The sequence below is a fragment of the Meriones unguiculatus genome, chromosome 4, assembly GCF_030254825.1.
Source record: "Meriones unguiculatus strain TT.TT164.6M chromosome 4, Bangor_MerUng_6.1, whole genome shotgun sequence".
Taxonomy (NCBI): Eukaryota; Metazoa; Chordata; class Mammalia; order Rodentia; family Muridae; genus Meriones; species Meriones unguiculatus.
The window spans coordinates 68544838-68689016 of NC_083352.1; the positions used below are offsets into that span (position 1 = coordinate 68544838).

The 144179-nt window shown below is 42.7% G+C and overlaps 2 protein-coding genes across 4 annotated transcripts; one reads left to right on the forward strand and one right to left on the reverse strand.

Annotated features, from left to right (window-relative positions):
- The first annotated feature begins 29532 nt into the window (after positions 1 to 29532).
- Positions 29533 to 100640, forward strand: Nid2 (nidogen 2). 3 transcript variants are annotated; one of them, XM_060382038.1, is made up of 21 exons: positions 29535 to 30155; positions 30832 to 31140; positions 53385 to 53617; positions 57742 to 58421; positions 67799 to 67948; positions 68515 to 68760; positions 70255 to 70455; positions 71856 to 72086; positions 79982 to 80125; positions 80626 to 80754; positions 81584 to 81727; positions 87103 to 87222; positions 88168 to 88416; positions 92093 to 92314; positions 92787 to 92956; positions 94973 to 95102; positions 95482 to 95653; positions 97599 to 97756; positions 98779 to 98902; positions 99815 to 99927; positions 100019 to 100640. In XM_060382038.1, the coding sequence occupies exons 1-21, from the start codon at positions 29742 to 29744 to the stop codon at positions 100027 to 100029; spliced, it is 4350 nt and encodes a 1449-aa protein (XP_060238021.1). In that variant the 5' UTR covers positions 29535 to 29741; the 3' UTR covers positions 100030 to 100640. The 3 variants fall into 3 exon arrangements, with proteins under 3 accessions (XP_060238022.1, XP_060238021.1, XP_060238023.1); XM_060382040.1 differs by having other exon boundaries at positions 29538 to 30155; positions 57742 to 58022; XM_060382039.1 differs by lacking the exon at positions 87103 to 87222 and having other exon boundaries at positions 29533 to 30155.
- A 124-nt stretch (positions 100641 to 100764) lies between these two features.
- On the reverse strand, positions 100765 to 114068 carry Rtraf (RNA transcription, translation and transport factor). The gene is made up of 8 exons (XM_021652133.2): positions 113887 to 114068; positions 112868 to 112992; positions 110511 to 110610; positions 107613 to 107699; positions 106680 to 106768; positions 103062 to 103130; positions 101190 to 101238; positions 100765 to 101075 (listed from the first exon to the last, which is right to left on the reverse strand). The coding sequence occupies exons 1-8, from the start codon at positions 113945 to 113947 to the stop codon at positions 100921 to 100923; spliced, it is 735 nt and encodes a 244-aa protein (XP_021507808.1). The 5' UTR covers positions 113948 to 114068; the 3' UTR covers positions 100765 to 100920.
- Between the last annotated feature and the right edge of the window lie 30111 nt (positions 114069 to 144179).

Sequence of the window (144179 nt, forward strand, 5' to 3'; positions counted from 1 at the left end):
GAACCTGTAAGCACAAAGGGAGACTGCAGCTATGCCTTTAAACTTACAATGAAAACAGGAAAGAGAAGGAGATCAAATGTGCCCTGGATGTGATCTGGATTCTTTTTTCTCCAACATCTGCAGCTGCTTTCAGCGGAATTGAAGATGGTCTTTTGTCACATTTTTTTAAATTCCTGGAGAATGAGTTTGGTTTTCAAAGTAGAATGATTAAAATAATTCCTGGTGGAATATAAAATCTTTCACACTTTCCAGGATATCAACCTCTTTACATTATTGTGAGCTCCTTATGCTTACCGAATTCACTAATGCCCTCAGCAGTTCTTGTGATAAAGCTTGTGATAAAGTTCTTGTGAGAGACTCCTCCTGACAGAGTTTTGGGAGGAGAATCATCGTTATTGAGATAAAATAAATGGCAGGCATCTGTATCCCACTTTCCCTCATCCTCACTGTAACAGAAATAAGCAACCTGTTAAGAGCATGCTTCAAGCTTAGTCTTTCCTCTATGGTGGGTATTTAGTTCATCTTTCACCATCATTATGTTCGTGAATATGTCAATGAAAGATTGTTCTTTATTACTATTTTTTTAGTATAAAAAGTAATGGACTTCTTTATGACATTTTCATAAAAATGTGGGTCATTATATTTTGTTCCCAAAGACTTTTTCTTCTTGCAAGACATAGTCCTAGAAAGGAAATATGCAACAAAAGGATAAAATTTCAGAGCTTGTGATGTGTGCTAAAAGACTGTATCCTGACGGGCCTATCCCAATTTGCACTGTAATCTGTATTTTATGAGGCTGCATTCCATGACACATTTAAACAAAGGTAAGTGTATATACTCTTAACCATATAATGCATTTACATAAGTACTGTATATGTATATTACTGATTTGATGCAGAAATGTGGTACCTTCTAGTTTAATTTTTTTTTTCTTCTCCCTAAGAACCCAGCTTTGGTCTTGGAAATAAGCAGAGCATGACTACTTCAAAACGATAGCCACAATAAAAGTGGAGGCAGGTGTTGGACTCAGGATCCCGGAAATGCTCAGGGTGACAGAATGGGGACACCTGAAGCCAGAGCCAAAGGGCTCCTCAGTCAGTCCTGTGGAACCCAGAAAGGCTCAGTCTGAGGTCCAGACCTCAGAGCAAAAGCCCTGACCGCCTGTCTCTGCAGGATGCCTTCTTTTTATCTTCTAGTAAACAGTGTTTTCAGTTCTAAAGTGCTGATGAGGCCTGTGTCTGGGTGCACCTGAGCAATTTCTCCATCAGCTTCTCCCCTAATTCATCCCATCAGCTTGAATTTTCTCTTGAAAAAGTTTTTTGTAGCCTCTACCCTGACCCTGAATCACATATTCAACTCACAGAAGGACTCAAACTAGACACTGGATAGCTCAGACCTGGGAGGTAGAGACTGAATTAAAATCATCTGGGACAGGGCCAGTGGTGCCCCAGAGAAAAGGGCAGCACAGAGGAGGCCAGTTCTTAGTGCCTAGGTTGTTCATTACTAACTTGGAGAGAAACATCTCCTATGTTGTTCCTGCGAACATTGTATGAAGCCAAGTTTGCAGGGCAAAAGGAGATACAGAAATCTGGTCTCTCAGATATACCTGAGTGCGATTAGCTACAGCAGTCTGTGGCTAAACTTGAAGGGAGTAGTCGGTTCTAGATTGACTATGAAATCTACTTACACGAGGCGGTTTTACTGGGTCTAGGGTAGGGCTTTTTGCTACCAGAGAAACTGGGGACAAGAATGAGAGGTATAGCCTGTTAATAAGGTATTGATCTTTGCTCAGGATTGGTAAATAAGCCAAACCCTAACCTGCTTTTTAAATAAAAAAAAATTAAATACTTGCAATGAAACTTAATTTCTAATGTCTAGAAAGGCTGTATTGGAGAACAGTCAGGGTCATTAATCTAGTACTATCTGAGCCTGCTTTTTCTAACTGCTGGTGGCACATGCTTGTAATGCCAGCACTCAGGAAGCTTAAGCAGGAAGCTCTGAGTTGGTGGGTATACAGCCTGAACTGGCCATCAAGACTGTGGGATGTAGTTCAGTGGTGCTTGTCTGACATACACAAGACCCAGAGTTGAACTCCTAGAACTTGGAAAAGAAAAAAGTTTCCTGATCCCTACATGAATATGTTTAGAGATATAGCCTCTGGTAATATAGAGTTCTTATCAAGGATCTATCTATAGTAAAAGATGAAAGAGAGGGTGGGAAAGCAGCAGAATCCTGAGAATACTGAGACAAAATACTGTGCTTCTAATGTAGCTTATATTTAGGGCTGCTGCTGAGTCAGGCAAGGTAAAGAGCTTAATAAGGTATCAGAAAAGATAAAAATTAAAACCGGGCTGGGAGGTAACTCAGTTGGTAAAGTACTTGCCTTGAAAGCTTAGGGAGCTCAGTTTGATCCCAGAGCACAGGTAGAAAGCTGGGACCCATCTGCAGTCCCAGTGCAGGAGACATGGAGACTGGGCTGGCATGTCCCCGGGGCTTGCTGCCAATCAGCGAGCTCCAGCTTGTGAGAGATCCTATTTCTTTCTTCAATCCTCCCAGTCCTTCCCTCCTCTCACCCAGATCCACTTCCCTCTGTTTCCTAAAAAAATAAAAATAAAAATAAAAATAAAATAAATAAATAAAAAGCATACCTCCCAGGGATATTCATGGAACATGGCCTAACAAGTTACAATTATAAACACTCAAGGCTGGATGAGGCAACCCAGTACGAAGAAAAGGGTCCCAAGTACAAGCAAAAGCAAGAGTCAGAGACAGCCCCTGCTGTCATTGATAGGAGAGATCCCACTGTGAAAAATAAGGTAAAATGCAATTGAGGAAGACACCTGAAATTGACTTTTGATCTCCATACACATGTGTGTGCATCCATATACATACATGTGGACACACATATGTCCACACACACAGAGAAAAATGAAAATTGATGATGTGATAAATGATCAAGTTGAATTAGACATTCATCATCTATAATAAAATTCTCCAGCTATAAAAAAAGGAGAGCCTAAGAGGAAGGGGTATTTCATTAGCATTCTGGTATCTCTAGTTCAATTATACTGTTAGGCAATATGTCAAATCCTCCAGAGAAGCAAGTCTGGGCCAGCTTCCGTTCAAGTGTCATTTCTGTCAACCTGAAAGCATCTTCGCTGAAGAAGAAGGGTGGTACTTCTCAGTTCTCATGGACTCACCTGCAGGATGGTACCTGGATTCAGAACTCTGTGTTATAATCAGACATGGAGGGGCTGAGGTTTCCACAAAGGTGGTTGTAATTAGAACGGTGTATGGAAGATGATTAGATGAACTGGTGTGTTTTTTTCTGGGGGAGGTAAAGGAGCAGCTTTGATACTATAGAGTAAGGAGTGGTGAAAGAGGCTTGGTTTCAAATGTGGCTTTGCCACTCAAGGGCCATGTACTTTAATCTCTCTAAGCTTCCTTGTCTGAAGCAAAGGGAATAGCTCCTTAAGTGATTTCTAAAAAAACTCAATGAGATAGCACTGAAACACCTTTGTAAACACTAAAGCACCTTGCAAATGAGAGACTCATCCACTGTTGAGAAGTCACGCTTTGTTTGACATTAACACCTGGACTACTGAAGAATTATCTCCCACAGTTTGGGGGTTTGTGGACAGTTCAGAGAGCCCAGGCAAGGCCTGTAAGATCTTCCCAGATTGCTCTGGTTCAGGCTGAACTCCTCAGGCAAACTAATTTTCTGTCTCACAGAGGCATCTGCCATCAAGAACACTCACCCAGGGCTCTCTCTCTCCTTCCTCTCCCCCTTCTCTCTCTCCTCCTGCTCCCCCCTCTTGTTCTGTATCTTTCCTTCTCTTCTCCCCATCTCTATGTGCTTCTCCCTTTTCTCTCTCTCCCTTCTCACACCCCACTGCTCTCAATAAACCTGCATACACACACACACCCATACACACACACACCCATATATATGTATATGTATATATATATATATATATATATATATATATATATATATATATATTTTTTTTTTATAAACACTCCTCACCCAGAGAAAGACACATCCTCTCCCCCTCTTGCCAAGCTGCATTCAGGTATTCCTGTATTTATGTGTGAGTGCGCAACAGCATTATGTTTTCCAAGACTAAAGCAGAGGATAGGGCTGGATATGTTGTTGGTATAATGTTCTTGTGGAATGTATACACCTTACCCCTGTTCATTCAAATGCTGATTTCTCTACCCCACTATCTGGTTTCAATCCGGACATTGCATTGTGATACTTATTCTAAGCATCACCTGTTTCAAGTTTGTGTAAACATGCCACCATTTGTTCTCTGTATTGTCAATAAAACAACCAACCAGCTAGTGCTGTGCAATGGTGAGTAGGGTGGGACATCCTGGTCCAGAGGGGAGAGAAGGAAGCAAAGGGAAAGGGAGAGTTCACAAGAAAGAACTTAGAACAACATGGAGAGATGAACTAGACCTAAAATATGACAAAAAGCAAGTATAATGGGTAAAAATCTGAATGGTAGGAAACTATGTGGGCTTGGAGATTTAGGATGGAGTAATCATTGCCCAGCACTGTGCTCTAGATTAATTAAATAAACCCTAGTCTCTGTGTGGTGATTTGGTTATACAGCTGGTTTAGGAATAACCGCTGTTTAACTAAAAGATTATCAATAATAAATATTTATAACTCACAACAATAAAACCTATTGTTTTCCACAGAGAAGATGGAACAGTGCTGAACTTGCAGAAGAAGCCAGGCAAGCAAAGTTTGTGTCTGAGACCATTGACACAGTAACACTGTATGCACCTTTGAGACGTCTTTTAAGATGAATGGGAAAACTCCTTAATATTTGTTCTCAGAGCATCTACTCGCTATCCTTTTGGTTCTCTGATTCTGCCACTCACCCTGAGATCAAAAGGTACAGACTGAGTTTTTTCTTTTTTATTTATTTATTTTTATTGAGAGTGGTGCTAAGAGATAAACTGCGGGCCTCATTCATGCTAGACAAATCCACACCATATACTGAAATATGTCTACAGATTTCTTTTAACTCTTTGTTTTGAGGCAGAGGCTCTCTAAGTTGCCCACACAGGCCTTGAACTTCAGAACCTCCTGCTTCAGACTCTTGTGAAGCTAGGATTACAGGTCTGCACCACCAGGCTTGGTTCTTCTACAGTACTTGTCTAGAAATAAGTGTCCCATTTGCATAGACAGGTTTGTATTCATCAAGCATCAAACTGTACTGCATCAATGATAGAAGGGTAGTGACAAGCTGGAAGAAAGATGTCTATATAAAGTTTTTAGAGAGTTTGGCAATGTCTATATCTTGGAGATATAACTTATGCAAAACTTCTAATGTTTTATTGATTAATTCATTCCACTTCTTTAGCTAATCAGTAAAAAGTACTTTCTGGGTGAGTATGGTGCTTTGTCTACAGAAGCAAGAGGAAAGATGATGAGGTGGGTGGAAATGATACAGTCTACAGACATCAACAGCTCCTGCATGTATGGTCAGATCAGGAGCTGAAGGACACAGTGAGGGCTGGCCTCAGCCAAGTGTAACTGTCATTCATCCTGACAGTTCATCTCCCCTTCTGGGAATCTTGAGGAAACTGCAACTGGAAAAGTCATGACTTCTCCAGCAAGGACTTTGTGCAGAGAACTGTTTTCTTCATATTGTAAAGCAATGGTAATGCTCTCACTGTACATACAACTTCGTACCACAGAGGGGTAGCAAATGCCCCACAACCTAAATACTGTTTAAAAGGAATGTATTCAATGATTTACAGGGTCTCTCACTCACACCTCTTCCTTTCTTCCTCCTTCCCTTCCTCCCACTGTCCCCTCCTTTCTTACTTCCTCTTTTAAAAAAATGTTTTTACTTGGTTTGAGATAGAGTTTTACTGTTGCTTGGGCTAGCTTAAGCTGGCCTTGAAGTCATAGTCCTCCTGGTTAGCTTCTATGGTTTAAAAATGATCATTATGTCTCAATTAAAACAGCTAATTTTTTTAATAAATTTTTTTCCATAAACCTCAATAGCATAGAAAAAGATAGAAAGAATTTAACCTACTTTGGCTATCCTTCATTTCCATGTATTTAGCTTCCTGAGGACCATTTCCATTTCATCACCAGCCAAATAATGGCCCCCATATACATTGAGTGTGTGCATTCAGAAACTTTTAATTAAGTCAGGAAGGCAAATCATACATATTCAGGATGGAAAATACAAATGTAATTCTAATGTGTAGAACTGATAAATGTCACTGTGGTCCCATTCACACACATGCAAATCTGATGGCAGCCAGTCTCTTTGAAAGCCTTCCCCCCAAAGCAGCTTTTGGAATGCCACATAGGTGCACTTTGTCAATGCCCAGACTGACTATTGAAGTTGTACTGAGTGACAAAGCTGGTCTTCCCTTCTGTCTGTGTAGGAGAGAACCTATTTTTTCATCACATTCTCAGTTGACATCTGTTACATGGCAAACTGCAACATGACACATGCACACACTTTAAAATAAAATAAACCTTTAAAATTTGTATTATTTCAAAATTTGGTTGTTGGACTGCCTTCAACTTTTGGCCATCACTTTAGTAGCATTGTCTGATGTTCAGAATTTGGATGTTTGTTTCTTTAACATTCTTCACATCAAGTGTCTGCCAAAACTTGACATTCACCCAATATCAGCTGGGGAGCTGATCAGGATGTAAGATTTATGTTTCATTTGTCTATGTTTAAGAAGCTTATGAAATAGTAGGTTTTTATATGGCTTTTCCAAACATCCTTAGTTTAAGTATCTTTCCCCCATCCCCTCCTCCACCCTACTCTCTTAATCTATCTCCTCAAGATTTCTTCTTAAAACTTTCCAGTCCTGGCTGGTCTGAAGGTAGTGAGTTATCTCGATTGATTGTTCATAGTCAGTTACAGACTGAACTCCTGTTCTATGCTTTCCCTCCTTCTCACTACTGCACTTGACTAGTGCAAAAAAATAAATAAATAAAAATTAAGAAAAGAAAGAAAGAAGAAAAGAAACGAAATGAAACAACAACAGCTTTCCACCTCTGCTGGAGACACTAAGCTCTAAGTTGCAGGCACATGTTGGGCAGTTAAGAGCCAGGTGGTACCTGCTACTTGAAGATTCCTGTGACAGGAGTACAGTCGTGAATCAAGATTGGAAATTAGCCCTCCTCAGATGCCCAAAAACTCTCCTGTATCAAGGTTCACTGTGGAGTCACACAAATCTCACATGCCATGGCAGCTTCACAGTAAAAACTAACAACCTCCAAGGATCCCAGAATGATTTCCTTCTCTCTCTCTCTCCAATAGGAGTGCCTCCTGGCAGCCATCCATCCCCCACCCACTATCTCTTCCTCCCCTCAGTTTCTTTCTCCTTCATTTTTTCATTGCAAAGGAAAGAGAAAGAGCAGCAGGAAGAGGGGTGTATGGGTGCTATATGAACAAGGATCCATGTCACAGCTCCCAGATACAGCTCTGGGATAGTGTATAGAGACACAACCAAATGGCTCTGGGTAGAGGTCATGGTGTGATGATCACAGGCCATGGTGTGTTTGGCCACTGTCTCCCTGAGCTCCCTGTTTTCAGACTTTCTGCTAAATTAGCTTTGGAAATCCCTACCAGTACTTCCTGTCTCTGTCTGCTTACTTCTAGTTCATCATCTCCCACCTTGTTCTTTTACTGAGGATATAAGTGTAATCTCCCAGGTGGTAAGTCACTTCTTTGAGCATAAGGTGGAGAGTGGAAAATATGGGGTCTGCCCATTTGTACTTTAACCTGGATGGTGGTCTAGCAAAAGACCAGAGCTGTTCATGTAGGCAAGCCTCTCCTCTGCCGAATCTAAAAGCGTGAGACTTTGTAGGGCTTCGAAAGAGACCTTGTTCTTGCAGGGGAAAAGAAATAGCTTCAGCAATGCCCACTATGGCAACTTGTATCTCATTGCAGGAGACAAACAAAGGTGACTTGTTCAAATCCTGGCCTGGGAGAAGAAAGCATAGAAAGGTTATGGGCTCAAGCCAGTGTTTCTAAACCTCCCACGGGCTCTGCTCAGGTTCACGGAATATCCAGTAGTGTGACAGAACTGAATGATTCCAAATCCATTGCATCTACATGTGGACCTGAGAGGAACACCATTCACATTCAGGAGACCTTGATTCCTTTCCACTCCCCTGAGACATTCGGTTCACTTGGACGCCCCACACAGTGCATCTTCAAGAACTGGAATGACTTTGATGCTAAGGATGAAAAAAAATGTTGTGACACTCTCTGGATCTAAAATAAAAAGGGAGATGAGAAAGTATGACTAAAGGATGGAAGCTTAAACCATAACACAATCCTGCAGCTGGACCTGGTATCAAGGGACATAAGGGCTTATGTCTAGGCCTTTTTGACACTCTACCAGGATGGACAGGAGCCATGCAAAGGAAGATGAAAGGGGGATACAACTAATATACTAGATGACCTATGTTTGTGACCAAACCTCATTTTCCAAAGAGAAAACAATGAGGACTCAAAAGACAAACCACCTTCTCACATGCTATAGAGCCCCACACCACCTCCATTCACTTCCTTCTACCTCAGGTTACCAGAAAAGGAGGAAAGGTCCTAGTGAGCACACAAGGAATGGAACTTGCAGTCATCCATCCACTCTTATGCCTATCGCATTCCCCCGGAGAGAGGCTGTGAACCTTCTGGGACAATTGAAATCCATGTCTTTTTAACTTATGGGCTTTCAACAATGCAAGGATAAGGATAAGCCAGGAAGAGTCTCTAGGGAGCCACTGCGACTACCCATAACTGTCAGACCTTGGCTTAAGCCTTTGATCTCACATGAAAGGATCTGTACTTCCTCCTGAGTATTTGCTGTACCATAAGGGGAGAGGGAGGACTTCAGAGAAATAAGGAGACATTCCAAGCATCTGCTTGCTCACAATCCCACTGACCATCTGCCTGCAGTCTAGTCCTAAAAAGTCCACTGCTTGTTATTGCAATACTCTAATAGGGACCCACAGGCATGGATGCAGGGGCACATAGTGAGTCGCTTCAAAGGAGAGAAAACTGTACTAAAAACCTGTTAAGCATCACAAAGAGCAGAGAGGTTACTCAAAAAATGGGAGAATTCTGCCCTGTTTCTCAACAAGCCTTCTGAAGACCATAGAAAATCAAGGTTGCCTCAGCTGCAAGCTCAGCATTATTTCTACAAAACTGTCTGTCCACACAACAAACTCATATTTTGAGATCTTTCTTTCTTTCTGGCATCTGTTTGAACCTTATCAACAATTAGCTTAGGCTCTAGGGCATGGAGAACCAGCTAAGCTTCATACTTTGCTACTTTTTAGAGTGGTGCTTTTGAAGTACAGATCTTAGGTGAATGCTTTGGAGAAACTGATCAGATCAACAGTCTTTTTTAAACTGGCAAATGATAAGGCTTTTGAAGTCATCCTTAGGTATAACTATCAGTACATATGTGTTGCTACATTTGCCTCTGTCTTTACATTATTTACATAGTATCAAATCAGTAATAAGTAAGTGGTCCCATAAATTAAAACTGGTAAACTAATCCAAATTCCTTTAGTTCAAAGTGTAACTAAGTTTTAAGGCAAGCATCCTGTTTCTGGCAGCCCCTACTAGGCTATAATGACAAAAGACAGAGAAAACAAATTTAGTAACTGTGGCCATGTGGAAAAAGGAAACGAAGAGGTCTGATGGCCTCAAGGCTATCTTTGGGGTATTGGCAAGTTTAACTAGAAAAATAGTTTCACAAAGGTGATGGGTTCAAATCCTGGTCTGGGAGAAGAAAGGTTAAGGGCTCAAGCCAGAGTTTCTAAACCTCTTATGAGATATGCTCAATTTAAAATTAAATTCTTAATTTTAGATAGTAAAAAAAGTAAAGCAATGGACAAGAGGTTTGGATAACAGGGATATCTTGGTAAGGTTGGATTAATCCCTGCTCTGGTTCTTTAAGATCATCCAAAAAAGACCCTGTTATCAAAAAGATGGATTGCTTCTCAGATGACTGCTCCTGTCCAAGGTGTAACTGCAGGGTTGGGGGACTGGCTCTGTTGCTCCTGGAATCTACGACTGGAACAATGATGCTTCTCTTTGTTTTAACAAGTACATGTAAAACAAGTAACCCAAAGAGGTGGACATGAACAGAAAATGAAGGCAGAGATGAAAAACTTTTGTTCTGTTTTGGGTTTTAAGAAATCTATTGGAGGCCTGGTGAGACAACCTAACCTATGAAGGTCCTTGCTACCAAGCCAAATGATCTGAGCTTGGTGTGTGTGTGTGTGTGTGTGTGTGTGTGTGTGTGTGTATGTGCGTGTGTGTGTAGCTATCCTGGTAGGCAGAAAAGGGTGTAGGATCTCTTGAACCTGAAGTTACAGAAGGTTGTAAGATGTCTGACATGGATGGCTTGGGTCCTCTGCAAGAGCAGTACTCACTGTTATCAGTTACTCTCTATCACCCTATTTACCTTTAAATCTATTCCATGGTCATGGCTTTCCTTGTTCTTGCTCCTTTGAAGGTTGTTGATTTGGTGTTTCTGTTGGTCTTCTTGTGAGGTTCCTGTCCCCTCCATGTCCTTCCATCCTCCGAATACTTCCGCAGGACCCCCAGAGTTCCACCCCATGCTTGGCTGTAAGTCCCAGCATCTGTCTCTATCTGCTGTTGGCTTGAGTCTCCCAGACGACAGTCAAGTTAAGCACCTGTCTGCAAGCATAGCAGAGATCATTATTAGTGTCAGGGGCTGGCTCTCTACCGTGGGGTGGGTCTCAGGTTGGGCCAATTACTGTTTGGACTTTCCCTCTATCTTTGTTCTCTCATTATCCATTATCCCTACACTTCTTGTAGGCAGGGTAATTTTTGGTTCACAGGTTTTTCAGAGACTGAGACATCAACTAAGGAACATGCATGATCTGGACCTAGGCCCCCTAAACACATGTAGCTGACGGGTGGCTTAGTCTTCATATGGGGCACCTGGCAAGTGTGTGTGTGGGGGGGGGTGTTTCTACCATGGACTCTATTGCCTGTTTTTGGATCACTTTCCTCTGGCAGGGCTGCCTTGGCTAGCCTCAGGGGATGAAAATACACTCAGTTCTGATGTGACTTAATGTGCTAGGGAAGATTAATATGTGGGGGAGACTCCCCTTTTCTGGGGGGGAAGGGGAGAAAGGAAGGGGTAAGGAGGAGAAACAGGGGATACTGGAAGAGGAGTGCAGGGAGGGGGCACCCTTGGGATGTAAAGTAAATAAACTAATACAATATTTAAAAAAATTAAATATCAATTTCAGTCCAAACAACAACAACAAAAAGAGGGTTGTTGATTTGTGTTATCTGTTACTCTTTGGACCTTATATTTCTAACCAATGTCCTTATAGAATTTGTGTTCTAGTGTATAGCAGTTACAGACTAAACTCCTGTGATGTAGGGACTGCTGCCAGTCTCATGATAGGGAGCCACGCAGTTCTTCCTCAACAACTATAACATAGAATAGAGAGAGCCTCGTGCTTCCTCTCAGGCTGGGTTTACATCCCTCAGTGTAAAGGAAGTACTTATAAGACAATAGATGACCCTTCTGCTCCCCCTCCCCCAAAAGACTTCTGGGTCTACAGCTCTCAGAAAGAATCGCCATAGGAGAATAAGGTGAAGTGTGAGGTCAAAAGATATTTTATGAAGGCTGAAAAATTAGCATATAAAAACCTTACTGGCAAAGAAGAGGGCTAGACACGTCAACACTGTGGCTAATGTTACCAACGCAGGTTCAGTTGCACGCCATTATCTGTAGGTGACTCACCATAAAGTACAGATAAGAGAGCATGTGTGAGAAAGTCTGCACTATTCAAATAATCCCCAATCCTACCGCACGCGACAGGAATGCCCCTCCCCACCTGCCTGCATGCACACCTATCCTTTGTGCACATCGCCTTTGAACTTCTAAACATATCTGTGCTTTAGCCCACTTCCTCCCTCGGGAATATATTCTTTCTTCATAAACTCATTGGCTTTGCCTGCCTCTGTATCTCCATCCAATTATTTGCTCCAGAACAAGAACCTGGAAATCCCAGTGGATGCCTACAGAATCCTGATATTAAATAAATAAGTAATTTTCTGGTCAACAGATATCTTGAGAGGGAGAAAGATGCATACTATTACAATCAAGCTTCCTGGACAGACTCAAGCCAAAGGCAGTCTCTAGCCTCCAGCAGAATAATGGATTATAAAACTTTTGGCAAGCACCATGCTTGCAGCTGGATTCTGGATGAGATGTAGGCTGCAGAGAGCTGAAAGCTGTAATAGTCAGCAAAACTTGGAGTAGAAGTATCTGGATTGCTAGCAGAAGTCAGATTCAGATGTTTGGACAACCAGTGGAGCCAAGAGCAAGAGTATTTTTTTCTTTCTTTTTTTTTTTTCTTTTTTTTTTTCTTTTGCAAGAGTATTTCTTGCCCTGTCACTGAAATAAAGGAGAATGACCAGCTCAACTTCTTGAGTGGACAGGTGTTACACCTCCACATAGCAAAACTAAAGTTATTCTCAGCCAGTGTTTCTGGTTTACCCCCAACACTCTAGAGTCAGCTGGGAGGAAAGCCTAGATTGAGAAATTGACTAAATTAGATTAGTCTGTGAGCACGTCAGTCTAGGACTGTCTCATTTATTAGCTGGTGCAGGAGGGCCCAGCCTATTGTGGGTGGTGCCACTCCGTGGGAGGTGGGCCTGGACCTTGTAATAAAGCTAGCTGGGAGTGAGCCGACAAGCAGAATTCCTCTGTGGTTTCTGTTTCAAGCTCCTGCCTTGATTTCTTTCTATGGCGTATTGTGATCTAGCCAAACAAACCCTTCTTCCCCTAAATTACTCTTGGTCATGTTTGTGCAGAAACAAAATGAAACTAGAATACCCAACTCACAGACATGTGAGCAACCAAGATACCATGACTCTAAAGTTCTGTAGTGCAGAACAATGTTTTGAACTGTTATTATTTGATGATGATGATGATGATGAGATAGGGTCTCACTATGTAGCCCTGTCCTAGAACTTGCTTTGTAGGCCACACTGACCTCAAACTCACAGAGAGTCACCTGCCTCTGCCTCCAGACTGCTGGGATTAAAGTCATGCCCTACCACACCTGGCTAGAGCAGGTCATTTAGACTGAAACTTTTAAAGGCATTTTTTAAAATAGAAATAAAATTCCTGCAGGACTTCTGACTTTAAGAAATGTATCTTCTTGGTGAGCTCAGCTATATCAATTCATTGGAAAATGTATCCTAAAGTAAACCACATTTTACACAAGGCTACACAAGACTTCAACTGTGAGTAACAGAGATCCTGACTCAACTAGCCCAAGCAATAAATGTGAGATTTTATTTGCTTAACTTTAGCTTCCACAGCAATGGAGCAGTGTAGTGGTGCTAACGAGTGTGTGATAAAACTTTTCCAGGGAAATCCAACACCATACCTACTCACAATAGATAGGAAACCCATGACAGAGCAAAGAGCAGATACCTCTGTAGGGTAAAAGGTCCAAGCCCACTTCTGAGTTTGAAAACTCACCCAAAGCTGCCATTCCCCAAACTCAAAACCCCACCAATCACTGAGCTTGAAATCCCACCAATCCCTGAATTAGAAATCCTACCAATCCCTGGGTTTGCACATAGATCCTGCCAGTCCCCACCCTACAAATCTTCACCTTGGAAATCTCCACCCCAAGAAACCCTAGATAAGCCTGCCTACTACTCAGTTCTTTACTGCTTCTCCCCTGAGCAGAGGCAGCCACCCTCTTGTGTCCCTTCCTATAAATCTCTTGTGTGAAGTTTGTTGTGCAGTGTGATTTTGTAGTATTTCTTGGCTGCCAACTACCAGGATATATTTCCCCGTGAAGCTGCAACACTTCCACTGGGGAAACATTTCCCCTTTAACACTTAGAACCACCCAAGTCCAATTTGGTGAGCCAATGAGTTTTACTGGGGTTACTTACAGGAATGTGGGTGAAGGGTTACCGACAGTTGCTGAAATGATTCAAAGACAAGTTGCATCAACAAGGCCCAGTCCAGCATGGGAGACAACTCACAAGGCTGGAGAACCTGAAGCACACAGCATAGCCTGGAGACAGGTCAGCAGTTGCAAGCATGTCTTTTCCATGTGACTCCAGTCTTAACCTCTTCCAGGTTTCTGCTGCTTCCAGGTAGCTGGTCTGGTCTCAGAGTCCACTTTGCAGCTTTTCTCCTCTCAGAATCTTGACAGCTCTCTCTCATCAGTGAGGGACTCTTAGCTTTTAATGCCTGCTCGGTTTCAGGGGTTTTCTGAAACTATTTTAGAGTTGTTTACCTACCTGCTTAAGGAGCTTTTCTCTAGGGTGAAATGTTTCAATCTTAAAGGAAACTATTATATAACAGTGTACCACAAAAATTCTGTAGAAGACTAGAGGCTTAGTGTCTCAGTTAGGCTTTTATTGCTGTGAAGAGACAACATGATCATGACAACTCTTATTTAAAAAAAAAAAAAACATTTAATTAGGGCTGGGTTATAGTTTCAGAAGTTAGTCCATTATCATCATGGTGGAAAGCAAGCAGTGTACAGGCAGACATGGTGCTGGAGGAGAAGCTATTATTCATCTTGATTTGAAGGCAGCAGAGGATTGTGTGCTACACTGGGCAGAGCATGAGCATAGGAGACCTCAAAGCCCGCCCCTACAGTGACAAACTTTCTCCAACAAAGCCACACATGCTCCAACAAGGCCAGACCTCCTTATGGTGCCACACCGTATGGTGTGAAGCATCAAACACATGAGTCTGTGGAGGCCATTCCTATTCATACTACTACACTTAGCCTGTAAAGTGCCTTCTGCACGAACATGAGGACCCTAGTTCAGATGCCCAACACCCAATAAAAAAGCAGAGCATACTTATATACACCTGCAACGTTTGCACAGAGAGGCATAGACAGGTGGATACTCAAAGCTGACTGGTTAGCTGGTCTAGTCAGTCTGGGAGCACTGGGTTCTTCAAGAGACCCTGTCTCAAAAGATAAAGTGGAAAGCAATCAGAGAAGACACCTGACATCCACTTTGACATCTATAGACACATATACATAATATACACACACACACACACACACAAACACACACACAGGTGCTAGTATTTGACTAGCCTAGGGTGGGTTTATTGAGTGTGTTACAGGTTCCTAGCAGTCCTGTCAATAAAAGGAGGTAGACAACAATGACAAAAAGGAAGTACTAGAACTTCCCTAACACTGGAGGGCCTTCCAGAAGCTTCCTTTCTGTCTCCTTCCCCAGCCCATGAGGTGTGGCTTCCGGAGCTCTACCAGTGCATAGAATCAGTCTTTCCTCTCCTGTTCCTGCCACTCCCTTTGCATGCTTTAGTAGCAGATGTGCCTGGTACTCCTGTTCCTCTGTAGAGTTTGATCTAGTTTTCTCTCATTAGGCTTTTTGATTTTTGCTGATTTTAAGGTTTCAACAGATAGACTAAATATTTGCTCAGGCCCCTTTGTGGGGTCCTCATGTAGCACAGAATTGAGTGTATCCAGAAACAGACCTAGGGATTTTTTTTTTTTCCTCATTTGTAGCTACATGGAAACCACAAGCACATTAGGTTAAAAACTGCTGTGCAAGAAATCAAATCCCCCTCATTCTACTCAGGCCAGAAAGAATGTTGAGAAAGAAGAGCCTGGTTCTGCTTCCCTGTGGATGTGATAAAGTCTGAGACTTGCAAAAGAGCTTAAGTAGTACAACTTGTGTAAGAAGAATTCCTTGGGTGCATTTACTATAAACAAAGGGTCCTTGGCACGAACAGAGAATTGAACAGCTGCAGCTGCAAGAGATTTGCTTAGACAACCAAAACATTAAATACTCTTGAGACCAGAGACAGGGAGTAGGAGGGAAGAGAGAGAGACAGAGACAGAGACAGACAGACAGACAGACAGACACACACACACACACACAGAATGTACCTGCCAAGTCTCTCTGAAATGTCCATATTCTTTCTACATTGGTGTAGCTTTTCAAGGACCAACTATGCCTATCTATAGCTAAAGGGAACCTTTTTAAGCATGACTGAATTCTTCCGTTCTTCCAAGTTAAGCAAACACAGGGGTCTGAGGTTAAGTCACTAAACACAAATCAAATTAAGTCAAAAAGAGGACATTGGCGAGACTTGCTTCCCTGAAAATATTATACAAGCTAGTGGGGGTGAGGCAGAAAGAATAGTCTTTAAATGAGATTATTGTGGGCCCATATTGGAATCAGCTTGCTTAATGTGGAAAAACCAAGGAAGCAAAATCACAGTGTCATGTATTTCTTGGTCATCTTGCTCACACTTACAGTACTGCAGCCCTACAGACTCTGTTTCTTGAGACATGACCATGAACTCAACTGGAACTCTGCAGAATTCAACTGATTCCATGTCACTAAAATAACTGCCACATGCTCAAATCATAAAATGTATAATTTCATCATTTAGTGGTGCCTATCTATGGTGAAAAGGAACCTTTCTAAGCATGACTAGATTTCCCCTTTATTTCTTTAAAGTTAAGCAAACACAAGAGTACAAGGTTAAGGTTACTAGAATATATTAGTAAATTTTACCCCAATTTTTACTAGCATATACTGGAAGTACAATGGCTATTACTTTGAAACATGGAATTGTCAAAATGTGACTTTTCAACATAAAATAGTAAATAAAATAGTATGATCTACTAGAAAGTATAATACAATACATGATTAAATAAAACATGGGATTATCACAAACTCACCAGAAAAAATAGATTGGTTTATGTATTGTAACATATAATATATATATATATATATATATATATTAGGTTATATTCTCATATATATATATATATTCTCATTATATATATATATTAGATCATTATGAAATGATTTTAAAATGCTCTCAAGTAGTATACACAAAATGCCATCATTTGAAAAAATACTTTTATAAGAAGCATGTGCCACTGTGGTTAAGGGCACTCAGTACTCATCCACAGGACCTAAGTTCAATCCCCAGCACCCACATGACAGCTCACAACTGTCTGTATCTCCAGTTTCAAGGGATCCAGCTTCCTCTTCTGCTCTCCAGACATACATACAGGCAAGCAAAACAATCATACACATAATAGTAAATAAATAATAAATAAATAAAATAATTTTAAAGTATATGTTAACTTATAAAACACGAGAGAATCTGCTAATGGTAGTTATAACCAGAAGCTGAAACTTGTATTATCTATAAAATATTTCTATAACATGTTATCATTGGGTTATTGTCTTAGTTTCTGTTTGTTTGTTTGGCTGGTTGGTTATTCTTTTGTTTTGTTTTGTTTTTAGGGAGAGGGTTTCTTTGTGTAGCCCTGGCTGTACTGGCATTAGCTCTGTAGAACAGGCTGGCCTCAAACTTACAAAGATATGCCTGTCTCTGCCTTTATAGTGCTGAGATTTAAGGTGTGTACCACTACATCATAGCATTAATTTTTTTATTTAAAAAAGTGTCTCCTGAGCCAGCATGGAACTCACTATGTAGCTCATGCTGGATTTAAACTTTTAATTCTTGGGCCTCAGCTTCCTAGGTGTTAATATTAAAGGCATGTGTCACCAATCTTGACAATACATTCCTTTTATTTTTAATAACAAATATATCATCTTTGAAATAAAATAATCACTATTTTAAACATCTGGATGTAGAGATAACAAATAGTCAAACACTCTCAACATCAATTAATGATTAGTTATTATGATTAGAACAATACAAGTTAAAACCATAATGTAATACTGTCCTGTACTAATAATCATAACAGGAGGATAAGTAATGAACACACCAAATGTAGGAGCAGATGCAGCAGGAACAAATCATTTACATATTACTGGAGGCTGCAAAGGAGTACAGCCACTCAGGGGTTGGCAAGTTTTGTTAATAAATTAAATGTACACTTAGTAAATGACCCAACAATTCCACTTCTAGGAAGAGGGAGACACTTATTTTCATATAAAAACTGCACACAAATAAATATAGCTGATTTATTACAGCTATTGCCATCTAGAAGCAGCTCATGCCCTTCAACTAGTGAACAAATAGCTGTGACACACTTGTGCAGTGTAACACTTTTGGCTGCAATAAAGTAAAACGAGCCACCCTTATTTGCAACTCTGTGAGTGAAGGCCAAAGGCCGTATGCTAAGTGAAAGAAGCCAGATGTCAGAGACTGTATGTTCCCATATATGTGATGTTCTGGAAAAAGAAACACTGCTGGAGAGTTGGAGAAAAGAGTCAGAGGGCAGGACATGAGGAAGGTGGAAGCCCTAGGGAATGTGCTAGGGATGGACTAGGTAGCTGTGTCCCTTGATTGCGGTATGGCTCACAGGTCTCTATGCATCTGTCATGCTCAAAGTTCTGTGCATCAAAATGAGTGTTACTGTATGTAAACCTAAAAAAAATGTTAAAAAAAGAAACATGCTATCAAAAATATACCTAATTCTTGTTTTCTTTTTAAAAAATCTCTTCACAAGTGAGTTTTTGTTGTACTGTGCTGCGATGGAATCCAGGGCCACAGGCACAGTGGGAAAGCTTTGCTGAGGTGCCCCACCAATCCCCATTTCTCTCTTCTCCTGTGCTCTCCCACTGTCTCTCTCAATGTCTCTGTCATGCTCTCTCTCTCTCCCCACCCCTGCACAATAAATCTCTTCACATCATACCAGATCTGTTAAGTGCATGTAACGGTGCTGGAGACTGGTGGGCTCCCCTGATCAGGACCCCTTCTGCCCGCCATGTTACCACATGGTAGGAAATGACAATTTTTAAACTTTTTAGTCATAATTAGCTCTCTGTTTATTATATCTCCTTTTAAACTATCTCACTTTAAATTGGTATGGATTTTTATATAAATTCAAAGTTGTAGTTTTACAATACGCTGCATATACGATTCAACCCTGGTTCAAAATATTCTGTATATGATAAAGGTCTATTCAGATTAACAAGCTAATTTAAAATGGATGTCTAACAGCCTATGTCTTTACCAGTTCTTGAATGAATGAATGAATGAATGAATACTGTTTCTCCTGTCACCAACTGCCTGTGATCTGGGTTCACCACTAGGCTTTCTTGTCAATGGATTTGGTATAACAGATTTAAATGTAATTTTAAAGTTGCTTTACACTGTTCTACTGTGTTGTTGATTCTAAAACTCATAACTTGGGGGTTACTATATAAAAGCTTTTGCCTAGATACACTTAAACTATGTGATATGATTCCAAAAATACTCTAAATTGGAATATATTAATTTTAGAGACACTCATTTGTTTACAATGCTAAAACTTGATCATTATGCTCTAGCTTCATTCTCAAAAAAGTTTAAAAATTACTGCCTTAGAAATATGTTTAATCTTGTTTTTTGAATATTGTAATATTATTAATCTATAATGTAGCCTTAGGTTTTTATAAGCTATGGACTTTATAAGCTAAAAACTGTTATACAAAATTGTTATACTCTCTCTCTTTATGGACTATGCTTATGATTTTTAAGGCTCCAACTTCACAGGGATAGAACCTAAAGTCTTAGTCTTTAATGATTAAGATAAGCTTTTTATTGATTTCAGAATTAGGCTTTATTTAGTATTTAGATCTACTTAAGATAGAGATGGTCCTCAAACACTTACCTACAGAATCTGACATAATCACAGATCACAGCATTCTCTTTTATGTTTGCAAGGTCTGGTTTAGAGCAAATAACTAAGTACAGACATAGATTGCATAACTCAATATGCTAGCCTTCAAACCTGTCAGAGATCTGCTGAATATGGCATTTAACAATTGTAAGCTTATTATGATAGCAAAGGAGTCCCAAATCCTAGAAGTAACTCCCAAGGTGGTCTCTGAAAAGATCTGGATATAACAACAGATGACTTCAGCCCTGGAATGTGGTATGCTAACCACTGGGCAAGACTGTCCCCAACTCCCTTTGCTAGAGCCTAGCCTGAACTGTGGACAATCTGGACACCCAGAGAGTTATTCTCTCACATGTTCTTCTTCCATAGAGAAAGCCACTAGTCCTCCCTGCCCTGTCTACCTGTGTTGCTATGGAGACCTGGGACAACTATCTAGGCAGTGGGCTATGGACTGACTAGTCATCTCTGTCATTTTGATAAATACATAGATTCATTTAGACTATAGTTTATCCTCTTCAGGTCTCTGGTTATGTTGATGGCTAAGAGTAGGCCTTAAGCCTCACTTCTAGAGCTGCTACTGTCAGGTCTAGACACAGTCTACTTGTTACCAGATTCAAACAAAAAGGTTTCAGATGTAACCTTTTACAGTTCCTTTAGCTAAAAAAAAAAAAAAAAAAAAAAAAACAAAAAAAAACTTACTTTACAATGAATGTTCACAGCAGTCTCGCCTACATCTCATGGTAAATAGGAAAAGATCTAAGGATACAGAAGTTAGAGTTAAGAGAATCCAAAAAGTGTTTGGGGGCCTAAGAAGGTGTTTTAAGGTTGGTAAATGCAAGTTATGAATGTTTGAGGGTCTAAAAAGATGTTTCAAGGTTGGTAAATGAAAGTTATAAAGGAAAGCTTCTAAGAAAGTGTTTTAGGTTCTAAGAAGGTGTTTTAAAGTTGCTAAATCCAAGTTATGATGGTTGGAAGGTCTAAGGTGATTTAAGGTATCCTAAATAGATAAAAATGCTCCATATTTCTTCTTGTTGCTATGCTACTGTTATATTGACTGTCCAGAGCTTTCACATTTATAACTGGAGCCCTTACTTATTACTATCACTCTAATAAAACATTCCACTATATAATCTGCTATCATGATTCCAAACTCAAGATTTTAAATTTTCTTTGGCTGATCTTTTAAGTATAGACTTAAAAGTTGTTTCTCACTGTTTTAAATTTACATAATCCAGTCTTCTGGATAAAGGAAAGAAGTCCCTCTTTTGTACTATATATGATCATACTAAAAATCAAGACCAAATGAGCTTTTGCCCCTTCTACTTTACAGAAGGCATCTGCCTTTCCTAAGCTCACCTCAAAGAATGTTCATGATTTTAACCAAAGTTTTTCCTTTTCCCAAACCCTTTGCTAAGGTGTATGTCTACTACCTTTCTCCACACTGTATCTCCACTCTGTATTTCACTACAGAGTACAAACATGGGTGATGCTAAAACTTATCTTCTTTATAAACTTAAAAAGGATTCTTATAAGCTACAGAAAATCCACCTGAATCCACCTCTCAGGTCAAATGGACTCCAGATAAGTACTGCCAATCAACAGCCTAAGTTTCCCACCAATTGCTCATCTCAGAGGGTGGGATTTGTCCCCCACTTCCCTGGTTTTGAGACTCCCCTTTCTGGCTACCCGATCGATACATGTGTACATCCAACACAAGCAGATAGGTGAGTTGCTCTCCATGGTTGGCATAAACGTTCCCTTGACTGTCCAGCACCTCTCTGGGGAGCAGAGGTACCTCCATTCATGGCCTTCAATACTATGGTTGGTCCTTCTTGCCAACCCTGGGTGAATAATCTTTTTCTTCCATCATGAGTTCTGGTTTTCTTTTCTTGCAAGTTTAAAATCCTAGTCCTAGTACTATGTGAGGCTGTATCTCCCAGGCATCTGCCATGTGGCTCCTAGCACAGCTCGTGGTGACCTGCAATTCCAGCTTCCATCATCTTGTCAATGGTTCTCCTGTGCTTTGGGGGACACCCCAGAGTCTGGCAGAACTAATTTACTTTTCTCTCTTCACCCATGGGAATTGTGTCTTCACTGTACCCCTAGGCTCTCCTTTGGGGTGTCTCCTAGATAATTTCAAATCCCTATGCCTTGTAGGCTTACATACCTCTGCAACCAAACTTGGCCTCAATATCCCTTAAATGATAGATCCGAAACAGAACCTTTTTAATTACTGTCAGCAATTGGATAAATGGAGGTTTCCTATGTTCAAGCTTTTCTCTTCTTCACTCCAAACCTTCCCACTCTGCTTGCTCTTCCCAAAAGTTTCAAATGTAGACCTAAAAGAAATTTTCTCTGTAACCTATTCAACTTTGTCTTCTGCCCATATATGTTCCAGTATCCTGTCAGGTCCAGATGTTTCCTACATCCAAGATAGCTACCCACAGGTACTCCAGTCTAACCTTACAGACTGTGTCAAATTGGACCTGCGCTTTCCCTCACTTTCTCTCCTAGCCATGGATGTTCTCACAGACCGAGGACAACAACAAAACAGCCTATGCTCCCCATACCCTGGCAACATTTCAGCCTTTTGCCACCTCCTCCATCACAGCCCCAACATCAGCCATCAGCGAGAAGTAGCCAGAAAAGATTCTTCGCCCATTCTCCATTTATTAACAACAAAAGGATGAAATGGTGTGCTTCAGACCGGGGACAAACAGCTCCAGGTTCTGCCAGCATTCCTCGGTTCCTATCTGCTGCTGACATAACCACCTCTCCTACACCCTCTACCCTGAACTTTCCAGGGGAAGGCACTTCACCATATAATCTGGACATTTTGGTGCTTTTTCTTTTTCTTTTCTTTCTCTTTCTCTTATACCCTTGCATGGTGGCCAAGAGCTGCTTTTAAATGAACCTACATTTATATACTTTAACTTTCCTTACATGAGAAGCAGTGTAATGTCTTCATGTCCGCCTCACCACCCCTCCCTGGCTCCTTACTTTTTTAATTATAGGTAAAGGGAGGAATGTTAGTATATAAGCAGCCTGCCTCTAGGTTGCTTAGCAACTGGTGATGTCGTCAGCTGTCACCCACGAGGGGACTGAAATAAACGACCCTTCCCTAATTTCTTATTTCTCTTTTTCCTCTCCTGTCCTCTCTGCTTTGGTTTCTGTCTCCCTCTCTAAGACACCTGACCCCAACCCCTTTCTCTTCTCCAATGCTCTCCCACTGTCTCTCTTTCTGTATCTCTGTCTCTGTTTCTCTCTCCCTCTCTTTCCACCCTTGTACAATAAATCTTTTCCTATCACACCAGATCTGTTGAGTGTGTGTGGCATTTTAAAATATATTATTATAGTACAGGTCAATGCTTAATCAGGGAAGTCAGTCAGTTGTACATGGTATATGCCATGCCTTAACAGCAACCAGCTCCTCTTTCACACTGGAGGAACCCCCTCACCTACTCAAGGTTAGTCAGATTCTAGTCAAATGGTTTAATCATGTCAGCCTTAAGTCCTTCAACTTCTTCCATGTACAGACACACTGAATAAAAAGGCACTTCACAGCCAGAGCAAGGTGCCTCTCCTCTGACAGGTTTCAGGACTGAACTCAATGCATTTGCTTAAGCTCAAAAGTATAACCCAGAATGCTACAATAGGCAGCACCAGAAAAGTTGAGAGTGGTCTCCTCAGTCGTTAGCACTGTCTGCAGTAATGTAAAAGCATTTCTTCATGTTGAATTTTTCCTTTAGGTCACATGGAGTATAAAGGAGTATAATGGAGCATAAAGGAGCAATGAGAGCAAAACCAGAGCAAGGAAAAGGAAGAAGAGGCAAGGGGGTCACTAATAACAATATAGAACAAAGAAAATGGAGACAGGAGAAGGAAACCTAGGTTACAGTACAGAAGCAAGGAAAGGGGAGAAGAGGAAGGGGAACCCTAGGTAATACTATAGAAGGACCTGCTGAGCCTGACTGAGGCTGAAAGGCTAAACTCTTGTCACATCCACTTTTTTTCAGACTCTACTTTATTCACATGTGTTATTAAAGAGTCAAGCCTAAGAAATTAGGCCTTGTAAATAGAGGCAGAAGCAGACTGTTCTGTATAAATAAGACTTCAAAATGGAAACCTATGTAATGACCGCGGTATTTTCTTAATGAAGTGGCCATTTCACCCAACCACACACTCAAGGTGAAAGCTAATAAAGCTACAGTGCCCAAATGTCTCCTACATTCATTGTTTCCCCTGTAACAGACTACCTCTTTCTTCCTGCTGCAGTTTGGAAGCTTGCATTCTGTTCCTTTAAGTCTGTATTTGTTTACCATGGCTGCCAAATGCTTCAAGTAGCTGTCAAAAGGTCTTTGTAATCCCAAAGAGTCAGTTCCTATGCATCAACTCTAGCCACTGACTAGCTGGGTAATTCTGAGCATGTTACCCGACCTTTCCACTAGGTTACTGATGCATACCTCTCTACAATGTTGGAATGAGTTATATGAAATAACACACACAAAAGTTTCATTTGAAATCACTAACTTGCCTGGAGGTGATGGTGCACACCTTTAATCCCAGTATTCAGGGGGCAGGAGCTGGTGGAGCTCTCTTAGTTGGAGACCAGCTTGGTCTATATGGTGAGTTCCAGGACAGCCAGGGCTACACAGAGAAACCCTGGAAAAGATAAGAAATCACTAACTTGGTGCTGGAGAGATAATTCAATAGTTAAGATCACTTACTGTGCTTGCAGAGGACAGGGGTTTGTTTCCCAGGACCCACATACTTGATAGCTCATTGCTGTCTGTAACTACAGTTCCAAGGGATCCAATACTCTCTTCTGGCCTCTATAGGTGCCAGGATTGCATGTGGTGCATGTACATACATGAAGGCTAAGCACTCATGCACATAAGATAAAAAGGAAATAAATCATAAATCATAAACAATGAAAGGATTGTTATAATTTCATAAGATTTTGAACCAAAATCTTTAGCAGAAATATGTATAAAATGAGACAGCTGATGCTGTGACATGCTGAAACACTTTGATTCTTAGAAACTGACTCAGGGTTGTCTTCATGCATATCTCTTAAATGTGGCCCCCTGTGACTTTTTGCCATTTTAACTCACTTTCATGTACATTACTACCATTTCTTTTCATACTCTGAAAGAGCATAGGCTATCTGTCCCTATTGTTCTTTATAACTGTCACAGACTGACTTCTGCCCTTTTTTTCTCTCCCAGGCTGTACAATTACTATTCAAAACAAACATAAGGGTGCCATTAAACACTCATCGTGAACACGAGAGCAAGGGCACCCTTGAGCAAGAAAAGGGCTGAGAAAGTGTAGAAGCACTTGAACTTCCAGAGGCCAGGCCATCAAGGAGTACATTTGTAACACTTTTTTCTTGTCCTATGATCAGAGGAAGAAACATTCTGAAATGGAGATACAAGGTAGATAAAAGAACATTAGAGAGAGAGAGAGAGAGAGAGAGAGGTCAAAGGTGTACCATTAAGTGAAAACTACACTCCAAACCCTGTAGCCTGTGGAACTGACAGACGTAACTGGAGAAGTGGATATTTTAGGTGAGAGCCTAAGGCAGAGATGCAGTGGAAGATGCACGTAGGAAGAGGTTCTTGGTAACATCTAGAGGTGGGAATGGTAAGGGGCCATTAGGAGACTCTGGACATTCAGGGGTGTCATGGAGAGGGAAGACAATAAGACACTATAATGACAGACTTTTAGACAGTGGAGGCAGAAGATGTAGGGAGATGGCCAGAGAAGTCAAGGGAGCAGAGAGTTTCTAGAACTCTTTCTGTTCTGGAAGGGCCAGAACAGAACCTCTGTTCCAGAAGGGCCAGAAATAACAGAGGTTCAACAAGGTAAAAGACTGGAAGATACCTGGAGGACCTGGTCACAGGGTTTCATAATTAGTCTTGATATATAATTACTTTATTTTGTTATTGTTAGTGTTTTTAGGATTCACTTTTATTATTTTTAATTATGTGTAGGTGTGTGTGTCTGCACGTCTCTGGTTTCCACATTCCCTGGAACTATAGTAACAGACAGTTGTGAATTACATGATGTGAGAGGGGAGTACCAAATTCAAGTACTCTGTAAGAGTAGCAAATTCTACCACTGAGCTATCTCCATCCCCTTCTTCTGCACCTAATTAACAACCAAATGCTGTCCTAGGAATGCATAGGAAAATACACATAATTTCAGACATCCAAGGAATGTATCCTGTAATAGAGGAGGTAGTGACTATAATCATGACAGCCTGACCAATTTCAGTTACCTGTCAGAAAGGAGGAAGCCACAATTCCTGGTTTGTTGCAGCTGAATCCGAACATTATGAAGTTTCTGAGTCTGAAGGAGAGAAGAGGAGGGGTGTTGGGAAAGACTTCACGTCTACCACCTCAACTCCCTCTGTATTTAAAATTATGATTAAATCTACATCTTCACTAACATAGATACCAAGACTGCAAGACTCACAGTTTACTTCAAGTATTTTCTTATTCCATGGTATTTCTTAGGCCTAACATAATTCCATCTGAGCCTGAGTCTGGAAAGACATGCTAATTTGCCCATTTATATTTTTTCATAGGCTAACTCCGTCACTTTATAATATAATGAATAGTAAAGTTATGCAAAGAGTCCCTGGCTGCTCCAAGTACTGGGCTATCCATGGAGAGTGCTCATCTGACTAAGCATGGATCATGTTCTACTGGGCTATCCATAGAGAGTGCTCCTCTGACTATGCATGGAACATACTAGTTTGACTGTGCATCAAGCATGCTCTTGAGTACTTGCATCTGTTGTATACCGAGGAACAGATGTGCTTTCATTTTCCTAATCAAAATAACAGGAAGTATCATCATTCTTGAGGTACTGGTATTCATAACAGAAATGTAACCATAAAGAAACAGAACTGTGGAGAGTCTCTTGAGATCTATTGGGAAGGCATGGTATCTGGTACCTTCCCCAACTAGGGATGAATAAAATAATCTCGATTCTCAAACAGTGTTCAGTCTACTGTAAGGGCCCAACCCAAGAGGGCTAAACACTTCTATAGTTCTTTACTAAACTTCAGCTTGAAGGAACCTCTGCTTCTTTCAGCTGGACAGGTCATGGAAACTCTACCCTTGCAAAGGGAGCTGTGGGTACAAGAGAAACATTTTTTCCTCCTCACTCTGACTAGTGAAACAGCTATGACACAATTTTTCTTTTCCTCAAGACAGAAAATGATATTCTAAATGAGAAGCCTCTCTTTCGGTGCCATAAAGTTGTTTAAAAATAAATTAGTTTAATAAAAGCTCCAATGAATGTCTCCTTAAGCATAGCTGTCCAAAGCCTCATATTTTAAGAATTCAGGGGAAAGGCTGTTCATTTCAGCCATTTCTCTACTGGATCCACTTCCTGGTATTTAGATTGCATCAGAATCAAAGCCAACCTATACTTTCAAAGGCCAGGCTTGTCCATTTTGCTGGTGAATGCATGCTATGTTACAGCTTTGCATTTATGCTTTGTTTTCTGAATCTGATTGTGATTCAGAGCCTGTAAGGTTGAGGACTGGGTCATGAGAGCCCTCATATCTTACCTGCCAGGATAAGCTTGAGGGAATATTGCATGAATGAATGAAGGAATGATGAAAACTGGAGAACAGTGGGGGGGGGGGTTGCTCAGCAGCCTAGTAAAGAGGATTACGAATTAGGTCGAATAGTAGGAAAAGGAAAGAATGTCATTCTGAGCTAGCAGACCTGGGTCTTCACGTCCCACAGTGGCTTGCTTGACTTCACTCATTCAACAAACACTTCTTGAATTTCTAGGCATTGTGACAAGCCCAGAATAAGACAAAATTCCTTCCCAAACATACTGCTGGTGGTCAAGCAGATGACAGAGAGATGTGGGAGGAGATAGCACCATAGATAGCATGGAGCAGGTACTGCGCAGGAAGAGGCTTCTAAATCAGGCTGTTTCCCAGGAGAGCTTTCTGAAGGAGATCATTGCTTCATGTCTTGAAGGATGCAAAAGGTCATGTAAAGCCTAACTGGGAAAACTCCCCCACCGTAGGGAAGGGGACTAGTGTGTGAGCATCATGAAATACAGGAGGTGGCATTTCAGAGCTGACAGCCATCACCAGAGATAAAGCAAGAGAAGCAACCTAAGCTACTTTGCCAAGTAAAAATGCCATTGAATCAATACGATTTGAGGTTGAGGGTAGAAGTTTAGAGATTAGATAACACTGGCTTCAAATCTAAGCTCTAATACACTCCAAACTCTCCAAGCTTAGTTTCCTTAGATGTCCAGTGGATTGGGTTATCTATTTTTGTACAGCACCTCTTCTCAATTGTAATGTCATTAGACAACATATATTTAGTAATTCTCAGGGTTGTTATGGATTAGGACTCTGGGTCTAGTTTAGCTGAGACCTTTGCTTCAGGGTCTCTCACAAGGTTGCAATGCAACAAGTTAGCCGGGACTGTGATGTTATCTCAAGACCCCAAAAGCTCGTTTACATGGCTCTTGGCAGAATTTAGCTCCTCCCTGGACTGCCCAGAAGTTCTTTGCTGTATACATCACCTTCCTAACACAGTAGATGGGTCCTCGGAATTAAGGGAGGTATGGGTGTTAGCTGGCAAGACAGACAGGTCACTGAAGTGAATTCACATCACTATGACCACACGCTGTTGGTTAGAATTCACAGGCTAGCCCAACCGTTCCGCGGGAAGGCTTACCCAAGGGAGTGAACACTAGGAAATCAGGATGTGGAGATTCCTTCTTGGGAAAATTTGCCTTCCCACCAGCTTGTAGGATAGACCACCAACCAACGTTAGCTGTTATTATTATGCTGAATCAAGGAATTCCCGGCCAGTGGAGGAATGTATGGGGGTGATAGAGTAACATAAGGTGACCTTGGACAAGCCAAATCACCGCACGCCTTTGAAACACCATTTTTGTCCTCAGCAAAATGTAAATACTTGGTCACAGGTGGGGGAGTGTGAGGGGAGGGATGGGAAAAATATGTGAAAGCTTAAGCTTGTTTTTTCTAAGAGCAAACATCCCTTGGGCCGTTTCTGTTGGGGTCTTGCAGCCCAGTGTCTTCAGGGATTTCAGTATTCACCCTTTGGGTCTTTAAGGATTACATTGCTGGGAAGAACACAAAGTGAAAGTTAAAAGTATTTATAAGGCTTTTTTTCTTCCTCTCCTTTTTTTAAACTACCTTTGCTTCTAAGGAGCCTGTGTGGGGTGGGCAGTGGGCAAAACCGAGAGAGAAAACAGACTGTATATGGGAAATTTCACGCTCTCGAGATAAAATGGTAATAAAATCTCATCCGGCTCCCGAGGCTTCACAGAGGGGATGTTTATGGTGGAGGGAGCTCCCCCACACCGGTGCAGCTGCTTTTCTAGCTGTGACGTTTCCAGTCCTGCAGGGCAGCTCCGGTTACCGACTCTGTGGCCCCCTGCTCGGGCAGTTACCATACTCCTAAACTTCACAATCTCTTGGCCGTCCCGCCCCGGCCCCAGGCCGCCTCACTCTAGGCTCCAATACAAGGTGGATCACACACGGTGGGGTTGACCTTCTGCTCTGGGCAGTTTTCCCCAGGGCAGGGTAACAGCGGGGAAGGACTTTTCGGAGAGTGGCAGAGTCCTCCAAAAAGCCAGCCCGGGCGCTTGAGGATGGACTTGGCAGTCATCCTTTCACAAAGGCGCGCTTCTCAACAGGAAGTTTGGGTGGGGCGGAGCAGATCCGGAATGGAAACAAAGCTCCTTTGAATCGTCATACGAGGGACTGGCCTCTAGCAAGATGGGTACGCGGGACCCCAAGGCAGGGCGCGAACTCCAGTGTGTAACCTCATCACACTCCCCAGCTCTGCCAGCGCGTACAGTCGCGTCAGCCTGAAGCTGCACTGGCGCCTAGGGTCCCTCCAGCGCACGAGGGCAGCTCCTGCAGCGCAGTGGCCCGTATGGAGGGTGGGGGATAGCCCAGGGGTAATCGGGAGGAGCCCAGACCAGACCCGGCCAGCGGCCTCACCTTCCCTGCCCGGCCGCTCCAGCAAACTACCGCAGTCTTAGAAAACCTAATGAGAACCAGACCTAGTGGCCGCTGGCAAACTTTCTCAGAGTCGCTGATTGGTCAATGGCCGAGAACTGTTGCCAATCAGCGCGCTGGGCGGGCCCTCAGTGCAGACCTGAGGTCCAAGTTGGAGACTGGTAGTGTGGCCCGCAGAGATACCCGGAGTGGAGGGCAGAGCCAGGGAGGAGCCAGCATGTCTCGGGACCCTACGGCCGGGCGGCTGGCACCGCCATCGCCGCTGTCGCTGCTGCTTCTGCTGCTGCTGCTCTCGCGAGTCGGGGCTCTGCGTTCTGACGAGCTCTTTCCTTACGGAGAGGCGAGGGGAGACCAGCTGCTGCCGGAGGGCGACGATGAAAGCTCAGTAGCGGTGAAGCTGGCAGTACCCCTACACTTCTACGACAGCCAGTTCACCAGTCTCTACGTGAGTTCAGCTCTCGGGGGGTGCGCGGCTGGGTGCGGACCTCGTAGCTTTCCCCAGGGTGTCCATGGAGTGGAATAACTAACCCCCACGTTGAGCTGTCGGCTCTCTGGGGACTAGGCTTGGCCGCAGTGCTGCAGCTTCCTAACCCCTGCTGTGGAAGAGTAAGGATCGTCGTTCAAGGGAGAGGGAAAAAGGGTCGTGCCGCTCTACTTTGGCACCCTAGGCAGGAGTTGAAGTGCAATTTGCGTTTAGGGCGTTGGGAGACTGCGCAAAGCTGTCCTCTCAGGACGCGACGCCCAAGGCTTGCAGTAGTGGAAAGATGGAGGGGTTTGAGGGTGACCCCACCTGCACCCCCACTGCAGAGGTAGGACCGTTACTGACAGTAGTTGAGCTGGTCACCCTGGGTGTGTCTCCCTAACCTGTGATGAGGGGAGGGCTTCTTTCTCGCCAAGCGACGGCTATGGCAAGTGACTACCACCGTTTTGTCCTTCTAAAAATGTGTACGGCTGAGGTGAGCTCACGTGCCACCTCTTCCGCGTGAAAGTCAGGGACCGGGTTTTGTTGTTGTTTGTTTGTTTCCGGATCCACCTGTGGGTTCGGATCCTGGAACTCAGGTTTGACAGCAGAGTGCTCTTACCTGCCGAACTGTCTCACCGGCCCTCTGGTCTTATTGCAGGTAGGCACCAACGGCATCATCTCCACCCAGGACTTCCCCAGGGAGACTCAGTACGTCGATGATGACTTTCCTACTGACTTCCCAGCCATCGCCCCCTTCCTGGCTGACATAGATACCAGTCACGGCAGGGGCCGGATCCTGTACCGCGAGGACACCTCCCCAGCTGTGCTGAGTCTGGCCGCCCGCTATGTGCGCACAGGCTTCCCGCTGACAGGGTCCAGCTTCACCCCCACCCACGCCTTCCTGGCCACCTGGGTGCACGTGGGCGCCTACGGGGTGGTCAGGCGAGGGGTCGCGCCATCAGGGGAGGTGAGTGAGGGATACCCTACAGCTGAACAAATTGAAGGGATGGACTTGGATTTTGAGTGGGAGCAAAGGAAATAGCTAGGAGTTTCAACAAGCTGATCCCATGTTGAACCGGATGAAACCAGTGCTTAGGCAACTTGGGAGTGAAGTCTGTTGTCTCTGGGAGCGTTCTAAGACTCCCTTAAGTGGCTAAGTAGGCAAAGAAAACTGCTTAGTGACATAAGGGACCCTGGGAAGCTTAAGGCACTTTACATTTTATTTCTGGAATCACCTATAAGTACACAGACATTTCTAATAATTTGTTCATTGAAGGAAAAATTAGGAAATTTAAAAAGGAACAACTACATATTTTCCTACCACTGTTAAAGCTTTTTTATGAGCCGGGAGTATGCCGTTAATCCTGGCACTGGGAAGGCAGAGGCAAGTGGAGCTCTGTGAATTCGAGGCCACCCTGTTCTACAAATCGAGTTCCATGACAGTCAGAATACACAGAGAAACCCTGTCTCCAGACATACCCTTTATCCCCCCCCCTTTTTTTTTGTAGATTTCCAGCTATTTCTTTTTTTAAAATTTATTTATTTTTTTCTTTATTAATTACACTTTATTCACTTTGTATCCCCCCTGTGGTTCTCTCCCTTCTCCGGTCCCAATCCCTCCCTCCCTCCACCCTCGGCACGCATGCCCCTCCCCAAGTCCACTGATAGGGGAGATCTTCTTTTCCTTCCTTCTGATCCTAGTCAATTAGGTCTCACCAGGAGTGGCTTCTTTGTCTTCTTCTGTGGCCTGGTAATGCTGCTTCCCCCTCGGGGGGGGGGGGGGGAGGTAATTAAAGAGCAGGCCAATCAGTTCATGTCAGAGACAGTCCCTGTTCCTATTACAATGGTACCCACTTGGATACTGAACTGCCATGGGCTACATCTGTGCAGGGGTCTTAGGTTATCTCCAGGCATAGTCCTTGGTTGGAATATCAGTCTCAGGAAAGACCCCTGTGCTCAGATTTTTTGGTTCTGTTGCTCTCCTTGTGGAGTTGCTCTCCTCTCCAGATCTTACTGTTTCCCACCTCTTTCCTAAGATTCCATGCACTCTGCCCAAAGGTTGCCCATAAGTCTCAGCATCTACATTGATAGTCTGCAGGGCAGAGCTTTCCAGAGGTCCTCTGTGTCAGGCTCCTGACTTGTTCCTTCGTTTCTCCTTCTTCTGATGTCCAGCCTCTTTGCCTTTCTGGATAGGAATTGAGCATTTTAGCAAGAGTCCTCCCTCTGGATTAGTTTCTTTAGGTGTACAGATTTTAGTAGGTTTATCCTATATTATATGTCTATATGAGTGAATATATACCGTGTGCATCTTTCTGCTTCTGGGATAGCTCACTCGGGATGATCTTTTCCAGATCCCACCATTTACCTGCAAATTTCATGATTTCCTTGTTTTTTATTGCCGAGTTATATTCCATTGTTTAGATATACCACAATTTATGCATCCGTTCCTCTGCTGAGGGGCATCTGGGCTGTTTCCAGCTTCTGACTATTACAAATAAGACTGCTACAAACATGGTTGAGCAAATGTCCTTATTGTGTACTTGAGAATCTTTTGGATATATGCCTGGGAGTGGTATAGCTGGATCTTGAGGAAGTGCTACTCCTAGTTGTCTGAGAAAGCGCCAGATTGCTTTCCAGAGTGGTTGTACAAGTTTACATTCCCACCAGCAGTGGAGGAGGGTTCCCCTTTCTCCACAACCTCTCCAGCATGTGTCGTCTCTTGAGTTTTTGATCTTAGCCATTCTGACGGGTGTAAGGTGAAATCTTAGGGTTGTTTTGATTTGCATTTCCCTGATGGCTAATGAGGTTGAGCATTTCTTTAAGTGTTCCTCTGCCATTCGTTATTCCTCCGCAGAGAATTCTCTGTACCCCATTTTTTAATTGGTTTACTTGATTTTTTTGCTGTTTAACTTCTTTAGTTCTTTATATATACTGGATATTAGCCCTCTGTCAGATATAGGGTTGGTGAAGATCCTTTCCCAATCTGTAGGCTGTCGTTTTGTTCCGAGGACAGTGTCCTTTGCTTTACAGAAGCTTTTCAGTTTCATGAGGTCCCATTTATTGACTGTTGCTCTTAGAGCCTGTGCTGTTGGTGTTCTGTTCAGAAAGTTGTCTCTTGTGCCAATGAGTTCAAGGGTATTCCCCACTTTTTCTTCTAAGCGGTTTAGTGTGTCTGGTTTTATGTTGAGGTCTTTGATCCTTTGGACTTTAGTTTTGTGCAGGGTGATAAGTATGGATCTATTTGCATTTTTCTACATGTAGACTTCCAGTTAGACCAGCACCATTTGTTGAAGATGCTGTCTTTTTTCCATTGAATGGATTTGGCATCTTTGTCAAAAATCAGGTATCCATAAGTGTGTGGATTTGTCAGGGTCTTCTATTCGATTTCATTGATCCACCAGTCTGTTTCTATGCCAGTACCATGCAGTTTTTAGTATTGTTGCTCTATAGTACAGCTTGAGATCAGGGATGGAGATACCTCCTGAAGATCTTTTACTGTAGAGATTTGTAGAATTGTTTTAGCAATTCTGGTTCAAGGTCTGTGAAGAATTGTGTTGGTAATTTGATGGGAATTGCATTGAATCTGTAGATTGCTTTTGGTAAGGTGGCCATTTTTACTATATTAATCCTGCCAAGCCATGAGCATGAGAGATCTTTCCATTTTCTGATATCTTCCTTTAATTCTTTCTTCAGAGACTGGAAATTTTTTTCATACAAGTCTTTGACTTGCTTGGTTAGGTTCACACCAAGGTACTTTATGTCCTTTGTGGCTATTGTGAAGAGTGTTGTTTCCCTAATTTCTTTCTCGGCCCTTTTGTCTTTTGTATACAGGAAGGCTACTGATTTTTTTGAGTTAATTTTGTATCCAGCCACTTTGCTGAAGGTGTTTATCAGCTGTAGGAGTTCCCTGGTAGAATTTTTTGGGGTCACTCAGGTATACTATCATATCATCTGCAAACAGTGATACTTTGACTTCTTCCTTTCCAATTTGTATCCCCTTGATCTCCTTCAATTGTCTTATTGCTCTAGCTAGGACTTCAAGAACAATGTTGAAGAGATGTAGAGAGAGTGGACAGCCTTGCCTTGTCCCTGATTTCAGTGGGATTGCTCTAAGTTTCTCTCCAATGAGTTTGCTGTTGGCTATAGGCTTGCTGTATATTGCCTTATGTTCAGGTATGTGCCTTGTATCCCTGACCTCTCCAATATTTTAAACATGAATGGATGTTGGATTTTGTCAAATGCCTTTTCAGCATCTAAGGAGATGATCATGTGGTTTTCTCCTTCAGTTTGTTTATGTGGTGGATCACATTGATGGATTTCCATATATTGAACCACCCCTGCATACCTGGGATGAAGCCTGCTTGGTTGTAGTGCATGATATCTTTGATGTGTTCCAGCTATTTCTTAAGTACCTTAGTGTTGCCGTTAACAATAGTGGGTTCACAGTGTGCATGTTACTATGCCACTTGCTTTTTCTGCTGGATAGCATATTCTTAGTCACTATATTTCTGTAACGTTTATTATAACTGTATAAGCTGGGGCTGGAGAGATGGCTCAGTGGTTAAGAGCACTGGCTGTTCTTCCTAAAGGTCCTGAGTTCAATTCCTAGCAACCACATGGTGGCTCACAACTATCTAGAATGAGATCTGGTGCTCCCTTCTGGCATGCAGGCAGAACACTATTAGTAAATAAATAAAATCTTTCAAAAAAAATAATTGTATAAACTCTCACCCAGTGCATTTGTAACAGTTTCTAGTGATCATTAAGGTTGTTTCCTTGTTTTTATTGTAGTTAATACTACGAAATGCTTTTCAAAGTTTATTTATGTGTATGTGTCTCTCTGTGTGTCTTCTGGTGTTAGTGGGGCCAGAAGAGGGCTTGGATTCCCTGAAGCCAGAGTTACATACGAGCAGTTATGAGTTGCCTGATTGACATGGGTGCAGGGATTTGAGCTAGCATCCCATTAAGGCCACAAGTGCTGTTAACTGCTGAGCCACCTCTCCAGCCCCATGAAAAACTTTTTAAAGAGTCAAATAATTGCACAGCCTTAGCTGACATGACAGGAAAGTGCAGGAAGGATGCACTTTTTAGTAAGCTCTTCGTAGCTTTTGCCACATTGCCTTTGAGGTAACAGTTAACATTCTCTCTGCAGGAGACTGTTTCGCAGTCCCACTGGAGAAAGCACTAACAGCCCTTCTCCAGTCTTTGTTCTTGGCAACATGTGAAGTGGGCATGGGTGGGTCAGGGTATATTGCCTCTTTCCTGGTGTAGGCAGAGACAGAGTCCTCCTGTGAAATTCCACCTGCGTGTAAAATGCTGTAGAACAGGAGCAAAACCCAGCTTGCTTCACTCCTTCCAGCATTTCTTTGCTACGGAAATGAAGTGATGTCTTCCCGAAGAGGTTAAGGGCTCACCCACTGTCACTGTTACCAACCGACAGTGGCTGTGCTTGTTCCATGTTCTTAAACAGACTTTTGCTGAGGTCTGCACTAGCAGAGATCTGGAAATGAACAACATTTGAAGTCATGGTTTCTTACTTGACAGGTAACATCTAGTTTTATTTACTGACCAGCCTTGTAATGAATAGGTTTGACGTCTCAGTTATAGTTCAACAGAATACCTCCTAACTCAAGAACTGCCTTCTTTGTGAAGGGCCCAGGGCCAGCTAGAGAGCTAGAGAAGCTAGGCTCCACTCTTAGGTTTCATTCATTCATATATATATATATATTTTTAAACATAATAGAAAACAAAATAAATATTTCTACTACAAGCAACTAGGTCATCAATTCTTATATTTCTATTTCTGTATAGTCTTCCAAAAGTTTCATTTATGAGTGAGAGTGTGTGCATACGTATGTGTGCATGTATATGCAGAGACCAGAGGTCAACTTTAGATGTCTTTGCTAGGGAGGGGTTCATCTTTTTTTTTTTTTTAACCTCAGGTTCTCTCTGGACTTGGAGCTCCCCAGTTAGGTTAGTCTTGCTGGCTGGTAGGCCCTAGGGGTCTGCTTGTTCTAGAGCAGTGGTGACAAGTGTGCTGCCATTCCCTCTTTACGTGTGGGTGCTATGGATCAAACTCAGGTCCTCAGGTCCTACAGCAAGCGCTTTGTAGACTGTTCTGTCTTCCCAGCCTCTATTGTAATCCTGCCCTCACAGCCCCCTCCCTCATTCCTCCCTTCTCTTCTCAGAGAAGGGGAGGCCACTCATGAGTACCAGCCAATCCTGGCACATCAGGGAACAGCAGGACTAAGGGCATCCTCTCCCACTGAGGCCAGACAAGGCACCCCAGCTAGGTTTTCTCCCTCTCTTATACTTTTCTTGCAAGGCCTGTTTTCTGTGCATGAATCATGTAAGTTAGAATAAGAGTTGGACTTTTTTTTTTTTTTTAAGACTTCCAATATATGGTTAGCATCTTATTGATCATTGTAGCTTTAGTGCTAGGACAATTCTTGGAGCCATATTTTCTTCAAAGAAAGTGTGAACTGGAGTGAAGTTGCTGTGAGGCACACTTCTGATGCCACTGTCGCTTTCAAATTACTGTTCTGCTTCCAAGGAGAGTTCAGCTGAATTGGCCCTTTACAACAGAAGAAAAAAAGAAAGATGTAGAAGAATTAGAGTGAGAAACATTTGCACAGACGCTCTGGGATTTGAAGCTGAGCTGTGGGTCCCAACTGTGTTAAGGCTTATTTGGCATGAAGGTTGCAGCACCAGGGAGGTGAATTTAGTTTGTTGATTTTCTCATTTTATCAGTAGCATTCTTCTTGTTTCTCCTTTTGTTTTTTTTTTTTTTTGCGTGTGTCTGTGTGTGTGTATGCACATTTACAGGGAGGTGCATGTATGTGCAGGTCACAGGACAACCTTAGGTTCCATCCACCTTTTAAAAATTACTTATTTATTGTGGGTGTGTATGTGTGAATGCTGTGACACCTGTGGTGGTCACAGGACAACTCTGGAGTCCGTTCTTTTTTTCTATTAAGTTTTTGTGGGGTCTGGGGATTGAACCCTGGTCATTAGGCTTGCTTGTAAGTGCCTTCAGCCTGCTGAGCAATCTTTCGAGCTCCCTCTGTAAAAAAGATGAACCCCTCCCTAGCAAAGACATCTAAAGTTGACCTCTGGTCTCTGCATATACATGCACACATACGTATGCACACACTCTCACTCATAAATGAAACTTTTGGAAGACTATACAGAAATAGAAATATAAGAATTGATGACCTAGTTGCTTGTAGTAGAAATATTTATTTTGTTTTCTATTATGTTTAAAAATATATATGTGTAAAATGTGTGTGCACATAGGTTGTATTTATGTATACATGTATTCATTTTGTATGTGAAAATGTGTCTGTGCATGATGTATACGTGTATGAGTGTGTTATGTGTATGTTTGTAAGTGTGTATGAATGTGTCTGTATGATGTGTGTATGTTCATAATGTGTGTACATGTGTGTGTCTGTACACTGTGTGTATGATGTACATATGCATATGTGTGCATGGTGTGTGTGTATGGTGTTTGTATTGTATGTGCATAGTATGTATGTATGATGTGTGTATGGTGTATGTGCATGCTGTAAGTGTATGGTGCGTGTGTATGGTGTCTACAGTATGTGTGCTTCTATGATCTCCATGGTGCACATGTAGAGCTTGGGAGAACCTCCTGGTACCAGTTCTCCCCTTTTACATCACCCTCTGACCTGGAATTTACCAGGTAAGCTGGGATTGCTGGTTGATGAGCCCTGCAGTGGGTAGGGCTGCCTACTCAGCAGTGGGATTGCAGACCCATGAGTGACTGTCTGTCTGATCATGACTGTCCTTTTTCAGTGTGTGTTCTCAGGATCAAACTCAGGTCCCCATGCTTGAATAGCAAGTATTTGACACTCTGAACCATTTCCCCACTCTTCTTTCTGGGACAGGAACACAGGTCCTCATGAAGGTTAGGTGGGCCCTGTATGACTGAGCCACATCCAAAGTTCCAATAGTTCTATTTTCGTTAAGCAAATCAGTAACAAGATAGAACATGCTTGCAGCAGTGGTCTTGGAAGAAATGGTTTTTCTGTCCTTTTTTTCTAAGCTGTAGAATGAGCTGACAGTACCGACTTCACAGGATTTTCCTAAGATTAACCAGGTGATTTTTTTTTTTAAGTAGCCACTGTCATCATGGAAATCTGTTATGTGTAGGTGCTCGGCTGTGTTGGCTTGATACGCCCAGGTTTTGTTTTGTTTTTTGTTTCTGCCACGTGAAACATGTTCTTGCCATGCTGCAGTAGAACTTCTTTATTTAAGGATTTGGTTGTTCTGTTCCATTGTATTCTCTCTCTTCTCTTTCCCCTCTTCTTCCTACTTCCCTCTCTCTCTCTCCCCCTCCCTCCTCTCTGTGTGATGTATGTAAATATGTATGTCTATGTGTAAAATGTGTGTGCACATAGGTTGTATTTATGTATACATGTATTCATTTTGTATGTGAAAATGTGTCTGTGCATGATGTATACGTGTATGAGTGTGTTATGTGTATGTTTGTAAGTGTGTATGAATGTGTCTGTATGATGTGTGTATGTTCATAATGTGTGTACATGTGTGTGTCTGTACACTGTGTGTATGATGTACATATGCATATGTGTGCATGGTGTGTGTGTATGGTGTTTGTATTGTATGTGCATAGTATGTATGTATGATGTGTGTATGGTGTATGTGCATGCTGTAAGTGTATGGTGCATGTGTATGGTGTCTACAGTATGTGTGCTTCTATGATCTCCATGGTGCACATGTAGAGCTTGGGAGAACCTCCTGGTACCAGTTCTCCCCTTTTACGTGGGTTCTTGGAATTGAACTCCTGATTTTAAGGCAGGGGCTTTAGCTGCTGAGCCACCTCTTGCCCTCTCTGTAAGGACTCTTTAAGTGGAGGATTTTTGAATCACTGTTTTTTGTTTTTGTTTTTCTTTTTTTTCTCTTTTGATGGAGAATTGGGTGGTAAAATTCTGTAGACTTCTTGTCTTTTTAACTTTGCTGTTCAGGTATTGCCATAGGCTGGGTGGGCTTCAAGGATTTGATCTGTTCTTTGAGAGCTATGTGCTCAGGGCGTGTTTCAGTTACTCCTGTGAAAAGCTCTTCTGAATACTACAAAAGCCCTCGGATTGAGCTCTTGCTTTGACAGATTTTTTTTTTTAGAGTAGATTTTGGCATACATTAATCTCCTCTGCCTGGAGGATTCTGTGATTTCTACATAGTTTTCTTACATCAGGTGTAATAATCTTCATAAATCAGTTACTGGAAACTTGACATCAGAGGAATGATGTCTTCACAGAATAGAGTGTTTCTGTTGCTGTTGATTATCTCTGTGATGTTAACTTTTGGTGTGATAGAATGCTTTACGTGGCATGCAGGAATGTCATACTGTAGCTGCATAAAAATGAACAGATAAAAAAGTGTTTGTCCATTCAGTTAATCTGAGGTTTCTTTAACTGTTACTTCATAGAGCCAAGACACTAAGGCTGGAAGATCTGAGTACCAATGTGTGCTCTTGTTGTTCTGTTGTTTTGTTTTTTGGAGAATGCTGTGTGTCTCATCTGGGGGGCGGTGTTATCAAGAACTGAGTTAGGAAGTATGTGGAATGTTTTTGTTGACTAGGAATTCCGTTTTGGTTGGAAGGACCACAAGGATAGGAATTATGAATGAGGTGGCAGGGGAGCTTGTACTGAGCTAAGCTGTGTCCTGGAGAAGGATGGGAGTGTTGAGGTTTTGGAAGAGATGGAATCCAGAGCTTGAGGCTACTGCTCACGTTGTGTCTGTCATCAGGAAGCACAGAAAGATGGATGTTGGTTCTAAGCATCTTTTCTCCTTTGGATGCAGTCTAGGATCTAGCCCAGGGAATGGTGCTGTCTATATTTAGGGTGGGTCTTCCCACCTTAATTAACCCAATCAAGATGATTTCTCAGAGATAAGTGCAGTGGCTGTTTCCTTGATGATTCTGAATACTGTTAGAGCGATGGTCCACAGTATTCATCAGAGTTGATGCTATGTGTCCATGGACACTTCAACGTAGGGATGTTGCATGTTGAGTTGGTGCAGAGATGACAGCCATTCATCAAGAACTTTGAATGTGACTGGAGCTTTTTAAGTTCTGGGGCCACAATCCATAAAACGGGTGTGTGTGTACTTTACCACAAGCCTGTGAAGACAACGAGAATAAAGAATAGCTTCATAAAGAATAGATATAGTAAAATGAGTTTAAAAAAACTGCTAAGGTGAAGACTATGTATGAAGGAGGACACACTAAAGGAATGTGAAACTGTGGGCATTTTTTCTTAACTTTGCAGTACAGAGGCAAATAGGGAACACCCTGTGAATGCCAACGTCCCCACAGGAAAAGCACACAAAGTGGAGGTTGGTGTTCATACCAAGTGTGGGAGGACAGAATACAGTGGTCTGGAGACAGGACAACAAGCCCTTGTCTCCAACAAGGGATCACCTCATTTCTGATTTTGTTATCCTTTTGGTAAGGTTGGGTAGGTCAATCCTACCCTTGTGGAAAAGATGACATTCTACTGGCTGATGTTTGCCCTTGCCAAATGGCATGTTTTATTTCTATTACGTGGATCTGCCAGTGTCATATTAACATCAAAAGGCCATATTCTGTATGTGGAAAAGGCATGCAGGCTCCTGCGTGATTTCTGCTAAGACTTCTGGTTCTGTGTCTCAGCAGGAAACAGGAGACTTTGCAATCAGGCAACTCTGGCCTGCTCCTCTTTACTGCTCATCACCCTGTGGAGGGCCCCTCTTCTCCTTTCTGGGACCCCAAGGAAGTTGAGAACCAGTGATCCTTGTGTAGGGCTGGGCAGTCCATCTGAGGGTGTCCCTCCCTTCAAAGCCTATGTGGAAGGCTGTTGGAAAGCTTGTCTCTGGGAATGTGAGGGCCTTTCCCTTTACAAACCAGTCAGAGGGTGTCTGCGAGGAGGACCTTTGAAGTGGCCTCTCAGCGATTTTGTGTGGAATCTGTAACCCTGATCTGTTCATGTGTGGTAGTTTTCAAGTAGCTCAGCTCTTTGGAGTGTACTTTGGGGTCATAAATTATATTAAAAGGAAGTTTTTGTTACTTTTTCCTGTGGTATTTGCCTATTTTAATGGAGACAAGAAACACTTGTCTTAGTGAATACTTATCCGAAAGGTGAAACAGAAAAGACACTGAAGGCCTTTTAGTTGTCTTGAATGAATAAAGTGCTAAATGTACAGATTTCTTAGTTAAAAGCCAGGCTGTCCCATCACAACCCTCCTTGCTTCTCCCCAGGCCTCCTACCCACCCTGTTTTCCAAATATAGACAGCCCTTATCTTATAGAATTTCTCTAAATTTAGAATCTGGATTTTCCCTTATCTTACTAGGTTGATTGTGGCCACCATGCCTGGAGCATCCACAGTTGGTTATTTAAAGATGGGATTCTTAGTTCCACTTTTTATCTCCCTAGTTGAACTTTGTTGTGACTGAAATGAAACTTTTTTTTTTAGAGGATAAACAACAGAAATTTATTTCTTATAGCCTTTGGACTGAAGGTCCAAACTGCTTACAGGGTCAATGTACTTTGTGAGATGGTTTCTGTGTTCATAGGGAGTATCTTCTTCTCTTTACTTACACAGTCACAGACTATATTCCCACAGGCCTCTTTATAAAGGAACTAATGCCACTCAAGAGGCATTTCATTTTACAGAACAATCACTCCAAACCCCACATTCTAACACCATCACTAAAGAGTTCAGGATTTCAACATATCAATCTGTGGTCAAGGAGACACAATGGCAAATAAGATACAAGAAGCTGAGGAAGTATCAAACATTATTGTGAAGGTGAATGTGGAACACACATGGCAGAAACCACTCAAAAACTTAGGAGCCAGAAAAAAAGAACAGACAATGGGGCCGGGAATCAACCCTCAAAGTGCCCCCTTCCCTGTATCCTGTTCCCCAGTCCTGAGTTTTCTCTAGCAAGTCTCCAACCCCTAAAAGCCTATCTGGTACCTGACTTAGAAGAGTAGTTTTTACTATGTGTGTTTCACATTCATTTTCAGTTTTCCTCTTAGTATTTGGAACTGTTATAACAAACTTTTAGGCTCTTGTTCTCATGTTTTACATTGCTCAGACACTAATTAGCCTCATTCACATATAGTGCAGCATTATGGTTCAGACATGGCTTTCTTTTTTAAAATTTATTTTTTTATTTTTGCATTTTCTATTTTTTTATTTATTTATTTTTATTTTTTTTCTATTTTTTTTTATTTTTAATTACACTTTATTTACTTTGTATCCCCCCTCTAGTTCCCTCCCTCCTCCCCTCCAAACCCCTCCCTTTCTTCCCCTTCTCCACACACGCCCCTCCCCAAGTCCACTGGTGGTGGTGGGGGCGTTTCTTTTTCTTCCTTCTGATTCTAGTCTGTTAGGTCTCATCAGGAGTGGCTGCATTGTCTTCCTCTGTGGCCTGGTAAGGCTGCTCCTCACTCAGGAGGAGATGATCAAAGAGCAGGCCAATCAGTTCCTGTCAGAAGCAGTCCCTGTTCCTATTACTATGGAACCCATTTGGACACTGAACTGCCATGGGCTACATCTGTGCAGGGGTTCTAGGTTACCTCCATGCATGACACTTGGTTGGAGTATGAGTCTTAGGAAAGACCCCTATTATCAAAATTTTTGGTTCTGTTGCTCTCCTTGTGGACCTCCTGTCCTCTCCAGATCTTACTATTATTTCCCTTAAAGCAGCTAGCCTCACCCTCACTGATGGACATGTGTTCTGCATGTACCCGAGATAAAAACTTAAGAGATTCTAACCTTCTGAGGAAGAGTCAAGCTTTGCTAATGAGATAATTGATGACTATAACTGTCACAACTATAGTAGGTGGGAACTGAATACATGAACTTTTTTTTTAAACAGGGAAGGCAGTCAGACTCTTCCAGATAGAGAATGCAGAGAAGAAGTACATAGATTTGGTTTTCCTTAGAAACCATATTAATACCTGCATTTCTTTGTCCTATTAACCCAACCTCAAAGCCAAACTTTAGTATTGGATGTTGGAAAGGTAAAACTAACATTTGAGAAGTTCTAGAACAAGACAGAAAAAAAACTAAGAACGAAAACCACAAGAACACATTCCTTCCTTGTATCCAAATATGAGGTTCTTCCCCGTGCCCACTTTTGTCTTCTTTAGCAAAATTGGGAGTTAATGGTACCTGTAAATGATTCTTATAGCATTTACCTTCTTTATAAAGCATTAAAAAAAAAAACCCTTTCCAGTTCCCTATTAAATTGTGAAACAAATATGATCTAGTGAGAGCAGCAGGCTAAAGTGTCTAAGACAATTCAACATCCCCTAATTAATTCTTTGTTGGAAGAAGGTGGTAAAGGCAGAAAGGGTTCTGTTGAAACTGAGTAATGAAATACCAAGGAGTAATTCCAGAGTCACCAGGGTGTTAATTCATCCTGTCTGTCCTCTGTCTGCTTTGGCTCCTGCAGTGTTTATCTGCATTCCCTGGCTGCCACTGTGACACCACCCCACCCCCACTTTGATGTCCTGAACACTCCTTTCTCTGTGGCCTCTGACACCACTCCTTTCCCCAGTACTTCTAACATTCCAATCCTGGCTGTTTCCCTCTTCTAAAATGCTGGCTCTTGGTACATAGGCACTGACCTTAGCTCATTCCTGGAGCATCAAACCTGTGGCTTAGCAGGTACTCAGTGCTGTTGAATTAATATTCAGACGGGCTAATGAATGGAGTTTAAAACCAAACCAGGCAACACGAGCTGAATGCATACCAGAAACCATCCAAGCAGGTGCTGAAGAATAAAAGGGGTTGGTTCCATAGGGAATTACAATACTCAACTCCCCAGGGGTAGGTGCTTGATGGTAGTGAAATACCTAGATCACGAGTCCCCAAAAGACCAACAGGCTTTGAATCCGATGTAAAACACACGAGGGTCCTTTATTACAAACTCGAACTGGGTGGCTGCCCTTACAAGAACAAAGGGGCTAGCGACCCCCAACTCCGGGGGAACAGGGTTTTTAAGGGGTCAAAACGCAAGCAGGGAAGTGTAGGTCTTGGCATTACAGGATTGGGTGAAAGGGTCTCTAGGGGAGCTGACCTTTAAAATGATTGGTTTGCTTTTAGGCGCCAAAACTGCAAACGGTTAGGTCTGGCTACCTGGGGGACACCTGACCACCCCCTCGTATGTGCAGATTAGGCTGTAGCAAGGGGGAGGGGGAGTTAACACAATCCATGGGCTTTCTTAGGGCCTAGTCACACTCTAATGTTAGACCCTAGTCACACTCTAATGTTAATCTGGGTAGGGGACTGCTGCTGGATCTCTGCTCTGAAAGGACTGTGATTTTGCCCCAGTCTCAGGAATTAACTCTAAGTTTTAGAACCTTTCAGTAGGATTTTCTAGGTGCAAAGAAATATGAACACAGCACATAAGAGGAGTGGGGACCATTGAACAGTGAGCTGAGGGTGTAGTGGAGCTGAGCCTGAGAGGGGCTATTGGCTCAGAGCACACACCTTTGAATGGCCTGCTCTGTTGCAGGGCATGAGCTCTGTGTTGAGACTGGCTGCCTGGCTGCCATCACTGCTCATTGCCTGACACATTTGCAACCTCCTAGATCTCTTTCCTCATTTGCAATGTGACAAGATAACTCATGTTGTAAAGAGATTGACACAGAAAAGAATTTGGCTGTGAGAGCAGTAAGGTCTTTCTCATCAGCCAGTTCCTGACTGAGCATCTTGGGCATTGTGATAGGTATTCTCCACCAACTAAATAAACCAATTCAAGCCAAATTAAAGTATATAAAGGCAGGTTTGTTGGACAGCGCTCAATGGGTTCACCAATCCCAAAGGAATGGGGCCAGGAAAGTCATCTTGCAGAGGGAGACAGAAAGGTGGAGGGGGGAGACAGACACAAACAGAGAGAGAGAGGGAAAGAGAGAGAGAGGTCTAAAACCCTACACATTGAATGAATGAATGATATAAATGAGAGATGCTCAGATGCAAAATTACGAATTACGAACTAGGACTAAGTAAGGGAATGAGCGGGTTAATTTTGCTCCTTGTTACAGCCTCTCAAAGAGTTTGAACTGGAGAAGCTTGCAGCCTTAACAATTCTAAATATACTGTTTTAAAGTGTTTTTGTTGTTGTTGTTGGTTAGAATTTCATACCTTCATACAATCTTTTAAAAAAAAATTTTATTACAATTTATTCACTTTGTATCCCAGCTGTAGCTCCCTCAGCCATCCCTTCTCAAGCCCATCATCTCTCCCTCTTCTCTTCCCATGCCCCTTCCCTAGTCCACTGATAGGGGAGGTTTTTCTCCCCTTCCATCTGACCCTAGCCTATCAGGTCTCATCAGGACTGTCACCATTGTCTTCCTTTGTGGCCTGGTAAGGCTGCACCCCCCCTGAGGGGGAGATGATCAAAGAGCAGGCCAATCAGTTCATGTCAGAGACAGTCCCTGTTCCCCTTACTTAGGAGTTCATTTAGAGACTGAGCTGCCATGGGCTACATCTGTGCAGGGGTTCTAGGTTATCTCCATGAATAGTCCTTGGTTGGAGTATCAGTCTCAGAAAAAAAACCCTGGGCCCAGGGTTTTTGGTTCTGTTGCTCTCCTTGTGGAGTTCCTGTCCCCTCCAGGTCTTTCTATCTCCCCCTTCTTTCATAAGATTCCCTGCACTCTGCCCAAAGTTTGGCTATGAGTCGCAGCATCTGCTTTAGTACCCTGCTGGGGAGAGTCTTTCAGAGGCCCTCTGTGGGTAGGCTCCTGTTTTCTTCCTTGTTTTCAACCTCTTCCAACGTCTATCCCATTTGCCTTTCTGAACAGGGATTGAGCATCTTACCCAGGGTCCTCCTTTCTTAGCTTCTTTAGATGTACAAATTTTAGTATGATTATCCTATATTATATGTCTAATATCCACTTATGAGTATATACCATGTGTCTTTCTGCTTCCGGGATACCTCACTCAGGATGGTCTTTTCTAGTTCCCACCTGCAGAATTTATGATTTCCTTGTTTTTAATTGCTGAGTAGTATTCCATTGTATCAGTGTACCACAATTTTTGTATCCATTCCTCAATTGAGGGACATCTGGGTTATTTCCAGATTCTGGCTATTTTGAATAAGGCTGCTATGAACATGGTTGAGCAAATATCCTTTTATTTTTGAGCATATTTTGGATATATACTTAGGAGTGGTATCTGAAAAAGATGCTATCTTTTTTTCCATTGTATGGTTTTGGCATCTTTGAAAAAAATCAGGTGTCCATAGTGTGTGGGTTTATTTCTGGGTCTTCTATTTTATTCCATTGATCCACCTGCCAGTTTCTATGCCAGTACCATGCAGTTTTTATTACTGTTGCTCTACAGGACAGCTTGAGATCAGGGATAGAGATATCTCCAGAATTTCTTTTATTGTAGAGGATTGTTTTAGCAGTTTTGGGTTTCTTATTATTCCATATGAAGTTGAGAATTTTTCTTTCCAGGTCTGTAAAGAATTGTGTTGGTAATTTGATGGGAATTGCATTGAATCTGTAGATTGCTTTTGGTAAGATGGCCATTTTTACTATGTTATTCCTGCCAAGCCATGAGCATGGGAGAGATCTTTACATTTTCTGATATCTTCTATTTCTTTCTTAAGAGACTTGAAGGTTTTTTCATACAAGTTTTTGACTTGCTTGGTTAGAGTCGCACCAAGGTACTTTATGTCCTTTATGGCTATTGTGAAGGATGTTGTTTCCCTAATCTCTTTCTCAGCCTAATTGTCTTTTGTATACAGGAGGGCTACTGATTTTTTTTTTTTTTTTAGTTAATTTTGTATGCAGCCACTTTGTATTTATCAGCTCTAGGAGTTCCCTGGTAGAATTTTTAGGGTCACCATGTATACTATCATATCATCTACAAATAGTAATACTTTGACTTCTTCCTTTCTGAAGTGAATACCCTTGATCTTCTTTAATTGTCTTATTGCTCTAGCAAGGACTTCAAGAACTATGTTGAAAAGATATGGAGTGGGCAGCCTTGCCTTGCCCCTGATTTCAGTGGGATTGACTTAAGATTCTTTCCGTTTAGGTTGATGTTGTCTATAGGTTTGCTGTATATTGCCTTTACTGTGTTTAAGCAAGTGCCTTGTATCCATGATCTCTCCTGGACTTTAAACATAAATGAATTTTGAATTTTCTCAAATGCTTTTTCAGCATCTAAGGAGATTATCATGTGTTTTTTTTTCTTTCAGTTTGTTTAATGGTAGATTACATTGACTGGTTGCTGTATATTGAACCACCCCGGCATACCTGGGATGAAGTCTACTTGGTCATAGTGGTTGATATCTTTGTGTTCTTGGATCCGGTTTGCAAATATTTTGTTGAGTATTTTTGCATCAATGTTCATAAGGGAGATTGGCCTGAGATTCTCTTTCTCTGTTGGGTCTTTGTGAGGTTTAGGTATCAAGGTGACTGTGGCTTCAAAAAATGAGTTTGGCAAAGTTCCTTCTGTTTCTATTTTGTGGAATAGTTTGAAGAGTATTGGTGTTAGCTCTTCTTTGAATTCTGCACTGAAACCATCAGGCCCTGGGCTGCTTTTTTTTTTTTTTTTTTTTTTTTTTTACCAGGGAAACTTTCTATTTTGGGAGGGGGGTATAGGACTGTTTAATCTATTGGCCTAATCTTGTTTTAGCTTTGGAAAAATGGACTCTATCAAGGAAATTGTCCATTTCTTTTAGATTTTCAAATTTTTGTGTTGTATAAGCTTTTGAAGTAAGACCTAATGATTGCTTGGATTTCCTAGGTGTCTGTTGTTATGTAACCCTTTTCATTTCTGATTTTGTTGATTTGGATGGTGTCTCTCTGCCTTTTTTTTAGCTAGTTTGGCTAAGGGTTTGTCTATCTTGTTGATTTTCTCAAAGAACCAGCTCTTGGTTTTGTTGATTCTTTGAATTGTTTTATTTGTTTCTAAGTTATTGATTTCAGCCCTGAGTTTGATTATTTCCAGCCATCTACTCCTCTTGGGAGTGTCTGCTTTTTTTCTAGGGCTTTCAGGTGAGCTGTTAAGTTGCTTGAATGCACTGTCTCAGATTTCTTCTTGAAGGCACTTAGTGCTATGAACTTTCCTCTTAGCACTGCTTACATTGTGTCCCATAAGTTTGGGCATGTTGTGCTTTCATTTCCTTTAAAGTCTAGGAAGTCTTTAATTTCTTTATTTCTTCCCTGACCCAGCTGTCATTGAATAGCAAGTTGTTCAGTTTCCATGTGTGTGTAAGGTTTTTCCTATTTCTTTTATTGTTGAGATCTAGCTTTTGTCCATGGTGGTCAAATAGGATACAAGGAATTATTTCAATCTTCTTGTATCTGTTGGAGCTTGCTTTGTGACCAACTATACGATCTATTTTGGAAAAGGTTCCATTACGGGGTGAGAGGAAGGTAAATTCTTTTTTGTTTGGGTGAAAAGTTCTGTAGATGTCTGTTAGATCCATTCGATTCATGACCTCTGTTCGAGTCATTGTTTTGGTTTTTTTGTTTGTTTGTTTTTTTAATTTTTGTTCTGTTGACCTGTTCTTTGTTGAGAGTGTGGTGTTGAAGTCTCCCACTATTAACGTGTGGATCTATGTTCAGTTTCAGTTTTATTAATGTTTCTTTTACAAATGTGGTTGCCCTTGTATTTAGCGCATAAATGTTCAGAATTGTGATGTGTTCTTGGTGGAATTTTCCTTTGAGGTGTATGAAGTGACCTTCCTCCATCTCTTTTGATTAATTTTGGTTGAAAGTCTATTTTATTAGATATTAGAATGGCTGCTCCTGCTTGCTTCTTGTTCCATTTGCTTGGAAAACCGTCTTCCAGCCCTTTACTCTCAGGTAATGTCTATCTTTGTAACTTAGGTGAATTTCTTGTATGCAACAGATTGTTGGGTCTTGTTTACACATCCATTCTGTTAGTCTATGTCTTTTTATTGGAGAGTTGAGTCCATTGATACTGAGAGAGATTAATGACCATAGCTGTTAGATCCTTTTATTTTGATGTTGGTTGTGGTAGTATGTTTATATGCTTGGCTACTTTTAGTTTGGCTGTAGTGAGGTTATTTATTTCTTGTGTTTTCCTAGTTAGCCTTCTTGGGTTGTATTTTTCCTTCTATTATCTTCTTTAACACTGGGTTTGTGGTTAGGTATTGTTTAAATCTGTTTTTGAGATTGAATATCTTGTTTTCTCCATCTATGATGATTGAGAGTTTTGCTGGGTATAGTAGTGTGGGCTGACATCTGTGTTCTCTTAGGGTCCGCATGATATTCGTCCAGGCCCTTCTGGCTTTCATAGTCTCTGTTGAGAAGTCAGGTATGACTCTGATGGGTTTGCCATTATAAGTTACTTGACTTTTTTCCTTGAGGTCATTAGTATTTTTTTCTTTGTTCTGTATACTTACTGTTTTTATTATTATGTGGCGGGAGGATTTTCTTTTCTGATCTAATTTATTAGGTGTTCTATGCTTATAGGCCTCTCCTTTAAATTGGGGAAATTTTCTTCTATGATTTTGTTGAAAATATTTTCTGGGCCTTGGAGACAGAATCTTTTTCCTCTATCCCTGTTCTTAGGTTTTTCTTTTTTTCATGTTGTCTTGGATTGTTTTATCAGGAATTTTTTAGATTTAACATTTTCTTTGACAGATACATCGATTTCTTCCATTGTATCTTCCACACCTGAGATTCTTTCTTCCATCTCTTGTAGCCTGTTGGCTATGCTTACCTCTGTAGTTCCTGTTTTCTTCCATGATTTCCTCCATTTGTGTTTTCTTTAATTTTTCCAATTGTATCTTCAGATCTTGAACCATTTTGTTGATTTCCTTCACCTCTCTGACTGTATTTTCCTGTTTTCCCTTCATTTCCTTCACCTGTTTGTTTAAACATTCCTTTGATTCTTTTATTTATTTCAGAAGGCCACAAACTGTTTGGCTGCACCTTCCTGTATTTCTTTATGGATGGTCGTACTCTGACTTTATCTTCTTCCATATCTTTACGGATGGCCATAATCTGTCTGATTGTATCTTCCTCCATTTCTTTATGGATGGCCATAATCTGTTAGATTTTATCTTCCTCTATTTCTTTACACATTTTATTTGTTTCTTCCCTTATCCTCTTCATCAGTATAGATGTAAGGTCATCTTCTTGAATTCACTTATGATAGGGTGTCCAGGGCTACTTGCCCCTGGATAACTGGGTTCTGGAGATGCCATGTCGCTTTGACTTTTGTTGGTTGTGCTTTCATGCTAGCCTCTACCCACTTGCTGTCTCGGGTGTGGGCCGTTAGTTTCTGGTGCCTGCTGGAAACCTGGGATGGGGAGAATCGCCTTGGTAGGAAGATGGTTGTTCCTGAAGGAGGTCTCCTCAGCTTTTTGGGTATGGTAATTGAATGGCCGCTGCTTCTCAGGAATTGCCACAGCTTTCCTGAGGCATTTGGACCTGTGTCGTAACTGTGGTCATTGGTAGTCAGGGGGGCTCTCCTCTCACCAGAAGTTCTGGACACAGCTGCCCTGCTGCTTGGTTTCTTGATAATGAACTGCTGCTGCTGTTGCTGCTGCTGCTCTTACACTGTGTTTGCTGAGCACAGCCCTCTTGAAGAACCAGGGAGCCCCAGGGTTTGGTCAGTTTAGCTAGGGCGATAGACTGTACCTTGGGGCAGTGTCTGGAGGCTGTTCCCTTGGATCCCAGGTTTCTGTAGGTCTGAGGTTGGAGCTCTGTGCCCCAGTACCCAAGCGATAATCAGTGGCAGGTGAGCACAGCACTCATGTGTGCGGTAGGAGGTTAGAGCCTGGAGCCTGTGGGAACCCAGAAACTTTTCCGAGTTGAGTGTCTTGAGATTGGACCTGATGTTTCCCCCACTGTGGGGTTTCCTTCCAACAGGGAGACCCAGTCTGTGGTGTTTTGGGTCCACAGTTCCATCTGGGATGGTGAGTAGAGCACACAGGTGCAGAGGAGTGGCTCTGCGCTGGCAACTGGGTGCCTGCAAGAACCCGAGAATTTTTTTTCACAGCTGAGTGCCCTGAGATCGGTGATGTTTCCCTCACCATTGGGTTTCCTCCGGACCGGTGGTGCCCTGGGACCCACAGTTCTTTCTGGGACAGTGTGTCGGGCATACAAGCGTGTGGCTCTGGGCTGGTGGCTGAGTGCCTCCTGGAGCCTGCATCTTTTCCAGGGATTGTCTGGGTGACCTGATGTCAGTCCCAATTGCTTCCTTCCATGGGGTTTTCTCTCGACTGGAAATCGCAGTCTCTGGTATTGTGAGGCCCACAGTTCAGCCTGGGATGGTGATCGGAGCATGTAGGTGTGTGGCCCTGGGATGGCAACTGAGTGCCTGCCAGGACCCAGGAGCTCTTCCAGGGTTTACCTGGGTGACCTGAGAATGGACCCAATTGCTTCCTACACTGTGAGGTTTCCTCTCACCTGGGAAACACAATCACTGCTCTTTTAGGGCCCAGAGTTCTATCTTCTGGTTGCTGTGTAGTCACTGCTATCCTGCTCGTCAAGACACAGTGTCCTCTCTGTGCCGTCATTATGGATCCTTTTACATATAGTATCTTTTAATATATTCATTCTTCCCCATCTTTTACTTCTGTCCATTCAAAATTTCATGTCATTTATTTGTTTTAATAACCCATTGAGTACAATTAGTGCAGCCCGTATTCTGTGGGTGAAGGGCCACTCACTGGAGCATGGTCCGCCCACCAGGGACCACACCCCTAGCAAAATCCAACTCTCCCTCCCCTAGCAGTCATCAGCTGTCAGTGTCTTGCAGGTGGGGGCTTCTGTGCCCCTCCCTGTCCATTCTGGACTGTTGAGTGGTTTGATCTTGGGCTGCTCACCACAGCTACTGCTATGAGTTCATGAGTACAGAGTCCTGTCGTGCCCCCTTTCTCCTTACCTCTGCCTCTGAAACTCTTTCCACCTCTCTTCAATGTTCCTTGAGCCTCGAGGGAAACAGATGTGACACAGAAACAGTAATGGGGGTGGGTGTTCCTGTGCTATTCCATTGGAAGGACCATCTATGGCTGAGCTCTCCACAGACTGGTTGTTCTCTACTCTCTAGTTCTCTATTCTCTAGACTAGTTACAAGTGAATATGTTAATTACCATCCACTGTACGAAGATGCTCCCCTTTTATGAGGACTGAGAGCCATGCTTATCTTTGACATTATATCCATTTAACAAAACAACAGTCATGGTTCAACTGCAGTGCTTATGAGCCCCCAGCCATTTATTCTTGGCCAATTTTCACCTTGTGGAGCAGGCCTTATATCCACCCAGAAAGTGGTTGATGATCCTCCTAACATTCATGCCACTTAAGAGCACCTATGAGTACAACTTCTTGCCAGAGCTTTTGTTAGGTAGCTCTCCACAGTCACAGTGGACTGAGACAGTTGATGACTTTTTTCCCTTAGCAGCCTGGGCTATCTTCTAGCACCCTGAAAGCTAGCTAGCTGAGGTGAAAGCTTCCTAGTTAGTACTTCAGGGGGTTGGGAGGGTTGTGTGGCATCAGTCATCAGCTATAGGACTTTATCATCACATTCTGATGAGTAACCTTGAGCAATAACAATAGACAGCTTTGGTATCATCATTTCTGTGACATCCCTAACCAACAATTTGAGGGCAAGGTATCCTACACCTGGCAAGTAGGTTTTCATAAGCCTTTTTTTTTTTTAATGTTCATGGACATTTTGCCTCCGTCTATGTCTTATGTGAGGTTGTCAGAAGCCCTGGAACTGGAGCTATAGGCGGGTATGATCTACCATGGCCACGTGGGTGCTGGGAATTGAACCTGGATCCTCTGGAAGAGCAGCTAGTGCTCTTAACTATTGCTGAACCATCTCACCAGCCCACTTTTAAGTTTTAAAAAGTTAAAAGGCTTTTTCAAACTTGCTTGGTGTTACTTATCCCTCCTCTTCCCTGCAACCCTGTAAAGCCTTTTAACTTGTTTTACTTGTGCATTATCCAACTGTTGATCTAAATTGGTAAAAGAGGTTTCGAATAATAATTCATGTGGCTTATAAAGTTATATTTGTAATTTGGAGAGAAACTTCTAAAGAAGATTGTATCCTAAAGGAATGTGGAGGAAATCCTAAAAAATGGTTTCCAACTCTGGCACCCTGGCTGCATTCTGTTTTTCTTCTTTTGTTTATCTGTTTGTTTAAGGATGTTTGTAATTCCTTTTTGTCCACAGTTGAACACTTTCCAGGCTGTTCTGGCATCTGATGAATCTGATACCTATGCCCTCTTTCTCTACCCTGCTGACGGACTTCAGTTCTTCGGGACTTGCCCCAAAGAATCCTACAATGTTCAGCTGAAGCTTCCGGCTAGGGTGGGCTTCTGCCGAGGGGAGGCGGATGATCTGAAGAGAGAAACACCTTATTTCAGCCTGACTAACACCGAGCAGTCTGTGAAAAATCTCTACCAGTAAGTATTGAGGCGGGGGGTGGGGGGGGAGGGAGTGTTCCTGTGCCATTCCATTGGAAGGACATTTAGGAGGGCCATGATCTCAAGTGAGACCATTTAGGAATAAGCTTTGGTGGCTTCTAAGAAAGGCATTGGGTCAAAACCAGGAGCTAAGTTGGATCCTGGAGGCTCTCCAAGATATAAAAGAGCCATTATTTTTCCTGTGCTGTCAGGCATAGAAACCAGAACCAGCAGCAATTATGTGTGTGTTTGCAGAACCACGGGGGCTTACTATGAAAAACATTGTTGGAGCACCATAAAAAAACCAATAATAACTGCCTCAGTGGAGGCTTTTCAGGTTAATTATTTCTCAAGAGGAGGCATCGTGATTTAGCCTTTCAAGCACATATTGCTGAAGATTAAATTACAGGTAATATAATTTGGAGGGGGTGGGGGGAGTAGATGAGGCTTTTAGAAGTCTCAGGACTTCTCCTTCAGCATTATCACCTGAGATCATGCTGATAGGTTTGCCCACAGCATTGCCAGAGACAAGTCCCTTTCTTGGTCTCCCCAGTACCTTATTCTACTGTTGTGGCAGTAGCCGTTCTGCAGTTCTCTGTCCAGTTAGTGCTCAGATGAGATTTCTTGTCTCCAAGTGGCTTCTTTTGTCTTTGCTTTGTGGAATACTGGCTTAGCCCACATTGGTTATTTTGTCTTCCTTAGCTGCTTCTCAGTCACACTGAATCACTCTTGGTTATAGGCACACACACACACACACACACACACACACACACACACTACCATTGACTCACTCCACCTCTTCCTTCATTTCTTCCTTTGATACTTTTCAGAAATACCAGAATTGCCAGAGAAGAGCAGAGTGAGACAGAGTTGGTGTACTCAGGCTTAATAAAATGAAAGAAAATACAAAAACAACAAAACAAAACAGAATAACATGAAATCCAAGTTATTGCCCTGTCACTTCTTTGAGTGACAGCTGCACTACCTGCCCGTCCAGATGGATTTTGCCTCTTGCCTTGTGTTCAACATGCTTAACACTCTTTTAGGACTCTTCCCTCCAGGTTCTGTCAAGTTTATCATTGTAAGAGTTTAAACATTGCATCGTATATGCCCAGCATCGTGAGGACAATGTTCATGAGATAATGTAGTTTAAAAGCATGGTCCTAGTTCTTCTAGTTATTCTGCTATACATCTCCAAAGAGGATATCATTTTCCTAGTCCTCTGACAAAGGCCATGCATTATTCATGTTTACAGCGTTCTTCCTAGTTTTTAAATACTCACGTTTTGGAAGGGAAGAGAGTGGTTACTAAGTAGATATCACCTGCTGGGCGATGGTGGTGCAAGCCTTTAACCCCAGTGTTCCCAGCATTCTGGAGGCAGAGACAAGTGGAGGCAGAAGCAGGTGTATCAGTGGGAGTTTGAGGCCAGCCTGGTCTACAGAATTGAGTTCCAGGATAGCCTGGGCTACACAGAGGAACCCTGACTTGAAAAAAATAAAGTAGATATTACCTGTGCTGTGCTAAGCCTTCCATGTGGGATTTCTCACATGGTCTTTCTGATTGCTCAGGCAGAAGGGCATGGCTATCCGTTTTATGATGCAATTTTTATTTCTAGGAGACAAATTCTATAAGTAAACATTCCAAACGACCTCAGAGTGTAGGATAAACTTAATTGGTTAGTTTCCCATCAGGCAATGGGCAGATGCCTAATTAGGCATTTATTTATTTTGCTTTACTTTCCCATAATTTGTATTTTTCTACAAAAATACAAAAAAAACTCAAGAAAACTCAAGAGGCTCCCTAGCTGCAGCGCCCCTCCTGTGGGGAATAGCTCAGGCCCCTGGAGTTTTGTCTTACCTGATTGTTTTCAGTTTTTAACATTACATTTCCTGTGTTGAGTTGGGGGTCAGCTGTGGGGCTGTATAGGTCATTGGGCAGTTTTGTGAGACTTTTTGTTCTCTCACCATGTGTGTTCTGGTTATAGCTCTCAGCACTTGTAGATAAACAAGGTTTCCCTGCTGAGCCATTTTACCAGCCTGGAATTTGTCTTCTTTTGTGCATTTTATTTGCAACATTAATTTCTATAAGCACACCAAGTACAGGCAGGAGATGAAGTTCTGTGGGTAGAATGCTTGCCTTTTGGACACAAAGCCGGGGTTTTGATCCTCAGTACCATGTAAACTGGGCATAGTGGTTCACACTGTTATCCCAGTATTTGGGAGGTGGAGGCAGAAGGGAGAGAAGGTCAAGGTCATCCTCTGATACATGGATTTGGAGGCTAGCCTGAGCTATATGAGACCTTGTCTCAAAATATAAAAAAGAACTGTAGCAATTGAATATAGCAAATCACAGAAAGGATGGTAGTTTGCTTTTTGTATCTAAGTGATCAGTGGCAGCTGCTGCAGTCTGCGTTTTGTTGCTGGGACAAAACACTGGCCAATATCAACTCAGGGAGGAAAGGGTTTATTTGGCTTTCGTATCCTGGGTCACAGGGAATTGAGGGAAGCCAAGGCAGGAACTCAGGCAGGGCTGGAACTTGCAGGGAGGCAGGAACTGAAGCAAGCCATGGAGGAACGTTGTTTGTTACTGGTTTGGTTTCCATGTCTTGCTCAGTCTTCTTTTTCACACAATCAGAGATGCTACCCTAGGGTGCTGGGCTGCCCCTCCTTCCATCAATCATTAACCGAGAAAATGCCCCACAGACTTGTCTTCAGGCCAGTAGTGATTGAGGTGATTTCCCAAAGTTCCCTTTTCCCAGGTAAGTCTAGGTTTGCATCAAGTTGAGAAAAGCTAACCAGTACAGCAGCAGTAATACACATGTGCTTCATACACAGCACCCAGGATGACAGGAATACAGAGAAATTAAGAGAGCCTCAAACTGTAATAGAAACACAATTGCTGTAGAAACCTAGACTAGAATGATGAAAACCTTCCCCAAAGAACAAGGACCTCTTGTTATACGAGCCAGTGAATTTTTAATTTTCTTATTAACCATTCACTCTTACTCCATAGTGTTTACTTTTGAGGAAATTCCACATCATGGGAGAGTTTGAATATGGTGTTTTGTGCAAACAGAGGACTGGTGTCATTGGCCAGTTCCAGCTTTTCAGAGCCTAATTAACTCCAGCTTTCTCTTAGGATAAGAGTCTTACACATAACTGCCCTCTTCACCGTGTACCCTTGACATTGAAGTAGTGGGTTCCTGAGGTGGCAAGGATGCCACATGCTTGAAATCCCAGTCCAAGATCTCAGGTTTGAGTCCAGCAGGGTATCCCCTGTGGTGAAACTCCTCTGAAAAAAAAAAGAGAAATGATTCCTGGGATCTGAGGGGTTTCATGGTCCTCTGTACTGGAGAAAATGAGAATCTGTTTCCAGATACTGTGACTCATTTTGATGAATACATTCGTATCTCTCCCATGCTGAGCTTTTGCTAGAAAATGTTTTAGAGTTGGACATTAAAAAATACTGTTGTATTATCTTCTATCATTAATAGACTAATCCATGTGAATAACAGTACAGTGTCTTTAATTTGTCCATCATGTATTGATTTTCCATAGATGTTTGGAATGCAAGCTTTCTTGTTGGCACGAAATTTATGCTCTATTCTCTGCTGTATGATCTTAAGATTAGCTAAGTTCTAAACCTACTTTTTCCTCAGTGTAATTGAGCTTAGCTATCAGTCCTACCTTGTAGAGTATAGCAAAGACTGTCAAGCACTTCATGTAGGCTGGACCACACCAAAGCATATAGGAATCAGTATTGTTAAAGTGTTTGAAGATTTTTAAACTTAAGTGTTTTGAGTATGATGATTAAGTTTTTGTTCAGGTAGAGAAAGCATAAAACATTCTTACATTCTCTGTTTTCAGATAGCCAGATTTTCGAGAGAACATAGTTTTGGGTTGTAGAGCAGATTTATATCCTGATGGTTTAGTGTTCTACATGTAATGCTAAATAAAAGGCAGCTTATATCAAAGTTCCAGTATATTTCAGTTACCTAGAAGGTTCTCCTCTGTTTGACCTATATCCTGGAAAATCCAGCTATGATCTTTATAGTCTTTTGGTTTTGAAATAAATTGTGAAGGAGGCTGAGGTGGATATAAATCCTCTCTTTCCTTTGTTCATAGACTAAGCAACTTGGGCATTCCTGGAGCATGGGCTTTTCATATCGGCAGCAGGCTCCCCCTGGACAATGTCAGACCAGCAACAGCTGGAGTTGACCACTCTTCAAAGCCCCTGGAGCACTCCTTTAGCCATGCTGCAGCTCTGGAGAGCTATTTTGAGGGCAATTTTGATTACTACAATGAGAAGGAAGAGGACATTGAGTACCCACCAGGGGAGGCTCTGGAAGACTACAGCAGAGTTGATGTGTCACTCAGTTCAAAGCCTGATCCAGGTCCTGTGGAAGGTGGGACCCCCTCTCCAGACCCTAATCGGGCTACTCCTCTGCCACACCCAGCACTTGGTGATTGGCCATCCTACTGGGACCCTCACACTAAACAGGGGGCATCTGTGGGAGAGGTAGAAGTCCTGGATTTCAAGGACCCAGTGAAGCCTTTTGATCAGATGGGTACCCGAGCCCCGGCTCCTCCAGAGCCAGATGCAACTCTCCTGACTCCAGGAAGGGAAAACCTTCGGAACAGAAACACCCAGCCCTACCCGGATGCAGGGCCAGTGCCTTTAGAGCCAGGTGTTCCTGTCTCTCCAGAAGTTTTTCCTAATTACCCAGTGTTTGGTCAAGAACCACCCCTAAGTGGAGGGAGGTATGTGGTAGGAGTGGAGGACCACATCGGTTCTAATGGTCAAGGTAAGCGCATTGGGAAACTGGGTTTTTGTGGTGTCATTTGAAGAAAATGTGGCAGCGCTGTCACACTGTATCTGCTCACTCACTCCTCTACGGTAACCTAGCACCAGGGTGGCTGAGAAATCTGAGTTCAAGGCTAACCTGGGCTATAAAAAGAGTTTCTAGGCCAGCCTGGATTATAGAGGGAGACCTTTTTTGGAAAAGTTTTTTTTTTTTCCAAAAACAAAACAAAAATACAGATATGATTTTCTCCTAAGTGAATAGGTGAAAAGTTTAGCAAGAAAATTGGAACTGATTTTTTTCTCTGTGTTTAAGGAGATAAAGTCCCTTTGCCAAGTAAATCTTGGCAGGCGAGTTCTTGGAGTCTCCTGACCATTAATAATGTGATCTAAAAAATTAAGCCTCATGAAGTAGAGGAAAGAACTGGGCCTCTTGTGCCAGCTATCCTCCCAAGTGTAATGAAATATTTCAGTTTGCAAGTTCAGGGAAGGTGAGCCATTCGAGGCTTCACAGGCATTACAGGGCAGAGGGCCACGCTGTTTAGCCTTGACTATGGTGACTTAGTTATGCAGGCAAACATGCTTAAGAGCCCACGGGAAGGGAGTACGGTAGACACCTGTGTCTGCTGTTATTCCTGGTTCTTGTCCCTGCAGCTGTGGCCTTCACCTCCCTTGAGCCTTATCCTCATTCCATGACTCACTGACAGGAGCTGGATGAAGTGGGGAGGGATGCCCAGAGGGGCCAGCTCTTCCACACTGATGAAGTGGGAAACTGGTCCTAGGTTCCTCCCCCATGTTCCAGGGCCTGCTCACTGATCTCTGCCAGGAGGGAAGGATCAGAGGTGACAGCCCTCTCTCCATTATGTTTAGCCTTTTCAGTTTTTCCATCCACGTTTTGACAAAAACATACTAATCTAGGAAAGAGGACCTTCTGGGTTCTGCTGTGACATTTTTTTTTGCAGGATTGTAGTTGTTTGGATAAATACTTCAGGAGGGAAGGAAACACTGTTTAACAGAGCATTGACTAATTATTAGAGAAAGAGCATTGTGTCAAATTTGAATCTTGGCTCTATTGAGGCAACTTATTTCACTCCCAAGTCTCTAATTTCTCATAAATGTATAGACAGGCTTTAATGTGCATATATGTGAAGATCTCAATGTCTTTATTAGTCAGTTCTTTAAAAGAAAATAGTGGCTGTGATTACTAACATATAGAGGATTTAAAACAGGAAATGGGCTTGGAGGACTGAAAGAGAGTGAGCAACTTGGATGGAAAACAGAAAAAGTGAAACAGAAAGACTCACTAAGAAGCTTTTGCCCCTGGCTCCTTTCTCCCTGAAGGAGCCAGATGAGCAGTTGTTTTTGTAAAGCCAAAAGCATGAACTTTTTTTTTTGTTTTGTTTTGTTTGAAAGGCCTAGAATTTTCATATTCTTTTAACAATCTCCAAAAATTTTAATGTGAATTCTTTCTATCTAAAGAGATTTAAAGGCATGATTCAAAAGTTTCCACAAAAGGATTTTATGGTACAGATCTGTTTCTGAGAGGCCTTTTGTTGGTGGCTGTATTTTCCTGACCCAAAAAGAGCACACAGTTACCAAAAAGTGGATCTGTGTGTAGCTGCCTGCACCCAGGGCTGTTGGATATCACCCAGCACAAAACTGAAAACTGGCTTAAAACATTCTGAGATTTCTTTTCTTTTTTTGTAACTCACTTGTGTTTCTTAAACATGGACTTTGTAGATGACAGTGTGTCACGATGTCAAAGGTTGTGCATGACTGTTTAAGAGCTCAGAAGGGCCTGAAATGGAACTAGCTGTTGGTAACCGAGGCTAGCGGCATAACCCGGGGGGGCACGAACAGCAGTATATTTCAGCTGCCAGCTGTAGCCAGAACTGATGTCTACATGCCAGAATGTTTATCAAAAGGACATTCGGGGGAGGATGTCCAACTAGGATCTTTTAAGTTTTAGAGAAAAAAAAATACTTTTAAATTTTATTTTAAAATATTTATGTGTGTTGATGTTTGCAAGTTTATATGTGTGGAAGCCTAGCACCTGAGAAAGAATATTGTAATTGTTATTATTTATGTTCAGAGGAAACACTGGCACCCTGGAGGTTTATCTGACACCTCGGAGTAGCTGGTGACATGAAGATAACAGAGACCAGCAAGTACCAGTTCAGGTTAGAAAGTCCATGGCTTCTGGTGCACTTGTGCTCCCCAACAGCTCTGTTGTGTGGTTTGAGGAAAGACATCCTCACCCATTTGAACCTTATTTTCAGAATAGGAAGCACCATTCCCAGTAAATTTTAGCTTCGCCTTTAAGCTTGTAGTATTCAGTTTTCTGAGGCAGGAACTCAGGGTTTTGTTAAAGGCCCAGAAAATCTCTCTCCTTTTTAGTATTGTTTTCATTAGTGTGTGTATGCAGATGCACATGTATGCAAGTGTATGGAGGATAGAGGACAACCTTGACTGTCATCCTCAGAAATGCCATCTACTGCCTTAGTACTTGCCAAGGAGTCTAGACTGGTGGCCAGGAAACCCTAGGGAACTCCCTCACTTGTTTATTTGTCTTTAAACATGGGTTCTGGGAATCAACTTTGGGTCCTAACGCTTGCAAGGCAAGTTCTTTACTAATTGGGTCATGTCCTTAGTCTTACAATTATTTACTTATTTATTTATTTTTGAGGCAGGTTCTCATTGGTAGCCCTGGCTTTCTTGGAACTTGCTATAGAGACCAGACTGGTTGTTTTTGTTTGTTTATTTTTGTTTTGTTTTGTTTTGTTTTGTTTTGACTCACAGAGTTTTGTCTCCTGAGTTCTGAGATTAAAGGTGTGCACTACCATGCTTGGCCACTTACAGACTATTGTTTTTTGTCTTTTTTTTATTCAAAATTCCAGATTCTTTCTTTTTAAATTATGTCCACATCAGGCACGTCTAGGTTCTGGCCTTGTATCATCTGCTTAACTCTGCTTTCATAACTCCAGCCAGCAATACAGCGATGTGTGAGCATCCTTTCTCTGAGGTGACTTTGTGTTTTCCAGTAGTGTTCTCAAGCTAAGGAATTACCCAAGCACCTGCATGCTCTTTTCTATCGGGGACAAAGGGAGAAGTTTTCTTGAGATGCAGTGTGTATTCTGGTACTCTATGCAGGAACTTTGCTTTAGATTATATTATCTTAGTTGATGCTAAGAATTAACTGGAAGGAGATAGTGTTAGCCCTTCCTTGTTGAAGGCTGGAAATGGGGAGTGTCTCGCTGAGTAAGGCAGGCATGCTTGCAACAAGGTCAAGGATTTGGGGGGCTACCTCAGAGCTTGTGGCTGCAGTCAGGGAAGTCTTACTGAAGAAAGGGGTGCTTGAAGTAGGTCTTGGGGATCTGAGTGAGGTAAGAGAAGGGGAGACTGTAAGAACATTCTGGAAGGGTGGGTATGGAGGTGGAAATGGAAATAGGTAGGGGTGAGTTAAGGAGTTGCCAGAGAGGCTTCAGCTGGTAAGGACCAGAGACTGCCTATGTTGAGAGGCAGGCACTGAGGCTGACTTATAGGGGTGTTGATGCTCTTGAACCTGCTGCTCTTCTATAAGAACCATAATATGATTCCCATTGGCAATGTATAAAAGAAGGGAGGGCATCTGGGCTCCACATTACCTCGAGTGTTCTGCCCCATGGAGGGGCCTGTTCTTTCTCTTTATAACTCATTCATCCTGAAGGGCCTGAGTCCTCTCCTTCTGGTACACAGAATGGAGGTCCATTCGTGGAGGAACTCTAGCAGGCTGTGCACTCAGCCCAGCTCTCCAGGACCCAAAGCCTCATACCCATGGCTACCAAGGTTTCTAAGACAGTCGGGGAATAGAGGCTCCCATACCTGTGAAGACACCCGTGTGCAGAGAGTCCTTGATGGGTGTTAGGAAACGTGCGAATGTGAAGGTTACACGCGGGTCCACAAATCACACCACGAGATCGGTTCCACGTGGGAGGTTTATTAGGGAAGGGGGTTACAGAGAGAGGGAGAGAGATAGAAAGACAGAGCCAGAGAGCGGAAAAGGAAGAAGAGAGAGAGATAAAGAGAGAGAGAGGAAGGGGAGGGCTCCAGTTCTCTTATAGGGTGACCCAGGGACATGTGCAGGTAGTTCCAGGTGGTCAGGGTGTCTTCACAAATGCCTGATAACTGGTTAGGTCCCTTGGAGCTGGCTGTAGAAGTGCCTGCTTACTGGTCCCAACAATGGGTCTTTTCCCTTGTCCAGAAGGTAAGAAGGAGCCTGTTAGTATCCTGACGGCTGACCTAAGTCTGGTCATTTTGCGACCAGCATCATCACACACCCAGTGTCTGCATAAAAGAAGGGAAGGCATGCCACTGCTGTTTGTTCCAGAGCAGGATACGGTATTTCTGCATAGTCTGTCACTCTGGGAGGTGGGGAGTCTGCCCTGCAGTGAGAACATTGATTCTTGTTTTTAAGGTAGCTGGCAGTGTTGTTAAAAGCAAAAGTCTGCCCAAGCTGCTGGGGAGGGCTGGAGCAGGAAACCCTCTGCCCTCCTGTGATGTGCGCTGTGGGACCTCATTGCCTCCTAAGGCTGCCCTCTGTGAGGAAGGCAGGCAAGCCAAGGGCTGACCACAAGAGCTTAAGCCTTTCTGAAAGAAAAACAAAAAACCACACACACTCACACACAAAACAAGACTGAAGGACAAAGTCCCAATTAGGTTTATCCTACGTTATATGTCTATATGAGTGAGTATATACCGTGTGTGTCTTTCTGCTTCTGGGATAGCTCACTCAGGATGATCTTTCACAGTTCCCACCATTTACCTGCAAATTTCATTATTTCCTTGTTTTTTATTGCTGAGTAATATTCCATTGTGTAGATGTACCATAATTTCTGTATCCATTCTTCAGTTGAGGGGCATCTGGGTTGTTTCTGGCTACTACAATCTATACACCTAAAGAAACTAATCAAGAGGGAGGACTCTGGCTAAAATGCTCAGTCCCCATCTAGAATGGCAAAGAGGATGGACATCAGAAAAAGAAAACAGGAAACAAGTTAGGAGCCTCCCACAGAGAGCCTCTGAAAGGCTCTGCTCTGCAGGCTATCAAAGCAGATGCTGAGACTTATGGTCAACTGTTGGGCAGAGTGCAGGGAATCTTAGGAAAGAAGTGGGAAATAGTAAGATCTGGAGAGGACAGGAGCTCCACAAGGAGAGCAACAGAACCAGAAAATTTGAACACAGGGGTCTTTCCAGTGACTCCATCCAAGTACCATGCATGGAGATAACCTAGAACCCCTGCACAGATGTAGCCCATGGCAGTTCAGTGTCCAAGTGGATTCCATAGTAATGGGAAGAGGGACTGCCTCTGACATGAACTGATTGGCCTGCTCTTTGATCACCTCGCCATGAGTGGGTAGCAGCCTTACCAGGCCACAGAGGAAGACAATGCAGCCACTCCTGATGAGATCTTATAGACTAGGATCAGAAGGAAGGAGAGGAAGACCTCCCCTATCAGTAGACTTAGGGAGGGACATGCCTAGAGAAGGGGGAGGAAGGGTGAGACTGGGAGGGGAGGAGGGGGGAGTTTATGAGGGGAATACAAAGTGAATAAAGTAATTAATAAAAATTAAAATTAAAAATATTTAAAATATAAAAAAAAAAGTCCCAAGTAAGAGAAGGCTCACGTACTTTGGGAGCATCCTTGCTTTCTTTTCATTTATATCCCAACCCTATTTTCTATTAAGGATATGAGAGAAGTTTTTTAAAAAAAAGTTATATGGTTAAAAAAAAAAAGTGAAATCAAACAAAAAACAAACCCTAGCAGTAAGATGCCTTTTGACCATCTATATATAGTTTGTGGTGGCTGAAGCACAGATTCCTGGCATTCCACAGAGAGTTGGAAAGGAATCTGTAAGCTTAAAGTGGGCCTCAGAATGATGGTGCCGTGCTGAGGGTGGACTTTCCTATCAAGTTTCCCCCAGGAAATCATCAGCAACTGTCAAAGCTGCCAGTCACCTGTAAAGCACACCCTCCAGCCAAAGTGCCCAGTGCAGCAGCCTCGCAGCACTGCTTTCCCACAGGGAGGCTTCATCTACACTCTGTTCCCTTTTTTAACAGCCATCAGCCAAACCTTGTTGGTTCTGCCTCAGGGGTCTCCTACATCTCCTCTTTCTCACACTTTTCATTCACATTTCTTCCTGCCGAGGTCCCAGCACTTTATTGGCTGCAGCCTAGGAGAAAGCAGGCTTCGAGAAGCTCTTTGTCTGAGTTCTCGACCCATGACCCATGGCTTTAGAGAGAGTGTTTAGTAAATACTTGTTCAACTGCTGGATGAATGAAAGAAAGATTGCATGAGATGTTTGCTTTCACTGACACATTTCCATTTTAGGTGTAGAGTTAAGTGTATGTGCTGGTGGGTATGGAAGAAGCCAGTCTGTCTGAGTTGGGGCTGGCCCATGGCTGGAAGGCATGCTCTTGGTTCAAGTTCTATTCTCAAAATACATTATTTTCATCAAAAGCTAAGGAGGGTCTCAGGTCCGCTTACCAGTAACTAGTTGATCATTGTGGTTTTAGTTTGAGTATCATAAGTTTGTAAGGAAGCCTCTTAGCACTTTTCACTTTCATGTCTTACTAACTTAGAACCCTTTCTGGGACTGAGAGATGGTCTTCACATCTGATGACCTGGGGCCCGTGTGGTAGAAGGAGAAAACTGATTCTCGTGGTTTGGTCCTTGACCGACATACTGACAAACACACAGCCGCAGCCCCCCCCCCCCCATAAGTATTAAAATGGCTTTCTTGTGTGTAGTCTCATTGGAGTGACTAGACAGGTTCTGTGACTCGTGCACTGATCACTTCTCATGTTTTAGTTAAATTAATCTAACTCATCTCTGGTCCCCCTTTCCATTTCATTCTAAATTTCCAGATAAGGCTTAGTGTAGGGACAGGGGCAATAAATCTTCACAAAATATCAGAAACAGCAGGAATACAGCAAAATCCATCCATCCCTTCCTTAATTTGCAAGCCAAACCATGTGTGGAAACTGATTTTCTTTTTTATCAGACATAACTGAAAATGGCTCCCCAGTAAACTTAGATTGCTTTTTTTGCCTTAGAGCCAGAAGGAAGGTGAAGAAACTGACTTCGGCTGCACATGTTGGGGATTTCTGAGGCGCTTGATGCGGTCTCATAGAACAAATAAGATGCCCAGCTTGTGACTTTCCAAAGCAGTACCTATGGTAACTCAGGAGCACATTTCTTCACTTGTGCACCTACCTGAGCTGAGGAATTTTGCGCTTAGACACACCTGAGTTACACTTATATCTTTTTTACTTACCCTGTCTTTTTGTTGAGATAAGGGGCTTAAGGTAGTGACAGAGAGCAGCCCAGTATGCAGGAGGCCCTTGGATCCATCCCAAATCTCTCTCTCTTCCCCCTCTTCTTCCCTCCCTATTTCTAAACTAATGATAACAATACATAGTTTCTCTGCATAAAAGGCTGTGATATTATTATTATTCTGCCTTTTTTTGCAATGAGTTTTGTCACTTTCTGTTTTAAAAAAAAGTGAATGCCCGTCACTTTCTTATTAAAAAAAAAGAACTTGAGTTATGCCTACTTTTCTATTTTTATCAAGCTGGAATTTCTCTGGCAAGTCGCTGACTCCATTCTTATAGCTCCTCAGCTTTTCCCTTTAACCAAGGTGTTCTGACCTGATTACCCCTCAGCCTGCTACTTCTCAAGGATGTGTTCAAAGGAATGCTTATGCTGCTTATAGCACTTCTCTATAAGTACGGTCTGTATTTGGAAATGTGCACGTGAGTGTAGGTGCCCAAAGAGACCAGAAGAGGGTTGGTAGATCCTATGGAGCTGGGAGTTATTGGTGATTGTCTTGCCATCCATGTGAGTGCTGGGAACTGAACTTGCTACTCTTCACTGCTGAGCCATCTCCAGTCCCTTTCACTACTTCTTACCTATGGTGCAAACACCCAATCCCACCCTTAATGTTGGTTGCCCCTGGGGAGTAGTAAGGATCTGGAGCCTTTGGAGTTCAGACTCAGCTGCTTGCTGCCCTCATGACTTCAGGTGAGTCATCTTAATCCTCTTTGCTTCTTTTTCTTTATCTGGAAAACAGATTAAAAGTAGCAGTTGCTACAGGTTCAAATAGAGGGTTAATGTTAAAGCTGGTCTTTGTCAAGCCTGTTTAAAGGTTAGCTCTGTAATACTTGTGTTTTCTAATGCAAGTGTTTGTGCTGGCTCCATTGTTGTCTTGGGTTTTGTTCTTGCCTCAATGTTTACTCTCAGTAAACATTGAAGTCTTCAATTTCTTGCACCCTGCCTGTTTCAGACATAACCCTGGAAAGCCACCACAGCCTGTATTTTTACTTTGAATAGCCAGAGCTGGCACTCACGCCAGCACCATTGGCTAGAATGCACTAAAACCCTTGCCCTTCCTGCTTGATCGGAATTCCCTAGGTGTCTCTAGCCTACTCTGGCTGGGGGGGAAGGGAGGTGTAATGAAAGGCAGATGCATGCACAGCCACACTGCCTCCTAGTGGCCAGGCTTGGAATTGGTGTATTGTCAACATCCTGCCACAAAGCGCTCACCCACCTGTGACTCAAATTTTCAGACACACTTTGGCCATTTTTTTTTTTAATAGACAGTGACATGATGGCAGTGATTCCAGGCTCCTCTCATTATTCTGTTCCTTCTTTCTCCCTCTTTCACAAATATCTCTCTTTAATGGGTAGAGTATGTGGGAGATTTGAACAACAGAGCCAAGGGCATCAAACTCACTCTGGGTTCACTGAGGTTTTGTAAGAGATTTTGTGACTGTGGCGTAGGTCATTTCTATTGCATAGAAATCATACTTGTGTGGGAAAGGTCAAAGCCTGCAAGAAGACCTGGAGTTCTTTAACGCTATTCCTTGTTCTTTGCACTCTCCTTCCCAACCCTTCTTCATTTGAAGGCAAGTATGTGCACATCTGTTTAAGGTTTGGGTTCCTTGGGGTTAGATATAGACCCTAGTTCTTAGCTCACCTCTTTTGCTTTCCTTTCAAAGGATCATTACTCTTACATTGAGTCATACAAAATTACTAGTGTTTGGCCTTTTTGCTTTTTACTTACCAAATAGTGATTTCATAAAGCTCACTCTAGTACACATTCATGGTTTGCCTTTGGGACTGCTCTCAAGACCACAGTAGTGTACTTACTCAGCTCACCAGCATTGTAATAACACCCAATTAGCATCAGTGTCTTGAGCTTCTTGTCAGAAAACATAAAGCAAAGTTCATCCCCCAGGCTGAATGTTATTCCTATTTGTTTAATACAGTCCAAGCTGACATTATGGAGCACATGCAGCATCTGATGATGCTGGAATCCTTCTCTTGTCTGTTTTATTTTTCAGTCTTCACGTATAATGGTGCCAACAGAGAAACCTGTGAAGACAGCCATGGCCAGTGCTCCCGACACGCCTTCTGTACCGACTACACCACTGGCTTTTGCTGCCACTGCCAGTCCAGGTTTTATGGAAACGGGAAGCATTGCCTGCCAGAAGGTGACTGACAGGCTGGGACTGCTGTGTGTATATTGTTGCCTCTTGCCTGTTTCTAGTTAAAATGTGAGCCATGCTTGGCGGTCTTTACAACTCTGCTACCTCAGTCACTAGCAACTTGCAAGTGTTCAGTGGTTGACTGAGTAGGAAACAGGTTCAGGCTGATTTCTCAGCTTGAGAATGACTAGAAATATTTCTCCTTTGCCCCATTCCTAACTCTGTAGAGCTAAAGGGGAGGGGAAAGAAGGAGGGAAGAGATTCCAGACAGGACTGGGCCATATGTGAATAGTTTGGTTAGAGTATTATTTTAGGGACTTGTTAAGCTGGCTGTGGTGGAACTTGCCTATATTCCTAAACGAGGGAGGCTGAAGCAGGAGCCTTGAGAGTTGAAGACTAGTCTGGATTTCATCATAAATTCTCAGATCTTATTTCAAGAAAGCCAATATCAATAGCCCTAATAGTAAAGCGGTTTTTCTAAAGAGTGAGCATACAAGTGGTCGGAAGTGTTAGCTCATCTCTGTACACCCATGATGATGTCCAAGGCTGAAAGGATTGTGTTTATCTTTTAGGGGCACCTCACCGAGTCAATGGGAAAGTGAGTGGCCGCCTCCGAGTGGGTCACACTCCTGTGCACTTCACTGATGTGGATCTACATGCTTACATTGTGGGCAATGATGGCAGAGCCTACACTGCCATCAGCCACATCCCACAGCCGGCAGCCCAGGCCCTTCTCCCTGTCATGCCCATGGGAGGCCTGTTTGGCTGGCTCTTTGCCTTGGAGAGGCCAGGCTCTGAGAATGGCTTCAGCATCACAGGTAAGCAGACTCAGATTCAAACGTGGTACCCATGGAGTGTCTGGAGATGATATCCTCTCTGGAGAAATGGGCTCCAATTTCATGTTGTCTGAGGTTTTGAATTGCAGTGGTTTGCTGTACATGCAAAGTTTTCTGCTCTTACAGAAACATAATGGTTTAGCGATTAGTAAATTCATATTTTCTACTATCATCCTTCATATGTAAGTATCAAGTTAGTGTAGCTTTGGAACATTCTCTGTCAATATATTACATTTTTTAAATTGTTTGAATTTCAGACTTTAGTTTCTTAAAATTTTGTTTCCTGAATTGCAATTTGGGATTAGGACATATTTTCCAACTGTTTCTGAAAAGTCCCTAAAGGCACTTTTTCTGTCTTTCTGTATTTCTATATGAACTACTTGTATAAAATGACATTGCCAGCATCAATGATTCTAAGATCAAAATCGGTCAACTCTGATAAATGCTGAGGACATTCTTTCTCCTGGAGTATAAAATATTCAGCTAAGAGCTATAAAATAAACAAGCCTACCTATCCATCTCATTAATATGCAAGTTTTCTTTCATTTTTAGTAAGTGATAAAATTATATGTATACCAAAGCATTGCTTTAAAAAATGTTTCTTTATAGCTTGTTATTTATAGATGTATTTATTATATCTTACACGTCTATATCTGGGCAGAGTAGAAAGTTTTTGGGTAAAAGGAAAATATTTAAAGGCTCTGGGAAAGCACAGCTTTTCAGATTAACTACATACCGACCACCTGGGTGGCCATGGGACTGCAGGGGGGGGGGAAGGACTGGGATTTTGCTATCAAGCTAGCAGCAGATTCCAGCACTGCTGGATGGAGCACTCCCTTTCATAGCCCGGGTAGCAAACACTTGGCAACATGTGTTTCCTTTGTTGAACAGAAAGTGTATACTGCAAGACAAGTTCAGCCACTGTTTAAGGAATGTCACCTTTACTCAGTATTTTAATGAAGTCTTTATTAAGTGTCAAAAGCAGCTAAAATATTGTATGCAAAGTTAAATTTGAATTTCAGAAAAAGAGTGGATGTTTTAAAATTAAGCATGTTCATATTATATTGCATAGGACACACGTGCCCAATGTATTCATGGTTTATCTGTAATTTAAATTTAACTGGGTATCCTGGTTTATGTGTGTGTGACTTGTTTTCTTTTGCTAATCTGAAAATCTCAGAAAGAGAAGTCCTTGGGTGCTGTCTCTAACAAAATACAGACTCCCATGAGAAAAGGGCAGGGGTAACTGAGACTCTTTGAGACCTTTGCAAGAGCAGGGGTCTGCAGCTGGGAGGACTGAGCCTGGGTGTGACTTCCTGTCGTTAGAGACTGAGGGGAGGGTATACACATTAAGTGATTGGCTACTTGAACCCATGCCTCTTATAGGGTAGGCTCTACCACCCAAGCCCCAGCTAGTCCTCAGAACGATTTAAGCAAGATCTCGTTACCCACTTGCTGAGCTTTTGTATCCTGCAGGTGCAACCTTTGTCCATGACATGGAAGTTACTTTTTATCCTGGAGAGGAGAGGGTTCGTATCACTCAAACAGCCGAGGGGCTTGACCCAGAGAACTACCTGAGCATTAAGACCAACATTGAAGGCCAGCTGCCCTTCATCCCAGCGGATTTCACAGCCCACATTGCTCCATACAAAGAGCTTTATCATCACAGGGACTCAGGTTTGTGTGAGTTTCCACAGCTATGAAACGGGCATGGTGCCTGCCTCACAAGGCAGTGACGAGGGTTAGAACATTCCCACAGAATGTCCCAGAACTACGTGGAACACAAAATGAGGTTGTTATAGTTTTGTTCCTTTTTTAAAAAAGGAAGTATACAATAGTGTAGGTGAACAGAGTACTAACTTATATACATAAGAATGTCAGGATCTTTGCACATTATTTTCTGGTAGTAATAACAGATAAGATACTACATCTCAAGCATGGATTATTAGAATTTATGATTGTCCTGTAACTGTTTCAGCTGATGATTTTAGTTTGCCTTAAAAGTCACAGAAAGATGCTTTTGAGTATTGTGGAACAAACCTGGGATTTGGAGTCAACACATAAATTAGTTCACATCCTGGATTTCCCATTTAAAGTCTGTGGGGGGAAAAGTCACTGGAAAGTCTAGTGTCTCATCTTTTAGCATGAGAATAAAAACATATTTTCTGACTGCCTAATACAGTTGGTAAGTTGCAAAAGGTGTGATAAGGCTGTTTGAAGTGTGCTCAGCCTGCCCTATCCCAGGGTAGTTAAGAATATAGCCCAACACATTTGTAGGTAATAGTGTCATGTCAGAATGTCAAAAGGTTCGACACACTTATGAGCAGTGCCAGCTCCAGTAATGCTCCAGATGCTCCAGTGGTCATGGTCACCATTTTGCGGTTGGTGGTTTGTCCTGGGCAGCACCCGCTCTGTGCCCCTGGCTCCTAGCATGAGAGCTGGATACGGGAAAAAGACTGGAACACAGACCTTAACTGTGTCAAGAGTGTACTGGGGCCCGTCCTGGTGCAACTCCCAGCTGGAGAGGAACAACTTTTCCCAAGCCTTGCTGGCTTACCCAAGTGCAGAGCCTTAGTGGTAGGGTTAGGGGGTTATTTGCTTTGTGGAATGTGCCTCAAATCTTGAGAGAAGTAGAGCCAGACCACCTGGAGGCCCGGCCACAGCTCCACCACAACCCAGGCTATTCTCGGGCTCTTCAGCTAAGCTCTGGGGCCTCTCTACATGCAGCCAGTGCCTGTCCTGCATGGCTATGGAGAGCAAACCAGGTAGTGTATATACAGCTCTCAGCACACCGGCAGCTTTCTCACACTGGTACATTATTGTGCTTGTTTCTAGTGGGTGATGACAGCAGTAGTTGTGTTTCCTCCTTCTCCTCAGCCGTGTGGCTTTGTATCTACTCAGGTTGGAGAAGATTCTGGGACTTCTCTTGCAAGCTTCCTGCAGAACTTCGGGGAGTCCTCAAGGGACCCTGCTCCCAGGAAGGGGGTGAAAAACTGTAGAAACATACACCAAATGCAAACATTTTTGTTTTCAATATTTTAAAAATGTATCAATTTGCCTGTAAATGTTTCTTACAGTTGTGACCTCCTCCAGTTCCAGAAGTTTCTCTCTCACTTCTGGTTCTGTCAACCAAACATTGTCCTACCACATCGACCAGAATATCACTTACGAGGTGTGCAGGCACGCCCCTGGGCACCTGGCCATCCCTGCCAGCCAGCAGCTGACTGTGGACCGGGCCTTTGTTTTGTACAGCAGGGATGAAGGTGTGCTGAGGTTTGCTGTAACCAATCAGATTGGCCCTGTTGAAGGTTGGTATCTTATATATGTTGGGCAAAAATCATGTTTTCTCTTAGAAGCCTCAGAACAGTTCTCTGGAGAGTACAGTTTGGTGAGTGCCAGTTTGCTGGGCCACGTCCTGCATATGTAGACAGGCAGATGTATAACTTTGAGAACACAGTCCCTGCCCAAGTTCAGACATGTGTATAACACATGGCACCAGAAGGCTGGGTGGTAGCAGTCAGGCTTTTCCCCAGTGTGGACATAGGCAGATTCCTGAAGCTCATTGGCAGGCCAGCAGAGCTGAATCAGTGGACTGTGTGAAATGTTGTGAGCAGAAGCCCTTGCATGCAGACTTGATGCCCCAAGTTTAAACTCTGAATCCCAAGAAGTGGTAGGAAAGAACCAACTCTTGAGAGTTGTCCTCTGACCTCTACACATGCTCTGTGGCATGGCTTGTGAGCCTCTGCATATTCACACAGCAAAAAAAAAAAAAAAAAAAAAAAATTAAGATGGAGGTTAACAATAAAGGAAAATGGGCTGGAGAGATGGCTCAGCTGTTAAGAGCACTGTCTGCTATTCCAAAGGACCCGGGTTCAGTTCCCGGCATTCACATGGCAGCTTGTAAATGCCCATTCCAAGCGATCTGACACCTTCACGCTGATGTACATAAAATAAAGGTAAATAAATAAATATTTTAAAAAATCAAGGAAAACACCTGACATTGACCTCTGGCCTCCACGTGCGCATGTGTGCATGCATATAAACACAATAGTACTATGTAACAGACACACACACTGTGTCTGGAAACATAACATACACACACACACACACACACACACACACACACATATAAGTTAGTGAGAATATGTTCCAAGTTCATTCATTAGAAGATGTAATACTTATTTGGTAATATTTCCCAAATTGTTTTATTGATCCATTCAACCTTTATCAGAATTCAGTTGGCTCCTTTGCAAAAACAGGCAAATTGATTCTAAAACAGAAATTCAAGGAACCCAAAGTAGCTAACTGTCCAAATGCAAAAGAGTGACGTAGTTCCTCTGTCTCACCTCTTGCATAAACAAAACCCAACTTCAAGTGGATCAAATGCCTAAATGTAAGGGTTAAACTTTCCAGAGAGCTATAGAGCAGACTAACGGTTGCTGATGGAAAAGAGCGGATAGACCAAGGAAGAGTCACTTAAGGGTTTCTTCAGCGATCAACGTCCTAGTAGCGATCGTCATGGTGGTTGTGCAGCCCTAACTATAATGAAGTTGTTGTTTTGCCCTCCAAGTGGGTGGATTGTGTGTCACAAGTGTTGTGTCCCAACTGAAGGAAACTGGTGGAAGCAACGCAGTGGCTTATGTTTCCCTGGGCCTGAGCTTCACACGTGCAGAAAGGGATATTCCGTGCCCATTAGGGCAGTGGAGCACAGTGAGCCTTGTGTGGAAGCTGCTGTCAGCAGGCTGCAGCCTAGGTGATTCCAACGTGGATGCACTGGAGAAGGAGGAACTGTAGATTCAGTAAAAAGCAGTGATGGCCAGGCAATAGGTGGAGGGAGTGGAGGTTGGATGGGAGAGCAGGTCCCAGGCATGGGGAGGAGAGGAGGATGGTTGGAAGAGCAGAACCTTCTAAAGGTCAGTGAAGCCACAGTGCACCGGGCTCTGATGGTAAAGTATATGTGTTATTGAAAACCTGTAGGCTTGAACACAGAGTGAACCTGGATAGTTTTTAAAGGTTGTTATTATTTTTAAGTGCGTGTGTGTGCATGTGTGAGTATGTGTATGTGAGCGCAGGTGCTCAAGGAGATCAGAAACATCAGATCTACTGGAGATGCAGTTTTGTTAGCTGATATTGGTATTGGGAACCCAACTCTAGTCCTCTGGAAGAGCAGCAAGGGCTTTTTAACTATTGAGCCATCTCTGTAGTCCAAGCCCTATTATTTTAAAATTGTTTTTGGTTTTTAAAATGAATATACAAAATAATAGATTTCAGAATAGTGTTATGCAGATTTTGGTTTTATTGATGTGTATCTCTTTCCTGTACCCCTACCTTGCTGCCCCCACTTATCCCTCTCCTCCCTCAAGAGTGGATCCCATTAAGTGGATCCCCTCTCCTTTAAGACCTCCTTTCTTTCTCATGGTCTTCTTTCTAGTTTTATGGCCTATATCCACAACCCCCTTCCTGTATCTACACCTATACAGAAATTAAAATCTAGACTTTTTATATGAGAGAAAACAATATGGTAATCCATTTTTCTGCAAATGTCAAAATTTCTGTTTTCTTGATGACTAAATAAAATGTCATTGTGTATATGTTCCACATATGCTTTATTCGTTCATGTGTTAATAGACATCTGGGTTGATTCCATCTTATTGCTCTTGTAAATAGTGCAGAATTGAATATGGCTATGCAAGCTCTCTGTGGTAGGACTTAGTGCCCTTTGGATTGAGTCCCCTTGAAATCCATGGGCATTAGTTACTGGCTACTGCTGCAGTAGGGCACATTAACTGTAGGGGAGCTGTGTGACCAAGGTGGGAGAGACAAGGCTGTGAAAAGCGTTCTTAGCAATCTTTCTGTAGACCTGCCTGTTTCTCAGAAGCTGTCTATTTTAAAAACATGTCCTAGGCAAGCTAAGAGAGTCCTGCAAAAGTCGAGAAAGTCTACAAAAAAAAAAAAAAAAAAATCAAGGTGACATTTGAATTCTTTAAATCAATACATGCTACTTTCCCCTAGAGCAAGAGGCATGAGATGAGAAAGGGATTGCTTCCCTCAATTACTGTTGAAACTGTGAGTGTGAGGCAGCACCTCTGAGGGGGTGTCTGAGAAAATCGATGCTCTCTTGCTGAACAGGAAGGCCCCTTATGCCTCCATAGAGTGTGGGCTTGCCTAAGCAGCACATAAATAAAATAGTACCTTGGATGAAAGGAGAAACCCAGAGTTTGTTAATTTGGTTGCTTTGGGCAGCCAAAGATGACATTATAACATAGTTAATTCATACATGTCAATGTCACTTGATTTTAGAGTAACATGTAAATCAAGAAGGAAGATTCTAATTGCATTTCATAAGGAGAGAGATAAAAGCACCTATGGCATGCAACTCCCCTCCCAACCCCATATACACATACTCCCCCCACCCCCAGAGTTGTTCATTTCTGCCCTTTGCAGGGTGGAGAGACCAGATCTGTGAGAAGAGCCTTTAGAGGAAGAACCACCCATGCCATAGAGTCATTTAGGGGAACAGGTTATCTTTGGGTCTCTTCTTACCAAATGAGAGCAGGTTAGCAAACTGTTAGCAAGAAGTACCAGTTGCTAATTACTTCTGTGAGCTTTTTTCCCATCCAGACAAATAATATTTAATACATAACTTGATATGTTGCCAAGCACCATTCTTAGTACCTTACAGGAATTAGCTTATCTAATTCCCATAGCAACCTCTATTCAACAGGGGTATATCATTATTCTCCCTTTATGCATGGAAAACTTGAGGTGTTGAAGTGAAACAGTTTGAAATGCAGCTGATAAGTGGCAGGATGGGATTTGAGCCCTGGCACTGGGCACAGAATACCATGCTTGCCCCACACAGTACAGCTGCACCACATGGGCTCTGTCGTATTCACAATAATCTCATAGTGTAGACCCAGATGACACGTGAGTATAGTGTTTAACCTTTTGTGATTGAACCATACTTCACCCACTCCCTCCCGGTCACTGCACAGGAGCCTGGGAAGTCCCAGGCTTTTCCAGAGGGGTCTACCATCGGACTGGAAGGCATGCCAAGTCACATAACCATGGCAGTAATGTGGGCTCTGCGTGGCTTTGCAAAACCCAGATAGTGTGGTTTCCCAGAGAAACATGTGGCCCTTGCTGTCCTCTGGCCACAGTTGTTTGTTGTGCTGTTGTAGAACAGGACCCAGGCATGCTGCCTGTCTTTCCTCTCCAGGGATCTTTGGGGGAGATGTTAGGGCAGAAGGCCATTCAGTGAGGGCCCTTTAAGGAGCCCATAACAGCTCCTTTAAGGAAACCATTCTTCCCTTTCTAATTGAATTGATGAATTCCAGCTCCTCTGTCAAGGAGTCAGTAGTTTAAGTGGGTGAAATATGAAATGGCTTAAGGACATGACTGTTCTTGACGTACTGTGAGGGGAGAGAGCCAATAGACTCAGAAATTATGAGTAGTACAGTGGTTTTAGGAATGTTATTTCAAGATGTTACTGGACGCTACACTTAGTGGCTGCATGCAGAAATAGCTGATTTTTAAATTTTTGTATAAGTTTTTGTCTAAATTTTTGTCATTTTTCTTAAGAGGCTCTGCATTTCTCCTTTGCACTAGCTTCTCAATTCTATAACCAGCTCTATAACTGTGTTGTCTGTTAAATCGGTATCATGTAATTATGGATATACTTATATTGATGTGAGTACGGTAGTTTAAGAGTACAGGTCACTTCTGGTCTAAGAGTTTTTATTTGAATGCCTAGCAGTGGGATAAACTCTGACAAACATGTGCACTCATTTAATCTTTCCTGCACTGTGTAAACTTTTGATGCTGGAAAGGGCTGCATAAGAAAGCTAAGCATCAGTATTTAAAAATTATAGCATTTTGAAGATGACTATTCCCTTTGGAAGGTATTCAAAAAATGAGGAAACAGTTGCGGAGAGAACAAGATTCTTGTCTTACACGAGCCTTCCGTGAAGACGTGACCCTGTTCTTAGTTCATATCTGCCTGGAGACTGGCTTCAGGAACTCTCTTTTCATGCCCAGGGTAACTGAGCACCGCTATTCAGATGCTGGGTTCTCTTCCCTTGGCCAAGAGGTCCAGAAGGAGGCATTCCCAAGATGGCTGTCAGTCTTTTCTTTTTTTCCCTTCCCTTCCCTTCCCTTCCCTTCCCTTCCCTTCCCTTCCCTTCCCTTCCCTTCCCTTCCCTTCCCTTCCCTTTCCCCTTCCCCTCCCCTCTCTTCCCCTTTCTCTTCCTCTTATTCCCCTTCCCTTTCCCCTTCTTTCCCTTCCCCTTCCCTTTTCCCTTCCCCTTCCCTTTTCCCTTCCCCTTCCCTCTCCTCCCTTCCCCTTCTTCCCCTTCCATTTCCCCTTCTTTCCTTTCTCCTTTCCCTTCCCTTTCCCTTTCCCTTCCCTTTCCTTTCCCTTCCCTTTTTCCTTTCCCTCCCCTCCCTTCCCCTTCTCCTCCCCCTCTCTTCCCCTTCCCCTTTTTTCCTTTCCTTTTTCCCTTTCCCTTCCCTCCCCTTCCTCCTCCTCCTCCCCTCCTCCTTCCCTCCACTCTCCCATCTTCCCCTTCCCCTTCTTCTCCTCCCCCTCTCCTTCCCCTTCTTCCTCTTCCTCTTCTTCCCCTTTTCTTCTTCTCTTCTCTTCTCTTCTCTTCTCTTCTCGTCTCGTCTCTTCTCTCCTCCCCTCTTCCCTTTTCTTTTCTTTTCTTTTCTTTTCTTTTCTTTTCTTTTCTTTTCTCTTTTGTAGAAATTCCCTTACTTGAATATGGACAAACCCATATCCAACCTCATATTCAGGCCCTAATGGGAGAACTGATAATGAATGTTCTGCCGTAGAAATTCACCATGCCATTTCATATAGAGTGCATGGGAGTTTACCACAGACTGAAGATATCTCAGCCAGTGCATCCCAGGTTACAGCAGACTGTTCAAGAAAACCAAGAGAACCTAACTGGGCAGAGGAAAGTGAAAGTTCTAGGGAGACAGAGAGTCCTGAAGGACTAGGGGGAACCATGCCTCTGAGGCAGGCTGCAGTAACTAGCAGCTACTCTGGACAGATCTCAGCTGTGGAAGATGGCTGAGAAGTGACATAGCAGTGACAGAGAATCCAGGTGTGAGGTGCAGGCAAATGTTCTGCCAAGGTTTTTGTCTATAGATGCTAGGATTCTGGCTTCTATCAGTGACAGAACTGTTGAACAAGGAATACTTTTGGGGTGTCCTGGGGTGTACCAACCTGCCCTCTGAGACAAGGTTCAGACACAGACTTAAGAGGCAGAGCAACCCCCCCCCCCATTATTATATCATGCACAGAGTACTGTAATAGCAGGAGTGGCCCAGTGTAGAGTCTGACGGGTGTAGATGGGGCTCTTGAAGTCCTCAGTGTCCAAGATTACAATTCCAGACTGAGGCAAAGCAAAGCCTTCCGATGAGGATGGAGAGCTGCCACACTGAGGAGAAAGGAGATGGTCTCTCAGCACAGCCAGGCCTGATGCTGGCAATGCCAACCTTGCAAATATGTTCCATTTTTAAAAAGCAAATCCAACAGAGATAAACACTGTGGTTTATTTTATTTTTTTAATTTTGTGCTGAGGAATCAGAAGGAAGTCACTGGGCATCTGAACTTGCTGTCCATGCCTTTGGTAACTTTATGAGGTTCAGCTGGTAACATGGATAGTAGAGTGGTGGGCAGTATGGGCCCTGGCCTGGAGCTCTTTGGAGTTTTATCTTATTCTCACCCTACTTCCCTCTCCTGAATGTAACCTTAGGCAAGTTACTCGGCTTTGTGCTGCACCCAGAAGGTAGACATGTGATTGGGCAGATTTAAGGGGATGTTGAAGGTTTAGAAGACCTGGGAAGAGATGCTCAGGGACACTCTCTGGAAGTTATTTAGAGATGGGTTCACAAGATTAAAAGAGAGTAGGCGACGGGAAGCCATTTCTGTTTATTTGGACATATCTTTACAAAGAAAGTTTTTTTTGGGGGGTCAAAGATGACCCACGATGGCTCATTGCATAAAGGAAATTGCCATGTATACTAGTTTACTCTCTATTGCTGTGATAAACTCCATGATGGAAAGCAGTTTGGGGAGGAAAAGGTTTACTTTGTTTTATAGGTTTTGTAGTCCATCATGAAGCAAAGTCAGGACAGGAGCTCAAGGCAGGAGTGGGAGGTAGGAACTGAAGCAGAAGCCATGGAGTGTTGCTTGTTCCTCCTGGCCTGCTCAGTTTGCTTTCTTATACTGCCAACACTGTCAGCTAGGCCTTCTCACATCAATCACTAGTCAAGAGAATGCCTACAGGCCAGTCTGATGGAGGCCTTTTCTCAGAAGAGATAGATTCTTTGTTTCCAGATGACCTTGGTGTATAAAGTACTAACCAGCACTGCACAAATCCAGTAACCAGAGTTCAATCCCTGGAACCCATGTAAGTGTGGAAGGCATGAACCCATTCCACATATGTGCACACAGGCACCCAATTACATATAATAATTATTTTAATTTTCAAAAAAGACTTAAATTCAAAAGTTATCTCCCTGATAGAGCTCTTTGACAAGAAACAGTCCAATCTCCAGTAAGATAACTAGGTAGCAATAGGAGAAACTGCATGTATGTTTTGTGTGTGGCTGTCTCTGAACTGTGCATGCAGTGATCTGGGGGATTACAAGCTTTAAACAGGTCTGTTTAGATGACTTACTGCCTAATATTTTAAGCATCAATACACTAGTACCTCTCAGCTCTAATATGCATATGAACCTTGACTTAAGGATCTTGTTAATTTGATGTTCTGACTGGGACGGAGCCTGAGACCCTACAAGGTCTTGAGTCAAATTTAACCCACAGAAACAGTGAGTTTATAGTGGGAGACTGACAAAATCAGAGTCAGAAATTTGGAGGCTGAGTCATTACCAACACACTTAAAACACACTTACTGCATTCAAGTAATTTTTCCCACGCCTCACTCCCCTTTCATATGGGCATAGCAGTCTGGCAGAGAGTTGTCCTGAGCCCAGGAGATGCTTTATGCTTAAGCCTGGTAGGCACAAGGAAATTATTGAAATTCCTTGAGCTTAACCTTGAAATTATCCTTGAGCTATACGGAGTCCACCTTAGCTTTCAATTCATAACATAGCAAGGACTCCTGTCTCCTTCCTTTCCCCCCATATTTTCTGTGACAGTCACTCTGTGCCTTTTTCTGTTTCCTGTACATAGTGGACTCAGCCCCTGCTCCAGTGAATCCTTGCTATGATGGGAGCCACACCTGTGACACAACAGCAAGGTGCCACCCGGGGACAGGTGTAGAGTACACCTGTGAGTGCACACCTGGGTTCCAGGGAGATGGACGAAGCTGTGTGGGTACGAAACACGGTCTCTTGTTTCTGTCACGTAGCCCTTGTTTTCTCCTTGCTTTCTCCAGCATCACAGTCTATGGAAGACAAGTACCTGTGGTTATTGTCAGGCAGTGATTGTAGCCTCTGTTAATCTAGATGCAGTTATATGAAAACTGAGGCAATCTGGCTAGGTTTGTGAAGACAGTTTGGAGGTGTCCATTTGGCATTAGAGCTATAGAAAGAAACTATCAGTCTGGCTAGAAAGAAACCATCTTTTAAAAATATAATTGTTTCATTTTTTAAAGAATTCCTGAAGTATTCAAAAATTATCTTCCTATGGCTTAAGTGGAAAGATTCAAAAATGGTTTTCCTTATTTCTGATGAACTGCAACTTGGATTTTTGCCCAGTGTCCAAAACTCTCATTTCCATGGTTTCTGTTTGCCAGCCATTAATCCCATTGAAGCATCATAGTGGTGGGGAAATTAAAGATTCATCAGTGCTTTTCTGTTCTCGTGTTTGCTTAGATGTCAATGAATGTGCCACTGGCTTCCATCGCTGTGGCCCCAATTCTGTGTGTGTCAACTTGGTGGGAAGCTACAGGTGTGAATGCCACATCGGCTATGAGTTTGCAGATGACCAGCACACTTGTATCTGTGAGTACCTAAGTCCCTTTTTCCTTCAGCTAAAAGGATGCTGAATTTTACCTTGTGTTCAGAGGCTCTGCAGTGTGGCTTTCATGAAGTATACTGATATATGCTTCTGCTGTAGTTAAGTTCAGACTTGTTATGATGATAAGTTATCATTGGGTTTTCTCTATCTAGATATTACAGTGGGTTACTGGAGGATGTTCTCAGTAGGAATTCCAGACCTTGTCACGTAACCAGACAGTGACTAGTAACATCCCAGCTCTAGAAAGAATTTGTGTTGAAAGGTGCCTGTCTCATGTGAGGAACCAAGGACCCCATCCACAGTAAATACCTGCTCTATGATTCTAAAACATACTAGCTTCAGACTAAAAAATGGAGCCAAAACACCACTTTTGGAATTCCTGGGATGGAGCTAGCTGATAATAGAGAAACATATTCCAGTTTCCAGTAAGATGACAAAGTAACACTGGTAGTAGGAACTGTGTGGTGTGTGTGTGTGTCTGTGTGTGTGTCTGTCTGCCTGTGCATGGTACTCTGGGGAATCACAAGGTGTAACCAGGCTGTGTTTTGATGACTTACTGTCTTGTGCCAGATATTTTAAGCACAAACCCACTAGCACATCTTGGCTCTAATATGCAAATGAACCTTGAGCTAGGAGTCTTGTTGAAAGTGAGATTCTACCTGGGACAGGCCCTGAGACCCTCCATTCCTTAAGATCTGAAGGTGTGTCGATGCTGTTGGTTTGTGGGCAGGGCTCTTAAGAGGAAGGCTTACACCATCACCACCATCCCTCCCTACCTCATAGGTTTAAACTCTCACTTCACTTTCTTTTCAGTGATTGCCCCACCTTCCAACCCTTGTCAAGATGGCAGTCACACCTGTGCTCCTGAGGGGCAGGCCCGGTGCATTCACCATGGAGGCAGCTCATTTAGCTGCACCTGCCTACCAGGCTTTGTTGGCACTGGGCATCAGTGTTCTGGTGAGTACCTGTGGGTAAGTCTTGGGGACTCTGAATGGTTTCTTCAGGTATATATTCTCATAGAGAAATGGGCTCTCCCCTCCTATGACTCATACAGCCTTGGGATTGCCGAAAGAGAGCAGGTATCTTTAGAGTCAGAAAGAAAGCCCAAGGGTGACCTTCTGGCACTGGACTGGTGAGCACCTGTGGTTGGCCATGTTGGTGTCAGCTTGGGAAACTTCTGTTTCTTGGAGTTAGTGTAGGCTTTCTAAATTCTAAATTCTAAATCTTTCTAAATTCTCCCACCATAATTGAGCACCAGGTGAGATGGGGTGATATGTTGGTTAATTTGGTTTCTTTGTCTCCCTGTGTAGCCCTGGCTGGCTTAGAACTCACAGAGATCCACCTGCTTCTACCAAAGGGGGTGTGTCACTGTGCATGCCCATTTTTATTGTCAACTTGTCACAGCCTAGATTTATCTGGGAAGAGAGAGCCTCAATTAAGAAACTGCCTGGATGAGATTTGCCTGTGTGCTCTTTTTTTTTTTTTTTAATTGCTAGTTGATGTAGGAGGGGCCTAGTCACTGGGATGTGTTCCTGGGCGTATAAGAAAGCTAATCTTGAGCCTGGGCGTTAGCTAGAGGGCAAGCCATTTGATGGACTTTGGTCTGGGACTGGAAGCTATGAAATAAACTCTTCTCTAAATTGATTTTGGTCATAGTGTTTTAGCTCAGCAATAGAAAAACAAACTAGAACAGGGGCTGGGGTGAATGGCCATGCAGTTGAGGTTGGTCTTGAAGCTCCAGGGAGTTTCAAGGCACATTATTTTGGAAGGCCCAGGATGTTGTGGCAAAGAACAAAATAATTGCCATTAATTTTTTATTTCAAAAGCAGGCCTTTTCCCTCTCCAAATGCTTTTCAACTTTTATTTTCTCATTGTTTCCTCTTACAATAACTGAGTTTGAGTTTTGTCATTTACTGTGGTCTCTTTAGATAATTTAGAAGTTTATATAGCTTCCTGAATAAACTTTGTATCTGTGCATCCTGCAGTTTCCGAAACAGTCATACTGTTAAGCGTGAGTCTTATCTTTAAATAACCTCACAAGGCCCATCTTGCTCCCCGTGGTTTAGGAGTGTGGGCATGAGTCCATAGGTGCTGTCTCGGGATCCCTAGTGAGGTTGATGACCAGGGTCACCTGAAGCCTTCACCACGTAGCATGAGCAGGTGTTAGACACAGGTGTTAGAGGCTCTGTTGGACACAGAGCCTCAGCTCTGTGATAACACGTTGTGCCCTTTGGCTTTGTGTCACTTGGGCCCCTCATGAGACTAGGCTGTTTGAGTCACAGAACAGCTTGCTTTATTAAAGGCTGCCAGCAAAGTGGGTGCCATCATCTCAAAGATGCTCGCAACGTTATTTTACTGTCTTTCTTAGGAGCAAGTCTCTAAGAAGAGGGCTTTTTGAGATTATGCGTATTGTGAGACAGGGGTCATTAAGGGCCTCCTTGGAGATTTCCTAACAACCATAGCCATGTGTGGTAGCCTTCCAGGCTTCAGAGAGGGATCATTTTCCTAAAGATTCTCCATGTTAGTCTAAGCTAGTCGTGAAAGTCTTTTGAATAAGCCTACAACATGTTAGCTATGTGCATACATATATGTGTGTGTGTGTGTGTGGCGGGGGTGGGGGAGGGTTCCTCCAGCCATGGTTTGTTGAGAACCAGGCGCTCTGGAAAGGCAGCACTTGGATTTGAGTTCTCAGTCTGGTGCAAGTCACTAGCAGGAGGCTTTGATTGGAAAAGAATCAAGTCTTCCCACTTTCCCTCCATCTGGAGTGGTTTCAGTCCTGTGCTCATGTGAGCTGGATAGTTCCCAGGCATGCTGTCGTTATAATCTGGGTGACTTTGCAGGAAGAACGGGTTGTCTTGGAGTTTCAAGTGTGAGCTGAAGAAGCCAGTAGAAAGGGTCTGTTATATTTTTGTTCATGAGGCAATTGAATAGTACAGACATTATTCTCGAGATTTCGGTGCTCACAGATGCTGGGTAAAGTGTGGACATAGAAGAGAGATTACCACATGCCACACAGACATTAACAGCAGACATTTATGTGTGATTGGACAGTTAGGGAGCAGAGAGACCGCAAGGGCATATGGACCAAAGCATAAGGATCCGGTTAGTGTAAAGGTTAATCAGCACCAGAGAATTAAAACAAAGGGTCTGAGCAAGTCATTCATCCGGTGGTTGAATTTGCTTCCAGCTGCTTCTTCTCAGAAGGAAGGCAGAACAGGATGTCAAAGCTCTAAAGCATGAGTTCCAGATGGAGGGTTCCAGACATGTTTTTTTTTTAATAGGTTCTTTTTTGAGACAAGGTTTCTCTGTGCAGCCTTGGCTGTCTTGGACTCACTTTGTTGACCAGGCTGGCCTGGAACTCACAGCAATCCACTTGCCTCTGCCTCCCAGTGTGCTGTGATTAAAGACTTGCACCTCCACGCCCGGCTCTCTTATCAGGTTCTTAAGTTTAATGGATGAAAGGCGGACGAATCAAATGTGCTGGAATCAAGCTGCCTCTTTTCTCTTTGTGGTGAAAGGTTGCCCTGCTCCTCTCAGCCCCTGAACAAACCTCCCAATAGTTGTTATTGGCATCCTCATATCAGTAGGGATTAAAAAGAGAGCTTCTGTCTTGAGAAAAGACCAAAGTCCTCTCCTGTCTTCTGTCTGGACATTTGCCATCCTGTGAAATGAGCTCTTTAACTTCCTGCAAACCCCATGGGGTTTGTGCTCCTCAGGAGAAGCTGAAGCCAGCTCTGAGCCCAGGCCCTGGAGCCGCTGACTGGCCTCAAGCTATCCATCATGAAGGCCCTCTCAGATGGGGTTGGATTGAAATTCTGGGAGCCTACAATTCTCCAGTTTGGGGGTCCAGGGAGTCCTCAAGTGTGATGTATTAATCTTCAAGGGCTTTTCCTACTTAATGGTCATTCCTGATGGTTGCTATCTGCCATAACCATGGTGTCCATGAAGTACAGCAACAGCAGGCTGTGTTTCAGGTTTGGTCAGAATCACTAGGTGACGGGTTTAATAGGGTTTGGCAACCTCAGGAATTCCCTCACCTTTAATTTAAAAATAGCCCTAAGGAAAGGCTCCCTGGGGTCCAGCAATAAAGGGCCATGAATTCTGTGGCCATGAATTCCTGCTTCCTGCAATTGCTTGGGATTCCTCTTACCACTGGAAGTACGTCTGGGGTATGTTCTGTCATTGCTTAAATTTCCTGCATTTGACTGGATGTTAATTTTTATAGCTTTGGCTCCACAGTCAAATTTTTATAGCCCCTCCAAGGCCAGTCTGCCCCCCCACTCAGCTGTGCCCTGGAGCTGGCCTTTGAAGAAACAGAATATTCTACTAGGATGAAAATGACAGTTCTTCAGTCATTTTCCCTTTGTTTTAATGACTGAGTCGCTATCTACGATGCTCTTAAAATAACCCCCTTCTTAATCTTGGGAGGTGAAGAGAATCAGAAGAGCCAGCTTGCTTGCCCAGAAAGAACCACTCTGGGTGGAGTTAAGCTTGCTCCATTGAGCACTCAATTTTTTTGGACTCAGAAGCACTATGTTCTCTAAAGGTAAAGGATAAGCAGATGCTTAGTGGATGAATGTAAGGGCTTCCTGTCCAGGGAACAGAATGCCTGTGTGAAAGGAGCAGTGGGCCACCAACTGAGAAAACACCCAAGTTGTGGGAAGAGCTCCTAAGATAGAGAATGTGGACTGCCTAGGGCCTCTGGGGTTTCTCCCTGATCCCAGCCCATGCAGATCTGACCCTTGGTTATAAAGTTTCACTCTCCAAGCTGGTGTGTGCCTGCCATGGGCTGTTCCAAATAGGCACAGCTCCTTCTCTTTTTCTAGGCTTCATGCCTTCTGCCTGTCGCGTGTGTGTTGTTTTTTTTTTTTTGTTTTTTTTTGTTTTGTTTTGTTTTGTTTTTTTCTCCTCTTACTTTTACTGTACGGTGTGTGACAAGCGCTTTGTTTTGGTTTTGGTCAAGCCAAGGTCAGACCAGACTGGTATCTTTTGTTTCTCCCCTTTTTCCTCAGGAAGATTTCCTGCCCTGCTACAGTTTACCAAATCCCCTGACATCAACTTCAGCAGCTCCACTCACAAGAGTTTCTTGAGTGTGGGGGTGGGAGAAGAGATGACTTGCTATTGACAGCATGGGCCAACTTTAGTAAGATAAGAAGGCATATCAGTTGGCTTTGCTCAAGCTGTCGATTTTGCAGTTTTGAGTACAATTATGAAAATCCCTGGGGAAGCACGTGCATAGTTCGGGGGCCCTGGGCTGTTTACCTGTGGCTGACAAGTTCAGGTTCCCATGTGCATATATGTTATTCAAAAGTCTCTTTGTACAAGTGAAAAGTAAGTTTCTGCAGGCAGTTTCTAGTTGAAGGCTTTAGACAGCAATCAAGCAAGGCTGAAGGTCATTCTAGACTGAAAATGTGTTTGGGGTTTTGTCTGATGCCTGTATCTGCAAGAATATAAAGGAAGCTGGTGCCAAACAAAGAAGGAAAAAAAAAACAATTGTTACCTATATTTATCTTTTTTGTAATGTCGCTGGCAGGAAATTAATAATTTACAGTTTAAAGGCTAGTAGTTGAAAGAAAATAACTTCTAGAATTCACTGTAGCCAAGAGATGCACCAGAAATACGCAGCAGGATATTTTTCTTGGAGTCACCACACATTAGACTTCTAACCTGACCATATACATGTCTTGTGTGTCAACTCACATGTTCCTGGGGTTGTTTTTGGCTTAGTTAAGGTGACTATTACTGTGATGAAACACCATGACCAAAAGCAACTTGGGGAGGAAATGGTTTTTTGTGTTCACAATTCCATATTACAATTCATCATCAAAAGCAGGACAGGAACTCATGCTGGGATGGAACCTAGGGACGGGAGCTAATGCACAGAACATGGAGGGTGCTGCGTACTGGCTTTCTCCCTATGGCTTGCTCAGCCTGTTTTATTATAGGACCCAGGACCACCAGCTCAGGAATGGCACCAGCCACAATGGGCTGAGTCCTCCCCCACTGACCACTAACTAAGAAAATACTTTGCAGCCAGATCTTATGGAGGCATTTTCTCAATTGAGGTTCCCTCTTCTCTGATGTCTCCAGCTTGTGTCAAGTTGACATAAAACTAGCCAGTACATGTTTTGTTTTATTTTATTTTGTTTTTCTGTAACACTTATTCTTCAATATTAGCATTTCTCTGCTCAGACCCAGGGATGTTCTAAAGTTGATAACTTGTTGAGGCATGTGCACTGAGACCATGAGTCACAGCTGTTTGGGATGAAGTCATGGTCTTCCTTCCTTCCTTTCTTTCCTCACCTCTCTCTGTCTGTCCCTGACCTCTGCAGATGTTGATGAATGTGGGGAAAACAGGTGCCATGAGGCAGCTATCTGCTACAATACCCCTGGGTCCTTCTCCTGCCATTGCCAGCCTGGGTACCATGGGGATGGGTTTCACTGCACAAATGGTAAGTGATGGAAGACTTGCTTAAGCTCAGGGATATCACAGTTACTTTCCTCTTATCTTCCTTTCCCGATCTTGATGGAACCTGGTCTGAAGCCTGGTGGGGGAACTCTCCAAGCTCTGAATTCTTCTCAGTAGCCTCCTGATCTCCACTTAATTTTGCTATTTGTTACGTGAGCTTCTTGGAGTCTCTGTCATTCACTCTGTGGCTGCTCTGGTTCACCACTATAGTGGTCTACTTTGCTGAGTGTTGCTCGGATAAACCATTGAGGAGATGCTTACTCAGTAGGAACCCCACTTACCAGTGAGGCAACAGCCGTTTACTTGTGGTGACTGCTTTGGGGGAACTTAGCCAGCATACAGCAGTGTGAATGCAGTTGGCCTGGGCTTCTCAGACTTAGACTCTGGTCCCCAAAGAATGGATGGAGTCCACTTGTCCTCTCCAGAGTCTCCCAGAATGCTGGGCAGATGCCACGGGTTATTCTTTGTTTTGTCAGATGGCAATTGGCCCCCAAGGGCTGAGGAACAAACAGGGCTAGCTTATATTTATAGTCATCTAGGGATGTATGGGGCAGATGGAGGAGTTTGGAGCAACTAAGTAGATGGTAGGAAAGCTAAAACAAGAATTGAGGACTCTATAATGCTAGTGTTGGGGCTGGAGAGATGGCTCAGCAGTTAGGAGCACTGGCTGTTTTTCCAGAGGTCTTGAGTTCAATTCCCAGCAACCATGTGGTGGCTCCCAGCCATCTATATTGGGATCTGATGCCCTCTTCTGGCATGAAAGTGTACATGCAGATAGAGCATTAAAATGTTAGTGTCTTGTTATTTCTCCATTTCATGGTAGCTTTCAATTATAGGGAAGAAATGTTCATTACAGAACACTTTATCGGGAGCTGATTAGTGTGGATGGGTTGTAGCACCTCTTATGTCTCCCTTGTGTCTCTCTCAGCTTCAGTTCCGGAAGGTTCCATCTCAGGACTGAAGCCCTGTGAACAGCAGCAGCACCATGCCCAGGCAGAGCATGCCTACCCTGAGTTACGGATCCACATCCCACAGTGTGATGACCAGGGCAACTTCATGCCACTGCAGTGCCATGGCAACACTGGCTTCTGCTGGTGTGTGGACCAGAATGGCAATGAAGTCCCTGGCACTCAGACTCCACCTGGCTCCACCCCACCTCACTGTGGACTGCCATCAGGTAAGCTCCCAAAAAGACCTGTACCCGCTTGGGCTTGGAGTCAAGGAACAGATTGGATCTGACAGTGAGTGGTTTAGAACCTAGCTCTGACTGCAGATGTGGGCCTGACTGGCTGCTATATTTTCATTGCATTTTTCTCCAAAGAACACTTGGATGATATAGGCACACCCATACGCACTGTTAATGTCATTGGGACATATAGATCCATGTGTGACATGCGTTGAACTCCAGGTGCACAGATCCTTATAGAGTGGCATCTGAAAGCTGAGCGTCTGAGTCAGGGTGTGGCCCACTGTGAGGGCTTAAGAGAGCTAAGAGCTTTTCCAGCATAGTGTCTTATCTAAAAGCAAGACTCCTTTCTAGGTAACCATGTCACTTCCCTGTAGAAAGCAGACTGAAGGCTATGCTAATGTTAGTGGGTAAAATAGGTAAGAAACAGCAGATCAGTTGAGTTTCCTTTAAATCCACTCACTCTATCCTTTTTAGCCAATCTAACGTGGACTCAGGAAGCCCTTCTTTCCACAGCTGCTTTCATGGGAAGTATAGAATAGAAATCCATACATCTGATCTGAGATGCTCTAGGCAAACATGACCACTGTTGTCTGCCTTCCTGCAAAGGTTTTGGAACATAGTAGGCACAGTCTCACTCACTGGCAGTGTGAGCAGCACGCACTTACACTGGGCAGCTTTCCAGCCTCTTGCTAATCTATTCAGAAACAGGCAACACGTGCTGCTATTCTAGCCCTGGAATACACCCTGATCTGGGAGCTAGTACCCAAAGAGCCACTTTTAAAATGATTAAGTAAACAAAACAAGGACAACCAAACCAAACCAAAACCAAAAAACTGCTGCTCTCAGCTTTTAATGTGTAAGGGGAATAGAATTGGGAAATGTCCAGAAGTTTTGATTATTAACATTCATAACATGGTCAGGGACTTTAGTGTTTCTAAGATTCATGTAGATAAAAATTAGGGGATGGCTCTGGGAAGAGTTGGGGGAGGGAGGATGAATATGATCAAAATAGATTATACAAAATCTTCCAAAAAGTAAGTTAAAAGTAAAGAGTCACACATGTAAACTGTTAATGGATTGATCTGATTCTTTTTGTCCCCCCTCTATTATTTAGGAAAAAGAGCCAGCAGGCCTTAAAAATAAGGTGCCTAGAGAAATCCTATTTCCCCCATGGCTCCTCTCAAAAGTCTTAGCTTGTCAGAGATTTGAGAGTCAGTGGTTAGGTGGGGCCCAAGGCGGGGTGGCCCGGTGTCTTATTAAGTTGATTAAAACAACATGTGCCGAAAAGAGTGACTCAGACTGAGATGTTAATGATTAAAGTAAGGGCACATTCTTTTGTGCAGACATCGCCTGGCCCAGACTTCATCCATGGCACTGCTTAGCCCTGCCTGCAGTCTCTGACTAGTCTCATTTACATAATCAGGTCAGTTGGATGGAGGCTACCATACTGTGCATGAACCCTAGCCAGCCAGAAGCAGGAAAGAAGCTAGCCGGTGGTTGGCTAATATATCGTAAAGCAGTAGGAATAAAAGGGGTGCCCCGCTGTGAGTGATAAGACTTGCTGTGTGTTTGCATCCATCCAGAGACATACCCATGTTGGGTGGTTCCCAGAAACAAGAGCAGCTCTTGGGAGTGTATAGTGTGGAATGGGCTGTTGGTGGCTTTCCTAGCACATCCCATTGTGAAGTGTATGACAGGTATTTGAGGCAGAAGCAGTCCCCTTTCCTAGTCCTGGAATACTTCAGGCTGAGCTCTTGCCTTGTCTCCTTTGCTCCCTCTTGGGTCGAGAGCTATAGCAGCCTGAGGGGGCAGCTACTTCCCAGACTTAGTGAGCTTGCTGAGTTTGAAACTGAGGACCTTTATTGGTGTCTCCTACCTCCATAGAGGCCTGGTTGGTCCCTCCAGCCCTGTTGCAATGCCCCCAGTTCTGTTCTTTGAAGTGTCTGGAGGGTTTTCACAGAAGAATGGACTAAGATGCTTTGTGGCTACTGGCTGAGTGGATGCTGGATTGGTAGAGTAAAGGCATGAGAAGGTGGGAACAGAAAAGCCACCCAAAAGTCTGTTGCCATGGTCTCCTGGTCAGAGGTGACACCCTGTGTTTAAACGTCCCATTGTGGTTGCTGACTGAGTTTGTGCTGGTTTGGTGGGGGAAGGTGGGAGCAAAAGAAAGCCAGCCAGAACCTTGCTGCCATGATTCCCAGTGTAAGAGGATTCCTGTAACCAGGGCAACACGTGGGAGAAGTGGCAAGAAATCAAGATAGTCTAATGGTTTTTGTTTGTGATTGTTTTTAGTTTTGTTTTGTTTTTGAGACAGTGTCCCACCATGTAGCTCTGGCTGTCCTGAACTCATTATGTAGACCAGCTGGCCTTGAACTCACAGAGATCCACCTGTCTCTGTCTCTTGATGCTGGATTAAGGTCATGCACTACTGTATCCACCTCTAGTCAGAATGTTTTTGACAGCAAAATTGATGAGACTTTTTTGACTTGAGATGTGAGGAGTGAGAGAAAGAGGCATCAGGGTGACTGTGTCTGAACAATGAAAAATGAGGTGTTGTTTAGTGGAACTAAAGGCATGAGAAGCCAGTTTGGGAAAAAGCAGGAGCTTGGCTTTTACTCTTCTGCTGAGATTCAATTGTGCCTCCAGATGATGGTGGTAGCAAGAAGATAATTGGCTGTGTGATTCTGCAGACCATAGGCTTTGAGTTGTGGGAATTAGGACAGAAACAGAAACAGTTATGCTCTGTGGGTAATCCAGCCTTAGTGACAAGTGATTTCAACAAACAACACTGAAGCCTGTGTAGATACAGCCACATGTGTAGGGCAGAGCTTCCACGGCCTGAGGCAGTAGCCTAGCAGGGAATTGGCATATGCCAGAAGCCAGCAGGGCTTTTTAAAATCATGAGTAAACCACAAGTCTTAGGACTGGAAGAGGATTGCGGGTGTGGGGTACCAGAGAAAATAGGACAGCACTATGGCAGAAAACTAGAGGTTGGAGGAAAGGTTCAGCTTTGAGATAGTTCCAGCAATACGATGGCTGTGGATTCTCAAAACTGGATAGTCTGAGAATCATCACGTTGCTCAGTCCCACCTCTGCTGTGTTGTATACACTGCCCTGACACTCTTGCTCAGTGTAACTTCACAGTGAAACCGAGAGCTACATACAGCATAGCATTATCTTCAACTCTTTTTCCTAGGACATATAGGTCAGCCTGGAGATGAGTCCTTTAGCAATAGGTCCAAGAACTTGAGACAAATGTGAAAGAGTTGTTTTTAAAGTGTCACATGGCTCACTGAATCCTCAGAGTCTGTACAATGTTCTGTCATCAGAGAAGCCCTGGGCTCATGACCAGATGACCATGTGCGCCTGAGTGAGGTGTGTTGATGAGCTTGTCTCATTATTTTTTTCTGATGTGGCTGGGCCTCCATGGCAGGTCCTTCTGGCCTTGGGAAATAGGCCTATCAAGGAACATCGGACTGTTTTTTTGTTTTCTGGGTTTCCACAGAGAAGTTCTGAAAGAAAACACATGTGCTTCCCTGGGTTCAGAGCCATGGCTAAGGCTTTGTTACTGGACAGAGGAAAAGGAAGGCCATGAGATCAGGGTTAAGACCTGGAGCTGTACTGATCTTGATTAGCCATCCAAGGTTTTGTTTCCCCATCTTAGAGCCCACCCAGAGGCCTCGGACTGTGTGTGAGCGATGGAGGGAAAGCCTGCTGGAACACTATGGGGGTGTACCCAGGGATGACCAGTATGTTCCCCAGTGTGACGACCTGGGCCACTTCATACCCCTGCAGTGCCATGGGAAGAGTGACTTCTGTTGGTGTGTGGACAAGGACGGCAGAGAGCTACAGGGCACACGCTCGCAGCCGGGCACCATGCCTGCATGTAAGCATGGGATGGTCCAGGCTCTCCTCTGTGCCTTTGAGGGCCTCCATTGGGTTTTTGCTTTCTGAGGTAGGCAGCATGGGAAGGAAAAGGAGCTACCAAGTCTGATGAATAAAGCCACGTCATTGCTGGGTTGATTTATCATCAAGGTGTCTCAGGATCCAATCTAGATTTAACATTGGTTTCTGCTATAAGAATAGCTCATCCCCACCCTAGGTGAAAGGGACAGTGAGACTTTGGCCCTCCAAAAATGACAACAAAAAGCTTGTTTGGAGGCTATTTGTTATCTTTATCTCCTGAGTAAATGGCAGAAATTTTAATAATTAACTTTTGAAAGAAAAAAAAAAAACCCTTAGACTCCAGAATTTATTTGAAAACCATCTGTCCTATGACAAACTGGTAGTCTTTGAGGTTCTCATGTGCAAAAGTAACCTTCCATCGTCTCCCCACCTGCCCTTGTTTCCACAAACAGGTATACCCACCACCGTTCCACCCTTGGTCCAGCCCACACCCCGGCCTGATGTGACTCCGCCGTCTGTGGGCACCTTCTTGCTCTATGCCCAGGGCCAGCAGATTGGCCACTTGCCCCTCAATGGTAGCAGGCTTCAGAAGGATGCAGCCAAGACCCTGCTGTCACTGCATGTAAACTGGATTTATCCAGGGAGCTGGGCTGCATGAGAAGGGTGGGGCTTGGGATGAATGTGGACCTGCATGCCAGGTTGGTGGGCTTGTGGGTGTGGTGAAACTGTGCGTTATGGCTTTGAGAAGGCTTCTGCCTGGTGCCACAAGGTAGGGAAGTGCAGTACAGGGAACCATAGCATGTTTCTGGGTTGTAGTCTATTCTAATGGATTTCAGTTGCTGGAAGTCATGTTTGACCCTTTCCAGCCAGTATAGCCTGAGGGCTCATAGAGGTTCAGGTAGACAAAGAATTCAAAAAAACAAAACAAACAAAAAAAAAACAAAGAACAGGAGGTCTCTGGTCATTTGAGATGTTAGGGTAGGAATCCACCCAGGACCACTTGTCATTTGAAACGTTAAGATAGGAATCTCCCCAGGACAGCTTGTCAGCCTGTCCCCTTTCAATTTGGTTGTGTTGCTTCTGCCTCATCCATACTGAAGCTTTGGGGAATGTATGGTACCAGACACCACTTCCCTACCCCAAGGCCAAACTTATTTCTTGAGCTGGCAAAGCACTTTCATGTAGAAGGAGAGATTTCTTTTCTGAGGTAGATAAGAGAGACACTAATATCTACCACGGAAACTGGTCTTGACCCTCTCTGTCTTCACTGTACACTAAGCAGAATTTTCATACAGGGCAGTGTCTCTTATATTTTTCCTCTGTTAATGAACTACTGTTTGATTCCAAGAAAGCTTAAAAGCAGCTAGTTTGTGGGAAAAAAAAATGGTCTTTTTCTTTTTAAGATTCAAGGCTCCATCCCCAAACCTACTTTATAAAAGTGTACTGCTTTTTCTCATGCTAACCTCTTGTATTCTAGCCATACCAGATGACTTGATTGCATTTCTGACCATGTCTAATGGACAGGGAGGAGATGATTACAATGGAACTGAAGGGAAAAGGGGCCATGAATTACAAGCACACACTCGGGCAATTTACCTAAAATGTGACCTTCATACCAAGAAGCTTGGTTTATGAATCCCATGAGTCCCTGGGCTCCTTGTCGCCGATATGAATGTGTATTCTTGCCTCAGATAGAGGGCCTTTTAAGTTTGATTTTCAAATAAAAGCACTGTTGACCCCTGTGCTCCCCTCCCCCAATAAACACCAGCTTTTCTGCAGGAACCAAATTCTTCTTCATACAGTATCTCATGGTGACAAATGCTTTAGGTACAAAGCCAGCCAAGTCCCAGGAGGCTTTGCTAGGCTAGGCGGAGATTGGTGTGGCCTGGGTTGATTCCCATGTCTGCTGGGGGTTCTCACAGAAGGAATCTGGGTTAGAAATGGGAAGAAATGAGTCCTGTGTAAAGCTCAGGCAGGAACAACACAGGTTTGGGGTTTTGAATAAGACTGTCATTCAGCAGGAAGGAAGGGGAGAGACTACTCTAGCCAAAGGCCAGGTGACCACAGTCCTCAGACTGTTAAATTACAGGCCCGCTCCTCTACCACACAATTGAATGCTTATATTAAGAGGTAGGGGTGGTTACAGCTCAGGTTGGGAAGGATTTTATTCTGTTCACCCAGTAGAGAAAATTTTGTTGCCATGAGTTGTCAGAGTTTAGAAAGGCTCTTTGAGAAAAATGTGTAACACTTGGGAGTATTCATCTTTTGCACCATTAACTATCAAGGACTCACTTAGCAGGGATGAACCTCTCATCAGTGAAAGGGCTAATTTTTCCTCTGATGGCTGTTTTTATAGCCAGTGGCAACAGTGCTAGAGGACTAACTGTAAGGTGCTGGCCAGTAGGACTCTTTATGAACGTTTCACCTACTGAAACCTGTAGGAGAAAATGAAAGCATGGAGGTTAAGTAGCCGAGCCTGGAGGAGTCATCCCCCGCACCCCCTCATCTAACCACTGGGCTCCACTACCCCACACCACTGTACTGCAGGTTGCTTACAAGTAGTGCTGTCTCACCATGAATTTAGGGTTGGGGGCTCAAGGAATCCTAATTCCTCTGATTTCATGATTTGTCCTCAAAGGGCTCCATAGTCGTGGGGATTGACTATGACTGCCAGGAGAAGATGGTCTACTGGACAGATGTTGCTGGTCGGACCATCAGCCGTGCCAGCTTGGAAGCAGGAGCAGAGCCTGAGACCATCATTACCTCAGGTCAGCAGCTCCATTCCATGGACACTTGGCAGTACATTTTATTTTACTGTCATTGGCCTGGTTTCTCCCGGGAAAGGTTAAGTTTTGTGCAAATTGTTTTGAAGCTATACAAGCCTTGTCCCTCTGCAAACAAATGCATTTGTGCAGGAGGAATGGAAGGGTGATTTTAGGATGAGACAAACTGTCCTCAGAAGGAGTGGTTCGTAGTAAACCTTCAGGGTCTGGCAGTTTATATTACCCGTCCCCAGCACCATGGATGCCAGGTGCCTTGGTTCTGGGGATTAAGACTTTTATGCTTTGGATTCTGAAGCTGTTCAGATATGATACTTAAGTTTGTCTTTCACACCCACAAATTCTTCTTTCTGTGCTGTATTTCCAGGTCTAATAAGCCCAGAGGGACTTGCCATTGACCACTTCCGTAGAACGATGTACTGGACAGATAGTGGCCTGGATAAGATAGAGCGGGCCAGGCTGGATGGTTCTGAGCGTAAGGTCCTCTTCCACACAGATCTGGTGAATCCACGAGCCATCACTGTGGATCCAATCCGAGGGTTAGCTGGCTTCCTTTGTTCTTCCATTTAACCTGCTTTGGAGCCTTTGGCTCCTATACATGACATGGGAAGGTCTAGACTAGAATAAATGCTCAAATACACTAATTTACCAGGGTCTTTTTTTTTTTAAGGCGCTTGCATTGTCTGAGGCAGGAAGTAAAATGACATGCTAATAAAAGTGTTAGCCTGAAATGTTACGTGTCATGCAGAGAATCCAGGAGCTTCCTGGATCAGATGATAATTAGGCAGGGACTTGGAAAATGATGGGTACACAGGAGGGGAGTAGCTTCCTTCAGGATTACCTTGAGAAAGCCTTGTTACAGCCACAGCAGATTTCTTGTTTGTTTTCTGGATGGAGAGTATATAAAGCTCAGATAAAAATGTTCCTTCTCTGACAACTGCCAAGGCTGTTGCCTGAGGTGCTCAGGCCTGGGTCAGGGGTCCCCAGGATTACTGAGATGCAAGTTTCACAAACACATTTACAGAGAGGTCTTCAAGGTAGTGAAGAAGGCCTCAAAGGTGGTTTGGACTTTTTAAGTTCTACACATGAAGGCGCCTTATCTGTAGGACTAAGTAACCCTTAGGGCTCCTCTTGATATCTTTGATGCTTATCTAAAAAGGCAGGGACTGAATAGTGGTGCCTCGTTCAGTCATGACGCTCCAGGATCTAGATTTTAGAGGAAAATGTCAAAAGCAGCTGCCTTGACACCAGCGTGCATGTGACTGATAGACATAACTGAGTCTTCTCAGAGGCTTAGCTATTCCTCTCCAAGGATACTGCTGTGGATCTCAGCCTTCCACAAAGTGGAAACTGCTCGGTTCCTCTCACTGCCACCCACAAGGAGTGATGTTCACAGCAGAGGAGACTCAGGTTTTTCTCCCTCATGCTGGGGTTCTCTGTGTGGTTTAGCCATCAAGTATCTAGGGCTTCTATGGAAGTTTCACTGTTAACTGCTCCATAACGCTGTTTCTGCATGTGTAGTTTAATTTAATTTAATTTAAATCTCCAATTAATGAGATAATGTTTTCTGAGTATTTTGCCTGTTCAGTCAGAGTGTCTCTGTTCTGGTCAGTAGCCAGGTGTACGACAGCTAAGGTTCCCTGCAACCCTCAGTGCTTTTTTCAGGAAGCTCTCCCTCTAGCCCTCAAATTCCACCCCATTCTTTATAACAGGTCCTGTGATTTCTACCATGAGACTTTTTCTAACAACTACATTTATTTGGATTGTAGACCCAAGAGCCAATTCAAGATTTCAACAAAATAGGGTTTTTGGGCAACTGCCTCAGGTGTGTGAGAAGCAAGGATCTAGACAGTTATTAGAGAATGACTTCCCACACTGCAGTTGTCAGAAAGCCGTGACAGCTTAAGGCAACAGTTATTAAATTGAGTAAGGTATCTGGATGAGGTGAAACAAGCACCGTTGATAATGTCAAGAAGTGCCAACTAAGGTACAGGCAAGGCAAGGCCACCATGCTTTAGGCTTGCTGAGAAAGACCCAAGCTATCATGTGGGTCCCTGGCAGGCCTCACACTCTTGCTGGCCATTGGGCATGTGGATGTCTTCATTGAGTAGCCTGCAGCACAGAATTTAGCTTCCCCTAGGGAGTAAGAAGAGGCATCTGACAGAAGCCAGTTTTAGAAAACTAATAGTAAAAGTGATATTATGACTTCGATCATACCCTGCATGAGGAGCAAGACACCAAACTCAAGAAGATTAAGGCTGTGAACACCAGGAGGTGGCAATCAGTGGTGGTCAGTGTGTCTGCTACACACCTCAGCTGCATGGCTTCTTTTTTAGGGTCCGTGCATCCGTGTGTGTGTGTGTGTGTGTGTGTGTGTGTGTGTGTGTGTGTGTGTGTGTAACTGGAGATTGTACAGAGCCTACTACGAAGCTTATTCCCAGCCCCTGCACAGCTGTTCATAGCAGTCTTAACATTTTTCCACAGCAACTTGTACTGGACAGACTGGAATAGAGAAGCGCCTAAAATCGAGACATCATCTTTGGATGGAGAAAACAGAAGAATTCTGATCAACAAAGATATCGGATTACCCAATGGATTAACCTTTGACCCCTTCTCCAAACTGCTCTGCTGGGCAGATGCAGGTAATACTGGTGTCTTGGAGAAAGATAAGCCTCCTTTACAGCAGTGTGAGCACTGAGAGGATGTCAATGCAAAACCAAATTTTGCCCATCTTTTAGATCTTTTGGGTTAGATTTATGTCAGCAGAGAACATACTTACCACATATGTAAGCTTTAAGAGAACATTTTGCAGTGATTCTTAAAATAAATTTTCTGCGGCTCATGGAGAGGCTGGACTGTTTGGCATATCTGTCCTGTCTCCACCCCCACTGTGAACACCTGGAAACTTTTAAGTTTGAAGTATTCACTGCTGTTAATACTTGGACTGGCTGAGGTTGCTCTTTCTGGGCCATTACTTGTTTCTCACTTGGTGCGCTGTGATCAAGCGGATGCCCTACCAGGAATGTATTTGGATAACACTGGATTATCTCTCTGTATGCTTTGTATTACTAGAAAACATCATTTCATTCCTCTATAGAAAGAAAGTCCTAGAATTTCCCAAATATATAGCTGGGTGTTTTGTACAATTCAGTTGTCTGAACATTGTTTTTTTTTGTTTTTTTGTTTTTTTGTTTTTTTTTAAGTATGTGGACTTTTTTATAATATAGAACTTGAAAATTTTTGAATTCTTTTGTTTTTCAAAAATTCCAAGTCTTTCCATGTAAAAATATCCATCACTACCATTTTCTTACACCTAAAATTTATAAAAACAAATATTTTAGTTGATCTGGATGTTAAGTTTTCAGCTTAAAAAATTTAGGCCTAAAATTATAAAAATGCTTTATTAATGTCCCCCTTTGGAAGGAAACTGCCAGATTTCAATAGGTTAGATCGTGTCTTCCGTCAAGGGATTGAAGTTTTAATCTCTACTCAAAACTAGAGTTCTGCTGCAACAGGTGGAGACGAGTCATAGGCAGGATTTACGTGGACCTCAGTGGGAATAAAAGGCCCCATTTATAAATTCTGCCTCTACCCTTTGAGAAGGACTCTGGCACCTCATTTTTAGCAGTCATTTGCTCATTTTTCCCCTTGGATGTCTTAAAAGGAACCAAAAAACTGGAATGTACACTACCTGATGGGACTGGACGACGCATCATCCAAAGTCACCTCAATTACCCCTTCAGCATCGTCAGCTATGCAGATCACTTCTACCACACAGACTGGCGGAGGTGAGCACTGAACTGGAGCAGCCTGAAGGGACAATGGCTACGGTAGAGCATGCTGTGCTTTGCCAGTCAGCAATCCTAGTTAGGAAGCCCTGCTGAGCTGCTGTCCATTAGTAGACATCACTCTTCCATGGTTATCACTTTTGAAGTCCTCCCTTCACTTCATCCTGAACGTTAATGGTATTGCTTGCAGGTAGCATGTAAGGTGAAGATATTTGGTAATAAACTACTTAAAAAGAAGCACTTATTTAAATCTGTTCTTAGAGAATGAGTACTTTTAAATGGTACAAAGTTTTAAGTTGATTTTCCTTTTTTAAAAATAACATCCACAAGCTGGACGTGGTGGCATATGCCCTTTAATCCCAGCCCTTGGTAGGCAAAGACAGGCAAATCTCTTTGAGTTCAAGGCCAGCCTGGTCTACAAAGCCAGAGCTACACAGAGAAATCCTGTCTTGAAAAACAAAAACATCAGTTGTATACCTTAAAGACTGAAAGATGCTATCTGTCTCCCAGCTGAGAGTACTTCAAAAACAGAACAGAGGTACGTGTCCCAGTCCTTTTCCTCCTCCCTACAATCTTCATGAGACCTAAACACAGTACTTTAATAGATCCTGGGGCCTAGCCAGAATTAGGAACTTTTCTTATGGCTGCAAAATATTAAATAAATATATTCTGTGTGCTGTCCCAGGGTTTTGACTTAGAAGGGCCAGGGAGGAGGAACAGTAATTGCATTTCCCGTAAGTTCCTAGGTGACACTGATGTAGAGGCTACATCCACAATCACTGGTGTTAGACAAATTGAGTCAAAACTCATTTAGCTGAATTGTTCTTTAATATATTACGGAAAATACCTAATTGTTACTGGCTAAAACTATCTTGTGCCCCCCACCATGAATTCCTCTTCCGTTTTTTCTAGGGATGGTGTTGTATCAGTGAATAAAGACAGTGGCCAGTTCACTGATGAGTACCTCCCCGAGCAGCGGTCTCACCTGTATGGGATCACTGTGGTCTACCCCTACTGTCCATCAGGTGAGTCCATCAGCATGCACAATGATGCTTTCTAACCAGTCCTAACTGTCCTCACTAATCAAGTACTCCCTGCTGTCTACTCCCCTCACAGGAAGAAAATGAACATGAAACATACAGGAAGATTTCAAGTTTACAACAAGAATCTTGACCTAAGAATATTTACTACAAAGGCAAAGACAGTGAGAAAGGAAAGTGGCCATTCTGAGCTCTTGGCATACAAAATAGGCATGTTCAGTGCAGCGAGACTCAGTATAGTTTGTGAAGTGTATACCTCAATCTTTACTACTGTATTTTTAACAAAGGTTATCACAAGTTTAAAATAGAATTTTAATCATTGCTTATTAAAGCAACTTTTTGCAAACAGTTATTTAAAAGGCCAAATTCATTCAACAAAAAACCAACTAGACCTTAAACACTAAATCTGATTTTTTTTGCCATGGATTCTACCTGGCCAAGAAGAGTAAAGGACATGACTGGCTATGGGAATTTATTCCTACAGCCCCTGAGATCCATGTCACAAACAGATCACAGGGTTGTTCCAGCCTATTTATACTTCCCATCAAAAGTCCTCAGACTTCACTTATACTAAAGGTGCTAGAATGATCCCCAAGTGCCTCCACAGAAGCATTCATCAAAAGTATTCCATGTAAAACACCAAAGATACAGCAGTTTTAAAATTTTCTATGTAATCCAATAAAATATTTTAAAGCTTTCTTGTGGTCTAAAGATCTGTATTGTCTCTAGGACAAAGTTAAGGGTCGGGGTGAATCTCTAACCATAAAGGAGGATGCACAATAATTCAGAAACTGAATACATTACTCCAAAACAAAGCAAACCTTTTACTTTGCCCAACTTTATTAAAGAAAAAAAAGCAGTGGTGGTAAATCTCTAGAACATGGTCAATCTCCTGGGATTCCTCCCTTGAAAATGTGACATTTGATTTCCAAACACATGCCGGTGCCACGGTTCCCATCACTGAGCAGGCAGGGGTGCTCATCTTCCAACTTTCCCCAGTCTGTGGTCTGTCTTTGGATCAGCAATAATTGCCTGAACAGCTACTATGGCTTCATTGATTTTTGTCTGTAGCTCTCTGAGCTCCTCTATGTGCAGCAACCGTAGGATCTGAGCAGCTTCGTTAAGAACTGCATCTGTCATAAGTCAAGAACATTGTATCTGCATGTGTACGGTTTCTGTGCTTCTGGCTCCCTGCTTACACCCCAACACCAAGTTCCTCAAAATAGCTTGAGTTCAAAATAACTTACCTCCTGTGTCAAAGCCAAGAATATGTTTGTCTAAAGCAACAGGTAAGCCCTTTAAAAAATGACAAAACAAGACTATTTGGTTAAGAGTCATTTTGAAATTAAAGAGCAGCTGGCTATTCAGTTTAGGGACTGTTACAATTTACCTTGTGATGAACTTGCTTTCCCTGTTACAACCACCCAGGCCTGTGAGAATCCTTATTGTAAAAGCACTTAATGCTGTTCTGAAAGGAGGGCTGATGGCTAAGTAAGTACTGTGTAAGTTACAAATTCTACTCCAAAGTACATAAACAGTATCTAAAACAGATGATTTTTTCCACCCAGTTTATTAACCGGATTATTTATACGTATGTTAATATTTTACCATAGAAGGGACTTTGACATCTTAGTCAGGGTTGATGATAACAAACTGTTTCTGCTGATAAAAAGTGTCTTGATCATTAGCAGTCAATAGTCACTGTGAAGTTCTTACCTAATCTACTAACATGCTCCACCTAGGCTCTCTAATAGGGCATTCAGAGAACACAGAGTATACTTGTACTGAGTGGCTCTGTATGTCACCTGTTACCACAGACTAGGGTTCTTTTGTCTGCCAAGGAACAGCTACCCCTAAAATTAACCATTTCCCTCAAATATTAGTCAGAACTGGCTACAAAGAACAATAACCTAAGTTACAAACTGCAGCACTGAAGAAGCTAGATTCTACTTTGCAAACAGGCAGAGATCTGGCTCAGTACTGTTTTGCATTGCTTCTAAACCAAAGGCATCATTTTGGTGAATAAATGACTATTATGCCAGAACAATTTACTGCTTGTTCTGTAGTGTGGATGAAGTAAGCTGATCTTTGATCCAAATTTCCAGTGGCCAATTCATACATAATTAAGCTAATAAGAATCTTTAGTAAAAGCTGAGTGTCTTTCAGACACGCTTACCCTGCAGTACCCTGGCATCAGCAGCCCTTCACTACCGCTGGCTTTGCTAAAGGGGTCAGAGGACAAAAGGCATTGGAGGACTTGAGGGAGAGGGAACAAGGAGGAAGAGGAGGGGCCAGAGTCCTTAGAATGCTAGCTATGCCCAAAGCATTCCCTTCAACATCTGTGTAGTAGAAGGGACCATTATTGATTAACTGTAGCTGCTAGTCCTTAACCAAGAACATTCTTTGTACTGTGGCTTTAGGGAAGTTTAATTTTCCCTTCTTTCGCTTTTTTCTCTGAGTGTCCAGGCTGGCTTTGAACTGACAGATATCTCCTGCCTCCTAGTAGTGCCTATACCTCCACACCTGGCATTTTCAGAGATACTTGAATTTGTGGCATGGTTAAAAATATGCCAGTAGCATTCTTCAAGGAGGAGGTGATCATGACATACCGAACAAAATGAGATAAATTATGAAGCATGCTTTAACAAAGTAGTGTGCCTTGCCTTTTCCCCCATGCATCCAAACAATCTAACACATATTTTACAAGGCTAAATCCCTGGGTGCATGCCTCAGTTTGCAGACTAGAATGCGAAATGTGGACAGACATGAAATTCACTGTTTTGTCTGAACTTCAGTCACTATGTAGACTTAAGAATCAAATTCAATTCATACATAAAGTCAGCTATCCTTTCTCCTTCTGTTCCAACAGAATGTTTGTTTGAGACAGGGTTTCTTTTATGTAGTCCTGGATGTCCTGGAACTCAATATGTAGACCAGCTGGACTCAAACTTAAGAGATCCACCTGCCTCTCCCTCCTGTGTGCTGGGATTACAGGTGTGTGTTACCATACCCAGTGGCAGAATGTGTTATATTAGAAAATACCAAGTTTAAATGCATGCAACACCAGAAGGAATTTCCATTAGTTGGCTTAGCATCTTAAAAAAAAAAAAAAAAATTACCTCTTTTGTTTGATTTGCTTTAGCAACTGCATCCTGTGTTAGACGCTCCTGAACCAAAATACGAATTGCCTAGGAAACCCAAAAAGACCAAGATTAGTGTTTTGCCAGACCACTAATATGCAAATACCCACCCCTGCCTCAGTGCTGGGACTGGACCCAAGTTCTAATGCACACAACCAAGTACTCTTACCACTGAGCTGCACCAGCCCTTCATACACTGACTTGTGTGCACCTGCAAACCTAAGACACCTTCTACTGTATCACAATTACATGATGCCTAACAGGATTAGATAACTGTCTAGACTTTGGACTTCACAAAGCTTTTGTGATATAGCTACTATGTACTCCTTCTGGGTTTCCAAAGTTTAGCAAAGTACCCCAAACACAATGCATTATCTGGTTCTCCTCTCTAGTTTATGATGAAGCTAATGTGGTCACTGTCTGAAGAAAATCTGCATACTAGACTGAGCAAAAAATAAAATGTTGGAACAGCTAAATTTCACTAACAACATCTTGATGTCTTTGGCAACCAAGCTGGGTGAGAAGAATCCATTCGGATTCAACATGAATTTTCTATTAGGCTAAGAACACTACTTTCCTCGTTAAAAGTGGCCATGTAACCCATATAATACTAATAAGCAGGATAAATTATAACCCCGTCTGGGTAGAGGGAAGTCTATTCAATTTATTATGACGTAGTTTATAGTGACCCTCACTCTTGATGTGTCAAAGCTCTTTATCTCCTGCAACAGCAATTATCTAAGTCTCTAAGTTGACTGCATCCTCCTGCCCACCCCACTGTACATTCACAGCAGAGTGGTTATGGAATGTTTTCCCTTTCTTTTAAGAAATCTCTTTCGGATAGCTGTGTCCCTTGATGTGTAAGTATAAACCACTGTTTATCTAGACAGGAAAGATGCTGAAGACAGGAGCATTTGTTTCCTAAAGGTTTTGTTGTGGGGCTAAATTCCAATAGGGATTTAGCATTTCCCTTTCCCTGACAACAGACTGAACTCTCAACTGACTGCACAGAGTTGCCTGTATTAATTTCTGTGTCTTGGATGTTCATTATTTTCTAGGTCTGTTTCCTAGGTGTGTGTGTGCATGTTCATGCATACCTGTGCATATGGGTATGCATGAACATGTATGTGGAGAATAAAAGTTGGTTGGCCCTGGGTGTCTTCCCAGTTGCTCTCTACCTTTGTTTCAAACTAGCCTTTCTCTGCTAAATTGCCTGTACATGTTTGTCAAAAATAAAATTAGAATGAGTTCGGTAGTGTTCCTTCTGTTTCTATTTTGTGGAATAGTTTGAAGAGTATTGGTGTTAGCTCTTCTTTGAAGGTCTGATAGAATTCGGTGCTGAAACCATCTGGCCCTGGGCTTTTTTTGCATGGTAGACTTTTGATGATAGCTTTTATTTCCTTAGGGGATATAGGACTATTTAATTGGTTTACCTAGTCTTGATTCAGCTTTGGCATGGTCGAGAAAATTGTCCATTTCATTTAGATTTTCAAATTTTGTGTCATATAGATTTTGGAAGTAAGACCTAATTATTGTTTGGATTTCTTCAGTGTCTGTGGTTATGTCCCCCTTTTCATTTCTGATTTTGTTGATTTGGATAGTTTCTCTGCCTTTTAGTTAGTTTGGCTAACGGTTTGTCTATCTTGTTGATTTTCTCAAAGAACCAGCTCTTGGTTTCATTGGTTCTTTGAATTGTTTTATTTGTTTCTAATTTATTGATTTCAGCCCTGAGTTTGATTATTTCCAGCTAAACAGAGAATTCTCTGCAAAGGATATCGAATGGCAGAGAAACACTTAAAGAAATGCTCAACCTCATTAGCCATCAGGGAAATACAAATCAAAACGACCCTAAGATTTCACCTTACACCCATCAGAATGGCTAAGATCAAAAACTCAAGAGACGACACATGCTGGAGAGGTTGTGGAGAAAGGGGAACCCTTCTCCACTGCTGGTGGGAATGTAAACTTGTACAACCACTCTGGAAATCAATCTGGCGCTTTCTCAGACAACTAGGAGTAGCACTTCCTCAAGATCCAGCTATACCACTCCTAGGCATATATCCAAAAGATTCTCAAGTACACAATAAGGACATTTGCTCAACCATGTTTGTAGCAGCCTTATTTGTAATAGCCAGAAGCTGGAAACAGCACAGATGCCCCTCAACTGAAGAATAGATGAACAAATTGTGGTATATCTACACAATGGAATATTACTCAGCAATAAAAAAACAAGGAAATCATGAAATTTGCAGGTAAATGGTGGGATCTGGAAAAGATCATCCTGAGTGAGCTGTCCCAGAAGCATAAAGATGCACACACGGTATATACTCACTCATATAGACATATAATATAGGATAAACCTACTAAAATCTGTACACCTAAAGAAACTAATCAAGAGGGAGGACTCTTGTTAAAATGCTCAATTCCTATCCAGAAAGGCAACGAGGCTGGACATCAGAAGAAGGAGAAAAGAGGGAACAGGTCAGGAGCCTGACACAGAGGACCTCTGAAAAGCTCTGCCCTGCAGACTGTCAATGTAGATGCTGAGACTTATGGGCAACCTTTGGGCAGAAGGCAGGGAATCTTATGAAAGAAGAGGAAACAGTAAGATCTGGAGAGGACAGCAACTCCACAAAGAGAGCAACAGAACCAAAAAATCTGAGCACAGGGGTCTTTCCTGAGGCTGATACTCCAACCAAGGACTATCTATGCCTGGAGATAACCTAAGACCCCTGCACAGATGTAGCCCATGGCAGCTCAGTATCCAAGTGGGTTCCATTGTAATAGGAACAGGGACCGTCTCTGACATGAACTGATTGGCCTGCTCTTTAATTACCTCCCCCTGAGGGGGAAACAGCATGACCAGGCCACAGAAGAAGACAATGCAGCCACTCCTGGTGAGACCTAATTGACCAGGATCAGAAAGAAGGAAAAGAAGATCTCCCCTATCAGTGGACTTGGGGAGGGGCATGCATGCCGAGGGTGGAGGAAACGAAGGATTGGGATAGGAAGAGGGAGGGAACCACAGGGGGGATACAAAGGGAATAAAGTATAATTAATAAAGAAAGAAAAAGTAAAAATAAATAAATAAGAAAATAAAAAATAAAATTAGGCTCACACTGATTTGGCAAGACTGGCTGACCAGCAGACCTGGGGATCTACCGTTTCTGACTTCCCAGCACGGGGGTTACAGTTGTCATTGTGCTTGCTTTTTACATGGATGCTGAGTTCTAAACTTAGGTCTTTAGGCTTATGTGGCAAGCACTTTACCAGCTGAGCCAGCCCCCTAAGCCCCAGTTTTGTTGGTTTTGTGTGTTCTAGTATTTCTCAGCACGATTATTAATAGGACTGGGTGGAATTTAATCTCTGTAAAGAAATAAAAAAAACATTGGTGTGCACACAGTTAATGCTTAGATACCAGCTTACTGTTGGATAATGTGAAACAGATAATGACGTGTGCTCTAAGTCCTACATTCTTCAGAATTTCTGTTCATCAGCCCATCATAAACTTACGTAAAAACAGCATATAGAAAATTGAAGACTCTTCTACATAGACAGTTTCTGTCAAGAATAAAAATGGGCAGCTTACCAGCTTACCTTAAGCATTACCAAGTAGTCATCATGACGCTGAATCTGAAGGAGGTTAGCCAGAGCCATGACACCAGCCTTAAAATCAGGATTATTTACTATAAAAGAGTAAAAGTGAATAAGCAAAAAACCTTGCAGCTGTGCAGACATCATAATTGCTTATCATAGGCGCTTACAAAAATAGCAACTTTCTAGGACTGACTCATCTCCGGTCTTCTGCTACACTCGAGGAAAGACATGAACAGCACACATCAACAGTTAGGATGAAGTCTCCTTAGTAATCAACTTCACCTGCCAGATGGAGTGACTTCACAAATGACTAACTTAAACTCACACTAAGACTGTCCTGGAGCAGTCTGCAAGGCCCAATTATGAATGACACTTTAACATTTCTTTCCAAAGCTATCAATTTTAACATTGATACCCTTAATGGATAGTCTCCCCAATGTTTTTCTGTGCAGTGGTTCTGGAGTGTTTATGAAGCTCATTCACTCTTAAGACTCATACTGCAGGTCACAATGAATTAGTCAGTGAAAGCATATTTAAGACATTATACTCCAAGTAATTTTCATAATCTTCACAGTTTAAAAGGGAAGTACTAAAAGGGCATGTGGGACATGATAAAATGAAACATTTTATCATCTGTCACTAGATTAAAAATAAATAAGTTATATGGCTAGGAAGGGGACCAATGCCTGGCACAATGAACAAGAAATCAAAATCCAAATTACTTGAAGCAAAAAGCCACCAGCAATTTTAACATTCAAACACTCAGTGTTGAGGGGTTGGAGAGAGAAAGCACATGCAACCAATAGTCTACAACAGGAGAGAATGCTGTTAGCACTGTTCATACCAATCATTCACAGTTATACCAGCCTTCCTTCCGGAAGTAGAAGGCATTTACAAAACCAACACTGCCACCTATGGGCATCACATACTCACCATCCAGGTTGATCAATGGCTCTGCATTTTTAGCTGCATTGTCAGTATTTTTCTTGTTATCAGGTACTAAGTCCTTGTATTTTTCAGCTATTAAAAAACAGATAACAAGGTAAAATAACTGCAACTTAAGGTTACAATAAATATTCCTTCTTTACTGAATTTAGCTGAGCCACATTATAACATCTACTCAAAGTTATACTTTGCTACACAAAAACTACGAAAAAAAGATAATGTAACTTTTTATTAAGCTGAAGTGCCTACTGGAACACTTGACACAAGTTTATTCTCATTAATGTTTCTAAGATAAGGTCTGATGTAAGCAAGGTGACCCTGAACCCTGACCCTTCTGACTCTATGTCCTAAATGCTTGGAATACAGGCATAAACTTGCCTAATTATATTTCAAAATTATATTTATATTCTAAAATTTAGAAAATAAAGCTTTTTAGACCCTTCTCTTAAATTTGGGACTGAAGAGCAGGTGTGAGGGTTCCAGGAGTAGGGTGGGAGTAGGGAAATGACAACATAGGAAGTGAGGGGGACAAGTATAAGTTACCTAGGAATTAAACAGACACAGGGCACAGTGGTAAAATACCCGGAATACCAGTTACAGAGGCCAAGCAGGAGAGTCACAAGTTACAGGCCTGCCTAACTACAAATCAAATTCAGGGACAGTGGGCAACTCGGCAAAAACCTGTCTCAAGTTTTAAAAATAAAACATAAATAAGTCAAAAAAGAATTATTACGTAGAAACTGTAAGCTTTCCCCCAAATCTTTTCAATACTTAAAATACTGCTTTCAACACAAAAACCAAAACCACTGAAAATGTAATGTCATACACAAATATAAAACATGTCATAAAAATTAAAAATTCTGAAGGCATTTTCACTTGAAAAATACTGAAAAGTAATCAGTAAGCTTAATGCCAAAAATGGCTTCTCAGATCTTGGTTTAAGAATACTCTTTGTACTATTATAATTTTCCTATCAATCTAAACTTGAAAAAGTAGTGAAATTTAAATCAGATTTTAGTAATATTCATTGGCACGTGATTGAAATGTTTTTAAGTAACGGTAGAGTGCACGAAATTCTCAGTGATTTCAACTGTCATTTAAAGTAAAAACACCAACACCTCCTGCAGATGAAGGTCAGTACTGCTGCCTTACTCAGCTCAGTTTCTGCTCTTGCAAAGCTTAAACTGAAGATTAAACGAAGTTTGTTAATGTTCAGTACACTTTTGATACTATTTATCTTTCAACTCTTTCCTTTTCCCAATGTAAAAATACCGTATTTCATATAAAAGCTTTTACTGAAACCACACTATTTGAGAATTGAATGCATATGCTAATCAACTGCTAGGATACAGCACAAGCCACCACCACTGAAGCCAGGTATAAAGTGAAACAAATGCCATGAGAAAAGGCAAAGATAGACAGGAATCCACCAGAACCTCTGAAGATCAGCTTTGATAGGGTCCAGGATTCCAGGATACTCTATTACAAATGACCTCCCACACAGTGCTACCAACCCAGTGCAGGAAACAAACTCGCTGAAGGCTGCAAACTTAGCAGCCTTAGCTGCTAAGCAAAATTAGCAAGGCTGAGGTCAAAAGGTTTATAGTCCTTTTTATTCCATAATGCCACAGGGTTATCTGTTTCGTTCTTTCAAATAAAACTGAATGGTATTATTATTAGAAGATGTTAACGAGAGCTTGTCTTTGGAAAGAAGCTTCATTCTAAAACACATTTCAGAAAGTTAGCTGATGGGGCACGCAGCTGAGAACAGGATGTGCACTGTTGGGACAATAGTTCACAATATTAGAGTCAGAAGAAAGTGACAAGAGCTGAAGCAGGGTGACAGCAGCAGGACAGAGGCAATACAACAGACATGGAAAAAGACTAATGCTAACAGCATGGGAGGGAAACAGAAGCCACACCTATCAGATAGGTTTCAAGAACAAGCAATCAAGGAACGGAAAGTGAGCCAAGAAGGAAAAACAAAATACAAGGGATTGAAACAATTCAAGTTTTTGTTCACTTGAAGCTGAGTAGTCTAATGAAAGGAAACAAGTGTAATGAGTGTTACAAGTGTTTTTTACTTTTGACACCAATATTCAAAAGCTTCCAATAACAGAATGTGAGCAGGGCGTAATAGCATGTGCCTTTAATCCCAGCACTCAGGGAGGCAGAGGCAAACGGACCTCTGAGTTTGAGGACTGCCAGGGCTACAGAGAAACCCTGACTCAAAAAAAAAAAAAAAAAAAAAAAAAAAAAAAAAGAATGTATATATGGCAAGATTAAATATAATATATACATGTGGCCTATGTTGTCTTAATGTGTACTGGCATTAGACACACCAGTATATATTTATCTCCTGTAAAATGACTGCTGCAATTAGTACTCCAAACCTTTCAGAAGCTGGCAGCAGCCTCAATGGTTAAGGTGCAGACTGTGGAAGCTGGCAAATTAACCAAAGTAATGTTTAATTCACCTTTTTCAGAAGATAATTTCCAAATTTTAAAAGAAAAATGTAAACATCAAAGACAAAATAAAGCACATTCCACTTCTTGTGATAAAATAAACCAAATACAAAATACAAGATAAAAAAAATGCTCTTGACAGTCTTCTTTCTCATCTTTCAAAACCACCCACATAACAACGAACTGGACATGAGCTGGACAGATTTCTCAGCAGTTACGAGCACTGGCAGAGGACCTGGATTTAATTTCCAGCATCCACACGGCAGCTCACAGTTTTAACTTTAGTTCCATCCAATCTGATGTCCTCTTCTGGCCTCCACATACACCAGGAATACATATGATACGTATATAACTAAAAACAAAAATCTTTTAAAAAGCCCCACAAGCCAACACCCACACCCACATTCCCTATAAAACATACCGTTATCTCCATATTCAAGCCTAACAGCTAAACCAAGAAGCCAATCAATTGCTTCTTGCCGATCCTGAATCTTGAAAGGACAGTTAACATCTCTGAGATACTGTGAAGAGAAAGGGGAAAATTTTATTTCATTATCCTATAGCCACAGAACTACAGAACAGCAGACTGACTGGGGTCTCAGCTTTGATCTTTAAGAATTTTTTATAACATCTGTATTACTAATTTTTTGAGACAGTGTCTCATGCAGCCCAGGCTCTCCTTGAATTCCAGATAACCAGGACTTGGGACTCCTGATTCTTTCTCCTCCACCTCTCCGGTGCTAGGATTATAGTGTGCTCCAGCACTTCTACCATTCTTAAACATTTGATGTAATTATACAGCACAGAAGAAGAAAACATTATAGTACCATTTTAAGGGAAAAAATGTGCAACTTTTAAAGGAAGGACAGACAATTCAGCTAGTTGCTGGAACTTTAGCATTCATATACAAATGCTTAGCAGAGCAAGCCATGGAAAAAGTACTTTTGGCAAATGAGCAAAGCCTTCAGTCTTCTAGGAGCTCAAAGTCATCCCAGCAACAAAGCTTTCAGTGAAAACTTCAGGGATAATTTATGAATTGATATTTTTTAGTCATAATTCATCTTCTAACCAAACTTTTATTCCTTTAATAAAAGAAATAAGTCTCATTTATATGATTTGGCCACGATCAAAAAACACTTTTTAGTGAGTACTAAAAGTAAAACCTAGAAGTTAATTACCAAATAGATGTTTTTAAATATGTTTTAAACAAACTTGAAAACATCTATTTGGTAATTAAACGAAAACATTACTGATAGTATTTGGATGAATAATGATTTATCTTTATTTTACTATTAGTCTAGGTCTTTTATACAAGCAATTATCTTTAATCTCTGCATACATTTTATCATTTGTACCTTTCATATGAAGGAATGGCTGCCTTCATATGACATAATGACAGTGATTTTTATTGAGTTTGGAAACAATTCTTTCTGAAAAATATTACTAAAGTTAAAATAAATCTATGGAAAACTTAATTCTAGTCATAAAAACATCCACACAGAGCCTTTTAAAACCATTTCTATCAAATACAGGAACATCTGTACATTAACTATATGAATAAACACGACAGTTTCAAGTTTTCAGGCCTGTCAATTATAAGAGTACGATGGTGGTTTGAATGAGAATGGCCCCCATAGGCTCATATACTTGGAAGCAGTTGGTGGAACTGATTGGGAAGGATTAGGTAGTATGGCCTTATCAGAGAAGGTGTGTCACTGGGGTGGGCTCTGAAGTTTCAGAAGTCCTCCTTACCCCAGCCCTCCTTTCTAATTCCCAGTTAACTAGCTCTCTCTGCCTCCTACTGCTGCAGTGCTGTGCCTGCTTGCTTGATGCCATGCTCCCCACGTGATGGGCTTGGACTCATCCTCTGAAACTGTACACAGGCCCCCAGGTAAACGCTTTCCTTTATAAATTGTCTTAGTCATGGTGCCTCTCTATAGCAATAGGAAACTAAGACAAGTACTCAAAAGCATATTGCTGATTTTTGTATCGAATGTAACTCCAGTTCCATGAGATCTGATACTGGCTTCCATGTATACCCAACATATACATAGACACATACACACACTTACATAAAAATCAGAGGACAGCCCTATTAAGGAATGCCATAACATTTAAAAAATGATTTTTTACCTAAATACTGAAAGCTTGGTAGGAGGAGATGATATAATTTGCTTTAAAAATCAAGGTGTTTTTTTTGTTTGTTTGTTTTTTGTTTTTTTGTTTTTTTTTTGTGGAAGAGTGGGAACAAGGACTGTCCGAGCCAATCAACCAGGGCCCACAAGGGCCTATGGAGTCTGAAGCATCAACCAAAGTCAGGACCTAGATCCTCTACTTATAAATACCCGATGGGCATCTTAGGCTTCATGTGGGCCTGATAGTCAGGGGAGGGAGGGATATCTCTGACTTGGACTATGTTACCCGCTTTTTGATCACTTCTCCCTAATGGGACTTCCCCACCAGGCCACAGGGGAGGAAGACAACTCAGTCCTCATAGATGAGCTGGGGTGTCAGGGTGGGGGGGGGGGGCCTCTCCTATTCTGAGGAAATAGGGGATGGAGGTGTGGGAGGAAGGGTGGGACTGGGAGAAGAAGAGGGAGGGGCCTATGACCAAGATGTAAATTGAATTAATAAAAAAATTGAGAGTGTACTCTGAAATCCATAAAATTAGCTTTAGTTATACTGATCACTATTATATCTTGAAAGAACACGGGAATTTTCAACTCAACCTCATTTACGAAAGTTCTCTGTGCTTCCTTTTACTTCCTGACTCATTACCTTTTCCAAGAACTTGGGCCAGTCACTGCTGTGGATGTTTCTCAAGTTACCTCTGTCTTCAATCTTGTAGTGTCTGATTTTCTGGTCTTCAAGCCAAACAATAAAGTTTCTAAATTCTGTTTCATCTGCAACAAAATATCACATATCAAGTCACTAGATGCCCTAGTGATCCTCAGTGACTCTTACCTGCAAACACGTTAAATGACCCCAAGAGAAGTAAGCAAAGTTCAGACTAAATTTGCAATATACTAAAATTCTAGACGAACCTCAAGAAAACTGGGTACTTTCTAAGCTTCAGATACAAGATGATGATAATAACGGTGCTTACTGCATGGGGCTGTTGAGTATTAAATGAGCTAAACATGAATGAAACAGTGTTTTTCTATGTTTTATTAGTACTCTAGTTCCTTCAGCGTTTAAAGGGCACTGAGCAGGTAAAAACTTTGAAGCAAGCCAACAGACTAAAATAAACAAGAAATAAAACCATTAAAACACCCTGAACACAAATATTTAACACGGAAAGCTAGGAGACCATGTTCTGTTACCAGGATGCATTTGCTTCCTCAGATTTCCCCCAAATCCTCAGAAAAGATCCTCATTTTACACATCAGAGAACTGAGACTCAAACTCCAATTTCGACTCTACCGCCAACCATCAAGCCTTGAGTCGAAGGACAAGTAACGCTGCTACCCCGCTTAGAAAATGTCTTCTACCTGTGCGTCCTGTATGAATGAGGCCCTGGTCCCCGCCACGCTCCCAGTCTCCCGTTGGCGGGCAGGACTTTTAAAACCAGTATCTTCTTCTGGACAGTTCCACCTCCCTGACAGCCAGCCACTAACTTTCTGCTCGCCCCGAAGGGGATCCCTGAACCCCTTCCCGGCCCCGCTGCCCTAGCAGGTGGCCGGAGCCGCCCCAGGGCGGAGCAGCGAGCGGAGAGCGGCGGGGCATCGGTCGCCCGGTCGCCTGAGTCCGGCCGGGCTGGAGAGGCGCCGTCGCCGGGCCTCGCGGCCGCCGCCCACCTTTACAGTTGAAGCCTGCGGGGTTGTGGTAGTCCAGGGCCGTGAGCTTGCGTCGGAACATGGTCCTCGCTGCTCGCGCGGGCTGCCCGGGCCTCCGCCGGGGGAGAAAAAGCGAGGCGAGGCGAGCGGTGCAGGCACCGGCGACGCGGAGAGGGGGCTGGGCGGAGACCGACGCTCGGGACGGACGGCTGACTGCGCCAATCGCGGCTTAGGAATGCCAGCGGCCGGCAAGCGCTGGCCAATCACCGCTGCTGCTGAGGAGGCGGGGCCACGTCGGGGCACGTCGACACTCAAATAAACTTTATTGTCAGCTTCCTAGTTGTACAATGGACCGAAAGCAAGTAGGCAGCCGGGGTTCGTGGGTTAACTCTTTGTTACAGGAAACAAAACCAAAAATCAAAACCAACCAAAGAAAAAAAGAGTGTCTGTAGGCTTTCAGCGATCGGTAACAGCTCTTATTGGCTCAGAGTTGCTGCTTTTGAGCGTATTAATTAGTTGTTCCACTTTAAACGATGATAATGCAAAGACCGAAAAGAAAAGTCCCTGCAGGATAGTCTTTCGGATTAGTTGGAGTGACGCACAGATAACGTACAACTCCAATGCCATATTTCAGTTTGACGCCAGTCACCGTGAAGTCAGAAAATGGGGACGGAACTTTTCTTCCCCCAAAACTCTTAGTCACCGCCTTCAATAGGCCACTAACTCCGGCCATGTCTCTTGTCTTATTTACATCTTTTCTAGTTCCACAGATATGACCTCAAATAAGGTTCACATCACTTTTGCTAACTCTAACTGCCTCATTGGGCCAGTCTTGCCTTTTTCTAATCTATTTCCCCAGTCTGCAACGCTACTGATTGTCTAAACCGCCCACTTAACACTTTCTGCTTGTCATCTTTTAGCAGAACTGTCGGTGCTTGAGATCTGAGAAGGGTGTTTCTAGCTTCTTGCTTCAGCCAGAGAACTGGAAATAAGGGCTCACACAAATTTGCAATTGCGAAATAGCTTTATTTTAAGCAAAGCTATAGTACAAAGTTACAGAGTGGCAGCAGGCAACAAGAGCAAGATTATCAAAGACCTCAGGCTTACAGCCTGGGTCTCTTTTCACTGGTCTAGAGGAAGGAGGGGCTGGTTACTAGTATGGGTGATCCATCGTTTTAATTGATATATCAGGTTATATAATTATTTCTTCACTGCTCGTGTTCCTTCCCATAATGCATCTGGATTTAACCATATTACAGGCATAAGATAATAAATAGGAGATTCTTCTTAAAAGGTTATTAGAGGACATAGTTTTCCCTCAATTGTGCCTGCAACCCCAAACCAGTTCAGGATGGCTTGACCATTCTATTATACTGCATACATTGGGAACATACTTGAATAAAGACTGTTTAAGTGTGATTTGTTACTAGGGATGCAGAAACTTATTTAAAGATGAAAGTATGTATAAGCTAGAGAGGCTGACGGGGTTTTGGGATGCCAGGTGAATTGTTTGGAGAGTAGTTTGTGGTGTGTGTGTGTGTTGTGCAGGTAAACAAACAAGGCTGTCAAGCGCATTATTGTAAGAGGAGATATGTGAAGTTGGGGTTTCTAGCTAACATCTTTCCCACACTTGCCTGCCTCCGTAGTTACCCACTGTGCTCTAGAGACAATCAAATGTTCTTATTGAATTATGGTCCTTCCTATTCCCGTTGCAAATTGTTTTTCAGATGTAGGATGGCAGTAATGAGCAAGATAGACTGGCTGTCTACTTTGATGCTATTTAAATGGCCAAAAGGGGTGTGGGGAGGACAAAAAGAAAAACCTATTAACTGTGACTTGAAGAGAATGAGGAGTTCACTTAAAGCCCAAATAACTTATTTTGCTGGAAGAGAATAACAAAGACAAGAAGTGAACAACAATAGAGGTGAGAGGGAAACATGTTTGTGGAAGTTGGAAGAAGGCAGGGACAGCTGGTGAGACTGTGGACAGAGGCAGGGGCTTGATCAAGAAAGGCCTTTCACAGCAAGCTGAGGGGTGCCTTTGAAGCTCTTGGAGCTAAGCCAAGCATACATTTCATTTTAGTTTAGGAGCAGGTAATTAAACTCTGTTTGCTTCTGTGGGGCATACAAATGAAGGTGCTGTCGTCTCTAATTTCAGGAAGTTTAAAGTAATAATAAACACAAATAAGCGAACAAATGCTTCTAGTCTGGAGTCAGAAAGGGGTAAGTGAAAACAAGAAGCACTACATGTGCCATAAGGCCAGAGGTCAGCTTTAACAGGGCACAGGAAGGCAATTTATCTTTTCCCAAATAAGTTGCAGACCAAGTGAAAAGCAGTACAAGGGGTTTAGCAACTAACACATACTACGGTTCAACTTAAGTGAATAATTCATGAAATTTCAACCAAAAAAAAAAAAAAAAAAAAAGAAAAAAAGAAATTCCTTGAAGGCAAAAAAAAAAAAAATTCACATAGTGGTAGATAGTACATTTCTTTTAAAAATATTTATTTACTTTTTATCTGTGTTGTGTGAGCTTAAGTGTGCCACATGTGTGCAAAAAGTCTGCAAAGGCCAGAAAAGGGCAACAGATCATTTGTAACTGAAGTTACAGGAGGTTGTGAGTTACCCTGTTGTGCCGGGAACTGAAGTGAGGTCCTCAGCAAGAACAACAAATGCTCTCAACTGCTGAGCCATCTCTCCATCCTCATAGTGGATTTCCTAAAGGGACACAATTTATACCATTAATTTTCTGAAACTGACACTGTAGAACAAAACTCTAAGTTGTTTGATTCTGTTTCAAGTTCTCAAGTTGGCAGCTAAAATTGAGACTGTAGCTGGTCATCAATCCTGGCCACCGCAGAGGGGAGGAGGCCAGAGTAAGATTCATAGAGAATGCTGCAGAGACCCTTTCATTTGAGCAAGGGATAAAGCTAATCATAGAAGAAATCTATAACAGATTATAAGTATGTAATATTTTATAATTAAAATACTATTTGTCCTTTCATTTTTTTTTTATTTGAAAAGATCTGTCTTAGTCACTGTTCTATTACTATAAGGAGACACTATGACCAAGGCAACTCTTATAAAAGAAAGCAATTAATGTGGGCTTTCTTACAGTTTTAGATGCATCAGGCAGAGAGACACTGGGCCTGGCTTGGGCTTTTGAAACCACAAAGCCCATCCCCAGTGACACACCTCTTTTAACAAGAATACAAACCCTGATCTTTCTAAACAGCTAATCAACTGTGGACTTAAGCATAAAATATATGCAAATATATATGGGTGGAGGACAGATTCATTCAAACCACCACAGTGCCTTTGAAATAGAAGGTATTCAACCTCTATTTCTGAAGACCAGGCCCTATACGTACTTCAAAAAGAGAAACACAAAGGAGAAACACGTTATTATCAAATGACCAAACATTTTATTATCAAACCTCATTTCAGTGGTCGACTGAGAGTTTCAGAAGCCACTAACTCATCTGTTGAATTATTTAACCAAGGCTTTATATGTCAGTTGTGAACCAGGAAGTCTCCTGGCCCTTTGGAGCTCTATGCAAAGCTATAAACAACAAACTCTGTGTTTGAGAAGTTTGCTATCTGGCAAGAGAAGACAAACAGTACAAAATACATACGCCAATTATCTATTATTTTGGAAGGTCTTATGTGGTATGGAGAAGTCACACGATGATAAGAAAAGTAACAGTGGGTGAGGACAATGGGGGGAGGGCAGCGGTGCCACTTGCAGTTTGGGGCAGGATAGTCTGTCTGGGTAGGGCTTCACTGAGAAGGTGAAATGTGAAGAAAGACTTGAAGGAGCTAAGGGGTTAGCTGTATGGGTATCTTGGAAGATGAATACCAGATGACACATGAAATATATATGCAAAACCAATCTCAACATCTCTAAACAAAGTTATATTTCAAAACAGCCATGTTCATTTGCTTACCAGCTGCTTCAATTGCATCAGTTTAATAGATTTGATGTATATGGCTCACAAAATCTAAAGTAGCTTCAACGGTATGTAGGGGTTCAGTCTCATGGGGATGGCAATATCAACATCACTAGAGACATCTCATATTAAGTAAGATAATCATCAAAGGTACAAATTGCACATTGAAGCTTGTAGAATTTGCTTGTTTGCTTGCTTGCTTGCTTTGAGATACATTTCTTTATTATGTAGCTCTGGCTGTTCTAGAACTCACTATATAGAGCTGACCTTGAACTCACAGATATCCATCTGCCTCTGCCTCCTAAATGCTGGGATTAAAAAAAAGTGTGTCACCATGCCTGCCAAATTTCTAAGGTCAGCAAGTGCACTAAATCTTTGTTCAGTTATTCTTCCAAAGAGTGAACAAAATGAGTCAGTAACATTTAGAAACATCCACAGCATCCTCCATACAACAATGCTTTGTATTTTGATAAATGTTACCAATTACACCTCTGAGGAAATTGGATTTTTCTCAAGTTGTGTACCACAGAGAGGTCCCTCTCCTTCGGAGGGCTTCCTGAACATGTTCGCTTCTTTTGAGACCCTTTCTGTTATATCTGAAGGGGCTCTGAGAACTGAAGAACATCTAATTAACTAACTACATTTTATTGGTGAAAATGGAATATGAGCGATTAGGAATTCTAATCACACTGAAGCATAAACCATCCATCTCCCATATTTGATTCTGCAAAGAAAAACAGATGCAAGATTGAGATCAGTTGTTTCTGAAAATGTCTTGTGTGGAGCCACCAGCTTTGCAGATATGTGAGCCAATAATTCTCCTCAGTGACTGAGCCAGTCACAACCAAAATGGTCCTAAGCTGAGGATAGACCAAGATTTCAGACAAATGATCAGGAGAATCATTGGGACTTCACATAGGGTGAAGATAGATCAAGGGCATACCCCTGAGTGAGGCAATGGATAGCAAAAACAGTGCTGGGGAAAGGGGACCTGCATGTGGCAGCTGAGGAAGAGAGCATGGAACCTCTGATTTCGCGGTGATGAGGGCTGTAGTCCATCATCACTGCTGAGGTGTCAGGAATGCCCATGAATGAAAGGACAAGGCTAGAGATGCCCCTGTGAAAAGCACCAGTACAAACTAGTTGCAACTGTTTGGAGGTGCTTCCCAATAGATCAGGGAAGGGAAAGAGGGCTGAGGCCACGTTACAGAAGACACTGTTAGTGTGGAAGTGGAGCAAAAGGAAGAGTCATGGAGATCAGGAAAATACAATTAGAAGTGCAAGGAGAACAAGAAGAGGAAAATGGAAAGGACTTGGAGAGGAGAGTCAAAGGCACAGAAATGGAGCTAGATGTTTGTTTCATGGGTAGATTTCCACTTCTGAGGATGCAAAAGCAGGCAATGAATAATACTGAGATTACCACATTCCATAACCCTGACAAACGTGCAGCCAGCATTCTCCCACCTACTTTGCACACCTCCTCTCTCCACATTTCTGTTCTTTCTTCCCTTTCCCCAGTCCTGGGGTGAGCTCCTTAGGCAGGTTCCCTAGCTCTGAGGCTTGCAACGGCTTGGCAATTTCTCTTTGTTTTGAATTCTCAGAATGGCCTTTTCTCCCAGTTAAGTAGGGGAGGCTACTGCTCATTAATAGTGTGTAGAGGTCTGTTTCCCCAAAGGACCTCTGACTAGCTTGTAAAAACCAGAATTCAACAGCTGAGCTCCATATGCAGACTTTTCTTTGGAATGAGGATTCCTGGAGCTGCTCCCTGTGAACATACAGCTGCCAGCTTCAGGAAACTGAGGGATAGTGAACTCCTGCAGTTCTTCCCTGGTGCCCCTGGCTCTTAGACTGTGGACACTGAGTGCAAGTGTTGACGTGAGTATGAATACATGTATGTGTGACATGCATGTGAAGGTCAGAGGTCGATGTCTTGTATCTCCCTCAGTCACTTTCCATCTTGGTTTTTGAGACAGTCTTTCTTGGGCTAGAGCTCTTCAGATTTCAGATCTTTCTGAAGTTTTAAGTATTTGCATATTCAAAAGGGGTGCCTTGGGATGGAATCAAGCCTAAACATGCAAGTCACTCATGTTTTAATACATACCCTGTACTCACAGCCTGAAGGTAATGTTATACAGTGTCTTTAGAACATCTGTATTTTCACTGCCACCTGTTCTGTGAGGTATGGAGTTTCCCAGTAGTGTGATGTCAAGTTAAGTGTTCCAAAAAAAAATTCAGATTTTTGAGCATTTCAGGTTTTATTTATCTGTTTACTATTGGGTTAGGGATTCCCCACCCACAGTGAGAGGAGAGACCAGGGAGGCCCTGGGTGCCATGGGCTTGATTCAGAAAGCCACTGAAGGTTTTAGAGCTGGCAAATGGTGACTTGAGATATTATATTCTTACGGAGGAGAATGGAGCTGGCAGAGAGTGGGTGAGAAACTGGAAGGTGATTTAGGAGTCTTGCTGTGATAGGTGAGAGTAAGGGAGGGTGTGAGCTTTGAGCATCAAGTACAGCAGGGTAATGTATGCAGAAGTGTGTGTGCGTGTGTGTGTGTTTCACACCTCTCTCTTCCCAGGATTTTTAGTAGATGTGGACAGCTATGTGAATAATTTTTCTTTTTTGGTTTTTTGAGACAGAGTTTCTCTGTATAGTCCTGGCTGTCCTGGAACCCACTCTGTAAACCAGGCTGGCCCTGAATTCAGATATCCACCTGCCTCTGTCTCTGGAATGCTGGGATTAAAGGTGTGCATCACCACCACCCAGCTTGGATAATATTTCAATACAGAAAAATAAAGTGTAAGGCTGAAAAAGCATGTGGGAAAGAAAGGGAGAAGTGTTGCTACTATCACAGCTTTACCTGAGGAACCATTGCTATAAGATGGATTCATTGCAATTCAGATAGATTTTTCACGGCTGGGTGTGGTAGCTCACATCTGTAATCCCAGCACTCAGAGACAGGAAGATAGGGCATGGGTTTGAGATCAGGAGAGAATTCCAAACAAGACACAGATACATAGTAGGAACCTGTCTCTAAAAAGAAAAACACAGAACAACAATAATAAACAGATTTTTCAATTGTCCAGTGAGACATTGATCTGGATTCCTCTCCTTGGCTCGAAAAAATAATGGTGGTTTCATCATATGTCTTTTCCTCTAAAATGGAAAATGTAAGCATGCTCTTATGTAGGTTTTTAACCAGAAGGCAGAGTACTGTTCTTTAGACTCCTGGCCATCTGTACACTGTGTCTTTTGTGATTTTCATGTTTGCCGGGTCATCCTGCAACATGAAAAATCACATCAGCAAATAAAACCAGCCTTCTTCAACTTCAACTCTCAGTGCCTAGTATTCCATACAGCAAATGCAGAGGCCCAGGCTGCTTGTATCATTCTCTCCCTTAATCACTTTAATCACATAGTTTCCCAGATAGTGTTGGAGGAACCCTAGGCTTGATCTTATTGGCCCCACTAATGACTATGTGGGAATAAATAATTCATATTCTAATGAGGGTTTGGTCTATTTCTCCACCAAGCCCAGCTTTCTGGCAGCTGTAGCAATAACAACTAGCAGAGTGGAGCGTCCATTTCCAGAGTTCCTGCTTTTGCTATCATTTCTTTACAGCTGAGCAAACAGTGGAATTTAGTTTTCAAATGAGTATAAAAGTGTTGTTGACTATATGGTGAGTTTGTGACCAGCTGGGGCACACAAGATCCTGTCTCAATAAAACAACAACAAAATTCCCACTAAAAAGCCCAAACAGGATAGATTTGACAGTGGGCCATCATATTTGATTTGAATTGATGATCCTGGGGGAAAGAATGTAGGTCTTGCCTGCTTCTTCACTCAGACCATAGCTGGAGAGCATGAGGGAGCAGTCCACAGTGCTGAGCCTAATTTCTGTGCTGGATCTTCTTTCTATACAGGCTAAATCACCTTAGCATTATGATGCTCCATTCATTATCTCTTTTCCTAGTGATTGCAAGTAAATTTGGGAGAGCTTCTGAAATGCCAAGGAGTCAGGGGAAGATCGTGGAGTCTGCATATTGTAGAGTATGCATGGACCTTCTTTGGTGTCACCTGGTCATTTTTCCTTCTATGTAGTCCATGGTTGTTGGGGCACAGGCCACTGCTATCAACCTCACAGGAATGGCATGTTCCTACACCATCCAGGTAACAGAAATTCCGAACTTGTGCTTTCCAGAGCCAGAGACATTTATCCATGTGGCATGTGACACTAAGGAGCTCAGCCCCTGCTGATTACCTTAAAGATTGCAAGTGGGTGGCCGAGGTGTGTTTTTCATTTGATCTGAGCTGGTGGGGGGAAATCCTAAAAATCAGAATCTGTATTCATAACTAAAATTTCACATATTCCTTACCTTTCCCATTTTTTCCCATGTCTTTCTTGGTTTCTCTGAAACTACAATAGACATGTCATTTATATCTTTACTTCCATCACACACAGTCTGTTTCAATCTACCATGTCAAGTGTGTTTGTCCTGCACTGGATGGAGTGAGAGTCCATATTTTGTCACTGTGGTGCTTCTCAGACCATCTGTGATGAAGTGCCAGTTTTAAGCTTGTCAGTCTGTCACAGATCAATTTGTAAAACACAGAAGTCCCTCTTTTTCCATGGAGGCACTAACATACACCAACACCCCCCGCCCCATAGCTCTCAGAACATGCACGCAGGAACACCCACCTGCACACATACACTTTATTTACTTATTACTGTTATTGTATTTGTATGTATCTGATGATGGGGTACTTCTGTACTAGGGTGCTGGCTGGACAGATGACATCTTACTCCTTTAAATGGGTCCTGGGGATTGAATTCAGGTTATCAGGCTTGAGTAGCAAATATCTTGACCTACTGAGCCATCTTGATGGCCCTATATGTTTTCCTATATGCACTATGTCATTGTCACATAGTACCAAAGTAAATCTGTACAAGTTCTATGCCCCAGTGTCCCCTTTGCTCATTACAGTAGCTCTGTGGGAACATCATTAAGTAAAATAAGGGTTACTTGAATATGAGCATTGTGATAGCCAATTGTTAATCTGATAACCAAGGCAGTTACTATATATAGTATTATATATTATAGTATATAATTATATATTATATATACTATACTATATACTATATATAATATATAATTTAGTATATACTATATATATTATAGTAATATATATTATAGTATATATACTATACTATATATATTATAGTATATATATATTATAGTATATATATAGTATATGGTATATATATAGTATTTATTTACTATATAATACTGTATAATAAATATATAGTATTTATTTACTCTGTATCCCAGCTGTAGCCTCCTCCCTCTTCTGTTCCCATATCCCTCCCCTAGTCCACTGATAGGAGAAGTCCTCCTCCCCTTCCCTCTGACCCTAGCCTATCAGTAATATATAATATATATATGTGCTATACTATACTATATATATAGTAATATATATATATACACGCTGTCATATATATATATATATATATTATCAACACTGGTAGTATCAATAGCATGGATACCCTAGGTAAAGGATGAGGAGATGAGTCAAGTACTATGTGGGACAGAGAAGGACAGTATGGGATCATCATACTACTTAGAAACACAATTTTAAAGTACAAAGTGCTTATTTCTGAAAATTTCCATTTAACATTGTCAAACCACATTTGACTGTGACTGAAGCTTCAGAAAGTGAAACTACAGATAAAGGCAGTTGGTGGGACAGATTGGAATGGGGGAATCTGAAACATAAAACTGGAAAATAAATATAGAGCACACACACAAAATACAAGCTCAACTTTTTATTAGTTTTAAAAGAAATAAAATGGCTACATGAAATCGTACGGTGATACGATTGTTTTAGTGCAGCCATTGTCTGTGCTCACCCCATCGTAGGGCAGCAGTGCTCATGAGCGTGCCCGACTCCCAGGCCTCTCTACTTGTGCCATTCCCATCACTGTTCGCTGTCTCTCCCCTCTCCACTCTTGTTATGTTGTTATGTTGCTGATCTTCTATAGACTTCTGGAACTTTCAAGGCTCTTGCAAATGCTGCTTTTGTTAGAAGGTATCCTTCCTTATCCTCTTACTGGCTATGTTGGACCCCCTGCGACCTTTTAGCATCCTGTTACGATCACTCTTTATTTGGGTTACTATACTCCTTCCTAATACCACCTGAGACATGTTTCCACGTGATACCCACACAATACCTTATGTGATGATTAGGTCTAACTGACAACTTGACACAATCTAAAATCCCCTAGGAAGAGCATCTCAGTGAGGGATTATCTGGATCTGGTTGCTATTGACTACATTGTCTTTTTTTAAAAATGTATTTATTTATTTACTCTGTATCCCAGCTGTAGCCTCCTCCCTCTTCTGTTCCCATATCCCTCCCCCAGTCCACTGATAGGAGAAGTCCTCCTCCCCTTCCCTCTGACCCTAGCCTATCAGATCTCATCAGGACCAGTTGCATTGTCCTCCTGTGGCCTGGTAAGGCTGTGCCCCACCCCCTCAGGTGGAAGTGATCAAAGAGCCAGCCACTGAGTTCATGTCAGAGACAGCCCTGTTCCCATTACTAGGGAAACCATTTGGAGACTGAGCTGCCATGGGCTACATCTGTGCAGGGCTTTTAGGTTATTGCCATGTATAGTCCTTGATTATCAGTGTCAGAAAAGACTCCTGGGCCCAGATCTTTTGGTTCTACTGCTCTCCTTGTGGAGCTCCTGTCTTTTTATCATCCCCTTCTTTCAAAAGATTCCCTGTACTCTGCCCAAAGTTTGGCTATGAAGCATCTGCTTCATCCTGTGCTGAGAAGAGTCTCTCAGAGGCCTCTGTGGAGTACCCTGTCTTGAGCACACTAATTGTGATGGGAAGTCTCTCCCAGTACAGGCAGCAGCATTCCAGGGGCCTTGAACTGCATAAGAGGAAAGAAAGTGAGTTTAGCCCAGGCAGGCACACACTTGTCCTTCTCTGCTCTTGACTGTGGACGTGGTAAGTCATTTGGGGATGCACTTTCCCCATAAAAGTTGCTTTGGTCAGGATATAGTATCACAGCCACAGGAAATGACATTAAGTCATGTAACATGTCAAAACTCGAAGCTGCTCAGTTGAATTATTTCTTGTTCAATGAAGAAGCTCAAGGACTACACTGAGCTCAGTTCTGAGTTCCACTCTACAAATCTTCACTTATTTAGCCTTAAAACTTGAGCTGTAAACTATAAAGAACCTCATATGCTCAGCTCTGTTGCCACGTGAAACCATCTGATAGCTTACCTGAATCTGCTCATGTGCAGTTTGAACAAGCACACAAAATGTTTTAGGGTAAGAATCCGTGTTTTGATGCAGTGCTCTTTCACCTTAAACTTGAAAATTCCTGGTTGTTTTCTTAGCTTAAAAATGATAACTCTTCAAAGACTCTGAAAGAGTGTTCTAGGGAATGCTGGAGATACTTCATTTGGTTCCAAAGACCATCCTTGGAAAAGAATGAGTCCAAAAACTCCAACTTAGCAGGACCATTGAAGGCAGATGGAAAAGCTTACCCGTACTTCCCTTTATTACTGCTTCTGCTTTTTATGATTTCTGGTTTCTTTTTTAAATGAAGGAACATTAAATCTTGTGGAAAAGTTGTGGTATGGTGGATGTAGGCTGGGGATGTAGCTCAGTTAGTCAGAGAGCTTGCCTCGCATGCACAAAGCTTGGAGCTCCAACATCTCCTAAACTAATTATGGTGACACACACCTGCAACTCTAGCACTCAGGAAGTGAAGGCCGAAAGATCCATAGTTCAAGGTTATCTCCTGCTACATAACAAGTTCAAAGATAGCCTGGGATGCACAAGTTATAGGTTTTTTTAAACAATTTGATATGTATATTAATTTTTAATAGCAAATGAACAGTTTTATCACAAGGATACACAGACACCACATAAGTGTATACATGCTTCGTATATACATGGGAATGTACACACACATTCACACACACACACACCACTGACTCACATGAAAGTCAAAAGTCTATGTGTGAGGCTCTTTGTGAGTGTGAGAACTGGAATTCAGCCAGGATGTTAAGAGTAGTGTCCAACAGCTGGCACTTTATGGCTGGTATTTTCTTTTCTGCTTCAAGGTTTTCAGTGTCTGCTTCCTTGCCTTAACAGCTAAGAACCATGTGTAGCCATTTCCCCTCTGCCATCAAACACTGATCTCAGATCTTGTTCTTGCTGATGGTTTTAGATACTCTGTCTTTGCTTATGATTCCCAGATCTTAAGTCTACATTGTGGTATTCAACCCATAAACTTCATTGCCCATGGGACACAGCCATTTTGGTGCCTTGTGGGTACTTTAAACTCAGCAACTGAGTTGTCCATTCCTTTTACTTTCCTCTTCCCAGATCCATGCACTGCGTTTCTCTAATGTGAGGTGCCATGGCACCCTCAGTTCTGTTTACCTGGCATTCCCTCTGAAGTGTCCCACCTCACCTTCCTTTGTCCAGTGCCTACACACCCTAAACAGTATTCTCCTCACTCTGGGAAGTGCCCAAGCTCCTCAGAACACCCTGGTCTCCATCATACACTCTTATCAAACCCTGCTCTACCCTCCCACTTTGTTTATTACTGTGAGCATTAGGTAGCTAGGTACTTTTCCGTTAAAGGCTAATTCCACTGCCAGAAAGGAACTTCCTTCCCAAGTTGCTTTAGGTCATGGCTTTACCACAGCCATAGAAACTCTAGGACAGAGTCTAAGGCCCTCCAGTTTTGTAGCCGTCTACACCCTTTCTATCTCATTCTCATTTTCATCTTCATCTCATCTCAATATTAACTAATAGAAAAAAGGTTAAGTTCTGGAATCAGATGGCCTGTACTCAAATTCTTTCTGCTACTTACTAATAACTTTTCTTTGAAGAGTTATTAAATCATACTTTGTGCCAACTTTTGTATTTGTTAAATGTAAATAAAAATAATACTTGTCTTGGCACTTGTGAAAATTTAAGATTAAATTCACACGTGTCACTGTTATCTGTGTGCACACATACACTATAAGTACATTTATTGGTTCATATGTATATGAAACTACACTTACGAATTCGGTGGGTGTATGTGTATGTGTTACATGCTTTCCGTGTATTTTGTCCATTACTGGGTAGGGAGACTTGTGGCCCAAGTGTCAGCACAGGTCTTAATTTGGATCCTCTCTGGCTATTAATTGTAGTATCCACTTTCATACTATTTTGTTAATAGAGGCTTCCTCCTTACTCATTTATAGTATGGTGCTGGGTATGAACTCAGGCTTCACGTATTCTAACCCACTGAGCTACACCCCAATTACTCTCATAAAGTGAGAGCCTTATTTTCATATTTAACTAAATGTTACTAATTTGTATAGCTTGAAATTTCCTATATTCACATTTTTTGTTTTGTTTCCTTTGTTTGTGAGACCATTTCACTATGTATCCCTGGCTGGTGCATAGCTCCACATGTAGATCAGGCTAGCCTTAAACTTACAGAGACTTGTCTGCCTCTGTCTCCCAAGTATTCGGGCTCAAAAGTGTGCACACCATACCTAGCTATGTCCACATTTTATCTAGAGAATACTTTTGTTGAAGTTAGCTCTTTTATTTACACCTACAATGCCCATATTCCAAGTAATAGTCTCAAAATTATGATTTTTATGCAGCTAATACTTTGCACAGAAACTGAAGATTCAAGCCCAGCTGACATACAAAAGTCAGCTACATCACAGTGGTTCTTGACCTGCGTTGCAGTGGTTGTCATGGCCCCTTGGCAACCCTCTATCTCCAAAAATATTTACATTATGATTCATAACAGTAGCAAAATTACAGTTATGAAGTGGCAAAGAAAAGAACTTTATGATTGGAGGTCACCACAACATAAACTGTATTAAAGAGCTGCAGCATTAGGAAGGTTGAGAGCCATTTGGAAGTGGTAGGCAGTTTGTCCTTTGTGGATGTCATAAATCCCTGGTACCTGGAACAGGAACCCTGGAACTGCCAGCAGCCCATTGGAGCCACACATTTTCAAGCTGGGTGTAGTGGCACACACCTGTAGTCCCAGCACACAGTGTCTGAGAAGGGAGATTGTGAGCTTAAGGTTAGCCTGGGCAGCAAAACCCTGTCTGAAAAAATAAAAGTGCAGAAGTTCCCCCTCTCCAGCCTCCAACACACCTCAGCCTTGCTGGCTATAACCTGGGAGGTAGGGTGTGTTGCACAAGCCTGAGAATGGCTACCACAAACTGGGTGAGCTTCCTGTTGAAGCAACAAAGGTAACAGCATCCCTTTCTGACTCCATGTTGTATCTGCTTATTTTATTCTCAGCCCTTTACTCTTCTTACCACAAAATTCACATCTGCCTTAGCAACACATTTGAGATTTCCATACCTTTGACTATATCCAGATGAATTAGCTAAAATAATTGGCAAGTTATGTCTAAAATAAGTATTATGCTCTTCCAGGAATGACAGTTTCAAGGTTACTCTGACCCTCATCTAACTCAAATGTATCTCTGTGTGTGTGTCGGGGAGGTACCTTAACAACAACAAGAAAAAACAACAACAACAACAACAAAACCCTCTATCACTGAGCTTAGACACCAAGAGACTTTTCGAAGGCTCAAGCTCCCTTTTTGTCATTTGGCCATCAATGAAAAGGATTTTAAGTTCTTAATTGTCTTAATCAGTAAGGTTATCAGTACATATCATAAGTGGATCATCACACTGGATGCCACAGTGAAATCCCCCACCCCGGTCTCCCAGTGACTCAGCCTCTCTCCCCACCTTCCTGATGATGATGAAGAGGTTGCAGGGGAGGTTGCCGCCAGGGCCCCCGCTCCTGTCACTGAGCCCAGAGAGGTATGGAGAGGCTGTGTTCCCAGCACCAGTACAGAGTTCTTCTGACATTGAATTCTGGGTGAAGACAATGAGCTCCACAGGAATCTTCTAGATGAGAGGGAGTCCCTTCGGGGGGAGGGGGTGTCTTTTCTTCTGGATAAAAGTTGAATATTCAAGGCCATAGACCTGGTTTAGGAAGACAGTTTTAGACTGGAAACTCTATCCTAGTCCTCCTTCCACACTAAACCAGAAGGCCGAAAGGGGGGACCCTGTATCCTGGTTCTGCCTCGTGTGAGAGATCTGGTTTCAGTTTTGCTTGAATGAACGGCTGGCCAACTGTGTGGATGATTGAACTCAGGAAGGGCAAGTTCGGTCCAGAGAGTTGATTGAACATGTGACGGGCAAGTTTGGCTTTGGGAGTTGTTTGATTAATTTCTTAATTTTGCTGCTGGTGTTTCTGTTTTGTCCCAGTTGATTAAAATTCTCCTGTTTTTTTTTTTTTTTTTTTTTTCCGGATTTTGCCAGAAGGTGGCACCCTTTGTCGTTATTAGCGCGCTCCAGTACTTCTCTCGCCCAAACTCAGGCTCCGCAGTTGCAGGTCTGGGTCTCAGGTCCTGGCTTGCAATGTCCCTGGAACCTGGGCAGTCTGCGTTCTCTGTGGGCGATAGAGAGGGTGAGGGGTAGGGTTCTCCGCTCCTCTGGAGCCTGGGCGGGCTGCACCTCTTGCCCTGTTGGCTTCAGAGGCAAGTTCGGCTTCCCTGAAGCTTGCTTGAGGGCAGTACTCAGGTCCCAGGCTCTGTTTTTCTGTCACACAAGATCCAGCTCCCTCCAGAGATGGGGTGGGAGTAGGGATGGGGGACGGGAGCGGGAAGTAGCGGTTTAAAAGAAGGGTGTCAGTCATCCTTTCCTTGATCTATGCTCCTTACATTAAGGTATTACATAAGTCATTCCAAAAAGACTTAACGAGATCCAGGGTGTCACAACTTAATCCAGCTCTGCTCCAATGTGCAGATGATATTTCCTACTTCAGATCTGCGTAAATGGAAGACTCAGACCTGCTTTTTCTGATAAACTCCAAAGCCCCATAACTGCTCTCCTGGATCTGTCTCTCGAACTCATTGCCCCACCTAGGATGTTTGTCAGCAATCTCTTCTGACTCTATTTACCTCAGGGGGAGGAGATGTATGGGCAGAGGCAAGTAAGGCTAAATATATATATATTTGAGGTAGCATTTCTATCCAAACACCCTGATTGGGACCTGAATAAGTATGCAGGTTCCCAGGCTTGGATACTTGTCACCAGTATCTTAGGGCAGGAATTCAAGGTGTCGCTTGAAATCACAAATTTGTCTAAAACTACTGAGGTTCTTCAGGGCTCAGAAGAGTCTCCTGGAGCATTTCTTGAGGGGAAAAAAAAGCCTTCAAATTTTACATCCCTTTTGCTTCATTGGCTCCAAAAAAATGCTAGAGCATTAAATTTGGCTTTTGTCACTCAATCAGCTCTTAACAACTGTAAAAATCTCCAAACTCTAGAGGGTATGTATGAATGCCTTTCAGTTCGTTGAGGTAGCTGAAAAAGTTAACAAAAATTGATACAGTACAAGACAGAGGCAAGACACTAGCTGCTAACTGAGCTGTAAGCAGGGAAGCAAGGGTAATGTTGGCTGTGTCTTAGTCAGCTCTCCCTGAGCCCCTACAGTGAAGAGACCCTACAAACAAACAATTAAATTTGCCATTAAAAAGATGCCAATACAGGGAGCCATGGGTACCGTTAAGGACACCTCATACCTAAAAGAACAGGTCTGGTCTGGAAACAGGTGACTCATTTCTTTGTGGTGATCCACAGGCCCTTTCCTCCTTCTGGACAGAGATATTCTTTGAAAATTAGGCATCCCCAGGCATGGTGGCTCATGCCTATAATCTAAGCACTCTGGGAGGCAGAGGCAGGTGGATTGCTGAGTTTGAGGCCAGCCATTTCTACAAAGTGAGAACAGGACGGCCAAGGCTACACTAAGAAACCCTGTCTCAAAACAAAAAAAGAAATAAGGAAGTAGAGAGAGAGATATCATTGTGATAGCTAAAGAAACTCCATTTTATGCTAGGCATCCATCTTGGTACCTATTAGCCATTTGTCCCTGACTCAAGTTCCTGAAAGATAAGTTCCTGGCAACCCTCACTCCTTGACATCCCCACCCAGCAATGTATAGCCATGACTATGTGCTTGTATGATATGACTAATTGCTGATTTTGGTTCTATAACCTGCTTATGCAGACATTCAAGGACTATTTTGAAGTCACCTTGACCATCTAATCTTGGCAGAGAGGAACAGCTCTTATAGGTTTCATCTTTAAAAGCCCTTCCTTCACTGGCCTCTGGAGCACCACATCTCTAGCAGCTTTAATAAATGTAATTAATTAAAATTGGAATTGGGTCTAGAGGTCTTTTCTGGGTGTTCTTGAACTCCATAACATCACTATCACCTTTACTCTTCAAGAAACTAAAATTTCCTTCACCCCTGGCTACTCAGCTTAACTGCTTTCTGCCTGAAGAATATCTTGATCTCCCAGATGCCACACAAATCTAGACCTAGTAACTCTGCTCTAGGACTTGCAACAACAATTTCTTAAGGCTAAGACAAGTCCTCCCAGCTTGGCAGCAAACCACCCACCCACCAGTTGTGGTAAGTCTCTTGGCCACAGTAACATCAATAAAGGCCTGGCAATATCCTGTAAGCCAAAAGGCTAGACTGGAAATTGTTCCCCATATCAAAAGGCTGTCTGAAGCTACCATCCTCACCCCATGCCAGTTAGCTTAGAATCTGCCTCTCGTGTCTGTGCACAAACTGGGGACCTCATGTTATCAGCCAGTCCAGATCTTTGGGATGTAAATAAATGGACTGAAACCATTCATCTTACAGTTGCAAATATGTACATTTTGCTTAGTCTCCTCCCACCAGACTATACAGGCCTGGAATTTGCATCTCTCTTCCTTCTATTGTCAGTTAGCCAGCCTATATTTACCTTTGAATGGATTGGTTCAGTGTGCAATGAGACTAGTCAGCTAACCTGAACAAAACTACCTCAAGGGTTCAAAAATTTCCCTACACATTTTGGAAGGAATATTACAAAAAGCCTTAACGGAATTCAGTGTGTCACACCCTAATTCATCTCTGCTATACTGGCAGCAGCCAACACTGTCACCCATTTGAAAGTCACAAAGGATTTCCTCCAGTTGCTCCAGACATTCATCTCTGAGAAAAAGATTCGCTCTGCCAAACAACATCTCCTATCTGGCACACAAGCCTACTCAAGGTAGGAGGACACTGAGCACCACCCAGGAGGAGTCCCCACCTCCCGAATGAAGAAGCAGGTATGAGAATTCCCAGGGCAGCAGGAATATTGAGGACTTTGTATTCCTGAGTTAGATGAGATAGTGCAGACTCTGTATTTTGTCACTGCAGAAAGACCAGCCTTTGAAACAGACTGAAACAGAGAGACAAGCTTTCTGGGAACTAACACAGACTCTAACCCAAGCCCCACCAGATGTCACGAAATCATTCCACCTTTTCATCCAGGATATTCAAAAGGTATTTTGACTCATAAGCACCCTAGCTGAGGCCTGTAGCATATTCATACAAACATCTGGCCGTGGTGACCTCCTGTTAGTCATCCTGTTTGAGTGCCATATCTGCAACTGCTATACAAGTAAGGGAAGCTGACAAGCTCACCCCAGCCAGAACCTGACTTTAACAGCACCCTCCCCACAACTCTGTGGAACCCATCCTAAGAGGGACAAATGAGCAGTGGGTATCAAATATCCTCATCAATACCAGAGTCTGTTGACTCAGACTTGTGACACTGATGCCTGATGACAACCCTAAGGTTGTCCATGACTATGGAGACTTGCTGGACATATCTCTGGCTAGCCACCCAGATCTCCAGCACACACCCCTATTGGAGGCAGAGACCTATTGGTCACTGAAGGAAAGACTGTTAAAAACAAACAAAGAGGAAATTGTTGCTCTCCTTAAAACAACCTGATTCCCCAAGGAGGTGGCTGTTATCTATTGCAAAGGGTATCAGACAGCCAATACACCCAAAGCCCAAGGAAATCAGAGGGCAGATGAGGCAGCCTGAGCAGCAGCAGAGGTCCCTGTGGAGTCCTTTTCAGTCTTACCCAATGCTTTTCTGATCACCAGATCCTTCCCCAGTCCAGCTACTTCCAGGAAGAAGAGGACAAGGTCCACTCCAGGGATGCTAAAAAAAATAACACTGGACCATGGATCCTACCAGACTAACTGAGTTATTATTTTCCAGGTACCAGATTCTGCATCTTTGAGAGATGGCGAATCTGGTACCTGGAAGATAACTCAGTTATTGGTTGCCTATAAATATCTCTCCTGCACACAAGTCAACCCAAAGCAAAGGCCAAAGTCCCCACCATTCCTTTGAAGGGACTCTCCTCTACTGAGAAATGGAAAGTCGATTTCACAGAGATGCCAGGTATAAGTACCCACTAGTGTTTGTAGACATCTGTTCAGGATGCTACCTGGACAGAGGCTGCTCGGACAACAGTTAAGACCCCTGTACATTTGATTATTCCTACGTTCAGGCTGTCCCTGTCCATTAAATGAGATAATGGATCTGCCTTCACTTTGTCCATAGCCCAAATGGTCAGTAAACCCTTAAGTATAAGCTGGCAGTTCCACTACACTTACCAATCTCAGAGCTCAGGGCAGATCAAACTAATGAACTGTATTATTAAGTCCACCCTCTCTAAATTAACTTTGGAAACTGGTGGAAGTTGGTCCAACCTGTTAACTTTGACCCCCCTTAGGACAACATATATTCCATACAAGGCAGGATTCACCCCTGTTATTTCAGTTTCTTTAAAAACTCATCATGTTATGTGAATATGTTTTCTGTTTTAATCCCAGGTGTGGTATATGGTGCTGTTTCAGATAATTCAAAGCTGCTAATTATGATTTGTTTTTTGCTCTGGTGGGGGAATGATTTTGCTTATATTTGGAAGAATATAAGGTGAAGATAGCTTATATTTGGAATACTGGGGACTCCTCAGAGGATATATAAATACCAGAGCCCTGAGAGGATCAGTGGCTACTCCTGCCCCTGCTGCCCGTGCTGCTGTTGCTGTTACTGGATTGCTGGTTGCTGGTTAGAGATATCCTGATGACAAAGATCAAACTTACCCTAAGGAATTCAACACCCCTAATCAGCAAGAAGTAGTCTAACAATATTGGACACTCCCTTTCCCCTCTCACCTTCTTTCTTTCCAACCTAGTGTTGAGGGGTTGTATGGGATGTGGGTAGGTATAGGTAGGTAGAAAAAAAGAACCCAATAAAGTAGCCAAAAGTCGGTTACATGCCTCCTGTGAGGTTATATTTGGAAGGCCATCCCTTTGTTGCCCTGTTTAAGAGATCCTATCATTGAGGATATTGTGATCAGTCTCTTTTAAGGTATCTCAAGTATCTCCAACAAATCCAAACTGCAGTTCATTCTAGGGCTTGAGACACGTTTCCAGATACTTCCTCAGTGCCTTGTCATTCATTCTGACTCAGGGACCAACTGTACATCAGGAAGTTTCAGAAAAGAAGACTGAAACATGCCTGGAAAGGACTTCACTGTCATCCTGTCAACACCAGTTGTGATCAAGACTGATATATATCTACCTAGATTCAACATTGCCTTGCCAAGCCTGTTCCAAACAAGGACCAGAAATAGACCATCCTTCCTGGACCAGATCTACTTAGGCTAAAACTCTGTCACAATAGGACTCCTGTATTTTTCTTCCTCTTACAATGTTAGTCTCACATTTACTCATAGCCCAGAAACTTACTTTGCTCCCACAGGAACTTGGTTTTCCTGTGTCACTGGTATCACCTGCTGTATAATGATCCAGATTTTTGTATGGTTGTACATGCACTCCCCAAGTGAATGCTTCCTCGGGACCAGAGGGGCCACCTCTTATCATTCTTTGGACAGGAGAGCTTCTCCTCTCCTGGTTCCAATGATGGTAAAACTGGGGTGTCAGGGGCTACTGCCTTGAGCACTATGGCCCTAATTTGGAGAAATGGGCCTGTCACAGGCAAGTTACCAGATAGATGCATACCTAGGGAACCTTTGGTTCTCCTTTGACATGTTCCATGTTCAGGCAGAGTTTCTGACAGAAGCAGTCTCTCCAAACCAGTTTAGGGCTTAGATTTGGTTTTGTGTTGCAGAAAGGACTTTACACAACACTGGGAGAGGCTTGTTGTTTCTATGCTGACAAATCAGGAGCTGTCAAAAAGACTTTACAAAAAGTTCAAAATAATTTAGATAAAAGACGACAAGAACGTGAATCAAATAATTTTTGGTACCAGAAAATGTTGAATTAAAACCATGTTTTTGTTGTTGTTGTTGTTTGTTTGTTTGTTTTTGTTTTTTGGAGACAGGGTTTTTCTGTGTAGCCTTGCCTGTCCTGGACCCGATTTGTAGACTAGGCTGGCCTTGAACTCACAGAATCTACCTGCCTCTGCCTCCCTGAGCAATACCAGCTTGGTGCTATGTATTCTAAAGCTAGTTACTGGCGCTTAAGATCTGGCTGCCTCCCAGAGGAGCACATCTTTACCTATGTAAACTTTGCCCTAGTTAATTTAAAGTTGATTGCTCAATAAAGTTTCTGAAGTCTGTAACTGGGCAGAAGAGAAGTAGGTGGGACTTAAGTTCCTGGGCTTGGGGTCTGAGATGAGAGAAGAAAGTCATCACATGGCAGTATGGATAAGCATGAAGGCTGACCTAATGGAACAGATGTAGCCAGGCAGGAACAATTACGGCAAGTAACTTGGGGCTGAAGAGTTTAAGTTAGCCAGAATATAACTCCATTTTGAAACAAAGATTTTTGACTGGGAACTGAATTCAGGTACCAGGAAATATCACAGAATGTACACCTGGCAGAAAACAAAGTTTACTTTCCTAGCAACAGCCTCCAGGAAATATAACAGAATAAATGCCTCATAGAAAATAGAGACAAACTCCCTGGCAATAATCAATGGGAATCGGTTGAGAATCGGGTGGGAAAATTCTCCCCAATGTCTCAGATGTGTTTTAGAAAAATAGCCATTGTGATTGTATGCCTTCGCCATTGTGATTGTGTGCCTCAGAAAAGGTCACCCCACCCTGCTAAACTTCACCCAATTCTATAATGCCAAGGCTTGTGCCCCCCTGCTTGCTGCCATGGAAACCCCCTGCTCACAGACTTTCCCTTTAAAAATCCTGTTCACTCAAAGCTCAGGGTCCCACTTCTCTACTGCTGCATCAGTGAGACTTGGGTCCCGAGTTCGATCGCTCTCGTAATAAAGTTCTCTTGCAATTGCATCGAGTCTTCTCCTGGTGGTCTCTGAGGGTCCCGTGAACCTGGCATAACAGGATGTGTAGCTGAGAAATAGTTTTGCTGTCTTAAAGCTTTATTTAATCTAAAAGGTATTTGTCTCGATTGTTTGGGAACTACCTGGGGTTAGAGAAGCCCTCTAGGGTCTAATATAAATTCCCCAACGCATGGCTCACAAGCCTCTTCACTGGCCTGGCTGTCCCCTTATGCCTCCCTTTTATAAGACCCACTGTGGGACCATGTATAATAAATTACCTCTGTTAAGCTAATGATCAAATATTTGATAGGATCAAAGATATGAAAATAACTTCTAAAAAAAATGGGGGAATGAAATGACTAAGGTGATACCATTCTGTCCCAACTCCTTTTTTGTGTTTGCTTAGACAATTCTCAGCCCTTTATCCTCCTTCTCAATGGTCACATCTGCCTTAACAACACATTTGAGATTTCAATGGCCTTGGCTATGGCATAATGGTATTAATGAGGATAATTAATACTATGATATTAATGAGAACATTTGGCAAGTTATATCTAAAATAACTACTATGCTCAGGAATGAATGGTTCAAGGTTACTCTGACCCTCATTTAACTGATATATCTTGTGGTTTTTGCTTTTAAAAATGTTGTATCCATAAATTTAGTGACTTTTCATAGGCTGAAGCCTGCTCTTGGTCTGGTCATCAATAAAAATTACTTAAAAACTCTTCATTGAGCTAATCAGTATGGTTGTCAGTAGTCATGTCAAGTGGATCTTTGCACCATTGACCTCTCTACTAGGAATTCTCAGATCAGGCTCATTCTTGGGCCTCTGCTCTACCCTTCCTTCCTTCAGGATGATAGATTCATTCTTGTTCAACAGCCAAGCCATGAGCCCCAGCCCAAGCATTGGCTTGCTTTGCCTTCAGGGCCAACTGGGTCTCTGAAGAGGCAGCCTTCATTTGTAATAATTCCCCACCCCCACCCCCTCACTTCCATTGTTTCCCAACCTTTCAGGTGTTGGATTAAATCAGACTAAGAAATAGGCCAATTCTTCTGTTCCACAAAAACTAATTACCTTCCCCATCCCTCTGTTCTTTCCTGGGGTGGTTGTCTTTCCATTCTTCTCTGGAGCACGTTCCTGCTGTTTACATCTGTCAGGTGGCTCAGGCCCATATGTCAGTATAGGTTCATGTCCTAAGGCATGTACCCCTCTGTTGGTCGGGGAGAAGCAGCAGAACTCAGCCAGTCAGCTCTGCTCAGCCTCTGACATAGCAGTGGAAGTGGTCATTTCCAATAGTGGCTGCATTTATTTCTACTCATCATTAACACCCTCATTTGGGGTTACACCTCTTCTGTGGCTTTTTCTTACTACCTGCAGAGAGGCCAGAGCTGCGTGTTCATTCTCTGCCTTACAGAGTAGCTCTGATTTTACATTTCTTGGGATATCCCCATCCAGAGGACTCAGCCAGCGTGTCCAAACCCACTCATTCCCTTTCATTTCTTATTTCAGCTAACTGAACCAAAGTCTAGTGTGCCATCAAACTAGAAAATCTTCCTATCTGTTTCCATATTCAGCGGCCTTGGTCACAGTCTGCAGAGATGTGTCTATGTGTCAAATTTACGGGCTTGTATTGGTGGACTTTTGGTTGTTAAGTTGCTGGACTGAGACACACCTAGGAAATAGGTAAAACAGCTCTCCAGGTGTATCTGGAACAATGTTTCCACAGAGGATTAACTCAAGGAATGACATCTACCCTGAAAATGGAAGGCATCATCCCATAATTTTGGGTACCCCAGTGGAGTAAAGTGGAGCAAAGAAGAAAATCAAAACATACAGGAGTCTTTCTTCCTCTCTTTTACCTAACTACTGATGGGAGCTGTTATGGAGTTTGTGACCTCTGGCAAAAGACCATAGACTCAGTCCAGTTGTAATGAAAAGATGTATTGATTAGCTGCTAGGAGGACAAATAATCTCTGAGTCAAATTTGAGATTGGCATGAAAGAGGGGTATAGGGAAGAACTTTTTTGGGGGGAAAGAACTTTTAAAGGGGGAAAAAACACACAAAGACCTTCAATATCTATACAAGTAAGTGAAGTCTGTTCTGTTCTGCTACATTAAGTGGTTAAGGCAACTCAGAACAGTCCTTGGGTTTCTGCATAAGCAAGTTACAGAGACAAAAACAAAGCAGTTAGTTTTATCATAGCAAGTAAATGTCACAGGTGTGCATTTTTGGTAGGGGTTTCTGAGTCAGGATTATTGGGAGCTTATTTTCCAGAGACTGGAGTCAGAGACAATGGCTAGTGGGTACCAACATGGATGCCTAACATAAAATGAAGATTCTTTATCCATAACAGAGTCACTTTGGTGGTCCAAGCTCTTCCCCACCATGATCAAAACCTCTGAAAATGTGAGCCAAAATAAATGGTTTCCCCATAAACCATTTATGCCAGGCATTTCGTCATATCAACCAAAAGTCTGACTAATAGAGCCACTAAGGCACCCTGATTCTCCTTTCCATCCACAAGGCCACTTTCTTAGTGAAAGTCATTGGTCTTTGTTACCAAGCAACACTTCCCAGCTCTTTGTCCTTTCTGCACGCACTGACCACCATGCAGGTGGGATGAAATTCCAAGTACCAAATCAAACCTTGACATTTTACAGGGGCTCAGTGGTGCCTCTGAAATGAAGTAGTCTGCAGAGTCTTCCCAGGAAGAACAAACTATGAATTTTGTTTTATTGCAGAGACTTATGAAGGGTCTCTTCACTTATGAAGAGACTGGCATTTGGCACAAGACATCCAAGTTCTAACGCAAAGGAGATTTATTTGCCCCACAGGGATGAAGGGTAGGGAATAAGTGATAAAGACAGGAGATAGAGGATCAAGAGGAAGGAATATTTGTCCCAAAGGGACAAAGACTGCCTCTAGATAGAGAGGAGACAGATGTAGCCCACAGGCAAATGGCAGTTTGTAAACATAAAAGGAAAAATTCCATGTTAAGATGAGGTGTTTAATTTTGATTGGACATGTTAATTACAGCAGCCAAAGGGGGGTTTGGTTGCTGGATTTCAATACTTTGATAGCTGGACCTTGGTAGTCAGCCTCAAAAGGGGAAAGTGACCAAACAAGGGAATAGATTGGTAGCTAGCTTTAGGAATATATCTTACGGTTTTTGCAAGGCAGAGAAAATAGTGGAGAAGAGCAAGGCCTGCCAGAGCCATGTTTGCCATGCTTGGACTGGCCAGAGTCCCTTTGAGTTCTTTAAGTCACCAACACATAGTTTATACTTCTAGACATCCATGACCTTGTTGCATCCAACAGTCATACATATTATCCTGCAGTCCTTATTCAGTCCCAGTCAGGCCTCCCTCTCTCACATTAGAAGGGCTGCCTCCAGCCTAACCAGCCATAGTAAAGTGGACCTTACTCTACTCTTACCTATACAAGGTGATCCTTCCCAAGGGTATGAGCAATAAGATCAGCTGTGCATCATTAACAAGGTGTCTTGGGAGCCTGTATTCAAGAAGTTGTTGCTTGTCAAGGCTTCTCCCACTTAGCTCAGACTTGTCCATTTGCATTCAAAGGGAGTTTTGTTTTCTTACTGGGTCCTACAGTGGCAATATTGTACATAGCTATGGCTCCTGGGGGAAGCATTATCACCCAAAGCGACGTTACTTTATTAAAATTATTTACATATGTATGCAATATACTTATCTACTGTATATGCATTTTAAGTAAACAAAATAATACGTTGTTCTAACCCCATGGCCAGACATAGAAATTTTTCTATTAGTTGTTAGGGGCTTCTAAGAGATACCCTCCCCTAATAATATAGGGTATTGCCATAGCCCTTAGTTACCATCCGGAACTTGAAGGTAAAATCTTATTGCTGAAGATTTTACTTACTTTACATTACATTACTTACCACATTACAGGCACAGAACTTGGATGAAACAAGCTGCAATTTACCTGGAAGTCTCCTCCCTGAAACTAGCTTTCATAGCATGAGAAGGTCATATCAACCAAAAGTCTGACTAATAGAGCCACTAAGGCACCCTGATTCTCCTTTCCATCCACAAGGCCACTTTCTTAGTGAAAGTCATTGGTCTTTGTTACCAAGCAACACTTCCCAGCTCTTTGTCCTTTCTGCACGCACTGACCACCATGCAGGTGGGATGAAATTCCAAGTACCAAATCAAACAAGAGAGAGGAACAATCAATACTCTTACCCAGCTGTAAAGTCTATGAACCACAACAATGACTAAATTGACAAGATATTCCCAATGGTGAGCTAGTGGCACTTTTATCTTGAGAGTTACCAACAATCACCTAATTGGACTTTCAACAGGCAGGAATTTATGCCTGGCCCTGTAAGCCAGGTCAAAGACCTATGGCTGGAGAAGTCATAGAGTCTCAAGGGAAGAACTTAATGCTGCTGTTTCTCTAAGCCAATATGATATCTAACTGCATTCTAAATACATACCCTTATACTACAGGTGAGTGTAGCTCTCAGCCCTCATCAAAGAAGCTCCTCTTTGTGATACAGGAGACGCACAACTGCTCAAATGCCAAGAATAAGTGACTATAGGTTTTACAAACACCAGCTGAACTTAGCTATAGCTTCAGTTTATTAACTCCTGGTTTAAGCCAGTACTTAGACCAGGGCACAGCTGGGCCCCCCATTTTGGGCCCACCTCAAAAGCAAACAAAAACCAACCAACCAACCAACCAACCAACCAACCAAAACCCCAAACAACAAAACCCAAAAAACAAAACAAACAGAAATAAAAAAAATCAAACAAAAAACTCACATCACTCTGGAAACAGAGGCAGGTAGATACTCTATGAGCTGGAGGCCACCCTGTCCACATAGTGAGTTCCAGGACAGCTAGGGCTCTACAGAGACCATGACTTCAAGAACAAAACAATCCCAAAATAAAAAATCTCTTTGAGGTGCTCCTGTGTATTGCTGAGCAAAGATAGCTTTTAAAACTGGAACCAAGGAGCTGGAGGATGACTCAGAAGTTAAGAGCACTCATTGCTTTTGCAGAAGACTAAGGGTTCCGTTCCCAGCATCCACGTGACAACTCACAGCCCTTTGTAACTCCAGTTCCGGGAAGATCTGACACCCCTTTCTGGCCTCTGCAAACACTGTACACACATTGTTCACATTCATAATGTGGGCAAAGCACTCTTGTGTATAAAATATGAGTAAATAGAAACTGGAATGGAGATCTGGACTAATAGAAACATAATTCTCAGAGTAAGCAGAGATAACTCCTCTCCTGGCGAGAATAGCAAATGTAGGATGATAACCAACTGTAGAATGCACTTCTTGTCAAGCAGGCCCTCTGGTGTATCTGGTTTAGAATTAAGGGAGAATGAAAAGGTGCAGTTTGATACACTGGGATTTGAACCCAAGCCAAGCCAAGCCTTACTGATGGAGGTTTTGTACAAGTAACTCAACTTCTCTGGCTTGTTTACCATACTGCAAGGAAAAAGTATCTGATGGGGCTTTAGGGAGGCTATCAAGAACCTGAAGCATGTTAGTAACTTTTTACCCCCAACTAATTATGTGACAGAAACAGCAGGAAGGACCTATTTCTGCTCATGGTTGCAGAACATTGTGCCCACAGTAGTCTCTCTATGTGGTCAGCTAATAGAAGCATGTTCAGGCTGTCACTTGCTTCATGATGATGAGAAGCAGAAAGCCAGTCCAAGTAGGAATAGACACAAACTGCAAAGACATTCTCTCATGACTTACTTCCCCAGCCCCACCAAGTTTCCATAGCCTTCCAAAAGAGTGTCACTAGCTGGGAACCAACTATTTAACCCTGAGCCTGTGGGAGCATTTCATATTAAAATCTTTAAGTGGGCACTTAATCCATACTAATTTTTAGTATCAAGAGATGGAGGGACATCCCAAGAAATGCTAATGTCTGAGAACCAGGATAGAGGCTACAGATCAGAATGAACCCATATTTGAGTGCATGCCAGGCTTCTCTCTCTCTCTCTCTCTCTCTCTCTCTCTCCTTAAAACCAGAAGAGAAATCCTAAGCTTTAGTACAAAACAATGCAGGCAGAAGTTCCTAACCTTTTGATGTTGTGTCACACATTGTCAATCATAAATATCATACCAAAGAACTATACAACCTATTACAGATAAATGCATAACTCACAAAACACTTATAACATTTTAAGCGAGTTTATCATTTTGTGTTGGGATTCATTCATAGTTCTTCTTGGCTTCATGGGGCCCATGGGGCCATGGGTTGTACACGCCTGTCTCCCAGATTACCTAATTCTGACTGTAGGAGCTCTGGACCCTTCTTTGCCTTTAACCTATTTGGTAGCTCCTGATTTAGACCACTGACAACAAGGTGAAATGGCTCTTGCTTTAGCTGTACAACCGAATTCTGCCCCATAGAAGCTCAGTTGATTGTGTCCCATTTATGAACAAAGCCAGTTTTGCATCCATTTGCAGATCATTAGTATTCCAAACTTATAAATGTCTCCGTCTTTTGATTTTCATTTTGAGCTCATTATGCTGTCTGCCTAATTTACTTTTTTTAATTTTTTATTTAACTTTTATTAATTACACTTTATTCCTTTTGTATCCCCCCATAAGCCCCTCCCTCCTCCCCTCCTGGTCCCACCCTCCCCACCTTTCTGCATGCATGCCTCTCCCCAAGTCCACTGATAGGGGAGGTCCTCCTCTCCTTCTTTCTGATCTTTTTTTTGTTTGTTTGTTTTTTGTTTGTTTGTTTGTTTGTTTTGTTCTTCTCAATGCAGTTTATTCAGGAACCTTGAACAATCTTCTGACCCTGGGGAAAGCCAGCCCACAGCTTAAAATAGCCTCTGGGTAGCCAACCCAGGCGTGCCACGTGGGCAATGCAGATAGGTCCACATACAGGGAAGCAAGCCAGATCCTCAGCCTTGGCCAAATATGGAGTTGTTTGTGACAGAGAGCACTCACCATCGGAAAGGTGGAAGGCAGAAACCAGCTCCATCTTTAGGGCTCGGCATTACGCAGCTCTCTACAGTTCCCCCTTTTTGTTTTAGACGCATCAGGCAAGAGTAGAGGTCTGATCTCTGATATTAGAAATAAATTGAGACTTTGTACCGATATTCATTTAGGTGTCATCCACCCAAAGAGCATCAGACCTGTCCGATATCTTTTTCTCAGAGGCGGGACCTGGGGCATCAACCCGCATGCAATCAGACATGCTCTTCTCTGGGTCGAAAGCAGCTGGCCCTGAGTGCAGTGCTTAGCCTCGCATCCTGAGCATAACATTTTAGCTTTTTATGGTAGCCAACCATGCTTGGGGAGACTGTCCTGCTTCAATGGCTGTAAAGGCCTGAATGATCATGGCTGCATTACGCTGTTGTAAGACTCTAATCTTGCATATATACCACAGGCAAACCAAGGAGACCAACACCAGAAGGCCTGCTAACGCTCCCATGCCCGCCCATTCCTTCAGATGATTCATGGTTGCAGCAGTCCATGATGATAATCCTGTGGCTAGTCCTGCGTCCACTCTGGTAGAATTTGCTGTAACAATGGCCACTCTCAGCTGCTCCATCATAGTATCGAATTCTCCAGTCCAATTACCTAAAATATAGCTAGACAATTGTTTAGACAGATTTGCAGCACGGGAAAAATTCTCATATTGTATGCTAGTGACACAAAGTCCAGCATACTTCCATTGACAGCCAAGTTGAGCGATTTGCCATAGGGTATCAATTTGCTCCTGCACGAGGTCAATCCTCTGATTGAACACCATCAAGTCTCCTTTTAGTTGAGCATTAATTCCTTTTTGTACATCTAAAGCATGAGCTACATTGGCTAAATGATTATTCAGGGTCTGAGCAGTCTGCACAGTATGACTCATGGCTAATGCCGCGGTGGTAGCTCCAACAGCCGCCAATGGGATGGCAGTAACAATGGCGGCTGTAGTTCCAAGATCCCTTTTCTGTCTGAGGAGAGTCATAGCGTGAGGGGCATCAACAGGCACAGGCACCCAGCGAGGCATGCGAGTAACCAGGGCATACCTAAATTCACTAGCATTCCAGCATTGGGCAAAAAAGCAAGTATCATTACCACAATTACTTGGCTCTATCTGGCTAACAATGAATAAAA

Coding starts and splice junctions, on each gene's coding strand:
- Nid2 (XM_060382038.1), top strand. CDS start 29,742: ATGAGAACCAGACCTAGTGGCCGCTGGCAAACTTTCTCAGAGTCGCTG. Junction 58,422..67,798: donor CATCGGTTCTAATGGTCAAG/GTAAGCGCATTG, acceptor TTTATTTTTCAG/TCTTCACGTATAATGGTGCC. Junction 72,087..79,981: donor TCAGATTGGCCCTGTTGAAG/GTTGGTATCTTA, acceptor TCCTGTACATAG/TGGACTCAGCCCCTGCTCCA.
- Rtraf (XM_021652133.2), bottom strand. CDS start 113,947: ATGTTCCGACGCAAGCTCACGGCCCTGGACTACCACAACCCCGCAGGC. Junction 107,700..110,510: donor GCTTGAATATGGAGATAACG/GTATGTTTTATA, acceptor GTTTTTTAATAG/CTGAAAAATACAAGGACTTA. Junction 101,076..101,189: donor TCTTGGCTTTGACACAGGAG/GTAAGTTATTTT, acceptor GACTTATGACAG/ATGCAGTTCTTAACGAAGCT.